The 142658-nt window shown below is 42.6% G+C and overlaps 7 protein-coding genes, 1 non-coding gene and 1 pseudogene across 17 annotated transcripts in view; 6 read left to right on the top strand and 3 right to left on the bottom strand.

Moving 5' to 3' along the window:
- Positions 1-12882, top strand: part of LOC110521784 (fibronectin type III domain-containing protein 7-like) — a 16602-nt gene extending 3720 nt beyond the window's left edge. The window contains exons 8-14 of the mRNA XM_021599646.3: positions 1869-2126; positions 2310-2567; positions 2756-3010; positions 3320-3580; positions 3919-3948; positions 4090-4127; positions 12457-12882. Coding sequence (XP_021455321.3) covers positions 1869-2126; positions 2310-2567; positions 2756-3010; positions 3320-3580; positions 3919-3948; positions 4090-4121 — 1094 coding nt within the window. The 3' untranslated portion in view covers positions 4122-4127; positions 12457-12882. The remainder of the gene's footprint in view (positions 1-1868; positions 2127-2309; positions 2568-2755; positions 3011-3319; positions 3581-3918; positions 3949-4089; positions 4128-12456) is intronic.
- A 3561-nt stretch (positions 12883-16443) lies between these two features.
- On the top strand, positions 16444-29083 carry ccdc17 (coiled-coil domain containing 17). Its single transcript, XM_021599645.3, has 13 exons — positions 16444-16844; positions 16911-17045; positions 17171-17375; positions 18168-18312; positions 20954-21061; positions 21331-21467; positions 22817-22939; positions 23140-23342; positions 23429-23505; positions 23673-23888; positions 26590-26812; positions 27035-27145; positions 28761-29083. The coding sequence occupies exons 1-13, from the start codon at positions 16644-16646 to the stop codon at positions 28905-28907; spliced, it is 2031 nt and encodes a 676-aa protein (XP_021455320.3). The 5' UTR covers positions 16444-16643; the 3' UTR covers positions 28908-29083.
- Positions 29084-31488: 2405 nt separating this feature from the next.
- LOC110521782 (histone-binding protein N1/N2) lies at positions 31489-46277 on the bottom strand. 4 transcript variants are annotated; one of them, XM_021599639.3, is made up of 15 exons: positions 45373-45571; positions 43902-43946; positions 43621-43734; positions 39312-39392; positions 38865-38983; positions 38143-38514; positions 37755-37795; positions 36434-36501; positions 36258-36331; positions 35854-36042; positions 35213-35382; positions 32792-32896; positions 32578-32655; positions 32025-32150; positions 31489-31688 (listed from the first exon to the last, which is right to left on the bottom strand). In XM_021599639.3, exons 1-15 carry the CDS (start codon positions 45429-45431, stop codon positions 31650-31652), a joined length of 1680 nt encoding a protein of 559 aa, XP_021455314.3. In that variant the 5' UTR covers positions 45432-45571; the 3' UTR covers positions 31489-31649. The 4 variants fall into 4 exon arrangements, with proteins under 4 accessions (XP_021455314.3, XP_021455315.3, XP_021455316.1 ...); XM_021599640.3 differs by lacking the exon at positions 45373-45571 and adding an exon at positions 44915-45107; XM_021599641.3 differs by lacking the exon at positions 38143-38514 and having other exon boundaries at positions 45373-46277.
- On the bottom strand, positions 35485-35620 carry LOC118945913 (small nucleolar RNA SNORA16B/SNORA16A family). The gene has a single exon (XR_005041066.1). It is a non-coding gene; the product is annotated as a small nucleolar RNA SNORA16B/SNORA16A family (small nucleolar RNA).
- Positions 46278-51055: 4778 nt separating the features above from the next.
- Positions 51056-61210, bottom strand: akr1a1b (aldo-keto reductase family 1, member A1b (aldehyde reductase)). Of its 2 annotated transcripts, none has more exons than XM_036968902.2 (9): positions 60645-61210; positions 59488-59589; positions 59207-59326; positions 55075-55226; positions 54629-54824; positions 52532-52731; positions 52004-52076; positions 51733-51819; positions 51056-51409 (listed from the first exon to the last, which is right to left on the bottom strand). In XM_036968902.2, the coding sequence occupies exons 2-9, from the start codon at positions 59581-59583 to the stop codon at positions 51344-51346; spliced, it is 990 nt and encodes a 329-aa protein (XP_036824797.2). In that variant the 5' UTR covers positions 59584-59589; positions 60645-61210; the 3' UTR covers positions 51056-51343. The 2 variants fall into 2 exon arrangements, with proteins under 2 accessions (XP_036824797.2, XP_021455311.2); XM_021599636.3 differs by having other exon boundaries at positions 60177-60966.
- An 86-nt stretch (positions 61211-61296) lies between these two features.
- Positions 61297-66149, top strand: LOC118945788 (uncharacterized; annotated as a pseudogene). Its single transcript, XR_016495245.1, has 5 exons — positions 61297-61436; positions 61624-63214; positions 63382-64095; positions 65090-65610; positions 66000-66149. The product of XR_016495245.1 is annotated as an uncharacterized LOC118945788 (transcript).
- A 14029-nt stretch (positions 66150-80178) lies between these two features.
- Positions 80179-93716, top strand: LOC110521780 (uridine-cytidine kinase 2-A). 4 transcript variants are annotated; one of them, XM_036968880.2, is made up of 8 exons: positions 80381-80521; positions 84285-84377; positions 84655-84814; positions 85408-85504; positions 85587-85729; positions 85934-86031; positions 92700-92748; positions 93244-93716. In XM_036968880.2, exons 3-8 carry the CDS (start codon positions 84676-84678, stop codon positions 93378-93380), a joined length of 663 nt encoding a protein of 220 aa, XP_036824775.1. In that variant the 5' UTR covers positions 80381-80521; positions 84285-84377; positions 84655-84675; the 3' UTR covers positions 93381-93716. The 4 variants fall into 4 exon arrangements, with proteins under 4 accessions (XP_021455309.1, XP_036824775.1, XP_021455308.1 ...); XM_090231948.1 differs by lacking the exon at positions 80381-80521 and adding an exon at positions 81874-83950; XM_021599634.3 differs by lacking the exon at positions 84285-84377 and having other exon boundaries at positions 80179-80521.
- Positions 93717-97237: 3521 nt separating this feature from the next.
- On the top strand, positions 97238-107724 carry LOC110521779 (protein mago nashi homolog). Of its 2 annotated transcripts, none has more exons than XM_036969163.2 (5): positions 97238-97687; positions 105097-105155; positions 106716-106826; positions 107177-107259; positions 107501-107724. In XM_036969163.2, the coding sequence occupies exons 2-5, from the start codon at positions 105141-105143 to the stop codon at positions 107598-107600; spliced, it is 309 nt and encodes a 102-aa protein (XP_036825058.1). In that variant the 5' UTR covers positions 97238-97687; positions 105097-105140; the 3' UTR covers positions 107601-107724. The 2 variants fall into 2 exon arrangements, with proteins under 2 accessions (XP_036825058.1, XP_021455307.1); XM_021599632.3 differs by lacking the exon at positions 97238-97687 and adding an exon at positions 104582-104712.
- A 19282-nt stretch (positions 107725-127006) lies between these two features.
- LOC110521778 (sterol carrier protein 2) lies at positions 127007-137979 on the top strand. Its single transcript, XM_021599631.3, has 5 exons — positions 127007-127317; positions 128486-128585; positions 131801-131930; positions 132037-132116; positions 136023-137979. Exons 1-5 carry the CDS (start codon positions 127274-127276, stop codon positions 136116-136118), a joined length of 450 nt encoding a protein of 149 aa, XP_021455306.1. The 5' UTR covers positions 127007-127273; the 3' UTR covers positions 136119-137979.
- The last annotated feature ends 4679 nt before the right edge of the window (positions 137980-142658 follow it).

Raw genomic sequence — 142658 nt, 5'->3', positions numbered from 1 at the left:
GTGCCAGAGACCCAGCACACATACAGTGCCTTGCGAAAGTATTCGGCCCCCTTGAACTTTGCGACCTTTTGCCACATTTCAGGCTTCAAACATAAAGATATAAAACTGTATTTTTTTGTGAAGAATCAACAACAAGTGGGACACAATCATGAAGTGGAACGACATTTATTGGATATTTCAAACCTTTTTAACAAATCAAAAACTGAAAAATTGGGCGTGCAAAATTATTCAGCCCCCTTAAGTTAATACTTTGTAGCGCCACCTTTTGCTGCGATTACAGCTGTAAGTCGCTTGGGGTATGTCTCTATCAGCTTTGCACATCGAGAGACTGACATTTTTTCCCATTCCTCCTTGCAAAACAGCTCGAGCTCAGTGAGGTTGGATGGAGAGCATTTGTGAACAGCAGTTTTCAGTTCTTTCCACAGATTCTCGATTGGATTCAGGTCTGGACTTTGACTTGGCCATTCTAACACCTGGATATGTTTATTTTTGAACCATTCCATTGTAGATTTTGCTTTATGTCTTGGATCATTGTCTTGTTGGAAGACAAATCTCCGTCCCAGTCTCAGGTCTTTTGCAGACTCCATCAGGTTTTCTTCCAGAATGGTCCTGTATTTGGCTCCATCCATCTTCCCATCAATTTTAACCATCTTCCCTGTCCCTGCTGAAGAAAAGCAGGCCCAAACCATGATGCTGCCACCACCATGTTTGACAGTGGGTATGGTGTGTTCAGGGTGATGAGCTGTGTTGCTTTTACGCCAAACATAACGTTTTGCATTGTTGCCAAAAAGTTCAATTTTGGTTTCATCTGACCAGAGCACCTTCTTCCACATGTTTGGTGTGTCTCACAGGTGGCTTGTGGCAAACTTTGAACGACACTTTTTATGGATATCTTTAAGAAATGGCTTTCTTCTTGCCACTCTTCCATAAAGGCCAGATTTGTGCAATATACGACTGATTGTTGTCCTATGGACAGAGTCTCCCACCTCAGCTGTAGATCTCTGCAGTTCATCCAGAGTGATCATGGGCCTCTTGGCTGCATCTCTGTCTTCTCCTTGTATGAGCTGAAAGTTTAGAGGGACGGCCAGGTCTTGGTAGATTTGCAGTGGTCTGATACTCCTTCCATTTCAATATTATCGCTTGCACAGTGCTCCTTGGGATGTTTAAAGCTTGGGAAATATTTTTGTATCCAAATCCGGCTTTAAACTTCTTCACAACAGTATCTCGGACCTGCCTGGTGTGTTCCTTGTTCTTCATGATGCTCTCTGCGCTTTTAACGGACCTCTGAGACTATCACAGTGCAGGTGCATTTATACGGAGACTTGATTACACACAGGTGGATTGTTTTTATCATCATTAGTCATTTAGGTCAACATTGGATCATTCAGAGATCCTCACTGAACTTCTGGAGAGAGTTTGCTGCACTGAAAGTAAAGGGGCTGAATAATTTTGCACGCCCAATTTTTCAGTTTTTGATTTGTTAAAAAAGTTTGAAATATCCAATAAATGTCGTTCCACTTCATGATTGTGTCCCACTTGTTGTTGATTCTTCACAAAAAAAGACAGTTTTATATCTTTATGTTTGAAGCCTGAAATGTGGCAAAAGGTCGCAAAGTTCAAGGGGGCCGAATACTTTCGCAAGGCACTGTAATGTGCCTCTGAAATCAAGCTATTTAAAAAATTTAAAAATAAGTTAATAATCAGCTCATTGAATGGGGGATCTAAATAAATATGAATGCTGATAGATGTTCTTCAGATAGCCCACGTCAGTTCATATTGACAATGATATAAATACTGAAATAAATATATTCAATGTCTCTCTCTCTCTTTCTTACTCTCTCCCTCTCTCTCTCTCTGTCCGTCCCCAGTACCCTGTTGTCCCGAGGATGTATTCATCTCCCTGGCCTCCCCCGGCACCCTGGAGATCATGTGGTCAGCAGTGCGCGGGGCTGAGGTGTACGAGACGCGGGCGGTGGAAGGGTCAGAGGTCATCCTGTGTAACGACACGGCACCAGTGTGCGCTCTCTCCGACCTCACCTGTAACAGCCCCTACAGTGTGGTGGTGATCCCCTGTAATGAGATTAGAGGGTGCAACCACACCTGCAGATCACACACTAAGGAGACAGGTAACACAAACATCTTTAAGAAAAATTGCCACATAGAAAAGTGTCTGCTAACTAATCATATCACCAGTTTATTTGGATGAATGGGAAAACATGATGTGTGTCATTACACCCGCAGGTAAAAGATCACTGTGACGCTAACCCTCCCCATGCCACTTCCTCTCTCCTTCACTTTCTCTTTCTCAGCTCCCTGTATGCCAGAGATCCTGAATGTGACCCAGATCAACACCACCAGTGTCAATGTCAGCTTTAGTACTCCCAACAGAGCAGGTACCACCTACAAAGTGAGCGTAGTGGCCCAGGACAACAGAAACACCTGCACTTCCAGAGGAACGTCCTGTGAGATACTTGACCTGCCCTGTGGCAAGGTCTATGAGGTCAGCGCCATAGCAACCACCACCGTGGGCGACAGTTTTCCCAGCTACAGTATTCCACTGGAAACAGGTAGGGAACCATGGAAACTATATGGAGAAAGGGAAAGGTTTTGGTTAATTCGTTTGGACTACTGGTATCACTTGTTACTGGTGATGTTGTGGTGAACATTTTATGAAGTTGTTCATTCAGCTATCTGCAGATAGATAAAAAAAAGAAGTACACATTTCTCACAATTGTGCTTTCCATTCGCCCTCTAGCACCCTGTTGCCCGGCAACCTTTAACGTTGAACAGGTGACTCAGGCCATGACAAATGTCACCTGGTCGATGGCGAGAGGCACACACACCTACATGACCTCTCTGACCTCACCGAAAGGCACCGCCCGCTGCCACACCCTGGACACCCACTGCCTGATGGGATGCATCACCTGCGGAACAAACTACACCGTCAGCATGGAGGCCATCAGCCGCACTGGACACATGTCTGAGTGCACCTATCATGGCTTCTCATCCAGTGAGTAACAGATAGATAGACTAATATATCCCAGCTTCTCATCCAATTAGTGAAAGACAGAAGCACCTATCATAGCAACAATGGGACCACTGAGTCAGTGGAATCGAAAAATGGAAAACGTTCTAGGTGAATTACTGACTCTAGGTGAATTACACTCTAGGTGAATTACACACAATTCATTTCTATAGCATTAAGTTACAGAAGAGTGTCAGAGTTTGATCATAGCCAAGTACATTTTAACATCCACATACCATTGCGCCCTGCACAGTTGCCACTCTAGTGCCTTACTGAACTATCTTTCCCTCCCAGGTGCTTGTTGTCCATCGGGCGTGAAGCTGTACAGGATGGCCAACAACACACTGCGTGTATACTGGCGTTCCACTGGCGGTCTCCATAACTACACAGCCAAGATGGTTGGTAGCCAGTCCAACTACACCTGCACCCCTCCCCCCGGGGGTAACACCTGTGAAGTGCCGGAGATCATGTGTGGGGACGTCTACAACGTAGTGGTGGCCCCTCTCACCCAGGACGGAGCCATGGTCCAGTTCTGCCCCCAGAGGATGTACTCAGGTAGGCTACTCAATACCACAATAACACTTGAAAGATCTAAATACATAATCTAAAAGGAAATTACATTTCAGTCAAGTTCATTTTGCTTTGTTTGTATAGCATGGTTTTACAAAGTCATTGGCATATACCAGATTATTATCTTCTCCAGGTTTCTTCCTAGGTTTTGGCCTTTCTAGGGAGTTTTTCCTAGCCACCGTGCTTCTACACCTGCATTGCTTGCTGTTTGGGGTTTTAGGCTGGGCTTCTGTACAGCACTTTGTGACATCAGCTGATGTAAAAAGGGCTTTACAAATACATTTGATTGATTGATTGATTAACATATTCTTGTCTGATTTCAGTTTCCTGCTCGGGAAGCAATGTTGGAATGGGTATGTTTTTTTTCCTAAATGATCTGTAGCCTAGTTTTCATAGACTCAAGCCTATGGTATTTTGTGGGATAAAATGGAGGGGAAATCAGTGCAAAATGTATTCACTTCTCTAACATTTCTCAAATATATTCTTTCCCACAGTAATCTATCGAGGAAAGAGAAGTCTGGACTAGCAGATGGTATGTATCATGCAATTTCTCATCAGTTTGAATCAGAGCACCCCTAGTACACAATCCAAACATACACTCATAATACTATAACTACTGCATTTACCATTATCTCCCAAAGTAGCTCCTGTGTCATCCCAGCTGAACACACTCTAGGAATAAATAGTCTTTGAGTGGCAGATCGAATCACAGCAGAGCACAACAGGAAGTATTAAACTGAATTTATGGGTCAATACCCTGTCAGAGTGAATAGGGTTTTCAGCCATAGACCTTTATATCCAGTATTTATATGTTTTATTGGCACATACACATTTCACTGCACCTATCCAGTGTACCAGGTATGAAGGTAAAACCCAGATGCAGACAGCGTTGAATTAACAACAGGTTAATAATCCAACAGGTGCAGGCAATAGACAGGTCAAGGCTGGCAGGGGTCAGTAAACCAGAGGTGGGGCAACGGTACTGGACGGCAGGCAGGCAAAGGTCAATAATCCAGAGGTGGGGCAAAGGTACAGGTCGGCAGGCAGGCTCAGGGGCAGGCAGAGTGGTCAGGCAGGCGGGCTCAGAGTCAGGACAGGCAAGGGTCAAAACCAGGAGGGAGAGAAAAAGACAGGCTGGGAAAAGCAGGCGCAGAGAACGAAAACGCTGGTTGACTTGACAAACAAGATGAACTGGCAACAGACAAACAGAGAACACAGGTATAAATACACAGGGGATAATGGGGAAGATGGGCGACACCTGGAGGGGGGTGGAGACAATCTCAAAGACAGGTGCAACAGATCAGGGTGTGTTATTTTACAGGGACAGCTGTAGTATAGTTGAAGTAACATAATCGATATAGGGATAATTAAACTTTCTATTAAATAGATAGTTGATATAAAACACTATTATGAGAATTACAAAAACTGACTCAGATAGCCACCTCCCTACAAGTCTCCACCTTACAACAGGCTGGCCATCTGGCATTTTGTGCGAATGTTTTGCCCAATGGGCCTGTCTAACTAGTTTTTTGGGGGGGTGAAATTATAATTATCTGGCTAATAACACAGGCCTCAAGGGGAAAAAATGGTCTGGTGTGGAGGCCTTGAGGGGAGAAAATGGTCCAGTGTGGGTGCCTCAAGGGAAAAATGGGCTGGTATGTTAGAAATGCCATAGCCAATTTCTGGTCCCAGTCCGCTCCTGCCTTACAATGACCAATGTGTGTAGGATGGGGGCCCAACAAATATACTCATATCTTTAGGGTGTAAATGTGAGTCATATGGAGTGCATTGCTGTAATGGTTCTCTCGAGATTAAGAGTAGCAGTTTCCCTCTGCTGGTCATACACAGACATTGCAAGGAAGGCAACATTTTCACATTACATTTGAGTTCACAGTGAAATTTTCACTTGACTCTTTAAAAGTCAACTGCCCCTTAGAACAGCTCCGTGAAATCAGCGACATCATGCAAAAAGCTTCAAAATAAAATTACTCCCTCTACTTGAACACAAGTTCACAAATCGTAGTATATTTTGCCTGTTTTAAAAGGCTAGAAGAAAATAACTCATAAGTTTAGTTCAAATGTCTTACCCCATCAGAACCCAAAATTTAAGCTTTTTTTTAATCCAATGTTAGTAAACAAAGAAAATGTAAACAAAGAAAATATAGCCTCAAAACATGGTTAAAACTATAACATTGATATCATTGATGGTCAATCCTTGCATCCATAGCTCTGTCTATGAATTTGAATGATACAATTTCTCCAGTCCCATACCTCAGCTTTTTACTGAACCAGGTGCGGGGAAGCCACTTTGCTGTTGTTTCTACTGCTGATTGATGCTTTAAGATGCGTTCTGTTGCTCTAATCCTACCCTCTACTTTTCATGCTATTTTAGAGCTATTGAGGCTTATTGTTGAGTTCTGGTGGTTATTTGTAAATAGGCGCTCTGCCAAGGTGGGTAAATTAAATTAAATATGCCCTCAGTAAATGTTCAAAAAGGTAATTAACATTATGTAAATCAGGGGACATCAAAATGTGTATTAAAAAAAACAATGCTAAATATGAATTAGTTGAAAAGGAATTAATGATTGGAAGTTCAGTAATCTTCATTAAATAATATCTGAGTAATAGTTTAATTTCTATTCCGCTAGATGACACCGTCCCCCATGCTGCTCCCAGTCAGAGGTCTGAGGATTCAGTAACAAAATAGTTTATGCTCTTGAAACGCATCTGTGCCTTGGTAGATCAGTTCTGTTACACTGCTATAAACGTATTATTACTGTTACTGAATGTTAAAGACACTTATAACATTAGAAATTGTTATTACATTGTTAAAACAACAGACCTACACTGTGAAAGTCTTTAGATTCTTTCAAATGAATATTTGTTTGAAAAGTTTACATCAATTGGAAAGACAGCACATACACTACCGTTCAAAAGTTCGGGGTCACTTAGAAATGTCCTTGTTTTTGAAAGAAAAGCACATTTTTTGTCCATTAAAATAACATCAAATTGATCATAAATACAGTGTAGACATTGTTAATGTTGTAAATGACTATTGTAGCTGGAAACGGATGATTTTTTATGGAATATCTCCATAGGCGTACAAAGGCCCATTATCAGCAACCATCACTCCTGTGTTCTAATGGCACATTGTGTTAGCTAATCCAAGTTTATCATTTTAAAAGGTTAATTGATCATTAGAAAAACATTTTGCAATGATGTTAGCACCGCTGAAAGCTGTAGTGCTGATTACAGAAGTAATAAAACGGGCCTTCTTTAGTTGAGTATCTGGAGCATCAGCATTTGTGGGTTCGATTACAGGCTCAAAATGGCCAGAAACAAAGCGCTTTCTTCTGAAACTTGTCAGTCTATTCTTGTTCTGAGAAATGAAGGCTATTCCATGCAAGAAATTGCAATGAAACTGAAGATCTCATACAACGCTGTGTACTACTCCCTTCATAGAACAGCGAAAAACTGCCTCTAACCAGAATAGAAAGAGGAGTCGAAGGCCTTAAAGACAATTTCAGTATATTCAGAGACAATGATCAGCACTACAACGTTTTTATGGTTATTACTTGCCTTTACTGGTAATCTCTGAACATCTTGACTGACGATCTTGCCTTAATGGCCACATGTGCTCATAAAATCTTCACCCGGCAAAGCCAGAAGAGGACTTTGCCACCCCTCCAAGCCTGGCTCCTCTCTAGGTCTGTTCTTAGGTTCCTGCCTTCTGGGGAGTTTTTCTTAGCCACTGTGCTTCTGCATTGCTTGCTTTTTTGGGGGTTTTGGCTGAGTATCTGTAAAACACTTTAAAGAGCTTTATAAAATACATTTGATTGATTGATTGATCTACACGTTTGCTTCTGTACCATTTAAACTAAATAAGTTATAGCACTATACAGCTATTTGCTACTGTACTGTTAATTATATACAACTGTTGCCAATAAAGGGGGTGATTTAAAATCCCCAGACACTCTGTTAACAGGTTCTGGTGTCATACTATGAAGATTTATGTAATTCAATCGTTTTTTGGAGGAAAACCTATTGTCAACTGTTCCCAAAACATTTTCATTATAGCAATATACAGCTATTTGCCACTGTATTGTTCATTCTATAGAAGTTGTCTCCAATAAGGGGGGGGGGGGGGGGGGGGGATTTGGAGTCCTCAGACACCCCGCTAATCAGATCTGGTGACAAACTATGAAGATTTGCAATCAGTGATTGATATGGAGGGGGACTGGAGGGACTTCATGGCAAAATAACTGATATCAAATAATTTGACAAATGCTCCAACATCCTCTTCTATACACGTGAGAGCAAGAGAGAGCAAGAGCGAGAGAAAAGGTTGAAACAGCAGGTCCCAGACAAGGTATCCACTGGGCAACATACGTCATTTCAACAACAAGTTAACAAACTATAATCATTTCTTGTAGGCCTATTTTGTTTCAATCAAAGTCTGCGGCGCGTTGAGTTTTGGCTGCATGAGAAAAACTGAAAGAATGTGCAGCTTCAGATAAAAAATGACAGGTGTTTTCGTAAACCACACCATTGCCTAGTTTTATATCACATTCCAATGATAAAACTGGGGGGGATAAAAATGCAATTTCAGAATGTGTGTGTGTTTGGGGGGGGGGCGTATGTCCCCGTCCCCAGTGAAATTTGTGCCCCTGCTTATATGCTATTATTATATTTGGATCTGTTATGTAAAACACTAATTTATCATTGTGATCTTGCCAGAATCTGATTCAGCTTTGATTTAACTTTATTAAATGAGCAGCGAGCACCATTATGAGAAGTAATCATATTTGTATTGCTAGTAATAATAATAATAAGTGATGAGGCCTTCGCCTACTAGTCTTACTCTAGTGACTTCCAATAGGGACGCATTGGAGCGCAGCGCTTTCAAAACATGAGGCACTTCCGAATTGGATTTTTCTCAGGCTTTCGCCTGCAATATCAGTTATGTTATACTCACAGACAATATTTTTACAGTTTTGGAAACTTTAGAGTGTTTTCTATCCTAAGCTGTCAATTATATGCATATTCTAGCATCTTGTCCTGACAAAATATCCCGTTTACTACGGGAACGTTATTTTTCCAAAAATGAAAATACTGCCCCCTAGTCACAAAAGGTTTTAAGGGTTATTTTAAACGATTTGAGCGGCCTTCGAATTGTGGTGCTGAAAGGCAGCAGTTGTATCGTTCTGGGTTCCACTGCGCAAGGGGGTCTGTGGAGTTTTAGGAACTTCATGGCAGACACGCGGTGAATTGGATCCTAGATCTCGTTGGTGTAAGGACAGTACTCGGACAGTAGGGCGAGTTCAAGTGCGTTGTAGAAGACTCTTTTGATGACAGACGTTTTAGCAAGCCCCTGGTGGAGTTTTCTGCCTGTGGTTGTTCTTGTTACGTTGGATTTGGTCCACACAGTGGTCAAGCCTCCGATCGATTGGTCTTTGCACACACGCCTACAGTTCCTCATTTGTGCCACCGCCATAGAGAAAGAATACATGGAAGAAACCACCATTTACAACCTGGTCTCAGAGCATTTCGTATTATTCTGTGCATAAATTCGAGATGCTCATTAATTTTCAAAAACGTACGATATGTTATGAATTCTAGCTAGGTGGCTAAAGTGAGCTAGCTGGCTAACGTTAGCTAGGCTAGGGGGTTATGATTTTTCCCCCCCCACCTTTATTTAACCAGGTAGGCTAGTTGAGAACAAGTTCTCATTTGCAACTGCAACCTGGCCGTAGATAAAGCAAAGCAGTTTGACACATACAACAACACAGAGTTTACACATGGAATACACAAACATAGTCAATACTACAGTAGAAAAGTCTATATACAGCATGTGCAAATGAGGTAGGATAAGAGAGGGTGAGGTAGTTGGATGGGCTATTTACAGATGGGCTATTTACAGATGGGCTATGTACAGGTGCAGTGATCTGTGAGCTGCTCTGGCAGCTGGTGCTTAAAGCTAGTGAGTGAGATATGAGTCTCCAGCTTCAGTGATTTTTGCAGTTCGTTCCAGTCATTGGCAGCAGAGAACTGGAATGAAAGGCGGCCAAAGATAGAATTGGCTTTGGGGGTGACCAGTGAGATATACCTGCTGGAGCACGTGCTACGGGTGGGTGCTGCTATGGTGACCAGTGAGCTGAGATAAGGCGGGGCTTTACCTTGCAGAGACTTGTAGATGACCTGGAGCCAATGGGTTTGGCAAGGAATGTGAAGCGAGGGACAGCCAACGAGAGCGTACAGGTCGCAGTGGTGGGTAGTATATGGGGCTTTGGTGACAAAATGGATGGCACTGTGATAGACTGCATCCAGTTTGCTGAGCAGAGTGTTGGAGGCTATTTTGTAAATGACATCACCGAACTCGAGGATCGGTAGGATGGTCAGTTTTACGAAGGTATGTTTGTCAACATGAGTGAAGGATGCTTTGTTGCAAAATAGGAAGCAAATTCTAGATTTAATTCTGGATTGGAGATGCTTAATGTGAGTCTGGAAGGAGAGTTTACAGTCTAACCAGACACCTAGGTATTTGTAGTTGTCCACATATTCTAAGTCAGAACTGTCCAGAGTAGTGATGCTGGATGGGCGGCCAGGTGTGGGCAGCGATCGGTTGAAGAACATATATTTAGTTTTACTTGCATTTAAGAGCAGTTTGAGGCCACGGAAGGAGAGTTGTATGGCATTGAAGCTCGTATGGAGGATAGATAACACAGTGTCCAAAGAAGGGCCAGAGGTATACAGAATGGTGTCGTATGAGTAGAAGTGGATCAGAGAATCACCAGCAGCAAGAGCGACATCATTGATGTATACAGAGAAGAGAGTCGGCCCGAGAATTGAACCCTGTGGCACCCCCATAGAGACTGCCAGAGGTCCGGACAATAGGCCCTCCGATTTGACACACTGAACTCTATCAGAGAAGTAGTTGGTGAACCAGGCGAGGCAATCATTTGAGAAACCAAGGCTGTTGAGTCTGCCGATAAGAATGTGGTGATTGACAGAGTCGAAAACCTTGGCCAGGTCGATGAATACTGCTGCACTGTAATGTCTCTTATCGATGGTGGTTATGATGTCGTTTAGTACCTTGAGCGTAGCTGAGCTGCACCCATGACCAGCTCTGAAACCAGATTGCATAGCAAAGAAGGTATGGTGGGATTCGAAATGGTCGGTGATCTGTTTGTTAACTTGGCTTTCGAAGACCTTAGAAAGGCAGGGTAGGATAAATATAGGTCTGTAGCAGTTTGGGTCTAGAGTGTCTCCCCCTTTGAAGAGGGGGATGACCGAGGCAGCTTTCCAATCTATGGGAACCTCAGACGATATGAAAGCAAGGTTAAGTTTAAAGGGTTAAGGTTAGGGTTAGCTAAAAGGGTTAAGGTTACGGAAAGGGTTATCTAACATGCTAAGTAGTTGCAAAGTAGATAAAAAAGTAATAAGTAGTTGAAAAGTTAATTAGCTAAAATACTAAAGTTGTCCATGATAAGATTCAAACTCGTAAACTTTTGTTTGCTAGACGTTCCTTTTATACAACCACCTTCCACCCCGAGCAACCACCCTACTTTCGTTTTTGCCTTAAGTAACCATCTGTCTTATGTAACCATAGCAAACGCAACATATCAAACTCATTTGAGTCTCCGGGATTTATGTTTACTATGTTAGATCCAGTCTATGACACCAGACTGCCATTTAGGCTAACTACCAATAGGCATCTATAGCCTACATATTTATTTAGTTTGGCGTTCTATCATTTTCACGGCATTTTAGTGGAAATCAGGCCTAAATATATTTTATTTAGAATTTATCAGAATTAATTTTCCATCAATTATTTTACCATGCAGCTCCGTGTATTCTCAAACTGAAAAAAGTGACACCTCTTCCTCCCGCTATGGCAGCACTACATCCCTGCTTATGACAGTATGTGATAACAGGCTATACAGCCTACTAGGCTTACTAGTGATTTAACCCACCACTTGCATTAGCCCAGATCCATAGGCTACATTATATTCACATCAATCCACCTGTTGCATTCATAACCGTGGGAAGTAGGGGTGCTAACCCGGCTAGGGGAGGAGCATTGACATTCAAGATAGCTTGGAGTGAAATTTCCTATCTTCAAAAGTCAGCAGGCCTATAATAGATAGTGTAAACGTTTTTGTTTTTTTTAAACAGCACTGAAGTATAGTCACCATTTGCCATTGACTTAATAAGTTGATTGTGGCCTGGCTGCTCAATGTGCCTGCTCGCTACTACTTGCTAGCTTCATTGACAAACAGTTGGAACTTAGCTAGCTATTAAGTGATTCAGGTACTGATAAACAGTGTGTAGCTTGTGCTTTATCTATGATAGTTTTACTGCTTGCCGATTATGAAGTTGTAGACATGTTATTGTTCTCAGAAATCAGTCCTGAGCACGCAGCCAGACTTTCCCAACTCGAAAGAATGCTAAGCAGTGCACTGACCAGTTTTTCATGCACATGTTTTAACTTCAGAAATACTGCACCAAAGACCTTAGCTCGATGTCAAATTGCACTACTAAGACCTCTAAAACGTCTAAATTAGTTACAACTTTTTTGATTGATCTTAAATTAATTCTGGCCATTTTAAAGAAATGGCTATGCTGTTGCTATGGTGACTCAGGAGGGACAAACATAACCTGCCAGGGTACAATATCCAAACATAACATACCCACATCAAACCACACCACCAAGACAACTCTCGTTTGGCTTCAGTCATGGCCGCCATCATTACTCAATGAGCCATCTTCAAAACTGGGCCAAATCAGGAAGTGCAATTGTCTTTTTAACATGCATAATAAATGTTTTTTTTCCTTCATGTTATTCTTCTCTGCTTTCACAGTTCCCAGTCCCGTAGATATCAGGAGGAGCAGAAACAAGCTTCTCATTCCCCCAACAAGTCTACCTAATCCCCAAGAGGAAGTGAACCTCTCTACAAAATATCCCAGCCTACATTATAGTTTAGTTGAAGACCTGTTTTTTGGATGTGCAAAACATCTACAGTTACTGATCTGAACAAATATACTGAATTAAACAACAAATTCATCCTGAATAAGTAGCTTTATTTTTTATCTAACACTTTTTTTATTAAGTGATTGCATCGTTTTTAATAAGAATGAGAAATTAAATGTTTTATGTCAGCAAAATGCAATAAAAAGTACGTACTACTACTGTTACTTAAAAGATAAGGAATTTTTGGAGTATGTATTTTTTGAGTTGTATAAAACTGTTGCATATTCCTTTCAATAAAACACATTTCTTACATTAATTATTTGTTGATTGGATATTTGTAATATCATTTCAGAGATTGATAAAAAAGAGTTCAGGCTGTTATAGAAAAGTACTTTCCAAGCCCAACCCCATCATGCTTCACTTCCAGCACCACACTCCTTGATGGACTTGCAGACAACCCAATCACCACTCACTTCCCTTCAACTCCCAATCCACCATGGCTGGACCTCCTCTAATACTTCCTCCAATAAATTGACACACTTCTGAAGGTCTATGGGTTCTCAACTTTGAAGCTCTCAAAACCACAACCTGGCTGCAACCAATTCCAAATGTTCATGCTGTGTTGTTCTTCATACAGCCTGAAATTTATTTAATCACATAATCAAATGCAAATAAGCATTTCGTACAAACATGAACGCAATAACTCCTAAGAAAGCGTATTCTAAAGTGATGAAACCTTTTAAACAAATGAATAATGTAATGTATTCATCATCTCCAGTGCCAGTAACCGGAGGGTTGTCGGTTCAAATCCCAGGGCTGATGGGGAAATTTGGTGGGAGTGAGCTGGCAACCAGTGGATTTCTGACATCAGAATCTCAGGTGCCATCTGCTGCCATTAAGCCCTTGAGTAAGACTCTTAACCCTTAAACTGCTGCTCTGCCGCTGATTTTTGTCTGCCTCCAGGGCTGTTAAATTACGGCCCTGGAGGGCCGAAAACACTTTTTTTGTTTCTACCTCGTAGTGAATTACACTCACCTGGTGTCCCAGGTCTGAATTAGTCCCTTATTAGAAGGACAGGATGAAAACCACAAGTGTGTCGGCCCTCCAGGACTGGGTTTTGTCGTGCCCTCTTCAAAACAAACTAACATGGTCCAAGCACACCAAGACAGTTGTGAAGAGGGCACGAAAAAACCTATTCCCCCTCAGGAGACTGAAAACATTTGTCATGGGTCCTCAGATCCTCAAAAGGTTGTACAGCTGCACCATCGAGAGCAACCTGACTGGTATGGCAACTGCTCGGCCTCTGACCGCAAGGCACTACAGAGGGTAGTGCGTACTGCACTGGGGCCAAGCTTCCTGCCATCCAGGACCTCTACACCAGGCGGTGTCAGAGGAAGGCCCTAAAAATTGTCAAAGACCCTAGCCACCCTAGTCATAGTCTGTTCTCTCTGTTACCACACGGCAAGCTGTACCGGAGGGCCAAGTCTAGGTCCAAGAGAGTTCTTATCACCAAGCCAAAAGACTTCTGAACATCTAATCAAATGGCTACCCAGACTTTTTTTTAACTGCATTGTTGGTTAGGGGCTCGTAAGTAAGCATTTCACTGTAAAGTCTACACATGTTGTATTCGGTGCATGTGACTAATAAAATGTGATTTTGATTTGACATTCCTTACATTAAGCAAACAAGACGCCACAATTTTCTTGTTTTCAATTTACGGATAGCCAGGCCAGATCAGAGGCAGAATGGATGACCAGGGATTCTCTCCTGATAAGTGTGTGAATTTGACCATTTTCCTGTCCTGCTAAGCATTTGAAATGTAACAAGAATTTTTGGTGTCAGGGAAAATGTATGGAGTAAAGAGTACATTTATTTTCTTTATGAATGTAGTGGAGTAAAAGTTGTCAAATACAAATTATAGATACCCAAAAAAAACTACTTAAGTAGTACTTTAAAGTATTTTTACTTAAGTACTTTATGCGCCCAAGAGGCAGCCCTGTTCCAAAACTAATACAATCAACTTTCACCTGGTGCAAAACGATCTGTTTTCTAGTTGAAGAGGAACAGGTTTGGCCAGAACAGTGTTCACCTAAAGCCTCTTCTCAAGGGCCTGCCCCTGCTGTTGTCCTTGAGAAACCCTTTAGAGCCTGAATTAGAAGAGGTTACAGAGACCGAGAGCACCAGTAGCAGCCAGACACCAGATGACGACACAGACACCTAACGTGGCTTTACACCCCTCCTCACGTCACGGTGCCTTGCTCAATTGCACTCTTCCTGCTCATTCTCAAGAGACTGGTCATACAAACACTGGTGTGACAGAGGGTTCAGAGGTGACGCCTTCCTTAGGGCTTTTCTTTATTTTGATACGTTTTTGTCTTTTCCCAGGAGCTAAAATGTCAATTCAACGGTCACGTTCTGACCTTATTTATTTTGTTATGTCTTTGTTTTAGTATGGTCAGGGCATGAGTTGGGTGGGTTGTCTATGTTAGTTTTTCTATGATTTGCTATTTCTGTGTTTGGCCTGGTATGGTTCTCAATCAGAGGCAGCTGTCAATCGTTGTCCCTGATTGAGAACCATATTTAGGTAGTCTGTTTTCTATTGTGTTTGGTGGGTGTTTGTTTTCTGTTGTGTGTCTGCACCAGCCAGAACTGTTTTCGGTTGTTTCTCTTTGTTATTTCCGTGTTCATTTGAATAAATATGGACACATACCACGCTGCACCTTGGTCCTCCTCTTCTCCTTCATACGACGACCGTTACATGAACACAAAACACATCAGAATTGCTATTTTGTTTTGGCAAATCAACAACAATGATTTAACTGGCAAATTACTTCAATCAATAGTTTATTTTGAAAAGTGGCTTTGACACCTGCTCTTGCTGAAACAATTTGTAGCATTTGTGTTGAGGAAACTATCATTGTGAGCAGTTGATATTAACATTGCTTCCTGTCCCCTAAATAACCCTTCTATGAGGATTTAGGTTTGTTTTGGTCGATTTTTAAGGTCGACAAATGTTAATGTCTCTGTCTTATTTGAACAGTGTAAGGCATGCATTTGCTTATCATTATATTTCTCGTACGTGGTAGAAAAACTGTAATTTGCAGTAATGGACCAACATTTTCTTTTTAATTCCATACTGATTTGAATGTAGCCAGTTGGGGCATAAACAATAAAACAAAAGTTCAGAAGTAATGTCAGTTTCATGTTTAACCAACATTAAGTGTGACTTCTCATCGTAGCTGTTGTCTTTTTAATTTTCAGACATGCAAAATTAAAGTTCTTTGGTTGATAGACTGTAAACTTAGTCTCCCAAATCCCCTTACTGCTTGTATTAAGATACAACGTGTTTGCTTTCTTACATGAGAAACTACTGTTGTAAGATGTATGCATTTACAGTACTAGATTGGAGAGAAAAAAATCCTGGCTGGTAGAATGTTCAGACAGCTTTACCACAAGTGTAAGGCTCTTTGTTTTTTGTTTTATTTTCTAATTTGGTACATTTTGAAACATTAATTTATTTTGTCTGCATATTGTTCTTGCAGCCTTTATTCAAGGTGGACTGTAAAAAATATAAAGTGTGACTTTTGAAAGATTCCAGATTATTTTGAGAACATTATTTACTGATTTGGCGTCATGTACTGTACGAGAAAGAAACTACTGCATCTTAGAAAAAGAACATTTCAATAAATATTTCAGCATCAGATTGCCAAACAGTTGTCTGCTTCTCTGTATGAAATAATCAAATCATACAGAAGTGATATGTTTAGTACTAGACTTATCCAGTGACACCTGTAAAAGCAATTTGCGCAGTCAAAGACTATAGAGCTGATTTGAGAATTCCGTGTTGTGGCCCTCCGTCCTCCACAACACAGTCGTTGACATGGTGACAGTAACCAACAAACAGGGAAATCACCAGAAGAATATCCAGTCCTGTTACCGCATACCGATGTTTACTTGGGGGGGAAGGGGTAAATAGTCTAATGATTATTGTTTAGCTCATTTAGGAGTACATTTCATTTTTCACTCTTGGGACATGTGGTGTTTGCCTTTTGTTGTTACCCTGCGAACTTGACTAAAATGGACGCAGTGATGGAGTCATTGGGAGAGTTCCGTTGTCGGGAGTGTAGTATGGCATTCCGCTCCCTTGGCCTTCTGGAGAAACATAAAGCATTATTCTGTATCGGGAGCAGCATTGGAGACCCTATGGTGCTGAGACAAGAGCAGCCTGAGCGAAAGGGACTCTATCCAAAGCCGGCACGCACCCCTGATCTTATAAGGGTAAGTGTGTTAGCTGTTATAGTGGCTCTTGTAGTGTGTCTGTCTAACATTGATTGTTCCTGGTAGCTGAGAGAGCAGCGGGGTACGCACCTACAGAATATGCAGGGGAGGACCAATGACACAGAACGGAGAGCTGGGAAAGAAGATAACCTACAGGGCAGTGTGTCAGAGAGCCTAGCATTGAGGAACCTTACTAATGAGGTGCCTACCAACGCTTAATCTGAACCATCTAGACATGCAAGACATGCAATATAACCTATACCACCTTTGTAGTCCCTTTAATATTAATTAACAGACTCAGACAAATGTCATGCTTGAAATTATAGTTTCACAAGCTGAGGATGTCGATTGAGGGGAGTATGCCCAACCTGCCGAAATGGCCTACTGAGACCGAAGGTCTGGAGGACCAGGTCCAGGTGTTGGGGAGAAAGTGTGCTCACAGGGAGAGGCTGAGAGAGATGGCAGAGCAGCACAACCAGGAGCTGGCAGAGATACAGACCCACAACCACCTCCTGGAGCAACAGAGAGAGGGTAAGGGGCCATAGAGATCCACCAACACAAAGAGATATGGAGGAAGGAATCTCTTATACAGATTTTCATGTAGAAAGGTTAAATTGGCTAGTGTGATCAGTTCCATGTAACTTTACAGATACAGATACAATACAAAAAAACTAGATTGCCTCCCGAGTGGCGTAGCCGGTCTAAGGCACTGCATCGCAGTGCTAGAGGCGTCAATACAGACCTAGGTATGATCCAACTGGCTGTGATTGGTCCCATAGGGCGGCACACAATTGTCCGGGTTAAGGGAGGGTTTGGCCAGGGGGCTATACTCATCGCGCTCTAGCGACTCATTGTGCTGGGCCGGGCGCCTGCAGGCTGACCTTGGTCATCAGGTGAACGGTGTTCCACACATTGGTGCAGCTGGCTTCCGAGCCCATTGGGGAGTTGCAGCGATAAGACAAGATCGGAATTGGGGAGAAAAAGGGGGTAAAAAAAAAAAAGATAACTTCTTGTATCATTTTTTTATACAGAAAGGATATTTGCAACAAAAAAATACATTGATACTTTTCTGTTTTCTCAATGACATTCAAGTTAAGTTTATTCTACCTGAGAGAGTCTGACCACAAGTCAGAGACCACTATCATGACACACCAAATGTGCTTGATGGTTAATTTGTGTTTTTCTTAAGGGGAAAGTAATCCAAAGGTAAAGTATTCAGATTAAGTAACTGAATTTGGGTAATCCCAAAATTAAATTACTGATTACAATTTTGGACAGGTAACTAGTAACTGTAATGGATTACATTTAGTATGTGTGTGTCAGACATTGCATGGCAGCTTGGGGCCCTGGCAGGGCAGGGCAGCACGGTCCACCTGGAGACCTTGCTGCTGGAGCTGAGGGATCGGGAGGAGAGAAACGAAGAGGCTCTACAGCAGCTCAAAGACCACATCACTACCCTGCAGCCTGGGTGAGTCCACTAGACAGCAGCAAATGACCATCTCACACACACATACAGTCGTGGCCAAGAGTTTTGAGAATGACACAAATATTAATTTCCACAAAGTTTGCTGCTTCAGTGTCTTTAGATATTTTTGTCAGATGTTACTATGGAATACTGAAGTATAATTACAAGCATTTCATAAGTGTCAAATGCTTTTATTGACAATTACATGAAGTTGATGCAAAGTTTCAATATTTGCAGTGTTGACCCTTCTTTTTTAAGACCTCTGCAATTCGCCCTGGCATGCTGTCAATTAACTTATGGGCCACATAACCCTTTACCCCAGTCCTCAGCAGTCCAGTCCCTGTACCTTGTGCAGAATATCAGTCTGTCCCTGCCATTTTTCCTGGAGAGAAGTGGCTTCTTTGTTGCCCTTCTTGACACCAGGCCAAGTCTTCGCCTCACTGTGCGTGCAGATGCACTAACACCTGCCTGCTGCCATTCCTGAGCAAGCTCTGTACTGGTGGTGCCCCGATTCCGCAGCTGAATCAACTTTAGGAGATGGTCCTGGCGCTTGCTGGACTTTCTTGGGTGCACTGAAGCCTTCTTCACATCAATTTAACCACTCTCCTTGAAGTTCTTCATGATCCGATAAATGGTTGATTTAGGTGCATTCTTACTGGCAGCAATATCCTTGCCTGTGAAGCCCTTTTTGTGCAAAGCAATGATGACGGCACGTGTTTCCTTGCAGGTAACCATGATTGACAGAGGAAGAACAATGATTCCAAGCACCACCCTCCTTTTGAAGCAGTGTAAATGTTTTTTGGGGATTCAATTAATTTGCATGGCAAAGAGGGACTTTGCAATTAATTGCAATTCATCTGATCACTCTTCATAACATCCTGGAGTATATGCAAATTGCCATCATACAAACTGAGGCAGCAGACTTTGTGAAAATGTATGTTTGTGTCAGTCTCAAATCTTTTGGCCACGACTGTACAGTTGAAGTCGGAGGTTAACATACACCTTAGCCAAATACATTTAAACTCAGTTTTTCACAATTCCTGACATTTAATTATAGTAAAAATGCCCTGTCTTAGGTCAGTTAGGATCACCACGTTATTTTAAGGATGTGAAATGTCAGAATAATAGTAGAGAGAATGATTCACTTCAGCTTTTATTTCTTTCATCACATTCCCAGTGGGTCAGAAGTTTACATACACTCAATTAGTATTTGGTAGCATTGCCTTTAAATTGTTTAACTTGGGTCAAACTTTTTGGGTAGCCTTTCACAAACTTCCCACATTAAGTTGGTTGAATTTTGGCCCATTCCTCTTGACAGAGCTGGTGTAACTGAGTCAGGTTTGTAGGCCTCGCACACGCTTTTTCAGTTCTGCCCACAAATGTTCTGTAGGATTGAGGTCAGGGCTTTGTGATGGCCACTCCAATACCTTGACTTCATTGTCCTTAAGTCGTTTTGCCATAACTTTGGAAGTATCCTTGAGGTCATTGTCCATTTGGAAGACCCATTTGCAAACGAGCTTTAACTTCCTGACTGATGTCTTGAGATGTTGCTTCAATATATGCACGTAATTTTCCACCCTCATGATGCCATCTATTTTGTGAAGTGCACCAGTCCCTCCTGCAGCAAAGCACCCCCACAACATGAAGCTGCCACCCCTGTGCTTCACGGTTGGGATGGTGTTCTTCAGCTTGCAAGTCTCCCCCTTTTTCCTCCAAACATAACAATGGTCATTATGGCCAAACAGTTCTATTTTTGTTTCATCAGAACAGAGGACATTTCTCCAAAAAGTACCATCTTTGTCCCCATGTGCAGTTGCAAACCGTAGTCTGGCTTTTTTATGGTGGCTTTGGAGGAGTGGCTTCTTCCTTGCTGAGCGGCCTTTCAGGTTATGTCGATATAGAACTTGTTTTACTGTGGATATAGATACTTTTGTACCCTTCACAAGGTCCTTTGCTGTTGTTCTGGGATTGATTTGTACTTTTCGCACTAAAGTACGTTCATCTCTAGGAGACAGAACGCGTCTCCTTCCTGTGCGGTATGACGGCTAGGTGGTCCCATGGTGTTTATACTTGTGTACTATTGTTTGTACAGATGAACGTGGTACCTTCAGGCGTTTGGAAATTGCTCCCAAATATGAACCAGAAATCAGGTCTTGGCTGATTTCTTTTAATTTTCCCATGATGTCAAGCAAAGAGGCACTGAGTTTGAAGGTACTGAGTTTGAAGGTAGGCCTTGAAATACATCCACAGGTACACCTCCAATTGACTCAAATTATGTAAATTAGCCTATCAGAAGCTTTTAAAGCCATGACATCATTTTCTGGAATTTTCCAAGCTGTTTAAAGGCACAGTCAACTTAGTGTAAGTAAACTTCTGTTCAACTGGAATTGTGATCAGTGAATTAATCTGTCTGTAAGTAAAAAATAAAAAAATACTTGTGTTTTGCACAAAGTAGATGTCCTAACTGACTTGCCAAAATGAGTTTGTTAACAAGAAATTTGTGGAGTGGCTGAAAAATGGGTATGTAATCTTCCGACTTCAACTGTAAGTGATGAGTTATAACAAGTTATAAATAGACATGGTTATAAACTAGAAGAAAAAAAAGGAGCATACAAACAAAGATGTTCTTCTGTGCTTTTCATAGGGTCAAAGAGGTCACGTTTGACTCACCCAACCCTGACCACAGGAAGGGACATAATGCCAACTTTGACCTAATATCCTCTGTGGATGGACCCCTCTCCACCCAAATAAGGTAAGTACTGTTTGTATGTCTTAGTGTAGCTACACCTCATAGAACAAAAAGTACACATTATTATTAGCACCAATGTTGGTGATATTAGAAGCTGTAATCATAGAGCAAGTAAGTAGCCGTCAGGTCATTATTCAAAAGGAAAATGTGTTCTCAATGACTAACCTGGTTAAATAGTTGCTGTAGTGTTAGTAGTAGCAATGTACGGTATTACTATCCTGCAACATATCTGTATCTATGTCTGTGTTTGACTGTGTCTGTTGGTGTGACAGAGCTCTGAGGCTGGACTACATGCAGTCAGGTGGTTCTGATCCGGCTGTCCTGGCCCAGATGCATGACATGCAGGCAGAGGCCCACACTCTGGAGCAACAGGCCCAATCTGGGGCTGACAACAATGGCAGGAGGAAGAGTGAGTGTCAGTCCTGCATGGTCCTTCATTGGGGTATGGAGGATGTCACATCCATTTGGTGCTTTAGTGCCACCTTGAGTGATTTGTTTCTATTGTGCATGTTTATGTCTGTGCCTGCTAGAAGAAAAAGAAACGCACACCTATTAAGACGAGGTGCTGGCTAGCGGAGTAGAACACCTATTAAGACGAGGTGCTGGCTAGCGGAGTAGAACACCTATTAAGACGAGGTGCTGGCTAGCGGAGTAGAACACCTATTAAGACGAGGTGCTGGCTAGCGGAGTAGAACACCTATTAAGACGAGGTGCTGGCTAGCGGAGTAGAACACCTATTAAGACGAGGTGCTGGCTAGCGGAGTAGAAAACTTGAAAATAAAAAAGAGCCGCACACTCTAGGAGCTCAGATGCAAAAATGTATTTACCAACGTTTCGACAGCCAAGTTGTCTTTATCATTGTATAATCACAAACACTGCGGGATGACTCGTTTATATAGTGTTAAAAGACACAGGTGTCTGTAATCATGGCCAAGAGTGGCCTAATATCATTGGTTAATTATCAAATATTAAAATGTCATACAAAGAACAGCATACAAACAAATGGATAGCATACGATCATAGATTTGACTACACAAGTTTACAAAACAATTACAATGGCAAAGTCACAATAATCACAAGAATGGCTTCAGATCAAAGTCTACGTTGAGACCGAAGGGCACAAGGGTCTTTAAATTAAAGATCCAGGCAGCCTCTCGTTTTAACAATAAATTATCAAGGTCACCCCCTCTCCTAGGGAGGGTGACATGTTCGATACCAATATAACGCAGAGACGAAATCGAGTGGCCTGCCTCCAAGAAGTGGGCCGCAACTGGATAAGTAAAGTTTTTACACCTAATGGTGCTACGATGCTCTGAGATACGTACTTTAAATTCGCGTTTTGTTATACCTACATAATTTAATGTTATACCTACATAATTACCACAAGGACAAGTTATAAGATAAATAACTGCCTTAGTGGAGCACGTAATAACACCTTTTATTGGGATCGATTTCCCTGTTTGTGGGTGTTTGAAGGATCTACATGTATAAGTGCCATTGCATTGAGCACAGCCATTACATTTGTAATGTCCATCCAGTAGGGGCGCAAATTGACGTTGTTCAGGAATATCTTGGGGTGGTAAATCAGAGTTTACCATTTGGTCTCTGAGATCTGTGCCTGCACCTATTTGTCTTTCTGTTATCTTTAAGAGACAAATAACTGTATACGGTTTGTTTTTTAAATAAAAAAGTATTATTGTCTCCTCTTAACTTTGGTGCCTCTCTAACCACCCCTTCTTTCCCGCTCTCTCTGCCCAGGGACGAAGCCTCCTCAGCAGGCTGGGAACTCAGAGGTGCTGGCTGTGGAGCAAGAGAACCAGAGACTGGAGGAAGAGATCTTCAGAATCCAGTTGGCCAGAGACAAACACCGTCGGGAAGACGGTGGGTTGTCCTCTCCATCTCATCTCTGTGATTAACATGCACATAATTATATACATAGACAAGCAACATTGCTGATAAACAATGTCAGTTTGGAGTAACCACATTCACAGTGACTACCATGGGATGTGTAGAATTACTATCCATTCCAATGCTTGTAGAGTCATTCTAATTCGTTGGGATTCTATATTCCTCTGATCTAGTTACAGTGGGGTCTGAGCTCCATCAGATCCAAAGAGAACACACCCACTACATGGCCAGCATTCAGGCTGAGCTTGAGAGCCTTCGCAGGGAAGTAGAGCGAGCCAGAGAGGGCCCTAGGGACAGGAGGCTGCCCCCACCCCCTCCATTCCCTGCCCCACCAGCCATGCATCCCCTTGCCCAGATATATGCCCCTCCAGCCCTGGTAAAGCTATTATGTTAATATTGCTGTTTATCTATCTGGTTTTCTTTGACGACATTAGGCCCATATAGTATATGTTCTTGTTTCAGACCCATCCCAGGCCCCATTCCGCGCTCAAGGAAAGGCATGTACTCAACTCTCTTGGGCCTGCGCCCTATGACCCTGCGTGAGTCCATTATGACTAGCACATCTATGTTGGCTATTTCAGTTTTCTATATGATTAAAATTAAACATTACCTTCACATACATTATTAGACACACATTTATGTAACTAACTCAGATGTGCAGGTATGAAGTACCTCTAAACTACTCTAAAACCCTGTTGATTTGCAGGGCTGGTTTTGCTGTCTTTTATGACTTGATGCTTGGGGTAGATGCCACGCTGAGGGTTCTGCGTCCGGTGGCTGGTCTCTACTCTGGAGGCCAGGAGGTGGGGCGGCCTACCCCATTGCCCGCTACACAGTGCCAGCCTGGAGGGGGCCAGCCCTACAGTCAAACTGTGCCCCCTGGGAACTATGCCCTCCTGGCAGTCAAACAGCCTATGCCCAGGTAAGCAACGCACCCGGCGAAGAAAAAGTACATGTGAAACTCGTCCATAGCATGTTGGCTGGAGTCTATCGGTGACAGCCCACCTTCCCTGAGATCAAAAGGCAATTGTTGCTCACTGAGTGACAGACTTGTCTCGTGCTCTGTTAGCTAAGGTTTCCTTTGAGTTGTGTGTGGTGTTGTTCAGAAGGTTGCATGTTCACTACAACTTGGGGTGGAATGAAAATGCACTCTTTCACATTTGTCTAAGACAAAACTCTCTGCCTCCCGAGTGGCGCAGAGGTCTAAGGCAGTGCATCGCAGTGCTAGAGGCATCACTACAGACCTGGGTTTGATCCCGGGTCTGTAGCCAGCTGCGACCGGGAGACCCATGAGGCGGCCCATAATTGGCCCAGCGTCGTCCGGGTTAGGGGAGGGTTTGGTCTGCCCATGTCCCATCGCGCTCTAGTGACTCCTTGTGGCGGGCCGGGCACATGCATGCTGACTTTGGACACCAGCTGGACGGTGTTTCCTCCGACACATTGGTGCGGCTGGCTTCTGGGTTAAGCGAGCAGTGTGTCAAGAAGCGGCTTGGCAGGGTCATGTTTCAGAGAACGCATGGCTCTCGACCTTCACCTTTCCGAGTTCGTACAGGAGTTGCATCGATGGGAGAAGACTAACTACCAATTAGATACCAATTTCGTGTTAGGAAAAAGAGGCAAAATAAATGTATGCATGTATACACACACGCAACAAAGTATGTGAACCCTCTGGATTTCTGCATAAATTGGTCCTAAAATTAGATCCGATCTTCACCTAAGTCACAACAACAGACAAACACAGTCTGCTTAAACTAATAACACACAAATTATTGTATTTTTCTTGTCTATATTGAGTACATAATTTAAACATTCAGTGTAGGTTGGCAAAACCATGTGAACCCTTAGGCTAAGGACTTCTCCAAAAGCTAATTGGAGTCAGGAGTCAGCTAACCTGGAGTACAATCATTGAGACGAGATGTTGGTTAGAGCTGCCCTGCCCTATAAAAAAAAAACACTCACAAAATGAGAGTTTGCTATTCACAAGAAGCATTGCCCGCCTCGAACTTTAGAGATCTAAGACCCAAGAGTAAGAATTGTGGACTTGCATAAAGCTGGAAAGGGTTACAAAAGTATCTCTAAAAGCCTTGATGTTCAACAGTGACCTCAAGAGAGCGGTTCCCACCAGACATCCCAAGAATATTGCTGAACTGAAAGAGTTTTGTAAAGAGGAAGGGTCCAAAATTCCTCCTCCTGACCTACAGAAAACATTTGGTTGAGGTTATTGCTGCCAACGGAGGGTAAACCAGTTACTGAATGAATGTTTCCACTGTGTGTTCAATAAAGACATGAAAACGTATAATTGTTTGTGTTTCATTAGTTTATGCAGACTGTTTGTCTATTGTTGTGACTCAGATGAAGATCAGATCAAATTTGACAACCAATTTACGCAGAAATCCAGGTAATTCCAAAGGGTTCACATAGTTTTACTTGCCACTGTACATACACTACCGTTCAAAAGTTTGGGGTCATTTAGAAATGTCCTTGTTTTTGAAAGAAAAGCAAGAAAAATTGTCCATTAAAGTAACATCAAATTGATCAGAAACAGTATAGACATTGTTAATGTTGTAAATGACTATTGTAGCTGGAAACGGCTGATTTTTTAAGGAATATCTACATTTTCATATGTCTAGTTTGAGAAACAGCTGCCTCAAGTCCTCAACTGGCAGCTTCATTAAATAGTACCTGCAAAACACCAGTCTCAAAGTCAACAGTGAAGAGGTGACTCCGGGATGCCGGCCTTCTAGGCAGAGTTGCAAAGAAAAAGCCATTTTTCAGACTGGCCAATAAAAATACAAGATTAAGATGGGCAAAAGAACAGACACTGGACAGAGGAACTCTGCCTAGAAGGCCAGCATCCCGGAGTCGCCTCCTCACTGTTGACGTTGAGACTGGTGTTTTGCGGGTACTATTTAATGAAGCTGCCAGTTGAGGACTTGGGAGGTGTCTTTTTCTCAAACTAGACACTAATGTAGTTGTCCTCTTGCTCAGTTGTGCACCGGGGCCTCCCACTCCTCTTTCTATTCTGGATAGAGCCAGTTTGCGCTGTTCTGTGAAGGGAGTAGTACAGAGCATTGTCCGAGATCTTCAGTTTCTTGGCAATTTCTCACTTGGAATAGCCTTCATTTCTCCGAACAAGAATAGACTGATGAGTTTCAGAAGACAGGTCTATGTTTCTGGCCATTTTGAGCCTGTAATCGAACCCACAAATGCTGATGCTCCAGATACTCACTAGTCTAAAGAAGGCCAGTTTTATTTCTTCTATAAGCAGAAAAACAGTTCTCAGCTGTGCTAACATAATTGCAAAAGGGTTTTCTAATGATCAATTAGCCTTTTAAAATTATAAACTTGGATTAGCTAACACAACGTGCCATTGGAACACATTGTTGCTGATAATAGGCCTCTGTACACCTATGTAGATATTCCATAAAAAAATCTGCCGTTTCCAGTTAGTCATTTACAACATTAACAGTGTCTACACTGTATTTCTGATCAATTTGATACTATTTTAAATGGAAAAAAAAAAAAAAAAAGGACATTTCTAAGTGACCCCAAACTTTTGAACGGTAGTGTGTGTGTATTTATATATATTAATATTAATAAAAGACAAAACTCTCTACCTTCAGGATGCAGCCGTCTCCCTCCCTGTCTCTGGTGGTTGAGCTTCAAGCTGCCGGAGGTCTGGACGCCTACAGTCAGGAGGTCCAGAGGCTGGTGTCCCGGGGCTGGGCACGGCTGGAGCTCTTCGACCAGCACAATCAGGTCCAGAGCGGATACTGGAGAGTGCCAGTACGTGCCCTCCCCATCCGACCATCCCTCAGTCCAGTCCAGCTCAACTCAGTCCCCCAGGTGAGGGCAGACACCCGTCTCGCTGACTGCTAGTGGTTAGAATGAAGTTGGATTGAAAATCCATTATACATAATGTCTTAAAAATGACAATATCAGTTGAGGATGACATACAATTCATGAGTCAAAAGTCATGAGGTGTGAAAGCCATGCAAGATGCAATGACACATGATGAAACACACAAGAAGGGATCAGACGTCTAAGTTGTGTGTCTGGGTTTTCTAGGTGGGCAACATGGAGCTGTGTTTACGGGTGGTCAATGCTCGGGACCGGGATGTGCAGTCGCTCGCCAAGATTGACCCAAGCAACACCAGCCACTATAAGTACCCCTCCATGGTACATTTAATTATATTCCCCAAAAATCACCTTTCTCTGACCACATCATTGTATTGTTTCAACATGAATCTGTTTGCCAGTTGTGTGGTGACTTACAGTGCCTTCGGAAAGTATTCAGACCCCTTGACTTTTTCCACATTTTGTTAAGTTACAGCCATATTCTAAAATCCCCCTCTCAATCTACACACAATACCCCATAATGACAAAGCAAAAACAGGGTTGTAAAAATAAATGTAAATATCCCAAGTATTCAGACCCTTTACTTAGTACTTTGTTGAAGCACATTTGGCAGCGATTACAGCCTAGAGTCTTCTTGGGCATCACGCTACAAGCTTGGCACACCTGTATTTGGGGAGTTTCCCCCATTCTTCTCTGCAGATCCTCTCAAACACTGTCAGATTGGATGGGGAGCATTGCTGCACAGCTATTTTCAGGTCTCTCCAGAGATGTTAGATCAGAAGCCACTACTGCATTATCTTGGCTGTGTGCTTAGGGTCGTTGTCCTGTTGGAAGGTGAACCGTCGCCCCACTCTGAGGACCGGAGCAGGTTTTCATCAAGGATCTCTCTGTACTTTGCTCTGTTCATCTTTTCCTCGACCCTGACTAGTCTCCCAGTCCCTGCTGCCACCACACTTCACCGTAGGGATGGTGCCAGGTTTCCTCCAGAAGTGACACTCAGCATTTAGAAGTGATGCTCAGCAGAATCTTGTTTCCCATGGTCTGAGAGTCCTTTAGATTCCAAGCAGGCTGTCATGTGCATTTTACTGAGGAGTGGCTTCCGTCTGACCACTATACCATACAGGCCTGATTGGTGGAGTGCTGCAGAGATGGTTGTCCTTCTGGAAGGTTCTCCCATCTCCACAGAGGAACTCTAGAGCTCTGTCAGAGTGACCATCAGGTTCTTGGTCACCTCCCTGACCAAGGCCCTTTTCCCCCGATTGCTCAGTTTGGCCGGGTGGACAGCCCTTGGAAGAGTCTTGGTGGTTCCAAACTTCTTCCATTTAAGAATGTTGGAGGCCAGTGTTCTTGGGGACCTTCAATGCTGCAGACATTTGTTGGTACCCTTCCCCAGATCGACAAAATCCTGTCTCGGCGCTCTACGGACATTTCCTTCGACCTCATGGCTTGGTTTTTGCTCTGACATGCACTGTCAACTGTGTGACCTTATATAGGCAGGTGTGTGCCTTTCCAAATAATGTCCAATCAATTGAATCTACCACAGGTGGACTCCAATCCAGTTGCAGAAACATCTGAAGGATGATCAATGGAAACAGGATGCACCTGATCTCAATTTCGAGTCTCATAGCAAAGGGTCTAAATACTTATGTAAATAAGGTTTTTAATTTGCAAACATTTCTAAAAACCTGTTTTCGCTTTGTCATTTTGGGGTTTTGTGCGTAGATTGCTGAGGATGTTTTTTTTTTGTTTAAATCATTTTAGAATAAGGCTGTAACGTAACAAAATGTGGAACAGGTCAAGGGATCTAAATACTTCCCGAATGCACTGTAAGCATTTTAAAAAATGCTGTAGATCCTGACCTGGTGTGTTCAGTCCTACATAAAGCTTCAGAGAGTTTATTCTGTTGATAGTAGTTATGTGTACTCTGTCATTACAGGTGTCCAATATCCCTGCAACTCTTCAAGGAAATAGACCCCTTTCCTTGTCAACGTTGCAGCCCTCCGCAGCCAATAACCTTTTTTCTCTCCTTCCCTACACTGATCACGAAGACCCTCCCCCCATGGAGGACCCCAATCAGAGGTGATTGATGACACTGATGATTTTAGTGCATGGAAATAAGTAAAATAATCACTGTGATTATTTAGGAGAGAGAGAGGTGTACCTGTTACTTCATTTGACCTTTTCCATTGATTGTTGTAAGTTGTCTGGATGTGTTGTTCATTTACAATGAGCAAATAAAGACAAAAACCCATGACTCTATTTTTCAGTTTTCAATTATGGTATTATGATGAAGACCGTTAACACACACTACACAGAGGTATGCGGGTTTGGCTATTTCTGCCACACCCATTGCTGACAGGTGTATAAAATCGAGCACACAGACATGCAATCTCCATAGCTAAAAACATTTGCTTTAGAATGGCCTTACTGAAGAGCTCAGTGACTTTCAACGTGGCACCGGCTTAGGAGGTCACCTCTCCAAGTCAGTTTGTCAAATTTTTGCCCCGGTCAACTGTAAGTGCTGTTATTGTGAAGTGGTAATGTCTAGGCTGTGAAGTGGTAGACCACACAAGCTCACAGAACAAGACCACCAAGTGCTGAAGCAAGTAAAAATCGTCTGTCCTCGATTTTAATACTCACTGAGTTCCAAACTGCCTCTGGGAGCAACATCAGCACAATAACTGTTCGTTGGGAGCTTCATTAAATGGGCTTCCATGGCCGAGCAGCCACACACAAGCCTAAGATCAACATGCACAAAGCTAAGCTTTGGCTGGAATGGTGTAAAGCTCTCCGCCATTAGTCTCTGGAGTGATGAATCACCATCTGGCAGTCTGACGGACGAAAGTTTGGTGGAGGAGGAATAATGGTCTGGGGCTGTTATTCATGGTTCAGGCAAGGCCCCTTAGTTCAAGTGAAGGGAAATTTTAATGCTGCGGCATACAATGACATTCCTGCAATCAGCATGCCAATCGCACGCTCCCTCAAAACTTGATACATCTGTGGTATTGTGTTGTGGCAAGACATTTTAGAGTGGCCTTTTATTGTCTAGTGCTATGATCATGCTGTTTAATCAGCTTCTTGATATGCTACACCTGTCAGGTGGATGGATTATCTTGGCAAAAGAGAAATGCTAACAGTGATCGAAACAAATTTCTGGTCAAAATTTGGAATAAGCATTTTGTGCATATGGAACATTTCTGGGATATTTTATTTCAGCTCATGAAACCAACACTTTACATATTGCATCCATATTTTTGTTCAATATAATTTAGCTGGAATCTAATATATTTCCACAATACACACCAACCAACCTTGCTCGGTTACTGCACTTGGGTTTCAGTGAGATCAACCCCTTCTTTTTGGAGGACAAGGAGGTAGAAGGGTTGGGTGTCCCCTCAGGGAGAAGGAAGCCTTTGGCTACAACCAAAAGGCAGGAAAGGTGAGCAAAGGTGTGACCATCGGGTTCTTGGTCACCTCCCTGACCAAGGCCCTTCTCCCCCGATTGCTAAGTTTGGCCAGGTGGATAGGTCTTGGAAGAGTTTTAGTTGTGCCAAACTTCTTCCATTTAAGTGTTCTTGGGGACCTTCGATGCTGCAGACATTTGTTGGTACCCTTCCCCAGATCGGTGCCTCGACACAATCCTGTCTCAGAGGTCTACGGACAATTACTTCACCTCAAGGCTTGGATTTTGCTCTGACATGCATGGTCAACTGTGTGACCTTATAGACAGGTGTGTGCCTTTCCAAATCATGTCCAATCAATAGAATTTACCACAGGTGGACTCCAGTCAAGCTTTAGAAACATCAAGGATTATCAATAGAAACAGGATGCACCTGATCTCAATTTTGAGTCTCATAGCAAGAGGGTCTAAATACTTATGTAAACAAGGTTTTCATTTGCAAACATTTCTAAAAAAAACTGTCTACTAGTAAGACAGTAGATCTGTCTATCAGGCAGGCAGTGACTCTTCCCTCCCTGTTGCCTCACAGGTGTGGGGACTCAGTATTCCACTGCTGCACTTCCACAGCAAGCTACTCCATCACTTATGGCAACTTCGTTTTTAGCAATGTGCCAGTACGTACTTAGTCAACCAAGTGTGATTCTGTTTCATACAGAGCTCCTTTCTCCCCACCCCTCAGATTTATTTTGGTGGGCTCTCACCTGGCAAGGACATAGTTCTGATTCTGTGCATCTACCACTAGCCAGCAGGGAGCAGTGTTTCCTGGAGTGGGATGGTCAAAAAAAAAAAAAAAGAGGCTCCGCCATGGGAGGAGGTACTAGGTCCAGGTCAGGTTGGGGCGCACCTTGTACAACTGAATGCCTCTCGCATTTAACCCAAGGAACCTGGCCAAGAGGGGGGAGCTCCTAACAGTCTGGGGGGGGGGGGTCCAGTGTCCCCATGCCATGGCTCTCACTACTCTGGTAAACCTCTCACACATATTGCCCCAGTTAAATATTGTCTTTAAGGTGGGCAACCATTCCATGGATAACATTCTCATATTTGGGTGTCTGCATCATCTTGTTAGCCTGAGACCTGCCTGAGGAATCCCTTTGAGCCCTATAGTGATGCCGTGGCCAAACAGCACAGCTAGTGGAGATGAGACAAAAGATGCCTCATCTCCACTAGCTCTGGAAAAAGTGGAATTAATTCCAAAGACAAGTGATTCACATTTGCAAATACTCTAATGAACTTTTATTACAACAAGTATACAAAAACTAGACAAACAAATGTGAAAAATTGTCATATTTACAGAAACAAAAGTGTAAATCGGCGTAAGGGGCAGGCCTGCTCTGCTGGCTGGAAGATCAGGGAGAGGAAGTTACTTCACACCGAGGATTCCACAGAGGCGGACAGCTTGCCGGGCTATACAAATAAATAACAGGGGGGGGGGGGGGAGTGTCATCCAATCTGACAGCAGAAGTAGATCAGAATGTTAAATGCCTGGACTCTGCTTTAATCCACATATACAAACCTGCCATTCTTATCAGGGGTCCATTAACACTGTAGAGATGAATCAGTTTGAGAACTTAAACCCCCTGTATGAGTCTTGGTCAAATATGTCATAGCACTCCAGTCTGTTCAAATGTTTAAAAAAGACAGTTCAAAGTGGGGGTCCCCCTTTCACATGATGCCACCAATACCAACTTCTTCTGCTGCACCTAACCCCTTTGAGAATGACTTATAAACCTATCAACTCGCCTCCTGTGCCCCTTTCTCCTGGACTCCATTACTGCCAGAGCCGGAATCGCCGCTGCCATTAACTGTAGTTTCCTGCTTGGTCTTTTTAGCATCAGTGTCCTTTACGGGGCTCTCCTCAGTTTTCCTCTGTTCAGGAATACAAACCAAAGTCACTTCAACATTACCCACACAATCACAAAAGCCAAAAGTCACCGCTACACAATCACAACTATACACACACAGCCATCAGAATTCAAGCATGATCAAAACATGTACTAAACATGCATAACGCTCAACCACAAAAGGGGAGATTGGAATGGAAAGCAAAGTAGTCAAACACCATTAAAAAGAGAAGTCACCCTCACAACTAAGAGCAAGCAAGAAATTCATGCAACATGAGCATACTAGGAATGGGGGCATGAACCAATTTGACAAAGGGGGGGGGTCTACTACAAGCAGAGCACAGTAATGTACAGCATGATGTATAGACCAGGGTATGAGCAGCCTCGCCACCTGTTACCCCAGGCTGGGATTGGGTGTAGTAGCACGCAGAGGTGGTGGGAAGGGATCTCACCTTTTTCCTGACCAGGTGGGAAATGTCTGACGCAGATTTGGAGGAAGATGCGCCATCGGCTGCCGATCTGACAGAAATCTAAAACGCAGGACAAGGGAATTGGTCATGAGAGCCGCTGCTTACTGAAGTTAATCACATCCAAGTCATTTGTTTGAATTAGCACAAAGTTTCATTCCAGGTGCAAGAAAAAAAAAAATGTACAGACTGTAGTTACCTGACTGGTTCCAAATGCTGATGAACAGGAAGATGAAGGTCCACCATTTTCTGCAAACGCTGATGAGGAAGAGGATGGGAATGCTGACAAAGTAGAAGCTCCAGCCTGGAAGAGATCAGACATGATCAGTAGAAGAAAGACAGTACATCCACAGATCAATGGCATAAACAAGCTGGCTAAATCGTCATGTCAACTTCTCTTCTCATTAGCAATTGAGAAGTGGACTGAACTTGTTCCTTGCTTGGTGATAAACATTTAGTAGACCTGCTATACTAAGTCATTCATTAGAACACGTATCAAAACACTTTACAACAGTAAATTAACCCTCCTGCTGTGTTCCGGTCAAATTGGACCGATTTACAAGTTCTCTGAAAAATGTAGTTAATTTAATCTGATTGTCATAAGTGTCAATGACTTTGTCCACAAAGGGGCATATGAACACAAAATACATTTTGATGATTTTCATTACATTTTGGGTGTTTTATTTAACTTTTGTACACCTGTGGTGTTCCCGGTCATTAGAAATGAATGGGTGAGACTACAATTATAGTATGAGTTCAGGCACATTCCCATTCATCAGATGGACACACTTCCTCTTTCAGACCCCTACATGCAATGTGTGTTTGAGCACACACACACCGCACTCCCCTTCTTGGCTTCCATGGCAACCCCCATGGGAACCGATCCTATATGGGAACAACAACATTATATAGAACTTTTCTCACAGCTCTGGTATATAAAGCTTTTGAGGTCTTGCTCACAATTCATTCTGTGGCAGCACAATGACCAAACAATGTACTGTATGTGAGGCTCTTGATCATGACACGCGGGTGATGCGAGAGTCCTTGTCAAACTTTGACACAAAGTAGCCTGTGATAAATAGCATAAGGTTCACCTGAGTATTTGTTACAGTGAAAATAATCCATACACTGCTTTTTTTTTTTTTTAATTATTCTCTCAAAAACAAGTTGTGAGCTCAGGTCAATGAGGCCTACAGGCCATAAATAGCAAATAGAAGTTCAAAACTCAACGTTCACAACAACTTAAGTTGATAAAAAAGATCTAACAACATCAGGTGATAACATGTATTATTATGGATTTAGAATCAGCTATAAATAGAATGCGAGGTGGTCATTTTGGACCGAGAACACAGAATTAATAAATGTATTTATGGTTGGGGGACAGTATTGAGTAGCTTGGATGAATAAGGTGCCCAGAGTGAACTGCCTGCTACTCAGGCCCAGAAGCTAAGATATGCATATTCTTAGTAGATTTGAATAGAAAACACTGACGTTTCTAAAAAACAGTTTGAATGATGTCTGAGTATAACAGAACTCATATGGCAGGCAAAAACCTGAGAAAAAAAAATCCAACCAGGGGTTTGTTAGCTGCATTCCATTGCATTTCTAAAGACAAAATAATTCTCTGGTTGAAACATTACTGAAGATATGTTAAAAACATCCTAAAGATTGATTCTATACATCATTTGACATGTTTCTACAAACTGTAATGGAACTTTTTACACTTTGTCTGGACCTAGTGCTCCCGCCTCATGAATTTGGATTTGTGAACTAAACACGAACAAAATGGACAAAACAAACATTTATTGTGGAACTGGGATTCCTGGGAGTGCATTCTGATGAAGATCAAAAGGTAAGTGAATATTTATAATGCTATTTCTGACTTCTGTTGACGCCACAACATGGCTTGTTTTTGTGTCTGAGCGCTGTACTCAGATTATTGCGTGGTGTGCTTTTTTTGAAGTTTTTTGGAAATCTGACAGCGATTGAATTAAGGAGAAGTGGATCTATATAATGCCATGCATAACACTTGTATCTTTTATCAATGTTTATTATGAGTATTTCTGTAAATTGAGGTGGCTCTCTGCAAAATCACCAGATGTTTTGGAAGAAAAACATTACTGAACATAACGCGGCAATGTAAACTGAGATTTTTGGATATAAATATGAACTTTATCGAACAAAACATACATGTATTGTGTAACATAAAGTCCTATGAGTGTCATCTGATGAAGACCAAAGGTTAGTGATTCATTTTCTCTCTTTGGCTGGAAAAATGGCAGTGTTTTTCTGTGACTAGGTGCTGACCTAACAATCGTTTGGTATGCTTTCGTCATAAAGCCTTTTGAAAAATCGGACACTAAGTTTCTTTAAAATGGTGTAAAATACTTGTATGTTTGAGGAATATTAATTATGAGATGTTTGAATTTGGCGCCCTGCACTTTCACTGGCTGTCATATCGACCCCGTTAGGGGGATTTGAGACGTAAGTTGTTAACATGAAACGAACACAACAGGAGGGTTAAAAGGAGCATTTACTGGACAAGTTCCTGCCAGTTTCAGTCTGTTTGGTGACGAATAAACACAACCCTGAGACGAGCCAGTATCCCACAGGGACTCACCAATGTCTGCTGTATGGCCACAGATGCTGATCCTGCCATACTCTGGCTCTCCTTGGCATCCTCTACCTTCTCAGCGACGTCAGGCAGCAGCTGCTTCAGCTCCTCCAGCTCGGTCTTCTCTTTGGCTCCGTCTTCACCTTCCGCCTTGTCTATCACCTCCTGGAGCATGGCTAGAAACCAGAAACAAGGTTTGTAAGTAACAGGTCAGAGGTTGACAAGTCATACCTAGTGCAGTAGTGACTGCAGGTAGCTTCGAATCAAGTGCAAAAAGTTGATGTTCTTTCCCAAACTGTTGCTGAAAAGCTACAAGAGATCTAAACAGCGGTCGTCGGTAAAAGACGCTTTTAGCTCCTTTGTTGACCGACGCCGCTGAGAGAGTATGCCAAATCGGCTTCGATGAGGGCCAGTCAGTTCCTTAAAACTTAGGGAAAATCTCAATTGCATACTCGTCACGTTCTCTCTCTCTCTCTCCTCTTTAAAACCCATTGGAGAAGGTCAGAGGGGAGTCCCCTAGACCCCACTCCCGCCATCCATCCTGTAAGGCCAAATTGGTAACATGACGCTAGCGACGGCTAGGTTGGAGGTTCAAATACTAAAATGCATAGATACGTGGCATGTATCATTTTATTTATCCACCTTACCCAGGCGGCTCTCAATGACTTTGACTGAGCTGCTGTAGTGCTGGATGGCCTGGCTGTATTGGCCTGTGATGCAGTAGGTCATGCCCAGTTGGTAGTGGGTCTCGGCCACCAGGCGGCTGTGGGGGGGCAAGTGCTTCAGCTGCAAGGACAGGCAGTCCTGGAAGTCCTCCACAGCTGCAGGGTAGTTACCTAGAAGAGGGAAGGCACGTGAATATGAAACAAACATCTGTAGTGTGTGGTGCAAGGGTCTAACACCTGAGGGAGGGGTAAGGGCAAGGTGATCAGAAATGGGATGTATAAAGTCAACATTAACTACGTGCGCTTTCAGTAGGGCAAGCCGTAGCAAAACATTTTGCATTGAGCAAAAAATAAAACGTGCAAGAAAGAGCAAATGGAGATCATACCAGATTCTGCTCCAACTTCTCCCAGCTTCAGATAGGCCTGAGCAGCCATCAACTGGTCCTCCTTGTTCTCCTTTCTGTTTGTATAAGGAGAGAGGGAAACAGGTGAAAGGTAGTCCATTGGAATAATGTATACCCAAAACAAAGTTTCATGGTAGCTTTCTACAGGGAGCGTTTACCTTTTGTAGATGACCTTAGCGACCTCCAGCATTTCCCAAGCCAGCTGCAGGTTACCCACTTCCTCCTCCTACAAGAGATGGGAAGAAGCAAACAAAAAGGTTAGATGTTCGTGAAATATTTTCATACAAAATAAGTACATTGTGACAAAGGGACATTGTTTAACTTCACTAGGGTAGGGGGCAGCATTTGGAATTTTGGATGAAAAGTGCGCCTAAAGTAAACTGCTTCCTTTACACGTGGCCAGTCTTTTGGCATCGTTTCGGGCTTTTACTCTGAAAAATGAGGGCGATACAGCTCTTTCAATGAGAGGACAGTGGAAATTTCCAGACATGAGTCCAGCGCACGATCGGGAGCACGCCTTTCTTGTTTCTCCTTTTCTATTGACAAAGCTTTCGTCAAGTTGAAATATTATTGATTATTTATGACAAAACATCATTTGACATGTTTCTATGAACTTAAGGTACTTTTTTGATTTTGTGTCTGTGCGACTACACTTTGTTCCAAAGGATTGCTGAACAAAACTGAGGTTTTTGGACATAAACAGGGACATTATCGAACAAAGCAAACATTTATTGCGTAACACGGAGTCTTCGGAGTGCAACCATATGAAGAGCAAATATACGCGATACATTTTAAATCGCTATTTCTGACTTTTGTTACTCCTCTTCTTGGCGGCTAACTGTTTGTAATGATTTGTCTGCTGGGCGCTGTTCTCAGATAATCATCTGGTTTGCTTTCGCTGTTAAGCCTTTTTGAAATCGGACACAGCGGTTGGATTAAGAAGAAGTTTCTTTAAACCGGTGTATAACATTTGTACCTTATGTTTATTATGATAATTTCTGTTTTGTTGAGTTTCACGCTCTGCAATTCCACCAGATGTTGTTTGAAACAGTGGATTATTGAACAAAACAGAGGTTTTTGGATATAAACAGGGACATTATCGAACAAAACAAACATTTATTGAGTAAATCGGAGTCTTGTGAGTGCAAACATATGAAGATCATAAGTGATTAATTGTATCACTATTTCTGACTTGTGTAACTCCTCTACTTGGCTTGTTACTGTTTGTAATGATTTGGCTGCTGGGCTTTGTTCTCAGATAATCGCATGGTATGCTTTCGCCATAAAGCCTTTTTGAAATCTAACAGTGGTTGGATTAACAAGAAGTTTCTTTAAAGCCATGTATAACACTTGTAAGTTTCATGAATTTTTATGAGTATTTCTGTTTTTGGTGCTCTGCAATTTCACTGGATGTTGGCCAGGTGGGATGCTAGCCAACCCCCTGGCCTCACCCCCTAGTGAGGTTAAAGGATAACTTACTTTGTCTTCACCAGTGCCTTCCCCTTCATCGTCGTCATCATCTAAGAGTGGAGGCCAAGAGAATACAGTAAGCCTAAACTGCAGCAGTCCTACACTTCAGGAAAACCAAAGACCAACTGTACAAAACCAGAGTGTGATAGTTCGCTAGGAAAGACAAGTGGAAGAGGAAGAGCTTGTGATTCCAGTAATAATGTGACAGCGGCCGTTCCCAACAGTGCAGCTTAAACTTCCATTAGCAAGAGAAGTGAGACTTGAGTTTACAATCCCTTTACAACCCTACTGCAGGTTCAACAACTATTTGTTTAACAGCCATTCTTATAGTCTTTTAGTTCCAATCCACTTGGTGCACCCGAACAGATTCCTACACAGGACATAAGTTTAACTTCACCCTCTTCCTCCATATTCTCCTCCGCAGCCTCCTCTCCATTTCGCTCTTCAGAAGCCTTCACGCCAATCTCCTTCAGAGCTTCCTCTTGCCCAGCCTCCTTATCTTTTCTAGCTTCATCTTCAGAAGCAAAAAGAGTCTCCTCCACCCCATCCACAGGAGGCGTAGACTTCTCATCACGCCCGTTCTTGGCAGGAGGCTTGGCAGCGTCCTCTTCCTTTGCTTCTGTTTCCATGGTTTCTTTCTCCCCCTCTGCCACTGCCTCAGATTCACTCTTCCCTTCCTCCTTTGGCTCAGCTTTGCCATCCTCCCCATCAGTTTTTTTCTCTGCCATCGCATCATAAACCTGCATTCTTAGCTCGTCCCTTGTTTTGTCTACACCAGAGATACATGGGGCATGAAAACTTATGTTAAATCATTCTCCCCAAAAAGAGTGCATGTCAAAATAAATGTTCAATCTGCGACCATAGCATGAACCAGCCTTTTCCCCCCCTCACTGAACAGAGCTGACTGGGTAATTCCCTCTTCCCATGTCAGATAAGCCCATTGACAGGGGGCATGTAAATACTTGATATCATGTTGAAGACACCTACTAATGCCAATGAAAAAAAATTAACAACTGTTAGTTTTTGCTCCAGCACAAGTCAATTGTCCTAGCTAGCTAGGAGTTAAGTGACAAGCAGCCATGAACAGTGATGGTCAGGTTAAGATGGGCTACTCCTCACCTTCCAAGTTGTCAGCACTCTCAATCTTTGAGTTGTCCAGCTTCTCTCCCTCTCCTTCCTCCTCAGAGGACTCCTCAGGGACTCCCTCAAGAGCATTACCTAGGACAGAGTTCTCCACCCTGAAACACCACACAACAATTTAATTCATAAATATTCATAAATCAGAGCGTGGTGCTGGCAACAGCAGGCTTGTGGGTTTGAATCCCACATGGGCCACAATTGTTTTAATAACTGACTTGCCTAGTTAAATAAAAAGGTTAAGAACAAATTATTATTTACAATGACGGCCTACACCAGCCAAACCTGGACATACCCCATCTATAGTGAATACACAAGTCACTCATTCTCAACAGTTCTTCCAGTCACTTTGGATAAAGTCTGCTAAAATGTAACTAGAAAATGTGTCTAAAAAGACCCATACAGTAACAGTATCATTCTTCCACTTACCTGGCAAGCTCCAGTAGAGACTTCCCACACAGAAAGAAGGCCTCTCCACACTCATCTGCGGTGTCCCCATACCTCGCAGCCCTGAAGGACAAGAGATGTCAGATTAGCAGTACTGGTCAGGTAAAGAATAAATTAAATGCTCCTTGTATTGATTGTGTATTTCTGATATTACATGACCCTCATAGCATTACAAATCCAGTCAATCCAAGCATGGACTTCACCAGGACCTGGCTTTTGAGGGCTTTAGCACCGAATAATTTTGGGTCAGGCCCAAATCTTTTGCACTGCTGCAACGGTGTAAATAAATTGTAGTCAACTGAATGTGCCACTTAGTTCATAGAGATGTGGTTACGTTAAACTCAAAGTTATTCAACCGTTATAAATCAGGGGTGTAGTGCTGCCGGTGGACAGCGGAGCGATGCTCCGCCACATCTCAGAATGGAGCCGTGTCTCACAAGATCACTTCATGATGAATTAGTATCCTACATAACAAACCGAATATAATAGCGTGATCGTGTCAGGCCACTGTTATACCAGAAACACCATGTAATTTATTATGACAATTTAGGATGATTGTGCTGAAATATTGCATTTTTTCTCCATCATGTGGCTGTGATTAACTCCATCTGTTGTAAAAAGTGGATGAGTTCAGCTGGTTAGCCACCCTAACATCATTCAAGAAGGTCGAAACGCATATTCCCATTGTTGGGAGTCGGGGTAAACTTTGACCATTGAGAGATCAAAGACATGAGAGATCAGACACAGTGTATAAGAAGTGAAAAAGACTGGGTTTTATGTCAGAAGGTAATGGGTCTCTGTAGAAAGACAGATGGCTTTGGAATGTGTTGGGTGGGCAGGAGGTGGTCACAGGATTGCTATAGGGGAAATGGATGGACATCTGTGGATAAGGCGAAGGAGGGGTTGAGGTCAAGTCAGATCCCCTGAAAGGATAAATAATAGTTTATTATCCTGTTACTTGCTGCCGATTCATAAGATGTAAGGATTAGAAAGGAGGAGTTTCCAAAGCTGTAACGGCCCTTTGGGAAGAATTAAACTTGGTTAAGGGTCTAGGGTCCGTGAGTTATTTACTCTGAAAATGTAGAAACTAACACCATGAAACTGATTGTGATCAGTTCTACACCTGTGCTTCTACACCTGCATTGCTTGCTGTTTGGGGTTTTAGGCTGGGTTTCTGTACAGCACTTTGAGATATCAGCTGATGTACGAAGGGCTATATCAATACATTTGATTTGATTATACCCCTCCTGTCCCTGCCTCCAGTATTTATGCTGCAGTAGTTTGTGTCGGGGGGGCTAGGGTCAGTCTGTTATATCTGGAGTATTTCTCCTGTCTTATCCGGTGTCCTGTGTGAATTTAAGTATGCTCTCTCTAATTCTTTCTTTCTCTTTATCTCTGAGGACCTGAGCCCTAGGACCATGCCTCAGGACTACCTGGCATGATGACTCCTTGCTGTCCCCAGTCCACCTGGCCATGATGCCTCCTTGCTGTCCCCAGTCCACCTGGCCGTGCTGCTGCTCCAGTTTCAACTGTTCTGCCAGCGGCTATGGAACCCTGACCTGTTCACAGGACGTGCTACCTGTCCCAGACCTGCTGTTTTCAACTCTTTAGAGACAGCAGGAGCGGTAGCGATACTCTCAATGATTGGCTATGAAAAGCCAACTAACAGTTACTCCTGAGGTGCTGACCTGTTGCACCCTCGACAACTACTGTGATTATTATTATTTGACCATGCTGGTAATTTATGAACATCTTGGCCATGTTCTGTTATAATCACCACCCGACACAGCCAGAAGAGGACTGGCCACCCCTCATAACCTAGAGAGGAACCAGGCTTCGGCCCTTCTAGGGAGTTTTTCCTGGCCACCGTGCTTCTACACCTGTCTTGCTTGCTGTTTGGGGTTTTAGGCTGGGTTTCTGTACAGCACTTTGGGATATCAGAAGGGCTATATAAATAAATGTGATTCTAGCAATTGAAAGCAATGCATATCTTCTCCACACACACACACACACACACACACACTAGGTCTATAGTAGAGGTCGATCGATTATGATTTTTCAATGCCGATACCGATTATTGGAGGACCAAAAAGGCCGATACCGGACGATTTTAAAAATGTGTTTATTTGTAATAATGACAATTACAACAATACTGAATGAACACTTATTATAACTTAATCGAATACATAAATAAAATCAATTTAGCCTCAAGTAAATAATGAAACATGTTCAATTTGGTTTAAATAATGCAAAAACAAAGTGATGGGAGAAGTAAAAGTGCAATATGTGCCATGTAAGAAAGTTTCAGTTCCTTGCTCAGAACATGAGAACATATGAAAGCTGGTGGTTCCTTTTAACATGAGTCTTCAATATTCCCAGGTAAGAAGTTTTAGGTTGTAGTGATTATAGGACTATTTCCCTCTACCATTTGTATTTCATTAACCTTTGACTATTAGATGTTCTTATAGGCACTTTGGTATTGCCAGTGTAACAGTATAGCTTCCGTCCCTCTCCTCGCTCTTTCCTGGGCTCGAACCAGCAACACAACGACAACAGACACCATCGAAGCAGCGTTACCCATGCAGAGCGAGGGGAACAACTACTAGAAGGCTCAGATCGAGTGACGTTTGAAACGTTATTAGCGCGCGCTAACTAGCTAGCCATTTCACTTCAGTTACACCAGCCTCATCTCGGGAGTTGACAGGCTTGTAGTCAAACAGCGCAATGCTTGACGCACAACAAAGAGCTGCGGGCAAAACGCACAAAAGTGCTGTTTGAATTCATGTGTACACGCCTGCTTCTGCGTACCACCGCTCAGTCAGATTATATGCAACGCAGGACACGCTAGATAATATCTAGTAATATCAACAATGTGTAGTTAGTTAACTAGTGATTATGATTTTTTTTATAAGATAAGTTTAATGCTAACTAGCAACTTACCTTGGCTTACTGCATTCGCGTAACAGGCCGTCTCCTTGTGGAGTGCAACGAGAGAGGGGCAGGTCGTTATTGCGTTGGACTAGTTAACTGTAAGGTTGCAAGATTGGATCCCACGAGCTGACAAGGTGAAAATCTGTCGTTCTGCCCCTGAACGAGGCAGTTAACCCACCGTTCCTAGGCAGTCATTGAAAATAAGAATGTGTTCTTAACTGACTTGCCTAGTTAAATAAAAGGTGTAAAAAAATATATAAATAGGCGTACAAAAATACAGATTTCCAATTGTTATGAAAACTTGAAATCGGCCCTAATTAAATCAGCCATTCCGATTAAGTCGGTCGACCTCTAGTCTATAGCCTACCTGATGAGCTTCCCTGAACATTGATACTTTTCAGTCAGTTAGCCTACTGATGCAAATAAACATTTGTACATAAGCTCTTCAAGTAATTTGATATGTTTGCATTGTTCAAAAATACCTACATCGTTTCAATAACAATATAACTGAAACCACGCTTCATTGACTTACTGAATTAATTATCGTAATTGTAGGCTAGGCTACTTGCTGATTATTTTAACAGTAGGCCTACCTACACAATAACCTCATATGGGGTTACTGACCACAATTGATTGAATTAATACGTGTTGATTAACTTATTTGGCCTTAATTGAAAACATGGAAGAAAACAATGTTGCAGAAAGGGGTGCTGGAGATAAATTGAAATACATTTGCAAAATTATATAATTAGGCTACACCTGTCTATTAATAAATTAAATCATTGAAAATACTACACCAGCATAAGAGACACTGAGGATCAATAGCTTATTTTAAAAATTTGCTGTAGATTGTGCTGTCACATCATGAGCACATAGGCAGCCTGCGTGGGAAATATAAAACAGCTGATTGACAGCCACAACTCAATGAACAGCAGGCAGCGGCTAGAAGCTGTTTGGCAATATTTCAAAATACATTTGAGGGAAAAATCTGTTTGAACAGGTGAGTGCCACTGGAAAGTTGGTGGACTATAATTTCCTCCTCATATTATAGGCCTAACATCAGTGTATCCACTCTTAATTGGCCCATGCTATTGGCTACACTTAAGGCATGGGTAATTTATTGATCTCAGTGTGCAAATGTCAGGAGGAGCTTGCCATTTTGATAATTTGCGTGGTATAAAAACAAAACATATATAATGTCTGCAGTCATGTAAAATGACAGATTGCAGAAAATAATTTTAGAAAAGGCATTCTTTCCTCAGACCCCTTCCTCAAACCCATGGTCTTCAGGACTGAGTTACGAATGTTATGAAACTCAGGTGACTGCCCTGGATCCAAGCCATTTGTTCTCAGTACTCACAGCATGCCACAAGCCTCCTGGAACACATGGACTGCAGAAACGACATCTCCCATCACCAGGTGCCTGTTCCCTGCGCCGATCAGCTTCTTTGCCTCCGCCATCACGTCGACAGAGCTGTGGTACAGACAAGACAGCCACAATACATATTTTGTACTTCACTCAAACAAACCTATTGCATGATAAATCAGTGTGGAATTGAGACTAAAAAAGGTACAAGAGGAACCTTATCATAAAAGCTGTATAAATTCAAACCAGCAAAATCAAAAAGCACAGTTCCTCACCTGTCTGCTGCCATAGCACTTGATGACCCAGGCTTTTCATCCATGCTGAAACAGTGACACATGCAGTGAATTATAGAATAAAGGCTACAAAACATTGTCTAGTCAAGTACCGTTTAGGTACATTTACATTATTGTGAACGTTAAATTGTTTTTGCAGAGGTCATGAGGCTAGGGTTAAACCTCCAAGTGCAGGAGGGGTTAAAATGTCCTTCGAGCAACGTAACTGTATTAATTTAGTCAGACACCCCGCCCCCCCGGTAATCTCAGTATGCCAGTGACTATTATTCTATCCTGTTTCGAACGGAAGTGTTGCTTCTAGGAGATAGGAGCCATCCAGGTAACGTTAGTGTTAGAAAAAAAACACGTTTTGCAAGTTGACACTGGCGTGTCTTGACAATAACGTTGAATTCAACTGGTGAACTGGATAGCAAAACAAATTGGCGTTCGTTGTTCAGATATAGAAAGCTTTGGAAAAATGTTTCTAGTTAGCATCATAGCTATGTCACGCCAGCAAGCACGTGCATTTCTTGAGTACCAGGAAGTAGGCGAATTGATTCATGCTTTGCTAGCTAGTTTCACTAGCCAATTAGCAACGCAGCCAATTATCTAACAATTTTGGGCTAACTAGTTAGCTCTAACTAGCTACCTTGGCGAAGAAAATTAACATTAGCTAGCAAGTGCAACAGATCGTCACGTTCAATTCGAGGTAGCTAACTAATAATCGGTACCGTTAGCTAGAGGATAGTGTAACGCAGTTAACGACAATTAGCTGGCTACGGTTAACCACCCACGAATAGCATCAATTGAGCTAACTAAGGGTGTGTTCGTAAAGTCAATCTGGAGTGCGCTGTGGGCGTTCGTAAATTCAGAGCATTGTCATGTTGTCCGTTCGTAAAATTCACACTATTTCGCTATTGGAGCGCACACGAGACGCTCTAGCCGAGGAGTAGATCCGAGCGTTCTGACCTCAAAGGCAGTCAAGCTAACGTTGGCTCACTGACCTTCTTACTCACCCTAGCAGAGCTGGTTCCATGTTATCCCGAGTGTTGGCGACTAACTGTGTTGCTGGCAGCAATTTAATTAAGCTTTGACGACGTTTACTGACACCGGCTATATTCAACGGGTGTTGTACGTTCGTAAATTAAGTTATTCTGCGCTCTGTCTGGCACTGACGAAACTGCTCCGAAATTGGAGTGTAGCTAGAGCGAATTTACGAACGCACCTTAAGTAGCTGGTTGGGTGTTGGAGCGGAACTTACTTGGAACTTATTGTTAGCTTACTATATATTGCATTGTTTATTGAATGGGAACATGAACAAGTTTCGGCTAACTAGCTAGTACACAACGGCTTAAAGACACTGGTGATTAGCTATATACTGTAGGTAGTTATCAAAACACAAGTGAGCTAGCTTCTAGCTAACACAGAGGGATAGGAGAAGGCACACAAACAAATGTCCTACAAAATGTCTCACCTCCCTGAGCTTGAAGCAACTGCTGTTTCCTCTGTCATGTTACGTAACTGACTCAGCATACAACGTGGTGTAAACTGTGTAGCTAGCTAAATGAACAGATTTTTTAGGAAAATGTCAGGTTCTTTATTTCACTGACACTATTCTTTGTTGGCGCGTTTGCTGACACCGTGCACACTTCCGTTGAACTTTCAACTTGATTAAACGCGGGAGAAAATATTAAAGGGAAAGTAACATGATACAATTTTGTATTTTCTTAATTTAACCAGGCAAGTCAGTTAAGAACAAATTCTTATTTACATTGACTTCCTATGAACAGTGGGTTAACTGCCTTGTTCAGGGGCATAACGACAGATTTTTACCTTGTAAGCTCGGGCATTCGATCTAGCAACCTTTCGGTTTACTGGCCCAACGCTCTAACCACTAGGCTACCTGCGAATGTAACGTTCTTAAATGATCTGAAAGAATGCCGTTCAACTGGTAATAATAAAAATGAAATCAATCCATTGCATGTAGAGGACTTTGTTTAAAACGGGTGAATTTCTTCCCCTGTATGTGTAACAGTATAATTTTAGACCGTTCCCTCGCCCATACCCGGGCGCGAACTAGGGACCTTCTGCACACATCAACAGTCACCCTCGAAGCATCGTTACCCATCGCTCCACAAAAGCCGTTTCACATCCGTTACATATGGGACTTTCCCCTGGAGAGGCATGCAAAAGGTAGAGGGGTGGTGTAGGTTATGGGGTCAGACTTTGTAAAAGTATTGCTTCCGTCCCTCTCCTCGCTTGAACCAGGGACCCTCTAAACACATCAAAAAGTCACCCTCGAAGCATCGTTACCCATCGCTCCAAAAAAGACGCGGCCCTTGCAGGGTAGGGAAACACCTTTTATTTTTTATTAACAACAAATCAATACAGGAAGTACATGTGGAAACACAAGTATATATGAATAATATGCTATGGACAATTGGGCTAGGGGGTACAATATCACATTACACAAGGACCTTAAGGGACGTACATACACTTATAATTCGAACAGCTTTTTTGTTAGTAGAGTATTTAATTGTCTTAAAATATAGTTCAATTTATTTTTGTAAGTTAAGAACATTTATTTTTTTATTTTTTTTATTTACATTTGTGAATATGAAATTTGGCCAAAAGAATAATGAAATTAATTACATAAAAATGTTTCATCTTATTTCTATCATAGGTCAAGAATCCAAGCAGTACATCTCTCCACAATAGTTTAAGATCTTCATAAATGTGTTCAATTATAAATCTACTGATGTCTTGCCACAGTTTTCTTACATGAATACAATGCCAAAAAAGATGCAACACTGTTTCTGGGTGGTCATTACAAAAGGAGCAATTATGTTTACCTTAAAATTCTTCATATAGTTGTTGTCAGGATAATATTTATGAATAATTTTAAAGGAAACTTCCTTCATTTTGTTAACAAGTAGGTATGTGTGAACCAACATCCAAACTTCTTTTCCAACAGATATTATAAATAAATCCATTCCAATAAGGCATGACATAAGGTATATAGATACATACAACATCCTGCTGAAACAAGGTTCATATCTCTCTGTTGTTGAATGGACCAAAAGAGAAACAAATCTTTCCTACTGATGAGTCAACAGGGTCAACGGAAAGTAGGCTCTGAGGGTCAGGTCTTGACACGTTCCTGAATAATAAAGCAAAACCTGAGGGAATGGCATCTAAAACAATTGCAAAATCTTTAGGTGTTACAGGGACCTTGTAAAGTGATACAAATTCCTTATAACTGAGTAAAAGACCCTCTGCATTTACCAGTTGTCTCACCAATAGGATAGTAATTCGGAACCAATATTCTAAAAACAAAGTGTTTTTTATACAATATATCTCGATTATTCCATATATAATATCTGTGTGGAGAAAAAATATGCTTATAAATTAAGGACCATGACAAGAAAACCTGCTGATGAAAAGCAGAAAGTTTCACTGGAACTTTGCCAATATTATAATTGCAAACCAACATGAAGTTAAGGCCACCAAAAGTAGAGAAGACATGATGAGGAATACAATTCCACATAGAAGTGGGTCTTCTTAGGAATTGTTTTATCCAATTGATCTTAAAGTATTATTTAAGGTAGTAAAGTCCAGAAAATTCGGCCCACCAATCTCGTAAGTGTTCATTACAACAGTTTTCCTAATGTAATGTTTACGGTTTCTCCACAGAAAGTTGAAAAGCATCTGGTCTATCTCCTTGCTTATTTTACTGTCAAGATATAAAGATAGAGCGCCACATGTTAGTCTAGAGATACCTTCAGCCTTGGTTATTAGGACTCTTCCTTTTAAAGATAAGTCCCTCTGTAGCCATTGATTTGGCTTCTTCTGGGTTTTTTTAATAAGAGGATTAAAATTTAGTAAGCCTCTAGACTTCTGATCCTTTGTAGTGGTTATGCCTAAATATGTAAGTTCTTCTTTTACTGGAATATCATAATATGAAGGTGTCACACAATCTTTGACAGCCATGAGTTCACATTTATTAATGTTAAGATATAGACCAGATGCTTTGGAAAAGGATTGTATCACATTGATTGATATGGGAATTGGTTAGCGTCTTTCAGAAAAAGTGTAGTATCGTCAGCCAGCTGGCTTATAATAATTTCTTTACCAGCTATGGAAATACCTTGTACAGGACTATTATTTAAAGAATTTGTAAGAAGTTGGGTGATTAATAAAAACAGGTATGGAGAGATAGGACAACCTTGCCTAATTCCTCTCTTTAACTCAAATCTAGGTGAGGTGCCATATAGGTGCCATAGAGCTGTTACCATTGTATAGAGCCTTACAGAAAAAAATCCCCAAAGCCAAGTCTCTCAAGGGAGTAGAATAGGAACTGATGCTCTACTGTGTCAAATGCTTTATAAAAATCTAAACATAATATGAAGCTAGCCTCGGTTATTAGGTCTGAGTAGTCAAGTATGTCTAATACTAGTCTGACATTGTTAGAAATATGTCTGTTCCTCATAAAGCCAGACTGTGTTTCATCAATGATTGCATTCAGGACTTCTTTAATTATTTTTGCAAGTAGTAAGGCTAATATCTTATAGTCATTATTAATTAAAAAGACAAATTGGACGCCAGTTATCGATGAGCAGCACTTCTTTTTTAGGCTTAGGTGTCAGTGTTATTAACCCCTGACTCATTGTGAGGGAGAACATTGTTTTTAATACTCTTTAAAAATACTTCAAATAGGGAGCTACTTGTTCAGGAAGTAATTTGTAAAATTCTGATATAATTCCATCAACACCTGGTGATTTATTGTTCTTTAGATGTTTGATAGACTCTATAATCTCTTCAACTTTGATGGGTTCATCACACTGTTTATATTCTATATCACTGATAGAGTGAACATCATTCAGTGAGTCAAAAAACATATCTATGGATTCCTGACAGTAGGTAGAGCTATACAACTTTCTGTAAAAACTGCTACAATATTTAGCAATTCATTTTTGGTCATCTGTAATAACACCATTGATGTTTAACTTATGGATAGTGTTATTTTTCGAATAACATTTCTGAAGTCTAAAGAAGTAGGATGAATTCTGTTCTCCCTCCTCAATCCATTTTTTTCCTAGATCTAATAAAGGCTCCTTCTGCTTTTAATCGATATATATTATCCAGTTTATTTTGTAACTCAAATAGTTCCATATTCTCCTCCCCGAGAGGCCGACTGGGGACCTCTGAGAAAGGGAAGTTATTTTAATGATCACCTTTTCCTCCTCAGCTCTTTTGGTCTTAGCAAGATTACTACCATATTTTCTAAGGTATTTGGACACCTCAAATTTAAAGAGCTCCCAGTTCTTGCAATAAGATTTTTCTCCACAAGCCCTTTACCAAAAGTGTGAAAGCAGATCTTTAACCTCAAACTTAACTGTATCATTTAATAGTAAGGAAACACCTATGTCCAAGGTCTCAGAGCGAGTGACGTCACCGATTGAAACGCTATTGGCGCGCACAGCCAAGTACCCCTGACTGCAGTGTGCAATTCACTCTGTGGTCAAGGGCATTTCCGCACCACTAACTAGCTAGCCATTTCACACCAGTTACACTCACCCCCTTCTCTCCACATCAACCAGTGATCCGGGTCAACAGCATCAATGGGATCAACTTTTTTTATACGACTACGCGTGAGAACCATTTTTTTAAACTACAAATCGCTTTCATGAGGATTGAAAATATGCTTGGCCTATCATGAGGGTGTCTGTGTATGTTAAAATCAACATTTTCCAACATATGATGTGACTAGCGGAAAGGCTGTGGCTGGCCTTGAGGTATAGGCAACTATCATGAATTGGGGGAGACACGTAGGCAGTTAAACAGACTGTTTTTTGTTAGAACTCAAACTTAATAACAGAAACCAGATATGTGATAACGGTATCTAGGGAATGAGCGCATAGATACTCTACACAGCAACAGTTACATCTATCAACTGGAGCGCCCGGGGGCTGGTACCAGCACATACGCCAACAATCAACGATAGGCTGGGTGAGTCTAAACCACACCCAGTCTCTACTCTGTGACAGGCCGGTTCGGAAGCAGGAACTACCTCTGTTCAGAGTATATTATAATATCTTTGTCAGGAACGGTTCAGTTCTGTTTGCCGTGCGAGGTGGGACAGAGAGCCCGTATATACAAAAATTGCATTTACCACTTATTGCTTAGCTAATAAAAAATACATTGTATACAATCGGTGACGCAATGTCATATTTATCCTGATACCAGATTCGAATTGACGCAACCCTAACACTTTCTACCGGGATAGAAACAATTGTGTGAGAACTTCGTCTAGGCGTTGTCTTTTTTCTTGTCAAATTCCTGCCAAAAGTTAGGTGACCTAAGCGCTTCCAAATATGGAGTTGCAGGTTTGCCATATGTCATGTTTGCACATATCTCTCCTATGTGCAAATCTTTATGGCATTCATTTAACTTAAGGCCCTCGATTTACAAATCAAAAGTTGTTTGTGGATAGTGAATTGCATGTGGATAGCGATTTACATTTGGCATGATATTGATCCCATATTGGCGCCCCGACAACGTAATTTTACACGGCTGACTATGGATCATTAGATTGTAGACTCCTAATTAGATTAGATTAGACTCCTAATCTAATACATGTTTCACTTCCCAACTGGTCTTTAGGTAGATAGGAATAATCAAAATGTACTTTTGAACGTGCAACATTTATATAAAAAGCTCCCCACCTAGCACAATTAGTAAAATTAATCAAAACAACTCATAATCAGAATCCTTCTTTCCATCCAGGTGGTCCGGGTTTGTGGTGTGCAACAGGAAGTCCAACAGGATATCTGTCTGTCTAGCTGGGATATCTTCTGTCTGGGACAAGAGCATAAAACTGCTGCAGCTGTATACTAGTCTCTACATATACATTGTTATTTACACATGTTGAGTTAGTGGGATGTAGGTACTGGGCTTGGTGAAAGATGGGATAAATACATTACAAAACACAGCTGTAAAATGGTTTATAACACTGCATTTCCATAAACATTTCACGCCAGAGCTTTTGTGCAGCCTGAGTCAGAAAGTAAATTAGTTTAGTATTTACACTATTGTTTAGACTAGTTTTCCCTCCAAGTAAAGATGCATTTTAATTACCAATCAGTCGAAGCAAATAATTCAAGGGCAGTAACAAAACATTTTTATTACGAAGAACACAGATGCTATGTCCTAATACACTCTAAAGCACTCTTTCCCCGCCACCTCACCACCATGAAAACTGATCTGACAGGAGCTGGACTTTTTCTACCAACCTTCTTTCCCCTAAAAATAATACTTCTCAAATCAGTTGTCACTCAGGAGGATTATGACAAAATGAAGCTATTTAATTGGGACACAGCCTAGGATGGGGTTGAGGAAGGGGAGGGGGTTCCCAAGGCACAAGTGGGCAGCAGTTGGGGATTTACTCAGTAGGGGTCAATGAAGGGGTAGTGTGGATGTCCTGCATCCCTGGGGACGGGCTTCCCATCAACCTGCAACAACAATTGGAAAAATGTCACAAGCTAGCCAGCAGCCGGGCATAGAATCTTCTGATCCGTAGTCAGACGTGTAATCCATTGCCCAACTAGCCCACTGACAACTTCTATGGTAGAATATCAACAGAGACACTACATTTTGGTTGCTTAATTCAACCAACTGATTACATACAGCATATATAGTATAGTATATAGCTCTCTATGAAACATTTAACCATTGTGAGCTGGCTATCACATAACCCTTAGAACTTCAATAACATTCTCTGGTCTCACATCCTTTGTACACATGTACCAGTAGAGGGAGCTCTAAAGTCACTCACTGTGATGGTTGGTACAATGTAGCGCCAGCCTTTGTTCAATGCTGTTATACACTTCATCTCTTCTGCTGCAAGGGTAAAGTCAAACACCTGAGGATACACACGCATTTTAGATTACGAGTCCACTCAGTAGTCAAATAATTACACGATGGGAATTATGAAAACAGTTTTGATGGGTAGAAATAGTAGTAATAGAGCTGTGGTTTCTTGCAGTAGTAGACTGAATTGTGCAGCAATTTACAATTATAGATCGTCATCAAACAGAATAACCCACCTGGATATTCTCTTTGATCCGAGCCTCTGTCACACTTTTAGGGATCGTCACCACTCCTCGCTGCGTCTGCCATCTAGCAAAGAGACAAGATGTACATGGTTTGGTTTGAGGCCAAATAGGTTATATGAAAAGCAAGATCTAATCACTAGACCATATGAGTGTTTTATTAATTTATTTTAGGAATTATTGTGCTAAATTCAGGAGGTCTTGATATATCGTACTGATACATTTATTCTGCCTACCTAAAGAGAAATTGCGATTTTGAAAAAAAGTTACGATTTAAACAGGAGTCGAATCTAGAATCTTCTGATCCGTAATCAGACACATTGTTATCCATTGTGCCACATTTGGCTCAACTAGCCCCCAGATTGGGTCAAGGCAAGGTGTGTGGTTTTGTTTGTTTATTTATTTTACACCCGTTTCACTGTACAGATGCAAGAGGATGGGTTCATCACCTCTGGGGATGGGGATGCTGGGTTATCATTGAGTAAAGAGTACTAGGCTAGAACATTATATAACATTACTCACCTAATGATAATTTGTGCTGGGGACTTGTTGTACTTCTTAGCCAAGGTGCCGATGGCTGGTTCATCCAGGAGGACGGGCTCGTCAGGATGCTTCCATGCCCGATCCGGTGACCCCAGTGGGCTGTACGCTGTCATCACCAGGCCCCTGTCCCGGCAGTGTTGCAGCAACAACACCTGAGCCAGATACGGATGGCTTTCCACCTGAATAACAGAAACAGAAACCACAACTGTCAGCGGGCTAGCAATGGATGACTATGGAGCCGAATATTCTAGGTTTGACTCCTGTCTAGCGCTTAAACTTCTTCAATATTTTACCAACTGATCTTTAGGTAAGGAGGAATAATGTACACACAGCACATGCCACATATCAAGATCTCCCTACCTAGAAAAACTCAAACCAAACAAAAACAAACTCGTATGTTCTAATATTTAACTGTCAACAAACAAACACTTGCTGTATTTCTGACAGGGACACGAAGAGACAGTAGGGGGAGGGTTGTATGCAAGGATATTGGAGGAGCGATGGACTGTGAGAAGACTGGTTGTGGTAGTGACAAACATACAAACGCCACCCCTTTCAGCGGGCTAGTGGCACAATGGATAGCGCACCTGATTACGGATCAGAACATTCTAGATTTGACTCCTTGCTCCCGAGTGTCACTACAGACCCTGGTTCGATCCCGGGCTGTATCACAATTGGCCGTGATCGGGAGTCCCATAGGGCGGCGCACAATTGGCCCAGCGTCATCCGGGTTAGGGTAGGGGTCTACAATTACAATTATTAGCCAGGTTAGGCCGTCATTGTAAATAAGAATTTGTTCTTAACTGAAATTCTGAACTGACATGCCTAGTTAAATAAACAAAAATAGTTTCTCAACTGATCTTCAGCTAGGTAGCTAGCGGGGTTTCCGTTAGCTGATAACAGCCCGCTTTAAGCCGTTTAATGCTTTTTAGCCTATTCATTGATTGGAACACCAGTTGACCAGTCATGGGTTAATTTGCATAATTTTTGTGGAATATTTATTTGTTATGCATCTTATGTATCTCATGCACAGCATACAGATACTTCAAGCAGAAAATCTGTCAGACATGGTTTTAAGTGCAATAATTCTAATTGCAATTGTGTGTTAAAAATAGCTAATATTTGTATTTCTCAGCCGGTAATTGAGGCATTCTTCCCATTCGCCACTCAAATGCATAGTCAACGGAAGGCAGGCTTCATCAGCGCATCACACCTCTTTGGATGAGCTGGTGGCAGTATGCATTTTTAAAACATATAGCTACTTAAATGGTTTGAAACTTGAATGTTTTACAAAATATTAGGAGGCATGTTTTACCTTGCTTCAAAGTAGCTTAGGCAAAATCTTATTTTATTAGGAGGCAATTATTTTATATAGACTTCCATATTGCATTGAAACCAGTAGCCTATTTCTCTCATGTTCTTTTGTTTTTAATTTCTCTTTCATTGTCCAGTAGCCAGACAGTTTGGAAAGTAAATGGCTATTGCTGTAAAGAGGAGATGAATGAAAAGACATGTCTTTTAGTAATAAAAATTCTCAACTTAATTGAGCGAACAACAGTAGTCCTATAGCCCATCTTATTGGCACCAACTGAGAGCATCGGCTATATCCCCGGTGAGTGTGCACTGCGCATACTCAATCGTTATTGTTGGGTCAGTGCCTCTTAAGTTTTTGGACAATAATTTCCTCCTCCAGTTTAGATGGATGGAAAATTGCTTCCCCAAACGTGAAAGCCGTGCGCCGCCTAAGCATACAGTAAGTAGGCTAGTGATTTTTCTGTTTGTTACTCATCTTGTTGGCTGAGGAAAAGTAAATGGACAGTTATACCATCTTCAACATGTGCAGCAAGGACACACCTCATTGCATCCTCGACTTACATGTTCTGTTAAGATGAATTATATCAAATGTGATTTCTATCATTCTGAGCACCGTGGGTGGAAACCCTAATCAGGTTATGCACCCAATGTATATGGGTCTGGTACATTTCTCAACTGTCCGGTAAATTAAAATGCATTTTCAGAATGGAAATCCTGGTAGCTAGGTACAATGTACGCACAGTCAACACATCTTCTCTTTACCTGAAGCACAGTGGGTTTGATGTTGGCTACAGACAGCACGTCGTCTATCTGTCTGCTGTTGAAGTTGGACAGGCCGATAGCCCTGATCATGCCCTTTCCCACCAGCTTCTCCATGGCAGCCCAAGTCAGCTTGTAGTCGATGTCGTCATACAGCAGGGTGCCGTCCTCTGACTTAGGGAAAGGAGTGTCACCTTGTCTGTGGGAAAGGTAAGGAGAAGTACGGGCACAATGTTACCACTGAACAGTAGGAAGCCCATACAGTTTGTTACACAACCCCTGTCATGTGAATTGATCATTGTTAAAATTATTATAGCAAGTTTAATACCCAGATTGAAATTAATTTAAAAAGGAAATTCTGCTAGTGTCTGGCAATCCTATAAATGTTTTACTGTATCATGTTCAGTGAGGCTAGTGACTCTCCAGAACCCATGATGGAGGCTACTCACTGGAAAGCGTAGGGCCAGTGGATGAGGTAGAGATCCAGGTACTCCAGCCTCAGCTCCTTCAGTGTCTTAAGCAGAGCGGGCTCAACATCCTCTGGGTGATGCTGTGTGTTCCACAGCTTAGAGGTGATAAACACATCCTCTCGCCTCAGGGCCTGTAAAGAGAGACAGGTGTAAACAGAAACACACACACACCCCTTTACTTGACCCCATCATCGGGCTAGTGGAACAAAGGATAACTTGTCCCAAAAAAGAAATATATAAAAATTATACATACATACATACAGTTGAAGTCAGAAATGTACATAAATTACGTTGGAGTCGTTAAAACATATTTTTCAACCACGCCACAAATTTCTTGTTAACAAACTATAGTTTTGGCAAGTCGGTTAGGACATCTACTGTGAGCATGACACAAGTACTTTTTCCAACAATTGTTTACAGACAGATTATTTCACTTATAATTCATTGTATCACAATTCCAGTGGGTCAGAAGTTTGCATACACTAAGTTGACTGTGCCATTAAACAGCTTGGAAAATCCCCAGGATGTCGTGGCTTTAGAAAATTCTGATATGCTAATTGTAATAATTTGAGTCCATTGAATGTGTGCCTGCGGATGTATTTCAAGGCCTACCTTTCAACTGAGTGCCTCTTTGCTTGACATCATGGGAAAATCAAAAGAAATCAGCCAATACCTCAGAAAAATAATTGTAGACCTCCAGAAGTCTGGTTAATCCTTGGAAGCAATTTTCAAATGCCTGAAGGTACCACATTCAAACAATAGTACGCAAGTATAAACACCATAGGACCACGCGCCGTCATACCACTCAGGAAGGAGACGCGTTCTGTCTCCTAGAGATGAACACACTTTGGTGCGAAAAGTGCAAATCAATCCCAGAACAACAGCAAAGGACCTTGTGAAGATGCTGGAGGAAACAGGTACAAAAGTATCTATATCCACAGTAAAACGAGTCCTATATCGACATAACCTGAAAGGCTGCTCAGCAAGGAAAAAGCCCCTGCTATAAAACCGCCTTAAAAAGGCCAGACTACGGTTTGCAACTGCACATGGGGACAAAGATCATACCTTTTTAGTTATGTATGTAACAAGTGTTGGTCCCATTTTTCATGAGCTGAAATAAAAGATCAGACATTTTCCATACGCACCAAAAAATCTGTGGCATATCAAGAAGCTGATAAAACAGCATGATCATTACACAAGTGCACCTTGTGCCGAGGACAATAAAAGGCCACTCTAAAATGTGCCGTTTTGTCACACAACACAGTGCCACAGATGTCTCAAGTTAAGGGAATGTGCAATTGTCATGCTGACGGCAGGAATGTCCACCAGAGCACTTGCCAGAGAATTTAAATGTTAATTTCTTTACCATAAGCCGCCTTCAATGCCGTTTTAGAGAATTTGGCAGTATGTCCAACCGGCCTCAACTGCAGACCACGCATCAGCACACCAGCCCAAGACCTCCACATCTGGCTTCTTCACCTGCGGGATCGTCTAAGATCACCCACCTGGACAACTGATGAAACTGTGGGTTTGCACAAATGAAGAATTTCTGCACAAACTGTCAGAAACCATTTCAGTGAAGCTCATCTGCGTGCTCATCGTCCTCCCCAGGGTCTTGAACTGACTGCAGTTTGGTGTCGTAATCAACTTCCGTGGACAAATGCTCACCTTTGATGGCCACTGGCATGCATCTTCACGGATGAATCCAAGTTTCAACTTAACCGGACAGACGGCGTGTAGGGAGTCCTGTGGGTGAGGGGTTTGCTGATGTCAACGATTTTTACGCGCTGCGCGCTTCAGAACTCGGCGATCCCGTTCTGTGAGCTTGTGTGGCCTACCACTTTGTGGCTGAGCCGTTGTTGCTCCTGGAAAGGTGGCATCCTATGACAGTGCCACGTTAAGTCACTGAACTCAATTTTATACACCTGTCAGCAAATGCAATAGCAAATCAACCCATTTTTGAAGGGGTGTTCACATACTTCGATACACACACGTGTGTGTGTGTGTGTTTGGAAGCAGCAGCGCGCTGATATATATATATATATATATATATATATATATATATATATATATATATATATATATATATATATATATACATACACACACATACATATATATGACTAGAGCTCAGCGTTCAACACCATAGTGCCCTCAAAGCTCATCAATAAGCTAAGGACCCTGGGACTAAACACCTCCCTCTGCAACTGGATCCTGGACTTCCTGACGGGCTGCCCCCAGGTGGTAAGGTTAGGTAACAACACATCCACCATGCTGATCCTCAACACAGGGGTTCCTCAGGGGTACGTGCTCAGTCCCCTCCTGTACTCCCTGTTCATGCATGACTGCACGGCCAGGCAAGACTCCAACACATTAAATTTGCCGATGACACAACAGTGGTAGGCCTGATCACCGACAACGACAAGACAGCCTATAAGGAGGAGGTCAGAGACCTGGCCGTGTGGTGCCAGGACAACAACCTCTCCCTCAGCATGATCAAGACAAAGGAGATGGTTGTGGACGACAGGAAAAAGAGGACCGAGCACACCCCCATTCTCTTGAACAGGGCCGCAGTGGAGCAGGTTGAGAGCTTCAAGTTCCTTGGTGTCCAGATTACCAACAAACTAACATGGGCCAAGCATACCAAGACAGCCGTGAAGAGGGCACGACAAAACCTATTCCCCCTCAGGAGACTGAAAAGATTTGGCATGGGTGCTTAGATCCTCAAAGGTTCTACAGCTGCACCATCGGGTGCCTTGCGGTCGGACTACAGAGGGTAGTGTGAACGACCCAGTACATCACTGGGGCCAAGCTTCCTGCCATCCAGGACCTCTATACCAGGCGATGTCAGAGAAAGGCCCTAAAAATGGACTCCAGCCACCCTATTCATAGACTGTTCTCTCTGCTACCACACAGCAAGCGGTACCGTAGTGCCAAGTCTAGGTCCAAGAGGCTTCTAAACAGCTTCTACCCCCAACCCATAGGACTCCTGAACATCTAGTCAAATGGCTACCCAGACTATTTGCAGTGCCCCCCCTCACACCACTGCTACTCTGTTGTCATCTATGCAGTCACTTTAACAACTCTACCTACATGTACATACTAACTCAAATAACCAGTGCCCCTGCACATTGACTCTGTATCGGTACCCACCCTGTATATAGTCTCGCTATTGTTATTTCACTGCTGCTCTTTAATTACTTGTAACTATTATCTCTTATTCTTATCTGTACTTTTTGAAACTGCATTGTTGGTTAGGGGCTCGTAAGTAAGCATTTCACTTTAAGGTCTACTACACCTGTTGTATTCAGCACATGTGACGAATACAATTTGATATGTACAGTGCCTTCAGAAAGTATTCAGACCCCTTGACATTTCCAAATTTTGTTACATTACAGGCTTATTCTAAAATGGATTAAATAAATAAAAATCTCAGCAATATACACACAATACCCCATAATGACAAAGCAAAAACAGTTTATAAATTTGTGCAAATGTATAAAAAATAATTATATACTTTATTTACATAAGTATTCAAACCCTTTGCTTATGAGACTCAATTGAGCTCAGGTGCATCCTGGGAGAAAAAAACGAATCCATTTTAGAATAAGACTAACTTTAAAAAATGTGGAAAAATTCAAGGGGTCTGAATACTGTTCATTCTAAATAGTATAATCTAATCTGTTCAAAACAGTGGCAGCAAATGCTGCAGTTGTCATTCAGTTTGACATTCAAAGTGAAATATGTGTATTTATGCTGTTGTTCAAATGCACAGATCAATTAAAATATCTTCTCAAACTACCAGTAGTTTGAAAACTTGGCACCATTATTCTGTCATGCTGCTTTGTTGACAACTCCAACCACCTCACACCCCGGGTATTCAGCCAATCAGCAGCTACCACTGGACTAGCACATCTCTGTCCTTCTCAGTATCTCCCGATGATGTCTATGGTATCCACATTGATAAGCCTTAGATACCATACTCGTAGCTCTGGGCCAGGGTGTTAAGTGTTTGCTTGAGCCTTCTTCAACAACCATTAAATAAGAAGACGACTCAAGCCGCATGTAACGCCCTGGACCAGAGCTACCATGTTCCTTGCTGTTGGCTTACTTTGTCAGGGCCAAGTGTCTCCTGCAGAGCCTCGCCAATCTCCACCTCGTTGCCATAGATGGCAGCACAGTCGATGTGACGGTAGCCAGCCTGCAAAGCCCACACCACTGCCTGTTTTACCTGGAATACAGCACAACCCAAGACGACAGCCATTGTTACAAAGACCCCAACAGCAAGCCCATATTGATAGTACACTCCATTTTGATAAAAACCTAAATTAGTCGGGATAAATATTTGATCCAAAAGAGGAATGGTTAATCAATCACGTGTGAGGCACCTACCTTGCCAGGTTCGCTCTTCCATGTTCCTAGACCGAGGAGAGGCATTTTCCGCCCGGTGTTGAGAACTGCAAAGTCATTTTTACCTGCCACTGCCATGTGTACCTGAAAGACAGGGCAGATGACAGATGCCACAGCCGTTGGGATATTCACATTGAGCATCTCAATAGTGTTAAGTAGCTATTATTGTGTCGTCTCCATGATCATGCTGAAAACCTAACCAGTACCTTCATCTGCGGGTGGTAAAGAAAGGGAGACAATGAAAGGAACCAAATATCCTGCCCAGCACTCCCCCTGGCCTGATCCTCCTGCCTCTGGTTCATAGAACTTCTGACTGTCAGCTCATTTCGATTAACCAGAACTAAAGGCTTGCGTAATTGGCCAGCTGCTTAATTACAGTTCCATGGTACCAGTTAGGTTTACATAGATCGGTCCACAAGAGAGTAACTGTCAGCGAGCTGCTGTTTCCACAGACGCACGAGATTTGAGTCCACACCTGGACCTCTCAGTCACTGGTCTAAGAACTACTTCCTTCGCCATGCAGTTGAGTTTAGTCATCTAGAATCACTGGCTACAATAGGCTAGCCTATTGCACCTTTTCTTAGCTAATACTCGATACTCGAAATAAGACCCGCTTCTAATAGATGGAACTAAAGTCACAGTGAAATTAGTCCAATAATCGCTCCACTTACCCAGTAGACATGGTGACTCTTAAAAATCAAGGTGTGCAATCGGAAGCCGGCTGCAGTTAAACAAGGCCTGTCTGCAATCAACTTGCAATAAACGAGGTAGGGTGGACAACTGTATAACTGTTGCGGTCTGTCAGATTTACAATGCCAGTTATTAGGCAATCCTCCAACAAACGGACACGCAATGGCACTGCATCGTGCAATAACCATGAATACTGGAATAAGCAACCCAAATGTTTTCGATTTCATTTCACTGACATTCCCTTCGCCTACATTACGTTTAACGTAATGTATCTCTTTAATCATCTCACCTGTTTTACATTACATTTGACACGATTGAGAACAGAATCTATTCCAATTATATTTTATTTGCAGATTTTCTACCCACTTCCACCTACAGTAATTTATATCAAAACAATACACTGCCATAACAAAACGACAAGCAGCTGTATTCAAACAGTTCCCACTTACTGTTACAGGTATCAATCTGTAAAACAACCTATATAATCTTCAACGGTCCGGTCACAAATATAAAATAATTAGCTGTTTAAAAAATCTGAATTCATTTTGCTAAGATTTCCGTTTCCGGGGTTTGATCGCATTTTTCTCCTGATGCAGTCGTTGGTATTACACTGAGTTATAATGCCGCGTTCAAAAAACTGGGAATTCACAAAAAGCGAGATCCGACTGGGAAAATTGATTTGAACTGTCATCCAACTCGAGCCTCTTTCTAGAGCTCCGATTTTCCAACCTGAAGATCACTGATTTAAAATCGGAAAAACGAGGTCAAATCATGACGTCAGTGACCTTCAGGCCGGAAAGTTGGAGCTCTCGAAAGAGGCCAGAGTTCCCGACTTGGATTTCCGAGTTGTATGATCATTAAAACGATTTTACCAGCCGGAGTTATTTTTTCCCCCGATTTTTCGAGTTCCAAGTTGATTTGAATGCGGCATAAAGAACGATCGTAGACTGACTGTCCACAGATAGGGCTCATTTGTCTCCGCTGTGCAAGGAACAGGAAGTGGTCATGGGTAGACGGGATCCAACTTTTGTCTTTGCTAGAAAGGATCCAATATTTGTCAAATTAACTTCAAATTTGACTTTTCGTTTTACGCTTCGAACACACCGACTGTGTTTTACGTTTTGATTCACCAGAAGTACATTCATTTCCAATGGAACCCTGCGTTTGCCTTGCAGCATGGATTTATCGAACCAATGCATCAAATTGTATGCGTGGACTTACTTGACAGAAAGCAGCAAAATGTGAGTGTTGAATTTTTGATGCACACTTATCCAGTAAACACATGTGGGATAACATATAATAAAAACAGTTTGACTGTATAATTTCTTTAAATGTTTTATTCATTTATTTGCCAAGTACATCATTTATTCGATGACATCCACAAATTAATTGTGAGAGCCTATAATATAATTTCCCTCCAAAATGCAGTTTTGGAGCGAAATGCAATAATAAATAGTCCACAATGAGACCAACGTTAAGGAAGTTGGTCTTGATCGCGCCTGTTGGTCCGGGACCAGCGCCGCCGAAAGCAGAGGTCTAGAGATGGTTAAAGTCCCGAAAGCAGGCAGGGGAGTTCCACGGTCTCATTCAAGAGCTTCGACTGTTTGGAGAGGAATTCCGACATTACTTTCGTCTGGACCGAAGCCAGTTCGATCACCTGCTCCAGATGGTTGGAGCCAAGATCGCCCGGGAGTCCATCAGCCCAGTTGAACTCCTGACGATTTGTCTCCGGTAAGCTAAATTCAAGTACATTTTTAAAGCATTTGTTACCATAATTGATTGATATTTGATACATTGTTTTTATGTGCAACCTAGCTAGCTAAAGGGCTCTCCAGTTAATAGGCCCTATTTGACATCCGATATCCTTTTACAGAATGTTCATTAGGACTATAACTTTTCCCAAAGTTGGTTTATAATCCTTTTTTAATTATGCAATGTTACCAAATGAAAATAAAGTTGATGCCCTGATGAAGTAGTAGGTAGGCTAGTCTTCTCCAGGACCCATTGTTGTTCAAGACAGTTACAGTCATTCATTACATTCTTATTGGACTCACATACACTCTTAGAGAAAAAGGTTCCAAAAGTGTCCTTCTGCTTTTCCCATAGGATAAATCCCTTTATAGTTCCAGGTATAACCCTTTGGGGAAAAGTTTATACATGGAACCCAATAGGGTTCTACTTGGAACCAAAAAGGGTACAACCTGGAAGCTAAAAGGGTTCTCCTATGGGGACAGTCTGAGAACCCTTTTAAGTAGACAGTACCATTCTTTCTAAGAGTAGAGTTGGCCTGGGCTCCAGTTTATTGATATAGTCATAGACTGAATTGTACTGTTTCATGGAATTGTTAATGATGGTTGATAGGTATTACAATATAATTAGTATAGCATAATAAACAGTAATGAGGTAGCTATATGAGTAGATATAATATTATTATTTTTTAAAGATTTCACCTTTTATTTAACCAGGTAGGCAAGTTGAGAACAAGTTCTCATTTACAATTGCGACCTGGCCAAGATAAAGAAAAGTAGTTCGACACATACAACGACACAGAGTTACACATGGAGTAAAACAAACATACAGTCAATAATACAGTAGAAACAAGTCTATCTATATACGATGTGAGCAAATGAGGTGAGATAAGGGAGGTAAAGGCAAAAAGGCCATGGTGGCAAAGTAAATACAATATAGCAAGTAAAACACTGGAATGGTAGATTTGCAGTGGAAGAATGTGGAAAGTAGAAATAAAAAATAATGGGGTGCAAATGAGCTAAATAAATAAATACCGTAGGGAAAGAGGTAGTTGTTTGGGCTAAATTATAGGTGGGCTATGTACAGGTGCAGTAATCTGTGAGCTGCTCTGACAGCTGGTGCTTAAAGCTAGTGAGGGAGAGAAGTGTTTCAGAGATTTTTGTAGTTTGTTCCAGTCATTGGCAGCAGAGAACTGGAAGGAGAGCCAAAGAAAGAAATTGGTTTTGGGGGTGACCAGAGAGATATACCTGCTGGAGCACGTGTGCTACAGGTGGGTGATGCTATGGTGACCAGTGAGCTGAGATAATGGGGGACTTTACCTAGCAGGGTCTTGTAGATCACATGGAGCCAGTGGGTGGATATAATATGTGGGTGGAATTCAAGTTACACACAATATTGATAATTATTTGGAATTATATTTTAGATTCTTGTCGACAGGGGACTCCTACAGTACCAGTGGATTCAGCTTCCGAGTTGGATGGTCCACAGTGGCAGGCATTGTCCCCTCTGTGGCACAAGCCATTTGGGACTGTCTGGTTGGTGAATACATGCCTGTCCCCAAGGAGGAAGACTGGAGGGCCATCGCTGCTGAGTTCCTGGAGAGGTGGAATTTCCCCAACTGTCTTGGCTCCATTGACGGGAAACATGTAGTAATCCAGGCTCCACCGTGCTCGGGTTCGCAATCTACTATTTCCGTGTTGTCGATGTTGGTGCTTACGGCAAGGGAAGTGATGGCGGGACCCTCCGGGACTCTGCCTTCGGTCAGGCACTTCAGGATCGCACCCTGGAGATTCTACCACCCGCATCACTCCCTGGGGCTGAAGACCTGGGACCTGTTCCCCACGTCTTCGTCGATGACGAGGCCTTCCCTTTGAGACCCAACCTCATGAGGCCCTACACTGATCTTTAACAAACGACTGTCCGGGGCAAGGTTAGTTGTTGAATGCGCCTTTGGGATTCTGGCAGCCCGGTGGAGAATGTATTGGAGAGTGCTTGGTCTCAGCCTCTCAAATGTCAATGCCTGCGTGAAGGCCACATGTGTTGTCTACAACTACCTGCGGAGGTCATTTCAGGAGCCGTTTGGGATGGAGATGGGAACGCCAAATGGTCACCTACCTGATGTCTAACAACGCCCCTAGACAGGAACTCCAGGTGAGGGAGAAGCTGACCACCTACTTCTCATCGCCAGAAAGTGAAGTCCATTGGCAGTATGCCGTGGAGTGAAAGTGCTCTTCTAAGAGCCCCCTAACACAAAGATTATTTTAAGAACCATCCACCATTGTCCATAAAATTGCATTTTACATTGGGGTCGGAATGCAATCATGGTTACATTGTGACACCGTGGAGCCGGTGCGAGATATTGGTTGGAAAACATACCTCAATGCAGGGATGGGATATGCCACTATACTCCAAATTTGATGGTGTCTTAATGTAACCATGATTGCATTCCGACCCCAGTGCAGCTCAGTGTAAACAAGCGTAACGGTAGAGTTGGTATCTTCTGGCAAGGCCAGTGGTTTCCATCTGTGGTGAAGTTTTCCCTAAACCAATGCTTATGACAAATCCAGCTCCAGAGCCAGCCATAGATCAAGCTGGTTCATCTTTGGAATATGGTGTAGTAAAAAAAAACAAGCAACAACAGATGACTAGCTAGATAAGGTTAGCCAGATAACTAGCTAGATAAGGTTAATGCTAGCTCGCTACAGTGATAGCTGTCAGTGCCCTACTTGATGTTTATCAACTCCATGTGGAGATTCCCACACTCAATTTGTGAATATGTATAAGTAGCAGTGGAGGCTGCTGAGGGGAGGATGGCTCATAATAAAGGCTGGAACCGAGCAAGTGGAATGGTATCAAATACAGCAAATGGAATGGCATCAAACCATGTGCTTGATGTATTTGATACCATTCCACTAATTCCGCACCAGTCAATAACACGAGCCAGCCTATGCCAATTAAGATCCACAAACCTCCTGTGAAGTAACCTTCATCATTCTTCCGAAGTCATAAAAAGTCAATCATAAACCATAACCTTACATTTTTGTTTGCACACATTTTGACGATATAGCAAATGTTTTACTTTATGCTTGTGGTAACCTCATTCTTCGGAGGTGGAACCTAAATGTGCATTTCCTCTCTAGTACAGGAAACATCCACAAGTGTTGTCGCCACCGGTCCATCAAGACCCTCAACGTCACCTACAAGTGCGACCATCGCATCCACCGGTGCAGCGAGACCCTCTACAACGTCTACATCATCCACAAGTATGACCACCACCAGTGCAGCCATGGAAGATGGTGAAATGGAGGAAGCACCTCTGGATCTAGGACCACCTGAGATTATTATGAACCTCACGGAAGTGACCACTGAGGACCTTGTTGAACAGGATGTGGCCGTGGAGAGAAACAGAGAGAGAAACGAAGAGGAACAACGTCACACCAGGCGTCATCGGAGGTATTAGCCCCCCAGATCCACTCAACTCATTTCAGCAGAGGCTCCTCCAAGCCGTCGAGAGGGATGCAGCCCAACCTGATGCTCACAGGAAGGAGGATGAAGAGACCCTCTTTGCCATGAGCCTGGTGCCAACACTGAAGAGGCTGCCTCAGCAAAGAAAAGCAGCAGTCAAGGTTAAAATGTATCAGCTGCTTTTCGAAGCCGAGTTCAATGGTACGTTTTTTTCTCCCCACATCACAGGTAGTGTCATAAGTGTGCGACAGTGAAGTAAAGTAGGTCATTTTTACAGTATAGTCATGTAGGCTAATTGGTATTTCAGATCAAAGTATTAATATGAGGCAAATGAATAGCTGTTGTTTCTGGGTTAGAAAATATCCTAAAATAACAGTTTGCTGTCTAAATATTTGCCTGTCATATTCATCTTTTGATCTGAAATACAAATTCCATGAGTAAACAGCAAGTATTACCAACTTTACCACACTGTTCCAATATTTATGCCACTAACTACACTATACAAGCAGTATTTAGTTAACATAAATCTCACCTTTTATGGGGTTATATTATGTTAAGCTTGAATGTGTTGTTTTTCTCTTCCCTATCAGAAATGGAGTCAATTTAGCCGACCAGCTCACAGGAAGGACAGGAAGAAGAGATGAGTTGTCTGGTTGTTGTCTTGACCGCCCTCATTGTACCTTTCTTTTCACACATGTCAGTTCCATTTAAATTCAGTCAATTCATAAAGTAATTTGTTTATAAAGTCTTAGGATAGCATCCATTATTAGTGTTACATAGATTTCTGAATTGACAGAATTGAAACGCATACACCGGAGAATTCACAGATGCTCTTGTTGGTCTCTTACAAGACTAATGGTGAATATATTTCTTTAATTTAAAACCAGGATGTTGAACCTGTATGTGAAGTTATGTTCCATCGACTGGTCCATGACGTCCAGGGGCCATTTGTTTGTTTAGCTGTGTTATGGTTACACATTATTTTTATTTTTTTCAGAGACGGAGACACACACACACCTCTCCTCCACTCCTCTCTGTACCTCAGATCTCCAGTGCCCTGCCCTCTCTCTCTTTATGGCCATGTCTGAAGTTCCCCTACTACGTCTAGGCTTAATGAGTAGTCCCTGTATCGGTCTGCAGTTGTGCTCTTGTTGTTCTCTTACAGATTACAGGCTACACATTCATTTTATAAATTGTTTTTTTTACACGCACATACACCTCTTTCAATAGTTACATTTAAAAAAAAAAAACCTGTCATGTTCTTTCCTGTACTTGAATACTTATTAAATTATGTTTCCAAAGTCAGTTGTTGTTTATTAATATCTCATTTAGACTTAATCTGCTTATTTCTTCCCTACACCTTTGCAGATCTAAGACAAAATGAAAGTATAAAACACATTCTCTTCATATTTCTTTTTTTTTTCCACCTGTATTTTGTCAGGCCAGTGAACATGGTGGTAAACTGTACTATTTGTATGGACCCTAGGTTTCCCTTTCCCTTTGTTATCATACTAACTGTATGTCTTATAACCTTAATTAGTGCTTCCGCTCACCTGATGTACCATGCCAGGTGTGTATAATACTGACGTTAATGAGAGCGGGAAAGGGTTAACAAGTCGACACCAAAGAGTATTTGCATATTTTCGTTCTGTGAAGTGCGCATGTGCAGAAACTCGATTTGCCCGTGCACTCCTTTTAAAGAATGCCATTTTTGAGACTTTGGCAAAGGGTAAAGTCTACAAAACCTGGTCCACTATGTTCGTAACAGATTCTAGTTTTGGAAACAGAAAACTGTACTGAGATCAAATGTCGCTCCATCTGCTCCCACTGCCGGCCACTGGTCTTCCTCTCACCACCATAGGTAGTGAATGGGAAAGCCAACCGGATGCTTCACATTTATACATGTGGTGAAATATCTGTCTCAATCACATTTTATTGGTCACATACACATGGTTAGCAGATATTATTGCAAGTGTAGCAAAATGCTTGTGCTTCTAGTTCTGACAGTGCAGTAATATCTAACAAGTAATCTAACAATTCCACAACAACTACCTAATACACACGAATCTAAGTAAAGGGATGGAATTTGAATATATACATAGAAATATATGGATGAGCGATGACTGAGCGGCATAAGCAAGATGCAGCAGATGGTATAAAAATACAGTATATACATATGAGATGTGTAATGCAAGATATGTAAACATTATTAAAGTGGCATTATTTAAGTGACTAGTGATCTATTTATTAAAGTGGCCAATGATTTCAAGTCTGTATGTAGGCAGTAGCCTCTCTGTGTTAGTGACATCTGTTTAACAGTCTGATGGTCTTGAGAGAGAAGCTGTTTTTCAGTCTCTCGGTCCCAGCTTTGACGCACCTGTACTGACCTCGCCTTCTGGATGGTAGTGGGGTGAACAGGCAATGGCTCGGGTGGTTGTTGTCCTTGATTATCTTTTTGGCCTTCCTGTGACAACGGGTGCTGTAGGTGTCCTGGAGGGCAGGTAGTTTGCCCCCGGTGATGCGTTGTGCAGACCATACCATCCTCTGGAGAGCCCTGCGGTTGTGGGTGGTGTAGTTGCTGTACCAGGCGGTGATACAGCCCGACAGGATGCTCTCAATTGTGCATCTGTAAAAGTTTGTGAGGGTTTTAGGTGACAAGACTCATTTCTTCAGCCTCCTGAGGTCTGTGTGGGTGGACCATTTCAGTTTGTCCGTGATGTGTACGCCAAGGAACTTAAATGTGGATGGGGAGGGTGCTCCCTCTGCTGTTTGCTGAAGTCCACGATCATCTCCTTTGTTTTGTTGATGTTGAGTGAGAGGTTGTTTTCCTGACATCATAAACTGAATGAAGGAAAGGAGATATGACTGGCAGTAGCTTTTTCTTGTAGAAAAAATAATTACGCCAACTGTGTAAACTGCCTGGCTGTTAAAGACAGGGCATTCTAGCTCATTTCTTGCTTTATACATGTGGGTCGACTAACTCACGCCACATGTATAGCTCATCTCTTGCTATATCCACGGGGGTTCAGGTTGGCAGGACTTGGGGAAGGCGGGTTAATAACCATGCTTAGTCCTGCAATGGTCACTTCTCATTAAACTAGCTACTTTGCATAGCTCATTCACCATGGAACACACAAGAGTCTAGGCAAGATGGCTGTGGCCTGTGCGAGATTTAAAGTGGTGCGCCTCGCGACACCTAACTCACTCTCAGGGCAGAACTGCAAACCCGCTGGAGCGAAACATAATCTTACAATAGTGCATGGTAGGCGTGGTCCCCCTACGGCTAAAAACTTGAGGGTTCCGGTGGACAGACAAGTCACAAACAATGAAGACAAACCCTCAGCGCCCCAATACTGGTAGACCAAACCGAGTGTCGCCCAGATTTGGTTCACTGTCACCAGTAATAAAAACTAAGACAAAACCCAAATGAGATGGCACAAGCCAAACCGAGTTGAGGGACAGCAGAACACCCAGACGGAGTGGCTGGTGGGGCTAGCTAGCTATCTGCACCGAGCTACTGAATAGCTGCGGGTTTATGTCCGCGCTTATACACTACCATAGACCTCTTATCAAGCGAATCCACTCTGGAACGATCATAGAAAAGGAATAGGTTGAAGTAGTGCGATGGCAGCTATTTAAGGGGGTCCGCCGCAGCACTACCCAGTATACGGGACTAATCGGAAATTCTTACTCAGAATGTATCCTGCCACGCGGACGGATACCATATTGGAGTGATCCAATATTGTGCTACATAACAAAGTGAATTCTGCCATCTTTATGCACGTTTGCCATTAGACAGCTTTTGGATTTCTCCTTGACCAAGATGGCTACCATTTTCGCCCCAGTTTGGAGCTTTTTGGGTTCATGACATAGCCCCTTTAGTAATTTAGTAGGATCTCTATTCTGTGCAAGGCTAGCTAGCTGGTCATCTCAGATGTTTTGAGGGGGGTGTTTTGGGAAAATGGCGGAAGCGGATGTTCTGTTTCAGATGGCGTGTCAAGTGTAGATGAGAGGGAGAAGAATTGGATTACAGTGGCGAATGAAAAAAGTAAAAAGAGAAGTAAAGTGGTAGTGGAAACTAGTAAATCTTTGGATCGATCTTGTTACCTGGGAGATCCGTTTGAAGTCTCTATTAAAATTGTGGATGTGTTGGATGAGGTGGCGTTGATGACAATAACGAGAAGTGGGCTTATTTTGTTTCTTTGTGTTTCTATGGAACTGAAGGAGCATGCTTTGCGCCTCAAGAAGATGTCAGATTGGAATGTGTCGTGTGTGGATCTTCGAAGCAGGGCACCTATCAAGGGTGTTATATCTTGGGTGGCGCTAGAAGTAAATGCAAAGGATATATGTGAAGAATTGGATCAAGTGGTTGGTGAACAATGACTGACCCGCATGGTAGATGGAGTGTAGAAGACCACTCCAACCATTCTATTGTTTTTTAGATGAAGGGTCTCCCTTCTCACATGTATTTGGGTTATATGAGATTACCTGTGAGAGCCTTTGTGCCCAAACCCATGCAGTGTGATGAATGTAAATTATTTGGGCATGTGTCAAGTGTGTGTAGGAGTATTATATGCCAGCTGAGCCTAAATGCTACAATTGTGGTGGTGAACATGCACCACATTCCTTTCTTTATTTTTATTTGAGCTTTTACCTCTTTTTCTCCTCAATTTTGTTATATCCAATTGGTAGTTACAGTCTTGTCTGATCGCTGCAACTCCCCTACGGACTCGGGAGAGGCGAAGGTCGAAAGCCATGCATCCTCCAAAACAAGACCCTGCCAAGCCGCACTGCTTCTTGACACACTGCTCGCTTAACCCGGAAGCCCAATGTGTCGGAGGAAACACCGTCCAGCTGACCACCAGTGTCAGCTTGCAGGCGGCCAGCCCAGCCCTCCACAAGGAGTTGCTAGAGCGCCATGGCACAAGGAAACCCCAGCAGACCAAACCCTCCCAGCCTGGGATCGAACACTGCAATGCAGTGCCTTAGAACGCTGTGCTACTCGGGAGACGCACCCACATTTCTGAAGTGTCCTGTTAGGGTGAAGGAGACGGAGGTGGCAAGAATAAGGGCTGTATAGAATTCCTCCTGTCCGGAGGAATTGAGAAGAGTGGAAGAAAGGCGTGAAGTAGTAGGAGTAGCGATACAAGATGATGTTTCATGTCAACAGGGATCCTGACATGTTGCATGTTAAGAAGGTGGACTTTGTAGCGTTTATTACTTTGGTTATCAACTGCACAGTGCAAACGGAGAGGAAATCTGAGAAAATAGGCTTCATTGTGAGTGTGGATCACTTGTCCAGTTGTTGACCAACATTTGTCACCATTTTCAAAGTGTGTTGTCTGTCTTTTGTTACATGGTCATGGCTGTAATGCAGTGTGCCCCAACTGGCGGTTTTATTTGGCCCCCTAACTTTTCTGAGCAAAAAAACAAAATGTGTATTTTTTATTGTTGGACATATTAGACTAAAAACACCAGGAAATCAGCTCCAAGTGATTTTAATATAAGACATTTGTTCCAACGTATTCCCACACATAATAGAGAGAGCTATGTGATCGTATACAAATGTAAGCAAGGTTTGAAATTATTATGTTTTAGTCAAACATTATTGTGAGGACAGATGAGAAGCAAGTACAGGGAGTGAACATTTAATGAATAAAGGACATGAAATGAAACAAGGACAGCATCTGGACAGGGTGAACAAATCAACCTTAACACTTACATGGGGATCAAACTGAGGAATAGACAGATATAGAGGAGGCAATCAACAAAGTGAAGGAGTCCAGGTGAGTCCAATGAAGCGCTTAAGCGCGTAATGATGGTGACAGGTGTGCGTTATGATGGGTTGTCTGGGACAGTACCCCCCCCCCCCCCCCCCCCTCCCTCTAGGGTCACCACCCGGCGTTCCACTTGGGCGAGCCTGATGGGCCAGCTGAGGTGTGGGAGCTCGACGAGCCGGCTGAGTCATGGGATGGGAGTATGATGAGCCAACCGAGGCAACAAAAAAAACTCTTGAGCCAGCTAAGGCTTGGAAGCCTGACGAGCCAGCTGAGGTACCCCCGGTTCCTTCGGCAGCGTCACCTGGACCCGACGTCACCAACCCCCCCAAAAAATAAAACTCCCCGATGCTTCCAATATTGGTGTCTGCATTCTGTGAGGACAGACGCTGGCATACAAGAAGCAAGTACAGGGAGTGAACATTTGAATGAATAACGGACATGAAACGAAACACGGACTGCGTCTGGACAGGGGGAACAAAACAATATTAATGCTGACACAAGGATCAAACTGAGGATAAGACAGATTTAGAGTAGGCAATCAACAAAGTGAAGGAGTCCAGGTGAGTCCAATGGAGAGCTAATGCGCGTAATGATGGCCCACCTTGTGCCCTCGAGCACCAGAGAGGGGGAGCAGGAGTAGGCGTGACAATTATATCTGTTTGGGCTTCTTGTAGTCAAATTGTCGTCTACAATTATTTGTAATTGTGTCTTGGCCCCCCGACCATCCCCTCAAGAAGAAATTGTCCTGCGGCTGAGTCTATATAGAACAAAAATATAAACTCAACATGCAACAATTTCAACGATTTTACTGAGTTACAGTTCATATAAGGAAATCAGTCAATTGAAATCAATTAATTTGGCCTAAATCTATGGATTTCACAGGACTGGGCAGGGGCGCAGCAATGGGTGGTTTAAGTGTCAAGTTTATGGACATGTTGCAGCAGTGTGTATGAGGCAGATGCCTAGATATGAGAAGTGTGCAAGAGGGGATGAAACGAAGGAATGTGTTATATTGGTGGCGAAAGTTATGTGTGCTAGTTGTGGAGGTGCCCATGGGGCTGCAGATTGAAGGTGTCCGGTGAGAGAAAGGCAGACCAAGGTTGCCGGATTAGGGTAGTATAGAAAGTGTTGTATGTTGAAGCAGTGAAGAGAGTGGCAGAGGAAGGTGGGTACAGGGTGAGGGATCCTGAGAGGATTCCTGTGAGTAGGCAGAGACCAAGAGAGTGATGGGATGAATATGTGCTTCTGTAAGGTGGGCATTGTAGCATTTATAGCCATGGTTGTCAATTGATCTGCAGAAATGGATCGAAAGTAACAGAAAATAGAGGTTGTAGTGGCAGAGAAGTACTTGGGATTGCAAGGATTTACAGCAGAACAGCTGCAGGGGGTGTTGAATGACAGTGTTATGTCCTCTCAGAGCGTTGGTTAAATGGCGAAATGTGGTGTTAGTTTTTTTTAGAGAGTGCTAATAGTTGTTAGTTTTGAATTATTGTTTCAAATAATGTAATGTAGGTAGGCTGTGAATGGCCTCACACACCAGTATAGTAGGTGGCGATGTATGCACCTAATCTGATCTCAATACATTTTTATGTTCACAAAACTAGAATCTGTTACAAAGACAGTGCACTACGTTTTATAGACTTGATGCTTTGCCAAAGTTTCCTAGGAGTGCAAGGTCGAATTTAATTTCTGCACACCCGCACTTCACAGATGAGGCGGTCCCTAATGGAAATATGCAAATAAAACATATGCACAAGACATACATTTCATTATTCAACTAATTGTAGCTGAGGCCGATTTGTTTTCCATCACTCACAGCTGAAGATATTAACATGTTATATTCATGCAATGTCTGCCATGTTTTTGGATTTGTTCTGTATTTCATTCAGGCTCATGTCTGTTTTGCAGAGAGGATGAGGTGAAGCGAGAGGTTCCCATTGCGTTTCTTTTAGCTAATTTTGGACCTAACGTTTTCGCCTGCCTTCCTGCCTGTGGGATAACGACTCCCATTGTTAGGGCGGAGAAAATTGCATTTCGTCATTTTATACAGATCTCTGTTTACAGTCACATTGCTTTTTTGAAAATATATATATCATAAGGATGTGGTACTGGTGATGTTAAACACTTCCCAAATCATTGAGATCTGATATTTCGCCAAGCGATTCATAGGCCAATGTCATATCATCAACCAATCACATTTGTAAAATCCTTTCGGTCTAAATTGCAGCTAAACTTGGAGAGGACAGTTAAAAAAGCATGCTTCTATGGAAGATTTACAAAAGTAAATAAATAGCTGTATTAGACTGAAAAAATATATAATGTGATTAAACTGAAAAGATATGGTGGATTTTGTCAAACTTGTGAGGCTCTCCATGCTCATTCGTTGCTAATTTAACATGTTTGCTGCTACTTCACTCAAGCTGGTTTTCAAAGACTGCCTTCCTAACTGTTTTACATTCCCTGAGACCAACCAGAACTGTTTCCTTGGACAAGTATTCCTCCCATATTTCCTACATGACCACATTTTTCGCAAGGCAAGGGAGTAGCCTGTAGGCGCGCTTCCATTAGCTTGTTCAGTGCAGTTTTTATGTGTCTGGGATGGGGGGTGCTTCCCCCCCAAAATATTATTGTAGGCTACACTGTCCAGTGAATGTCCTGCAAAATATTTAGACTGCAGTCGACTGGAAATTTCTGCTGTTGCTCCTCACCAACTACAACTTGAAGTCGGAGCCAAAGCATTGTGGGAGACAACCTTATTCTGTTTTCTTGGAAGCAAAAGGCACTAACTACATGCTCATAAATAGTTGATGTGGCCACCTATCATTGGTTATTATCAATGCATGTTAACTGTTTTGGGTGGATTTGTTACGGTGAGTGAATGAGGACCCAAAAGCGAACTAACTTAAACAGAGCTTCTTTAATAACCAAACATAGGTAGGCTCAGATAGACCGGCAGATTCCGACAGGACAGGACAAGGTTACAGCAAACATGACGATAGTCTGGCTCAGGCATGAAACACAACAAACAAGAATCCGACAAAGACAGAAGCAGGAACAGAGAGAGATATAGAGACCTAATCAGAGGGAAAAAGGGAACAGGTGGGAAAAGGGGTGAACGAGGTAGTTAGAGGAGACAAGGAACAGCTGGGGGAAGGAGGGTAAGAAAAGGTAACCTAATACGACCAGCAGAGGGAGACAGGGTGAAGGGAAAGGACAGAAACAAGACACAACATGACAATACATGACAGTACCCCCCCACTCACCGAGCGCCTCCTGGCGCACTCGAGGAGGAAACCTGGCGGCAACGGAGGAAATCATCGATCAGCGCACGGTCCAGCACGTCCCGAGAGGGAACCCAACTCCTCTCCTCAGGACCGTACCCCTCCCAATCTACTAGGTACTGATGACCACGGCCCCGAGGACGCATGTCCAAAATCCTACGGACCCTGTAGATGGGTGCGCCCTCGACAAGGATGGGGGGGGGGGGGGAGACGAGCGGGGGCGCGAAGAACGGGCTTGACACAGGAGACATGGAAGACCGGGTGGACGCGACGAAGATATCGCGGAAGAAGAAGTCGCACTGCGACAGGATTAATGATCCGAGAAATACGGAACGGACCAATGAACCGCGGGGTCAGCTTGCGAGAAGCGGTCTTAAGGGGAAGGTTCTGAGTGGCGAGCCAAACTCTCTGACCGCGACAATATCTAGGACTCTTAGTTCTACGCTTATTAGCAGCTCTCACAGTCTGCGCCCTATAACGGCAAAGTGCAGACCTGACCCTCTTCCAGGTGCGCTCGCAACGTTGGACAAAAGCCTGAGCGGAGGGGACGCTGGACTCGGCGAACTGAGATGAGAACAACGGAGGCTGGTACCCGAGGCTACTCTGAAAAGGAGATAGCCCGGTCGCAGACGAAGGAAGCGAGTTGTGGGCGTATTCTGCCCAGGGGAGCTGTTCTGACCAAGACGCAGGGTTGCGAAAAGAAAGACTGCGTAAGATGCGACCAATAGTCTGATTGGCCCGTTCTGCTTGACCGTTAGACTGGGGGTGAAAGCCGGAAGAGAGACTGACGGAAGCCCCAATCAAACGGCAAAACTCCCTCCAAAATTGAGACGTGAATTGCGGACCTCTGTCCGAAACGACGTCTGACGGAAGGCCATGAATTCTGAAAACATTCTCGATGATGATTTGTGCCGTCTCTTTAGCAGAAGGAAGCTTAGCAAGGGGAATAAAATGAGCCGCCTTAGAGAACCTGTCGACAACCTTAAGAATAACAGTCTTCCCCGCTGACGAAGGCAGTCCGGTGACAAAATCTAAGGCGATGTGAGACCACGGTCGAGAGGGAATGGGAAGCGGCCTGAGACGGCCGGCAGGAGGGGAGTTACCGGACTTAGTCTGCGCGCAGACCGAACAAGCAGCCACGAAGCGACGCGTGTCATGCTCCCGGGTGGGCCACCAAAAACGCTGGCGAATGGAAGCAAGCGTACCCCGAACGCCAGGATGGCCGGCTAACTTGGCAGAGTGAGCCCACTGAAGAACGGCCAGACGAGTAGGAACGGGAACGAAAAGAAGGTTCCTAGGACAAGCGCGCGGCGACGGAGTTTGAGTGAGTGCTTGCTTTACCTGCCTCTCAATTCCCCAGACAGTCAACCCGACAACACGCCCCTCAGGGAGAATCCCCTCGGGGTCAGTGGAGGCTACTGAAGAACTGAAGAGACGAGATAAAGCATCAGGCTTGGTGTTCTTAGACCCCGGACGATAAGAAATCACGAACTCGAAACGAGCGAAAAACAGCGCCCAGCGCGCCTGACGCGCATTAAGTCGTTTGGCAGAACGGATGTACTCAAGGTTCCTATGGTCAGTCCAAACGACAAAAGGAACGGTCGCCCCCTCCAACCACTGTCGCCATTCGCCTAGGGCTAAGCGGATGGCGAGCAGTTCGCGGTTTCCCACATCATAGTTACGTTCCGACGGCGACAGGCGATGAGAAAAATACGCGCAAGGGTGGACCTTGTCGTCAGAGAGGGAGCGCTGAGAAAGAATGGCTCCCACGCCCACCTCTGACGCGTCAACCTCGACAACGAACTGTCTAGTGACGTCAGGTGTAACAAGGATAGGTGCGGATGTAAAACGATTCTTGAGGAGATCAAAAGCTCCCTGGGCGGAAACGGACCACTTAAAGCACGTCTTGACAGAAGTAAGGGCTGTGAGAGGAGCTGCCACCTGACCGAAATTACGGATGAAACGACGATAGAAGTTCGCGAAGCCGAGAAAGCGCTGCAGCTCGACGCGTGACTTAGGGACGGGCCAATCAATGACAGCTTGGACCTTAGCGGGATCCATCTTAATGCCTTCAGCGGAAATAACAGAACCGAGAAATGTGACGGAGGAGGCATGAAAAGAGCACTTCTCAGCCTTCACAAAAAGACAATTCTCTAAAAGGCGCTGGAGGACACGTCGAACGTGCTGAACATGAATCTGGAGTGACGGTGAAAAAATCAGGATATCGTCAAGGTAAACGAAAACAAAGATGTTCAGCATGTCTCTCAGGACATCATTGACTAATGCCTGAAAGACAGCTGGAGCGTTAGCGAGGCCGAAAGGAAGAACCCGGTATTCAAAGTGCCCTAACGGAGTGTTAAACGCCGTCTTCCACTCGTCCCCCTCCCTGATGCGCACGAGATGGTAAGCGTTACGAAGGTCCAACTTAGTGAAAAACCTGGCTCCCTGCAGGATCTCGAAGGCTGAAGACATAAGAGGAAGCGGATAACGATTCTTCACTGTTATGTCATTCAGCCCTCGATAATCTATGCAGGGGCGCAGGGACCCGTCCTTCTTCTTAACAAAAAAAAACCCCGCTCCGGCGGGAGAGGAGGAGGGGACTATGGTACCGGCGGCAAGAGCTACAGACAAATAATCTTCGAGAGCCTTACGTTCGGGAGCCGACAGAGAGTATAGTCTACCCCGGGGGGGAGTGGTTCCCGGAAGGAGATCAATACTACAATCATACGACCGGTGTGGGGGAAGAGAGGTGGCCCTGGACCGACTGAACACCGTGCGCAGATCGTGATATTCCTCCGGCACCCCTGTCAAATCACCAGGCTCCTCCTGTGAAGAAGAGACAGAGGAAACAGGAGGGATAGCAGACATTAAACATTTCACATGACAAGAGACGTTCCAGGAGAGGATAGAATTACTAGACCAATTAATGGAAGGATTATGACAAACTAGCCAGGGATGGCCCAAAACAACAGGTGTAAAAGGTGAACGAAAAATTAAAAAAGAAATGGTTTCGCTATGATTACCAGAAACAGTGAGGGTTAAAGGTAGCGTCTCACGCTGAATCCTGGGGAGAGGACTACCATCCAGGGCGAACAAGGCCGTGGACTCCCTTAACTGTCTGAGAGGAATGTCATGTTCCCGAGCCCAGGTCTCATCCATAAAACAGCCCTCCGCCCCAGAGTCTATTAAGGCACTGCAGGAAGCTGACGAACCGGTCCAGCGTAGATGGACCGACAAGGTAGTGCAGGATCTTGAAGGAGAGACAGGAGTAGTAGCGCTCACCAGTAGCCCTCCGCTTACTGATGAGCTCTGGCTTTTACTGGACATGAAGTGACAAAATGACCAGCAGAACCGCAATAGAGACAGAGGCGGTTGGTGATTCTCCGTTCCCTCTCCTTAGTCGAGATGCGGATACCTCCCAGCTGCATAGGCTCAGCACCCGAGCCGGCAGAGGAAGATGGTAGTGATGCGGAGAGGGGGGCAACGGAGAACGCGAGCTCCTTTCCACGAGCTCGGTGACGAAGATCAACCCGTCACTCAATGCGAATAGCGAGTTCAATCAAGGAATCCACGCTGGAAGGAACCTCCCGGGAGAGAATCTCATCCTTTACCTCTGCGCGGAGACCCTCCAGAAAACGAGCGAGCAAAGCCGGCTCGTTCCAGCCACTGGAGGCAGCAAGAGTGCGAAACTCAATAGAGTAGTCTGTTGTGGATCGATTACCTTGACATAGGGAAGACAGGGCCCTGGAAGCCTCCTCCCCAAAAACAGATCGATCAAAAACCCATATCATCTCCTCCTTAAAGTCCTGATACTGGTTAGTACACTCAGCCCTTGCCTCCCAGATTGCCGTGCCCCACTCACGAGCCCGTCCAGTAAGGAGAGATATGACGTAGGCGACACGAGCAGTGCTCCTGGAGTAAGTGTTGGGCTGGAGAGAAAACACAATATCACACTGGGTGAGGAACGAGCGGCATTCAGTGGGCTCCCCAGAGTAACACGGCGGGTTATTGATTCTGGGCTCCGGAGATTCGAAAGCCCTGGAAGTGGCCGGTGGATCGAGGCGGAGATGGTGAACCTGTTCTGTGAGGTTGGAGACTTGGGTGGCCAGGGTCTCAACGGCATGTCGAGCAGCAGACAATTCCTGCTCGTGTCTGCCTAGCATCGCTCCCTGGATCTCGACGGCTGAGTGGAGAGGATCCGAAGTCGCTGGGTCCATTCTTGGTCGGATTCTTCTGTTACGGTGAGTGAATGAGGACCCAAAAGCGAACTAACTTAAACAGAGCTTCTTTAATAACCAAACATAGGTAGGCTCAGATAGACCGGCAGATTCCGACAGGACAGGACAAGGTTACAGCAAACATGACGATAGTCTGGCTCAGGCATGAAACACAACAAACAAGAATCCGACAAAGACAGAAGCAGGAACAGAGAGAGATATAGAGACCTAATCAGAGGGAAAAAGGGAACAGGTGGGAAAAGGGGTGAACGAGGTAGTTAGAGGAGACAAGGAACAGCTGGGGGAAGGAGGGTAAGAAAAGGTAACCTAATACGACCAGCAGAGGGAGACAGGGTGAAGGGAAAGGACAGAAACAAGACACAACATGACAATACATGACAGGATTACTATTTACAGCTTAAATACATGTTTATCCTTACATCCTTATCTAATTACATAGATAATTACATGTGATCCACATTTCTAACATAAATATGTGAAATATCCTACTTTTGACAATATACTGTATCTAATGTATTTTTCTAGATGTTACTGTAATGTTGTATCCCATGCTATAGTCTACAATTTGTCGTGTCTGTAATATTGCTGTCACAAAACAAATTCAAATTTGTTGGTTGTCTATTAAGTGTGAATTAAACTGAGTATTTATTGTAGGCACATGGATTATTGTTGGGGATTTCTATGCTAGCTAACTATAATCTATACACATTTGGGCTAGCTAACATTTGCTAGCAAGCTAACCAGTACATTTAACAGAAAGGGTCTAGCTATATGGTAACATTTAGCTAACCAGAATTACCATAGCTGTATTATTTTCATGTGGTAGTTAGCCACGTTTTGGTTAGTTAGTTAGCTAGCTGCCACAGCATCAATGATTGTAGCTAGCTAGCTATAGCCTATAGTTATATTCTAGGGAAGCAATAGCTATTTCTGCTAAATTTATTTCCTAGCCAATTTATACATGTGTTGTGTCATCCAATAATTTATTATCAACTCAAAACTTTAGCTAGCTAGTATTGGCTGTTAGAACTGCAGCCACAACATCAGATTGATTGGGAATTCACTGACTGGCTATAGCTAGCTAACTAGCCAGATCTCATTATCTGTATATGAGTGATCGGTGTTGACATATATGTATTTTCCCCAGATGTGCAAGTGTCTTTTCACATCGTGTCAGTATAATTTGTTTAATTTCTGATCCAGAAAAGGGCTCACAAAAGCCATGTCTGTAGCTTGTGTTGCTTGCAGTAAGGGCATTGTTCTTTCTTTTTGCCTAATAATCATTGCAATTTATGCCCAGAAAATGACATCTTCACCAAAAACTAGAAATGAAAAGTTTTGTGATACACAAAAATGCTGTTGAGGACTTTTTAATGAAGCCTGCATGAGCATTGTTATTAAGTGTTAAGGTATTTATGGAGCCCTTTGCCTGTCACCTTTAAGATCCCGGAGTGCATCTTTAACTGAGCTGATCTAAATGTAGGCCACAACATTTCCAGAAATCTGATATATGGGCCTAGAGTCTGATAACTGAATTGCAATAACACATAACCTGATGTGAAGGTTCTGCATTTCAAGTAGTTTACAAAATAACGGATTGATATCCAGGCTTACTCATAGCATCAAAGCAAACGCACAACTGAAAAGAGGGGAGGAGCGCTATTGGAGCAAAACCACCTCCGTGCTTCTGTATGCGTTTATAGCAAGCATGGCAGGCGACAGCGAGACAAGGGTGGACAGTCAAGCCGAAAACGAGAATGCTATTCGGCAACCTTTCCTCATCGGGGTAGCCGGAGGGACTGCCAGCGGCAAGGTTGGCATTGTGATTTTGAATTAATTAGAAATGTCATGTTTTTATTTGAAACACTGAATTGTCAACGTGGTTGAAAGATGAGAACTCATTGACCGCGTGGCTCCTGTCATGACAGACCAATGAATTAATTAGTTCCATTAAAGCTAGTTTGTTTTTTAATCATTTCTGGAAAAACATTGACATTTTTAAAGCGTGTATAGGAATAGGCCCTGTTTGGCAATAATTTATCCCACTTATGTGGCTGTAGAGAACTGACCTTAATCCAACTTGCATTCATGTCTTTGTCTATAACATCTATAGCCCTATCAATTCGTGTACAAATAATTAAATATTAATATAAACCTATATGAAACAAGGATTTTGAGAGGAATCTACTCCTGTGGTTTATTCAATTCAGAAAGGGCATTTATGACAACCGACAACCGAAAAGCAATACTTCGCTTAGCCAACTAAACTCAACGATTTACGATGGAGTTGAGCGGCGACTAGTGTGTGCGGACTGGAGCTAAAACAGCATATACCATTTTAGTTTATCACAAAACTACTGATTTCAGAACGGGTGCTGAAATCAGTACTTTTCTTATTCATAAAAAAAAGTGACGTCGAGCTCCAGTCCGCCCACTGTTAATATTCACTTTCTAATGCGTCGACAGGACCAGCTGATTACACCTGGCAAAGCAGTGAAAACTGCCTATGCGCATAATTCGCGGCACAGTAAAATAAATAAAATTTCTAAACCCAGAGGCGCAACATCGCGAGACTTCCGGGTACGCTTGCCAAACAGACTTGGTCAGGGTTTGAAAAGTCGATGAGAGAAGTAAAAAAAAACATCTTACTAGTTCGTTTTCTAGAAATCAAAAGGCACGAAGGTAGATTCGAGGTAATGTCTTTATTTGAACATGTTATTACTCCAAAGGGACAAACATTTTTGTCAAACAGCTTCGGTCCGGAGTGTCTGAGTTGACGGCTTGCACATGCGCGATACGACCGTTAGACCAGATGACGTGTAACTACGCATGCGTTTAGCCATCCAGCGTCGCCATGACACTGCCTTCAGTGTAAACTGGAGTTTCGATTGGAAAAGCTGTTTTAGCCCGTCTTCATACGGTAGCCTACTGTCTTGCGTAATATGTGTCACATCTTACCTCATAACGTGTAAGGAGGTGAGCCTCAGTCTAAGTCAATGTGTTGCCGCTTTTTCCATGTATGCTACTGTTCATCATGGTACAGTAAATAATAAGTGTTCTTCTCTCCAGAATCAAGAATTCAACCATGCCAAAGTCATATTGTGAATAATACAGACATCACTTTATAATCTAGCACACTTATATTCACAATTGTCTGTCTGGTTAGGTAAACCGGTAGTCTAAACATATGGCCTTTCAAATGCACCTCCCCCACCCCTCTGAAGAAAGTGACTGTTATCTCTTGTTTTTCTATTTTTGTTTTTCACTGTCTACCTGAGATAGTCCTAAACAGTCCCCTGAAATGGCTGATGGCCTTGCAGCTATGTCCTCTGCTGTATTGTGTAGTCTGCTGTCTCAAAGTTTTGAATGAGTATCCCTCTATCTTTTTCGAAGGTTGCATACGTTATTTTTTAAATCATGTTTTGAATAGTATTTAATAAGAAAAGGGAGGATTTATTATGGTCAAACCCATTTCTTGTCACGAGTCATATTGTGGAACTGTATACACTATAGGCCTACTGAGCTGGGGAGAGCTTCACTCTGCTAGCCTGGTTATGCATCCACCATATTTCCTGAAATATCCAAGCCAGCACAATAGCCTACAGTTCGGGTTAGCACAGTAGGCCTTAGGGCTGAGAATTGCCTGGGACCTCATCACGATACTTAGGTGCCAATACATTATGTATTGCAATACCATATATAGCAATTTGATTCTGTGATTTTATTGCAATTCGATGTTCCAAACATATTGCTCACCATATGTCTACTGCAGAGTGACGAGAGAAATAAAAGTTCTGAAAACAAATGGGCTCCCTATTTTAAAAAATAAGATGGAGTACAAGCTATGAAGGAAAAATACTGGAGTACAGTAAACCAGCGCAAAAAATAATATTGCAATATGGTCAAAATGATACTTTTTGTCATCAGAAATAATAATCCCCCATCACTAGTAGGCATACTGTCAGTCAGGCACAATTTTACTGTTCCTTCCCAGTGATGTTTATTTGACCTTCAGCTGTGTTTTGTCATAACAGCCAATGAGCTAACCATGTAGAGAAAAAAAATGTCCAGATTTTTCTCCCCTAAAAACGTTTTTCTATACCCACTGTAACTGATCATGACATAGCTTGTCAATTGTCTTTATGTACCTCTGACGTAGGATTGCTGGGTAAACTGCAGTTTAGCTTTTTTGGACACAATAGAATTTTTAACTGGGGCAGGGGAATGTTTAGTCAGCGTTGGCAATAGAAGAGGCAGACTTTGAATGTATGTCTGACTGACCCAAGCTTGGGTAAGAGACCTGGCCTGGTCTTTTGTAACCAAGAGCAGTTTCGGCAATCACTGTTTTATTAAGGGCTTGGAAGAAATGTGAAACGACAAAGGGGTCTGGTATTGGGAGAGTTAGAGCTCTCAGAAACCTCACAAGCACTAACCTGACAATCATCTCGCTAACATTTGTTTGCTTTGTAATTTTTTTGTAGATTAATTTTGTAGAAAAGTTTGGGAAGAAATTAAATGCAGATAAGAAATTGAGTAATTCACATCCTCTATGAAAGGCTGTTCTAGAGCATGAATTGTGGTCCACTTGACGTTCCTTTGCGTGTAATATTTCTTGGTATCATACCCCACAACAAACGAAAGTGAGAAACTACCAGTAGAGCCACCTGGTTATCCAACAGTGTTTTTTCTTCTTCTGACACACTTTTCTGGGAAGTCTGGAGAGACAATGCAGTTTCAGTTTAGGCTGTGTGTATGAAGTCTGTAGGGCCCAGGCCCAACTTGCAGATTATTAGTTAAATGGATTGAGTGTGACCCGGACTGGTGACTAAGTACAGTGAGTCTCATCAAATAACATTGTGGCTGCATGAACATCTTGTAATGCCCCTTTGTCATCCTTGAACTATTCCCTCTGACTGTATTCTCATTTATAAATGTGGATTGACTCCAGACAAATGTGTTCTGCTTCATCGTCTTGTATTATCTTTGCCCTGTCTGAGCTCTTTTCAAGGAGACACTAATGCATTTTTCACTGGTTGCTGGCATACATTTTCCCTTCTCTAACAACAAGTTCAACTTGACCCTAATGTCTGTTGCCAGTCATCTCTTATTCTGTTCTCTATTAGGCCTGGAGCAAGCAGTTAGATTATCATGGCTGGTGACACGTGTAGGTGCAGTGGTCTAAGAATAGCACCTCGATATTGACTGACCGACATCCTGTCTACTGTGGTGTGCCTCAGACTTGGTCAGTAGCAGCCTTACTGTTCTCAATGACACAAGTCTGGTTCGGACTTCATGTGTTAAATAATGTTACAAGACTTCATGTGTTGAACATTTTATTTTTTAAAGTTCCATTCAACAGTGTTGTCATAATGTGAGATCTTTCTTACTGATCTTATTATCCTATTTGCTGTAGGCCCACTCTCCTCTTCCTTGAATTGGCTAATGAACCATAGCGACATGTCTTTTGGGCTGTACTGTGAGATCAGTAGGGATGGGGTAGTGCCCTTTTGGAGTTATTAATATTCGTTTATTTTCCAATGTAAAAGAACGCTGTCACTTCCTCCTTGTTCGTTTAGGAAGTGCAGAGGTTAGCCACGTGTGACGTAGTCAACTAGAAGCCAGCAAGGTGACCACACCCAGGGGCCCTAAGTCATAGAGAGGCCCTATGAGTAAGTGAGGATTCTAGTTATAAAATAGGTCAGAGAGTATTGCAAACATCTAAGAACATTTTTAAATGAGAGCTATTGCACATTGCTGCAGATTTGGCTTCTTCTGTACTGTCTGTACATCTATGTAATAGTCTGGTACCAATATATTCAATATCTCCATAGCTCAGTGAACACAACTCCACTCTTACATCTTTATGGGTTACAATTTACTTCAGATAGTGTTATCTATCTGACAGACTTAACTGTCATTCTCGCTCCTCCCTCTGCCCATGGCCAGTCGTCTGTCTGCGGTAAGATCATGGAGCTGCTTGGCCAGAACAAGATTGACCATCACCAGCGCCAGGTGGCCATTCTCAGCCAAGACAGCTTCTACAGGGTCCTCACACCGGACCAGAAGGCCAAGGCACTGAAGGGACAGTTCAACTTCGACCACCCAGGTATTTATCTAATCTATATATTTATCTGGATACTGTGTCAATCGCTAAATCGTAGTCATATGGTATATGTTAACAACTGGCAAATGTAGCTTTATCCCTTGCTTGCTTTCCAGTGTAAAAACAAATATGAATAGTTTCTCACATCCCTTTGCTCTCTCATTGAAGATAAATAGTTGCGTTGTTGAGTTTATACTCAAAGGATACTTCTGTTGGGCTTTTTCCCCTAGTTCTTAGAAATATAATTACCATAATGGAGAGAACTGGAGAGAACTAAAGGTTTCTACATGTCCTGCCTTGGGGCCAATGACTGCTGTATTGAAAATCTGTCTCATTCAGAGTACATACTTAGCAGTGGTGCCTCTGGTAGATTGTAGTCTGGTAGCAGAGTTGTCGGTCTCAGACAGTGTGGTAGATAATGTTTGGGCCCTGGTCAAAAGTAGTTCACTAAATAGGTTGCATATCAGCACAGATGCTTTCCCCCATAACAACTTGCCACCTTGTGGGATTAGATCTAGATCCTATGGCCTGACACAGTGGCACCAGCAGAAACATAGACATTGTTCTGAGTGCCTTTGCTCTCTCTCTCTTCTCAGATGCATTTGACAATGAGCTCATCGTCAAAACGTTGTGGGACATTTTGGAGGGCCAAACAGTGCAGATCCCAGTGTATGACTTTGTCACCCATTCCAGGTCAGTGGTTAGGACACTCACTCCACTCACTCACTCATCTCATGTCATACACATTGTCCTCTCTCTGGTGTGTGTGTGTCAGGAAGGAAGAGGCGGTGACGGTGTACCCAGCAGATGTGGTGCTGTTCGAGGGCATCCTGATGTTCTACTCCCAGGAGATTAGGGACCTGTTCCAGATGAAGCTGTTTGTGGACACAGACGCAGACACACGGCTCTCACGCAGGGGTGAAACCTTAGACATATATATTCACTATTTCATTGGATGAAACGCATCATACTTGTGAGTTGTACAAAAATACCAGGGGGCTTCCAATACAGGGCCTGGAGGGCATGAATGGGAACCAGATGTAGAAGTCTATTAGTTTTGTAAGAATATTTTCTGTGAAATCATACTGAAAGCTCCACTCCTGTTCTGTGTTCACTCCCCAGTGCTCCGAGACATCAGCGAGCGAGGAAGGGACCTGGAGCAGGTGCTAACGCAATACATAACCTTTGTTAAGCCCGCCTTTGAAGAGTTCTGTCTGCCAGTGAGTACCTAGCTATGATACTGCCACAACACGTATTCTAAGAGCCTTGGACCAACCAACCAAATGATATCAATAGCTAGGTTTCCATCCACTTGTCGACAGATTTTCATGCAAATATTCTCAAATCTGCATTTTCCTGCAAGATATGTTTCCACTAACCTGTCTAGGACTGACGGAACCCCTCACCAACAGCCAATGAAATTGCAGGGAGCCAAATACAAATCTCATAAATCAAATTTCTCAAACATAGAAGTATTAGGCACCATTTTAAAGATAAAATTCTCATTAACCCAGCCAAAGTGTCTGATTCCAAAAATACTTTACAACGAAAGCTCCACAAACGATTGTTAGGTCACCACCAAGCCACAGAAAAACCCAGCCATTTTTCCAGCCAAAGAGAGGAGTCACAAAAAGCACAAATAGAGATACAATTAATCACTAACCTTTGATCTTCATCAGATGACACTCATAGGACTTCATGTTACACAATTTATGTATGTTTTGTTCAATAAAGTGTTTTATATAAATATGCAATCTCATTTTACATTGGCACGTTACGTTCAGTAGTTCTAAAACATGCGGTGATTGTGCAGAGAGCCACATGAATTCACAGAAATACTCATTATAAATGTTGATAAATTCTAGTGTTATGTATGGAACTTAAGTTACACTTCTCCTTAATGCAACCGCTGTGTCAGATTTCAAAAAAAAAATTACGGAAAAAGCATAATCTGAGAAGGGCGCTCAGAGCCCAAACCAGCCAGAGAAATATCAGCCATGTTGGGTAGTCAACATTATTCATAAATAGCATTATAAATATTCACTTACCTTTGATTTTCATCAGAATGCACTCCCAGGAATCGCAGTTCCACAATAAATGCTTGTTTTGTTCGATAATGTCCATAATTTATGTCCAATAGCTTCTTTTGTTAGGGCGTTTGGTAAACAAATCCAAAAGAGCGATCTGGTCCAGTCTGACGAAACGTTCAAAAAGTTATATTACAGTTCGAAGATTCTATACTTAGTTTGACAAGTCTCTATCTTTAGGATGTTATCATAAAAGTTCAATAATGTTCCAACCGGAGAATTCCACTGCCTGTAGAAAAGCCATGGAACGAGAGCTAACTCTCTCGTGACCGCGCGTCATGAGGCTGTGACACTCTGCCTGACCACAGACTCAAAGAGCTCTGATCCGGTCCCACCTCACAGTAGAAGCCTCATTCAAGTTTCTAAAGACAGTTTACATCTAGTAGAAGCCTTAGGAAGTGCATCTTGACCCATATGCCACTGTGTATTCGATAGGGCTGAGTTCAAAAACTACAAACCTCAGATTTCCCACTTCCTGTCTGGATTTTTTTTCTTGGGTTTATGCCTGCCATATGAGTTCTGTTCTACTCAGACATCATTCAAACAGTTTTAGAAACTTCAGTGTTTTCTATCCAAATCTACTAATAATATGCATATTTTAGCTTCTGGGCCTGAGTAGCAGGCAGTTCACTCTGGGCACGCTATTTATCCAAAAATGAAAATACTGCCCCCCCTATCCCAAAGAAGTTAAATTGACTTGTTGTGGATAAAAGGCTGTGCGTGATGTAGTGCACATAAAAATTACTTTTGCCGTTAAATTCCCATGTACCAAATAAAAAATACAAGTTCAATGGGTTTCCATTGCATTTTCAACTCTACTGATGGTTTTGTCGCTACAAAAGTTATTTAGCGAATATACCCACTCTGGTCTTGGCACGTGCGCTTTAGCCAACAGCTCTCAGATACAGTGCAGGTATAGCCTACATGATGAGTTATTATGGATTAAAAAAAGTATGATTTTATTTGTCAAACGGCAGCCAAGACTCGATCATGTCAGCAGAATAAGACGCTCAATATTTATTGGAAAGAAGCATCAAGCTGCATTTTCACCACCCTGTGAAGTTCATCGTAGCTTATTTAATTTGTAGCCTAATAAACTGCATGCTTTCCTGAGTCATAGTGGGAGGACCACACAGCATATCATTGCGTGACTCCAAGTTTATCATATAAAATATGATGGTTATTATATCAATGTTTGCCCATAGTTTCCATCACCATTTCTCACAATACATTTTACAGACAAGCGTATTTTATTTTGTTGACAGTTGGAAAGTTTACAGACATTTGTTGTTTCCATCTGGCCTGTAGTGACATGTACTATACTCACATAAAAAGGTTGGCAGGGAACCTGGTTATTGTCAGTTGTCTCTGACCTCCTCTTGAATGGTATTGAACACACTGGCCCTGATTTCTTAAAAAAAATATATATATATTTCACCTTTCTTTAACCAGGTAGGCCGGTTGAGAGCAAGTTCTCATTTACAACTGCGACCTGGCCAAGATGAAGCAAAGCAGTGTTACAAAAACAACAGTTACACATGGGATAACAAACGTACAGTCAACAACACAATAGAAAAATCTGTATAAAGTGTGCGCAAATGAAGTAAGGAGGTAAGGCACTAAATAGGCCATAGTGGCGAAGTAGTTACAATTTAGCAATTAACACTGGAGTGATATGTGCAGATGAGGATGTGCAAGTAGAAATACTGGTGTGCAGAAAAACAAATATGGAGTAGGTAGTTGGTTGGATGGGCTATTTACAGATGGGCTGTGTACAGCTTCAGCGAACGGTAAGCTGCTCTTACAGCTGATGCTTAAAGTTAGTGAGGGAGATATGTCTCCAATTTCAGTGATTAAGAAAAAAGTGCAATTCGTTCCAGGCATTGGCAGCAAAGAACTGGAAGGAAAGGTGGCCAAAGGAGGTGTTGGCTTTGGGGGTGACCAGTAAAATATACTTGCTACGGGTGGGTGTTGCTATGGAGACCAGTGAGCTGAGATGGTGGAGCTTTACCTAGCAAATACTTATAGATGACCTGGAGCCAGTAGGTTTATGAATATGTAGCGAGGACCAGCCAACGAGAGCATACAGGTCGCAGTGGTGTGTAGTATATGAGGCTTTGGTGACAAAACGGATTGCACTGTGATAGACTATCCAATTTGCTGAGTAGAGTGTTGGCGGTTATTTTGTAAATGACATAGCCGAAGTCAAGGATCAGTAGGATAGTCAGTTTTACGAGGGCATGTTTGGCAGCATGAGTGAAGGAGGCTTTGTTGCGATATAGGAAGCCGATTCTAGATTGAATTTTGGATTGGAGATGCTTAATGAGTCTGGACGGAGAGTTTACGGTCTAACAGACACCTAGGTTTTTGTAGTTGTCCACATATTCTAAGTCAGAACCATCCAGAATAGTGATGCTGGTTGTGCGGGCAGCGATCGGTTGAAGAGCATGCATTTAGTTTTACTAGCATTTAAAACAGTTGGAGGCCACGGAAGGAGTGTTGTATGGCATTGAAGCTCGTTTGGAGGTTTGTTAAGTGTCCAAAGAAGGGCCAGAAGTATATAGAATGGTGTTGTCTGCGTAGAGGTGGATCAGAGATTCACACGCAGCAACGGCGACATCACTGATCTATACAGAGAAAAGAGTCGGCCTGAGAATTGAACCCTGTGGCACCCCATAGACTGCCAGAGGTCCAGACAATAGGCCCTCCGATTTGACACACAGAACTCTATCTGAGAAGTAGTTGGTGAACCAAGCGAGGCAGTCATTAGAAAAACCACGGCTATTGAGTCTGCCGATAAGAATACGGTGATTGACAGAGTCGAAAGCTTTGGCCAGGTCAACGAATACAGCTGCACAGTACTGTCTTTTAGCAATTGTGGTTATGATATCGTTTAGACCTTGAGAGTGGCTGAGGTGCACTCATGACCAGCTTGGAAACTGGATTGCATAGCGGCAATGGTACGGTGGGATTCGAAATGGTCAGTGATCCGTTTATTGACTTGGCTTTCAAAGACTTTAGAAAGGCAGGGCAGGATGGATATAGGTCTAACAGTTTGGGTCTAGAGTGTCTCCCCCTTTGAAGAGGGGGATGACCGCGGCCCCTTTCCAATCTTTAGGAATCTCAGACGATATGAAAGAGGTTGAACAGACTAGTAATAGGGGTTGCAACAATGGCGGCAGATCATTTTAGGAAGAGAGGGTCCAGATTGTCTATCCCAGCTGATTTGTAGGAATCCAGATTTTGCAGCTCTATCAGAACATCAGCTTTCTGGATTTGGGTGAAGGTGAAGTGGGGGAGGCTTGGGCCAGTTGCTGCGGGGGGTGTAGAGCTGTTGGCCGGGGTTGGGGTAGCCAGGTGGAAAGCATGGCCAGCCGTAGAGAAATGCATATTGAAATGCTCAATTATTGTGGATTTATCGGTAGTGACAGTGTTTCCTAGCCTCAGTGCAGTGGGCAGCTGGGATGAGGTGCTCTTATTCTCCGTGGACTTTAGTGTCCCAAAACTTTTTGGAATTAGTACTGCAGGATGCACATTTCTGTTAGGAAAGCAAAGGCTAGCTTTTTCAAACTGACTGTGTATATTGGTTCCTGACTTCCCTGAAAAGTTGCATATCGCGGGGACTATTCGATGCTAGTGCAGTACGCCACAGGATGGTTTTTGTGCTGGTCAAGGGCAGTCAAGTCTGAAGTGAACCAAGGGCTTTATCTGTTCTTAGTTCTGTATTTTTTGAAAGGGGCATGTTTATTTAAGATGGTGAGGAAAGCCCTTTTAAAGAAGAACCAGGCAGCCTCTATTGACGGGATGAGGTCAATATCCTTCCAGGATACCCGGGCCAGGTCAATTAAAGGCCTACACGCTGAAGTGTTTTAGGGAGCGTTTGACAGTGATGAGGGGTGGTCGTTTGACCACGGACACAGGCAATGAGGCAGTGATCACTGAGATCCTGGTTGAATACAGCAGAGGTGTGTTTAGAGGGCAGGTTGGTCAGGATGATACCTACGAGGGTGCCCATGTTTACGGATTTGGGGTTGTACCTGGTAGGTTCCTTGAAAATTTGTGTGAGATTGAGGGCATCTAATTTAGATTGTAAGACGGCCGGGGTGTTAAGCATATCCCAGTTCAATTCACTTAGGGTGTCCAGGGCACAGGTGGGGGCTGAGGGGGGTCTATAACAAGCGGCAACAGTGAGGGACTTATTTCTGGAGAGAGATTTTTTTAAAGTAGAGGCTCTAACTGTTTGGGCATAGACCTGGATAGTATGACAGAACACTGCAGGCACTGCAGTAGATTGCAACTCTGCCCCCTTTAGCAGTTTTATCTTGACAGAAAATGTTATAATTGGGCTTTTATGATTACAGAAGTCAACAAATGAGAGCGCCTGGGGACACAAGGGGCCTGGGTTAACCTCTACATCAACAGAGGACGAGGATGAGGGTACTGCTAAAGGCTATAAGAACTGGTTGTCTAGTGCATTGGGAACAGCAAAAAAATGAGCAGATTTCTGGGCGTGGTAGGATATATTCAGGGCATAACGTACAGACAAGGGTATGGTAGGGTGCGAGTACAGTGGAGGTAAACCCAGGCATTGAGTGATGATGAGAGAGGTTGCATCTCTGGAGGTGCCAGTTAAGCTAGGTGTGGTCTCCGCATGTGGGGTGGGGCAAAGGAGCTATCTGAGGCATGTTGAGCGGGACTAGGGGCTCCGCAGTAAAATAAAACAGTGATGGCTACCCTAAACAACAGTATACAAGGCATATTGACATTTGAGAGAGGCATAAAGCAATCACAGGTGTTGAGTGGGAGAGCTAGACAACGGGTAAGACAACAACAACTGGTAAATGGCGATGACTGGGCAGAGGGTCAGTTAGCTACACACAGGGCCTGAGTTCGAGGCTGGGGCCAACAGATAAACAAAATGAAATGGCGTGTTAATGAACAGTCCAGCAGGCATCAGCTGTGTAGCCGAGTGATCATAGGGTCCAATGAGCAGCAATAGATGAAACAGGGAGCCGTTCGGTAGCCGTTACTATGCTAGGCGAGCGGGAGACGCGGTGTTCAGGAAGCTAGCGGGCCGGGGCTAGCAGAGAAGGGTCTTCACCGACATCCACGACGCAGAGGCCGGTTGAGAGCACATCGGCCGAAATACGTCAGCAAACCAGTCGTGATGGATCGGCCGGGCTCCGTGTCGACAAAGGGTTCAGGCCAATTGGCAAGCGTTATTGTATTTGCTGTACTTCATTTCCTAGCCGGAAGATGGGCCTAGCTTGAAGCTAACTGGTGCTTGCTTCTGGACAAGGGCGTTAGCCACAATAACCACTCGGTAGCAGATAGCTAGGTGCGGTGATCCGGTGTAATGGTCCAGAGCTTGCAGCAAGAATCCGGTGATGTAGTGGAAAAAAGCAGTCCGATATTCTCAGGGCTGATATTGCGCTGTGCAGACTGGCAGGTGTTGCGGTGTGCAGACTGGCAGGGCTAAAGCGCCTGGTGTCTGCGCTAAAGGTAAAGGCCGCTAGCAGTGGCTAACAATGACTAAATAGCGAATAGCTAATCGGCTGGCTAGCCTTTGATGGAGATCCAGTTATAAGGTCTCAAAAATAGCAGATCCTTACCACATTGGGTGAGGCGGGTTGCAGGAAGGTATATTTAATTTGAAAATGGAAGAAATGTATACAAGAAAATTAATATTTACATGGGACAAAAAACAAACAAAAAACAAACACGTCTTACTGCTAACCATCTTGGTTAAGATGTGATTCAGATCGTATTGCTAAACATGTTTATTTCTTCTCCCTCTGTAGACCAAGAAGTGTGCTGATGTGATCATTCCTAGAGGAGCAGATAATCTTGGTGAGTTTCTGGCTGTTTGTTTCTCAAGATTGCTGCCTTATGTAAGCAAGCAGGCTGTTATGTGACAAACTTCACTGACTCATTCTTGGACACATCTCCCTATAGAGAGTCTGTCATTGACATTGTTAATCAGTCCAGTCTCTTACCCTGCGATGGTAAACTTACTAAAGGCGGATGTGAATGTGATGGCTGTTTTGTTTATTCTACTGTCTTGAGATAGCTGTTGTGGTCTGTGATTGGTGAGACCTATACATGGGAAGCAGACTAGATTAGTCTGAAACATTCCCAGGACAAAACAGCTATCTCTGTTTTGGAATGGCAAGGTCAATTGTAGATTTTTCAAAACAACATGTATTTGCAAAGAGTGGTGCTTTTAAACTCTGGAACTTGTTCTGCTTAAATTTTATCTGAATAAAAGAGGAATGGAACACCGTTACAGATTATCCTTCAATGTCCTCTGAATGTGCCCCCTCTCTCTCTCTCTCTCCTTAACAGTTGCCATAAACCTTATAGTTCAGCACATCCAGGACATTCTGAACGGTGGTCTGACCAAACGCCTTAACGGCAGCCTTAACGGTTACGGAACTCCCCGGAAACGGCAGGTGTCAGAGTCTAGCAGTCGGCCCCACTAACCGCACCGGCCCTCTCTGAACACCAGGGAGCTAGGGATCGATGGAAGAGGGCTCATCTGTACATACCTACCACCTGTCTGCTACACTGTATTTAAAAAAAATATATATAAAAAAAAAACAACTTAAAAAAAAAAACTCTCTAGCAAGAATATGCAAGGCCTTCATTTGATTAGTTTTTTTTTTGACTGGATGATGAAATGTTTTGTAAGGGAGGAAGGAACTGTTTCAGTTCAAAGGTGAAGCAGTTATTTTATTTATGTATTTTTATTTGATATTCTGGCCCCTTTTTGAGCTTGCAGATGTTAATAAATGAGGAGGAAGTTGGGTTGAGCTTGAGACCTTGCTGTGTGTTCAGTGGTCAGTGCATTTTGATTGGTCATGTTGTCTGTCTTTCTGTACTGTTGGTTTGGAATGGAAGGAAGGACGTGTGACAGATTTTATTTGTTACAGAGGGAACTCCAAGACACACACTACATGATCTTGGAAACTATCCAAGAACCGAGATGCAAAACTGAATGCAATTCACCTCTGTAGATTCCGATTTAGCAATTATTTGATTAACTGACGTACATGTATGTACCTTAGAGCACTAATCATGTTTGACATGGTATAGGATACCACTTCTCACATTCCTTTACTCTGTTATCCCCCTTTATCCTTTGCCTCAGTGTTACAAGCCTACTCTTGAGCGAGTGAAAGGGGAAATGTTCAGGCCCTACACAGATTATCTGCCTTTGCTCACCAATTCAATGGGTCAAAGCAACTTAATGTTTTCTCCATCTGAAAGAAGAAAAAAAACGGAACTACTTGACTTCACAAATCAAAGCAGTGTTCTTAGTTTGTACATAGTGTAGTATTATTTACCCTCCTGATGTTGTACTTTTTCAATCATTTTTCAGTGTTTTCACAGTATTTGCTTGTTACCATGCATCTTGGAACAAACAACCTACATTTCAGAACGTAACTGAGATTGAAAAAGACAAATTAATCTTTACCTCGACCGGTTTTGTGTATGGTGGCTGACAACCCCACCAAATAAATAAACCGCGTTCTGTACTTGGTCACATGGCCCCTCTGAAACCGTTACGCTGTAGTTTGTAATGCCCCCATGACAATATAATTATTTCAGGGTTCCTACTTGTAACATTTTTTTATTTTAAAGCTCTTGAATGATGAGATTACTAGAATGCCTCTGTCTGAACATCAGTGAAGTACATATTCTTGACATAATATTCTATCATTGAAAGGGTTCATTTGATAGTGGTGTTTTAAGCCTACAAATATTGTAGGTTGTCTTGAACTGCAGGATTTGAGGTAAATTTGCACTTTAAAAAAGATGGTGATTGTCCACATTAGTAACAATTGACTCAACAAACATTCTATATAATTGCTCTTTTAGAACTAATTAACAGTGTATTTCATCAACGTACAACTGCTTTGTTTTTTTTCTACTATTTTGCACCACCAAAACATTTTCCTTTAGGAGTAGGCTCTCTCTCGGGCCATTCATATACTTTAATTCCACATCAAATTGCCCACCATATATTGTTTCATTTATCAGTGATGTATTCAAGTCAATCAAAATATACTGCAATATTCCCAGACTGATATAAAAAGTGAGGTTATGGTCTTGTTAACATTCACTCACTGAATTGTGCTAATAGTGTTATACTAAAGGTTGTACTGTATTGCAATGGGTAGTCTACGGTTACAATAGATTGTTTTGCTTTCAGACATAGATATTTTTAAAAAGTCCTGACTGCTGTGATGTTTCCTACCTCAACATATTTGATACCTGTATGCAAAGTGTATACTGTAGTTTTTTTTCTTCTAATTTCTAGGGCCAATGATGGGCATGTCACAATGTTGTCCATCAGTGCATCATCAATACTTTTATTATTAGCTTCAAATTGATTGATCATTGAAATGAGAAATGGTTTCTAAAGTACTGTGTTCACTCCATGAGTTAGCTATCTAATTTGTGAGATGTAGAACTAGAGAAAGTGAACTTATTAATTCACACAGCACAGGAACTTGAGATTTTGCCTTTGAAGAGAAAGAGAAGACTATGAATATAACCCTAAACACTAGTAATACGATGCCTCACTTAAGTGTGGAGGAAATGGCCTAATTTTAATTTTAAAGGCCTTCAAAAAGTCAGTCAAGTAGTATCTATCATAGGCAGCCATCTTGCAGACGTTCAGTAACAAATTAATTCCCTTGCTCAAATATATTATAGTCCGAAAGGCTGTGGATTGTCTGTATTTATGTCAATCAAATGTTGCTTTGTGTATTATCGCATACATTTAGCTTCAATGTTGGTGATGAAATCTGCTGTAAATGTCTGCTCATTTAACTCAATGACATGATACCATATGTGCTACTTGCTTGCAAGAGCTAGCTAGCTATTGTACTGTATTTGTTCCATGATCAGGGTGTAACAGTGAATCAATGAGACAGTAATGTCAACTGCCTCAGTGTGAACACTAACTGTATGTATTTTAGAATCAAACACATTGAAAATAGTAATGTGCTATACAGCAGTGGTGGAAAAAGTACCCCATCCCTTCTGCCTCTGATCTGGTGCACACTCCTAACACACATAATTGACAAAAGATGCATTTGTGTTTAGTGAGTCCCCCAGATCAGAGGCAGATCTTGATAACTGTGTGAATTGGACCATTTTTCTGTCCTGCTAAGCATTTCAAATGTAATGAGTACTTCTGGGTGTCAGGTATGGTATGGAGTAAAAATTACATTATTTTCTTTAGGAATGTAGTGAAGTAAAAGTTGTCAAAAATATAAATAGTGAAGTACAGATACCTCAAAAACCGACTTAAGTAGTACTTTAAAGTATTTTTACTTAAGTACTTTACACCACTGCTATACAGTATGTGAAGAATGAGGCCTTTGACACATAGCTCAGGCATTGTTGTACATGGCTCTAGCATGGAAGAGACCTGTGATGAGAGAGGAATAAATAGTATGACTATAACCAAAACTGTTACCAGACCAACAAGTAAAACAGAAAACCAGGTTACCTATCAAGTTGTGATGACCATGACTTTACTGGTTTACCTGAAAGTTGAAGTTATTAAACAGTAAAAAGTAGGGATAGATTTTCTGGTTGACACACCTGGATATGACTACATGAATACAAGAGCATTCATAACTGTATTATAATGTACATGTATTATCAAACAGGTTGTGTATCAAGAAACTGCAATCAAATAATGAAATAAAGTTTTTGTACTATGTATGCTATGTGTATGTGCTTTCTTTACGAGATTCAGAGATGGAGAAAACAATAGAATTTGATTGCCAGTAATATAGAATATGCAGAATAGAGTAATATAAAAGATCAGTGAAACCCAATCATGAAATAACATGATGTTTTAGTCATGGAAAGATCGATCTATTACTTTGGTTTAAGTGACATCGCTGGTTAAAATCAGAGATCGTTTTGAGGAGATGGAGAAACTCAATTAGAAATCATATTAACGTTGCCCACGCGTCGTCAATGGGCTGCGCGCTGCATTCTGCGATTCCGGGACAAGGATTGCACTCCTTCAAGCAGTAAATGGGAGTCAATTGGGCGCTTGCGCAGAAACACAACATTAGCAGGTATTACGTCAACAATAACTACAATATTTCGAATATTTTCCGAGATGTGAGATAATGAACTTGTTTTCTGTAAAATAATATAGCTTTAAAATCGTGACATTGCGTACTTTCGAAGAAAATAGGCAATGAATTGCGTGACGATTCTCTTAGCAACCTGACACAGCATAACCACGGGAACGCGATTGGTTAACAGTCGGCTGGGTGGGGCGTAATACGTCTCTATTCTCGGCTGGTGGGATTCCTATTTCCTCCATTCTAAGTATCTGTTCAAATCCACATGCTGCGTTCAAAACAACTGGGAACATGGAAATCTCTGACTTCCGACCTCAGTTCGTTCAAACCAACTGGGAACTTGGAATAAAACTAGCTCCGACTGAAAAATCTTTTTGAACTCGGAATTTGCAACTCGGTGCTATTTCTAGAGCTCGGACTTTACGACCAGAAGATCACTGACGTCATGATTTGACCTCATATTGTTCCATGTAACCAGTTGTTTTGAACGCAGCAACACACGGTTGATCCTGACATCATTGCAGAAATATTGGAGGTGGTAGGTGTGGTGAAGTTCTCGGAGCTGGAGGCTTGCACCGAGGGTCAGGATAAAGATGAGTCTGTGGCAGTCGGAGTGAAGTTTTTGGAAAAAGTGGACCCTTGCCTTTTGAATGATACGTTTTTTCTACCAGGTAAGTTGACTGAGAACATGTTCTCATTTACAGCAATGACCTGGGGCATAGTTACAGGGGAGAGATGAATGAGCCAATTGTAAGTTGGGGATGATTAGGTGACTATGATGGTATGAGGTGCAGCTTGGGAATTTAACCAGGACACCAGGGTTAACACCCCTACAATAAGTGCCATGGGATCTTAATAAGTGCCATGACCTCAGAGAGTCAGGACACCCATTTAACATCCCATCCGAAAGACAGTACCCTACACAGGGGAATTGGGATATTTTTTAGACTAGAGGAAAGAGTGCCCCCTCCTGGCCCTCCAAAACCACTTCCAGCAGCATCTTGTCTCCAATCCAGGGACTGACCAGGACCAACCCTGCTTAGCTTCAGAAGCAAGCCAGCAGTGGGATGCAGGGTGGTATGCTGCTGGAATACCACCCTGTGGTGTCAGGGTGGGTGAAAACAGAGTTGAGTGCTGTGGAATTGGTGAAGGTAACCAGAAGTGGTGTTGTAATAATTGTTTGTCTTTTTGCTGGTCAGACGGCGCAGGCGCTCTGTGTTCAAGGAATGGGGGCAAGAGATGTGAATTGTTTTGCTCTCAAGAAAAGTGCACCATTGAAAGGAGTGAATACTGGGGTAGCGGTAACTGTGAAAGCTGACCAACTAAAGGGGAAGATTCCCAGTGTTTGATGCTCGTTGTTTGGTGCGACGCAGGCAGTGTGGCATGAGTGTTGAAACAGAAGTCATTATCTAACACTCCGGTGTTAATGCTAAATTGTAATTATTTTGCCATTATGGCCTATTTATTGCCTTACCTCCCTAATCTTACTACATTTACACATACTGTATATAGATAATTTTTATTTTGTGTTATTGACTGTATGTTTGTTTATCCCATGTGTATCTGTGCTGTTGTTTTTGTCGCACTGCTTTGCTTTATCTTGGCCAGGTCGCAGTTGTAAATGAGAACTTGTTCTCAACTGGCCTACCTGGTTAAATTAAGGTGAAATTAAAAAAACATTTCTTTTGAGTTTTGATGTTGAGTCTTTGCCCGACAAAGTGATGTTAGGATACATAAGTTATCCTGTGCGAGCTTTTGTGCCGAATACATTAGGTTGTTACAGGTGTCAAGCTTATGGGCATGTGGCAGCAGTGTGTATGTAGGTGGGAGGTCCCTAGGTGTGAGAAGTGTGCAGAAGGTCATGAGACAAAGGAATGTATAGCATTGGGGAAAGTAGTTGTATGTGTTAATTGTAGGGGTGCCCATGGGGCTGGGATTCAGAAATGTCCCGTGTGAGACAGGCAGGCTGAGGTTTCCAGGGATAGAGTAGTGCAGGAGTTGTCATATGCTGAGGTGGTGAAGAAAGTAGAGGAAGATGGGTTAAGGGGGAGGGATCCTGAGAAGAGTGGTGTGAGTAGTAGATCTGTACCTGTACAAAGGGATAAACCAACAAGTTATATATGTTTCAGTAAGATTAGATTTTTGGCATTTATTGCAATGATTACTGGCTCCGACGCTCGTCGGATGTGGCAGGGCTTGCAAACTATTACAGACTACAAAGGGAAGCACAGCCACGAGCTGCCCAGTGACACGAGCCTACCAGACGAGCTAAATCACTTCTATGCTCGTTTCGAGGCAAGCAACACTGAAGCATGCATGAGAGCATCAGCTGTTCCGGACGACTGTGTGATCACGCTCTCCGTAGCCGACGTGAGTAAGACCTTTAAACAGGTCAACATACACAAGGCTGCAGGGCCAGACGGATTACCAGGACGTGTCCTCCTGGCATGTGCTGACCAACTGGCAGGTGTCTTCACTGATATTTTCAACATGTCCCTGATTGAGTCTGTAATACCAACATGTTTCAAGCAGACCACCAAAGTCCCTGTGCCCAAAGAACACAAATGCAACCTTCCTAATTGACAACAGACCCGTAGCACTCCCATCCATAGCCATGAAGTGCTTTGAAAGGCTGGTAATGGCTCACATCAACACCATTATCCCAGAAACCCTAGACCCACTCTAATTTGCATACCGCCCAAACAGATCCACAGATGATGCAATCTCTATTGCACGCCACACTGACCTTTCCCACCTGGACAAAAGTGATAATGTGAGAATGCTATTCATTGACTACAGCTTAGCGTTCAACACCATAGTACCCTCAAAGCTCATCACTAAGCTAAGGAACCTGGGACTAAGCACCTCCCTCTGCAACTGGATCCTGGACTTCCTGACGGGTTGCCCCCAGGTGGTGAGGGTAGGTAGCAACACATCTGCCACGCTGATCCTCAACACTGGAGCTCCCCAGGGGTGCGTGCTCAGTCCCCTCCTGTACTCTCTATTCACCCACGACTGCATGGCCAGGCACGACTCCAACACCATCATTAAGTTTGCAGACGACACAACAGTGGTAGGCCTGATCACCGACAACAACGAGACAGCCTATAGGGAGGAGGTCAGAGACCTGGCCAGGTAGTGCCAGAATATCAACCTATCCCTCAACGTAACCAAGACTAAGGAGATGATTGTGGACTACAGAAATAAGAGGACCGAGCACACCCCCATCCTCATCAACGGGGCTGTAGTGGAGCAGGTTGAGAGCTTCAAGTTCCTTGGTGTCCACATCAACAACAAACTAGAATGGTCCAAACACAACAAGACAGTCGTGAAGAGGGCACGACAAAGACTACTCCCACTCAGGAAACTAAAAAAATTTGGCATGGGTCCAGAGATCCTCAAAAGGTTCTACAGCTGCAACATCGAGAGCATCACTGCCTGATACGGCAATTGCTCGGCCTCCGACCGCAAGGCACTTCAGATGGTAGTGCGTACGGCACAGTACATCACTGGGGCAAAGCTGACTGCCATCCAGGACCTCTATACCCAGCGGTGTCAGAGGAAGGCCCTAAAAATTGTCAAAGACCCCAGCCACTCCAGTCATAGACTGTTGTCTCTACTATCGCATGGAAAGCGGTACCGGAGTTCCAAGTCTAGGACAAAAAGGCTTCTCAATAGTTTTTACCCCCAAGCCATAAGACTCCTGAACAGGTAACCAAATGGTTACCCGGACTATTTGCATTGTGTGCCGCCGGACCCGTTTTACTGCCTACGCGGAGCCCCACCGGGCCTTCACAACTGGACTGCCGACGTTATTTACCCGAAGGAGTTATCCGGCTGGCTCCTCCGTCGCAACGTTACCTGAACGCCCATCTGCGGCCTGCTAACCGTTAGCTGTCTTATCGGCTGCTATCTGAATAGACAATCGGACAATTTAGTTATTTATTTTTATTATTATTATAATGTTTTCTTCTTGGGCCTCTATAACTATATCTATTGTTTTTATTTTTGTTGTTGTTGTGTGATTTGGATTAATCCCCTCTACCACACGGAACCCCACTAATCTACTGACCGAACGCAAGAGGTGGCTAATAACAGACCTCCATCCTATGCTAGCTTGCTACCGATGGCCTGGCTAGCTGTCTAAATCGCCGTGACCCCCAACCAACCTCTCCACTCACCGGAGCCTTTTGATCACTCGACTAAGCATGCCTCTCCTTAATGTCAATATGCCTTGTCCATTGCTGTTCTGGTTAGTGTTTATTGGCTTATTTCACTGTAGAGCCTCTAGTCCTGCTCACTATACCTTATCCAACCTATTAGTTCCACCACCCACACATGCAATGACATCTCCTGGTTTCAATGATGTTTCTAGAGACAATATCTCTCTCTTCATCACTCAATACCTAGGTTTACCTCCACTGTATTCACATCCTACCATACCTTTGTCTGTACATTATACCTTGATGCTATTTTATCGCCCCCAGAAACGTCCTTTTACTCTCTGTTCCAGACGTTCTAGACGACCAATTCTTATTGCTTTTAGCCGCACCCTTATTCTACTCCTCCTATGTTCCTCTGGCGATGTAGAGGTGAATCCAGGCCCTGCAGTGCCTAGCTCCACTCCTATTCCCCAGGCGCTCTCTTTTGACGACTTCTGTAACCGTAATAGCCTTGGTTTCATGCATGTCAACATTAGAAGCCTCCTCGCTAAGTTTGTTCTATTCACTGCTTTAGCACACTCTGCCAACCCGGATGTTCTAGCTGTGTCTGAATCCTGGCTTAGGAAGACCACCAAAAATTCTGAAATGTTAATTCCAAACTACAACATTTTCAGACAAGATAGAACTGCCAAAGGGGGCGGTGTTGCGATCTACTGCAAAGATAGCCTGCAGAGTTCTGTCCTACTATCCAGGTCTGTACCCAAACAATTTGAGCTTCTAATTTTAAAAATCCACCTCTCTAAAAACAAGTCTCTCGCCGTTGCCGCCTGCTATAGACCACCCTCTGCCCCCAGCTGTGCTCTGGACACCATATGTGAACTGATTGCCCCCCATCTATCTTCAGAGCTCGTGCTGCTAGGCGACCTAAACTGGAACATGCTTAACACCCCAGCCATCCTACAATCTAAACTTGATGCCCTCAATCTCACACAAATTATCAATGAACCTACCAGGTACCTCCCCAAAGCCTTAAACACGGGCACCCTCATAGATATCATCCTAACCAACTTGCCCTCTAAATACACCTCTGCTGTCTTCAACCAAGATCTCAGCGATCACTGCCTCATTGCCTGCATCCGTAATGGGTCAGCGGTCAAACTACCTCCACTCATCACTGTAAAACGCTCCCTGAAACACTTCAGCGAGCAGGCCTTTCTGGCCGGGGTATCCTGGAAGGATATTGATCTCATCCCGTCAGTAGAGGATGCCTGGATATTTTTTTTAAATGCCTTCCTAACCATCTTAAATAAACATGCCCCATTCAAGAAATTTAGAACCAGGAACAGATATAGATAGCCCTTGGTTCTCCCCAGACCTGACTGCCCTTAACCAACACAAAAACATCCTATGGCGTTCTGCATTAGCATCGAACAGCCCCCGTGATATGCAGCTGTTCAGGGAAACTAGAAACCATTATACACAGGCAGTTAGAAAAGCCAAGGCTAGCTTTTTCAAGCAGAAATTTGCTTCCTGCAACACTAACTCAAATAAGTTCTGGGACACTGTAAAGTCCATGGAGAATAAGAACACCTCCTCCCAGCTGCCCACTGCACTGAAGATAGGAAACACTGTCACCACTGATAAATCCACCATAATTGAGAATTTCAATAAGCATTTTTCTACGGCTGGCCATGCTTTCCACCTGGCTACTCCTACCCCGGTCAACAGCACTGCACCCCCCACAGCAACTCGCCCAAGCCTTCCCCATTTCTCCTTCTCCCAAATCCGTTCAGCTGATGTTCTGTAAGAGCTGCAAAATCTGGACCCCTACAAATCAGCCTCGACAGCAGACCTGACAGCCTTGGTTTCTCAAATGATTGCCTCGCCTGGTTCACCAACTACTTCTCTGATAGAGTTCAGTGTGTCAAATCGGAGGATCTGCTGTCCGGACCTCTAGCAGTCTCTATGGGGGTGCCACAGGGTTCAATTCTTGGACCGACTCTCTTCTCTGTATACATCAATGAGGTCGCTCTTGCTGCTGGTGAGTCTCTGATCCACCTCTACGCAGACGACACCATTCTGTATACTTCTGGCCCTTCTTTGGACACTGTGTTAATAACCCTAGAGGGCAAGCTTCAATGTTATACAACTCTCCTTCCGTGGCCTCCAATTGCTCTTAAATACAAGTAAAACGGACGGCTCTGACTTAGAATACGTGGACAACTACAAATACTTAGGTGTCTGGTTAGACTGTAAACTATCCTTCCAGACCCATATCAAACATCTCCAATCCAAAGTTAAATCTAGAATTGGCTTCTTATTTCGCAACAAAGCATCCTTCACTCATGCTGCCAAACATACCCTTGTAAAACTGACCATCCTACCAATCCTCGACTTTGGCGATGTCATTTACAAAATAGCCTCCAATACCCTACTCAACAAATTGGATGCAGTCTATCACAGTGCAATCCGTTTTGTCACCAAAGCCCCATATACTACCCACCATTGCGACCTGTACACTCTCGTTGGCTGGCCCTCGCTTCATACTCGTCGCCAAACCCACTGGCTCCATGTCATCTACAAGACCCTGCTAGGTAAAGTCCCCCCTTATCTCAGCTCGCTGGTCACCATAGCATCTCCCACCTGTAGCACACACTCCAGCAGGTATATCTCTCTAGTCACCCCCAAAACCAATTATTTCTTTGGCCGCCTCTCCTTCCAGTTCTCTGCTGCCAATGACTGGAACGAACTACAAAAATCTCTGAAACTGGAAACACTTATCTCCCTCACTAGCTTTAAGCACCAACTGTCAGAGCAGCTCACAGATTACTGCACCTGTACATAGCCCATAATAGCCTATAATTTAGCCCAAACAACTACCTCTTTCCCTACTGTATTTAATTAATTTATTTATTTTGCTCCTTTGCACCCCATTATTTTTATTTCTACTTTGCACATTCTTCCAATGCAAATCTACAATTCCAGTGTTTTATTTGCTATATTGTATTTACTTTGCCACCATGGCCTTTTTTTGCCTTTACCTCCCTTCTCACCTCATTTGTTCACATCGTATATAGACCTGTTTATACTGTATTATTGACTGTATGTTTGTTTTACTCCATGTGTAACTCTGTGTCGTTGTATCTGTCGAACTGCTTTGCTTTATCTTGGCCAGGTCGCAATTGTAAATGAGAACTTGTTCTCAACTTGCCTACCTGGTTAAATAAAGGTGAAATAAAAAAATAAAAAAATGTATTGGATGCCAACCTCTGTTAAACCTCATCGAAGAAGATGACATCACTGCAATGCGACAACTCGTATGAGATCACAAAGAAGCGCCCGCTCACGCATGCGCGTTCAGATTTTCTAAAATACCGTCAAGGAAGCAGTGTGCTTTCGTTGATTCTCAAGGACCGCGCAAACACTGAATTTGCAGTTTATAATGTCAACGAGTGACTTTTATTTGAGATATTATGTCGGGCACAAGGGAAAGTTTGGACACGAGTTCTTGGAATTTGAGTTTAGACCAGACGGTAAGTTAGGCGGCAATTTGACTAATTAGCAACATTAGCCAGCTAGCTAAGCATGCAAACGACTGCTTGCTAGCGGCATTTCCTAATTGATTTTATCGCAATTAGCTAGTTTTTGTATTCGTGTGTTCATTTATAACATGATCTCAGAAATACTTCAGTTGCATAGTTAACCATAACCTCACTCATTTATTGTATCCAGCTAGCTATGTTGCTGGTTAGCAAACGAATGTATCCAAAATGCTTGATTAGTTTACAGTAGGTTTAAAAACTTCTGTGAACTAACGTTAACTAGTTATAAACAAATAACTACTATTCAACAATAGCAGTGTATCAGCATTCACAACAAACGTGACGATAACGCAATAAATGTAACTATCTTTTCAGGTAAGCTGAGATACGCGAACAACAGCAACTACAAGAATGATGTCATGATCAGGAAAGAGGTAACTTATCAAACTTACACTGAACAAAGATATAAACGCAACATGAAACAATTTAAAAGATTTTACGGAGTTAGAGTTCATAAGGAAATCAGTAAATTCCTTAGGCCATTAACTATGGATTTCACATAGCTGTGAATACAGATTTGTATCGATCACAGAAACCTTTAAAAAAGGTAGAGGCATGGCTCAGAACTAGTCAGTAGCTGATGTGACTGCCATTTGCAGCGCGATACGTCTCATTCGCATAGTTGATTAGGCTGTTGATTGTGGAATGTTGTCCCACTCTTCAATCTCTGTGCGAAGTTGTTAGATATTGGTGGGGACTGGAACATGCTGTCGTACATGTTGACCCAGAGCATCCCAAAAATGCTCAATAGGTGAAATGTCTGGTGAGTATGAAGGCCATGGAAGAGCTGGGACATGTTAAGCTTCCAGGAATTGTGTACAGATCCTTGCTACATGGGGCCGTTCGCTATCATGGAGAAACATGAGGTGATTGTGTCGGATGAATGGCACGACAATGGGCCTCAACATCTCATCACGGTATCTCTGTGCATACAAATTGCCATTGATAAAATGTAATTGTGTTCATTGTCTGTAGTTGATTCCCGCCCATACCATAACCCCGCCACCACCATAGGGCAATCTGTTCATAAAGTTGACATCAGCAAAACGCTTGCCCACACAACGCCATATATGCTGTCTGCCATCTGCCCGGTACAGTTGAAACCAGGATTCATCTGTGAAGCGCAACACTTCTCCAGTTGCCAACTGAAGCTGGTTATGACACCGAACTGCAGTCAACTCAAGGCCCTGGTGAAGACAACTAGTACGCACATGAGCTTCTCTGAGACGGTTTCAGACAGTTTGTGCAGAAATTCTTCGGTTGTGCAAACCCAGTTTCATCAGCTGTCAATGGCTGGTCTCAGACAATCCTGCAGGTGTAGAAGTTGGATTTCGAGGTCCTGGGCTGGTGTGGTTACACGTGGTCTGCGGTTGTTAGGCTGGTTGGACCTACAAACATTTTTCTAAAATGACGAAGGAGGTGGTTTATGGTTGAGAAATGCACATTAAATTCTCTGCAAAAGTTCTGGTGGACATTCCTGCCGTCAGCATGCCATTTGCATGCTCCCTCAACTTGAGACATCTGTGGCATTGTGTTGTGATAACTGCACATTTTAGTGGTATTTTATTATTCCCAGCACAAGGTGCATCTGTTTTAATGATCATGTTGTTTAATCAGCTTTTTGATAATCCATCCACGTGACAGGTGTGGCATATCTTGGCAAATGAGAAATGCTCACTAAGAGATGCAAACACATTTGTGCACATTTGAGAAATAAGCTTTTTTGTGCCTATGGAACGATTCTTGAATCTTTTATTTTAACTAATGAAACATGGGACCAACACTATACATGTAGCTTTTTTTCTTTCGTGTTTAAAGGATTTCTTGGTTACATTGATCAGTGTATGGCCCATCAATCCAATTTCTATGTGGGATGCTGCTTAAAACGATTGAAAATGCCATCAAAACCTTATTGGGATTGTTCTCCACTACAGGCGTACGTACACAAAAGTGTGATGGAGGAACTGAAGAGGATCATAGATGACAGTGAGATCACCAAGGAAGATGATGCACTGTGGCCACCCCCAGACAGAGTGGGCAGACAGGTCTGTCCATTCACTCACACATACCTAAATAAATACTGATACTTGTAAAAGCATGGTGTATGTTGAGGAAAGCAGAGCGTCTCCTACTTATTGTGCTCTTGGTAATGTCTAGCCACGCCTGTTTACTTAGTGATCTTAGCCCTCATGGGGTTGTGACCTCGGTCCTCATCAGACTTAAACAAATCTGTCGAACAAAATAAATGTAACCGGTGTTCAATTCTGACCCTTTCAGCACAAGATGGGACCTGGGCATAACCCCAGAAAGTTACAATGATTTAGTAAAAGTTATTTTATTCGTGGCTTGAATTACTAATCGTGTCTGGGGAGAGTTAACTTTTCTGAACTCTTAGGAGCTGGAGATCGTCATTGGGGATGAGCACATTTCCTTCACAACTTCCAAGATTGGTTCCTTGATTGATGTCAACCAGTCGAAGTAAGTAATAATACTACCTCAAATTATCTGGGAATTCTTGGAAGGATATATTCCTCCAATTTCCTATTTGACCCCTAGCCTCTATTTAGTAGACACTGGTTGAGAACTGAAGATTTCATAGATATAAGCAGAATAGTGTAAATTATACCTAGCTTACACCTATGTAATGCTCTCAGTTCTGCATAGTGGGGTTGATGTGGAATTGGGGGCCAGCTTCCTAAAAACAAGTTGTGTTTTCCAGGGACCCAGAAGGCCTCCGCGTGTTCTACTACCTGGTCCAGGATCTGAAATGTCTTGTCTTCAGTCTCATCGGGCTACACTTCAAGATCAAGCCCATCTAAGAGGAGTGGATGGTTTTTTTCTCTGTTGGAAAATGTTTTATGTTTGCGCCGATTACAACATTTGTACATTTGCTTTTGGTCGATCTGTTCTTTTTTAAATTTTAAATAAATGATTGGAAAAATGGCATGTTTTAATAGCCTTGGTTATCTATACATTTTTAAAGTTACTTACTGGAAGCCATAGCTGTGGTTTGGTTGATCTTGATAGTATGAAAAACAGGTTGGAGAATTGCACACTACACTCTGTTGCTCTTGTCATACAGAGGTCAGTTTATTTCAGCATTTAGCTGAGCACACATGAACAGGAAGTTGTTAAAGGTGGGCTGAACTTCCTGATTTGGCCTCTGTTTCAATTCTCATTAGGAAATGTGACTGAGAATGAGATTTTGTGTCCTTTGGTCTGGGTGTCACTTGAAAGTGTGTGTGTTCAAATATGGGAAGCGTTTGTATTTTCACTGCCAAAACAGTACACAGTCAGTCACCCTTCTAGATAACTTAAAACTGTCTAACCAGGTCTTGTCTGGTAGTAGCCTAGACCAGGGTTTCCCAAACTCAGCCCTGGGTGTACGTTCTGGATTTGTCCTAGCACTACACAGCTGGGGGTGGGGCGACTTAGACTTTGAATAGCCTATCTGTGGAGCTAGTTAAGGACCGTCAATAAATAATGCAATGTAAATGAGACTTCATGTTGTACACCTTTCTCTCAAATGCTTTTAATATTTGTATATGACTTTCTACCATTTATAGTTGGAGGTTAAGTCATTGACATTTGGAGCTATTGACATTTTAAAAAGTATAATTTACTGATCTCTATTTAGCTCCATAGGGATATCGAATGTCAAATCACGTGCAGCTGCGCACTGAATTGATGATTACTTGGGTGCTGCCAGCTGTGGGCAGGGTTGAAGTAAACCCAACCAAAGGAAAACTTACGGTACCCTTCATTCCATGACAAACCATATTTTCCTAATTGTCTTGCAAATTTCCGTTTAGGACGAGACTGATTTTCTGACAAATTCTATTTACACCTTGTAGTACATTTTGACACTAGAGTAAATGTTTGACTCATTGATGCCACAGGCTGTTTTAAACATGAGAAGTTGTTTATTACGTAGAAAACAATGCGGTCACCCCGCTTATGTTTTGGTACAAAGCTGAGAGATGAGCCTGGAGAAATTAATAGACAGAGCTAGAGCTATGGATGCAAGGATGACCACCCATGGTATCAAAATGACCATGTTTTTAGGCTATACGGTATGTTTCAATTTACATGTTTAACAAACATTGCAGTAAAACAAGCTTGTATTTTAGATTATGGTGCAGTACGTATGACAGTTGAACTAAGCTCATGAGGCATTTATAAGTTAAATTCAAGAATCAATGGGTATATTAATTCACAAGTCCAAAAATCTAGGTAGAAATGAAGAATTCCAGCTTTAATTAGTCTACAATGAGAAAATATGCATATACATTTGTCATTTTGTAAACCTTCTCTTTTACACTACCCCAGTAAAGTCGTATGTAATACATTACCAGTGAACATTCCATAAGGCATAGAAGGAAATACATTGCCTCTTAATAGCAAGGTCAGGTATTGCTTTAAAATGTTTTTCACATCACAAATCAAAGTGGAGATTATAAATTGTCATACAAACGTGACAAAGCTTGCTACACAGCAAAAAAAGTTTTCAAGAACAAGGTGCTACTCTGAATATCATACATTATCGATATATTACTAGATTTATTTTCAACATCAAACTAAAGGTCTTTACATGAGGTCATTCATTTAAACATACTGGCCTCCAATATAAAAGTTAGTATTGTTAGTATAAGGCTCTTGATAGATACATTGCAATGCCAGTTAGAAAGGGAAGAAACATTGGTTCGAACACACTTGGAGATTCCATTGTTCTTCTTTCAGAATGTATTTGATGGGTATTTTCTTGGGAATCTATTATGAATTTGATATGGACAGAACATTCATAGTTATCTACCTGACAGTATAGGAATATGCCCTCTTTTGACCTATGCAGAGCTTGTGTTCTGTATCCCCTCTTATTAATCCATACCATCACTTCAAACCCACACTCTACGCTTGAGGTAAAGTACCTTTAAAACCTGACATTCACCCCAATGTACTATACAACTGCAGTCAATCATCCCGCGGTGAATCCCAACTTCCACTACAGTCTAATTTTCACTTGATGTGAATGGGTGATAGGAGCTCCTCCTGGAAGTGATGGTGGTGTCTCGACTGCTTTCCCTGCCCTATGGGGATGTGTCCAGCACCAACGGACGGGCCATGGTGCAGGTCTATGGGGCCGGGGTTACCTCCCGGCCCCATCTCTGGCTGGCCCAATCCCATCTGCCAGCTGCTCTCCAGAGCACATTTACCACTCACCCCATCACCCCACGGCTGGCGTTTGGCCCAGGGGTTGATGACATTCTAGAGCAGACCGATAAGGTTCATAGGGACCGAGAGACGCTGAGACGGTCCATGCCGCCTCCTCAGGCCCTGGGTCCAAGGCAGACGGACCGTCGCCACCTACCTGCACCCGAACGACGTTGGGGTCCCTCTCCTGCCCCATCGCCTCGTGCTAAGGGACGACAGCGGGGAGGGGCACAGCGTGAGGTGAAGCAGCCTGTTTTTGCCCACATGGGTCTTCCCCAGTTTTTGCAGAGGTACTGGGTAATTTATCCCTCACCGGGTTCCTATTCCTCCAAGCAGGTCACGGCATAAGCTCTCCCAGGGCATCAGAACGGCTAATTGGGTTCTACTCCACTTACTTTGTGGTTCTAAAAAGAGACGGAAGGTTCTAACGGATTCTGGACCTCAAACCTCAACCGAGGTTCCACATACTATCCTCAGCATTGTTGAGGTGGCTCCTTTTTCTCAGGTGGGGTGGAGATGTTGAGGATGTGCCGCCGGGAGCTGGTCAGCACAGACACCTCCCAGATCGGCTATGGGGATGTGACCAAGGGCAGGTCGGCCAGTGGCTGTTGGCTACCCCCTTGGAGTGGCAGGTACATCAATACACTAGAGCTCTGAGCTGTATTGCTGGCCCTGCAGCCTTTCCTTCCACATCTGAAAGGAAGACATGTCCTGGTGAGAACAGACAACACCACCTTGGTGGCTTACAGGGTGGACTGAGATCCCACCGCTTCAATCTTATAGCATTGGAGCTCCTTCTCTGGGATCAGGGATGTCTAGCATCTCTACGTACAACGTATGTACCTGACATCCTGAATGTGGCAGCAGATATGCTCTCGAGGCAAGGCCCGCCACCTTGGGACTGGAGCCTACATCCCCAGGCGGTGTAGCACCTGTGGGACAAGTTTGGGAGGGTGCAGATGGACCTGTTTGACTCCCTGGGCAATGCACACTGCCTCCTGTGGTACTCCATGTCAGAGCCACCAGGGCCTCTAGGCTTGGATGCTCTGGCTCATGATTGGCCAGGGCTGGAGCTTACGCACCCCCCCCCCCCCTTTTTTTTTCCCTGATCCAGGCTGTGCTGGACAGGACCAGGTATGGGGAGCATTGTCTGCTGCTGGTGGCCCCATACTGGCCCAGATGACCATGGTTCAGCCTTCTCCTGTCCCTGTTGTCTGGGGCACCTTGGCAACTGCCCCTGAGACACGGCCTGAGGGAACACTGTGGCATCCGAGACTGCACCGCCTCAGTCTGTGGGCTTGGCCGCTGAACGGCACCAGTGGTCCATGTTAGGACTACAGGACGGTGTAAGGAACACCATGCAGAGCACAAGGTGACCGGCTACAACCGCAGCATGTCAGTTGCGCTGGTGGTTGTTCTGCTCTTGGTGCACTGGTATTGAGGTTGTGCCCGAATCATGCAGGGTGCAGTGTGTCCTCCAATACCTGCAGTCTTGCTTGGATGAGGGCTTGGCAGCCTCTAGTACACTGAGAGGGTATTTGGCCACTATATCTGCCTGCCATGTGGGGTGGATGGACAGGCCAGTGGGGCGCCATCCCTTGGTCTCCAGGTTTATGAAGGGAGTTTGTTGCCTGCGTCCAGCTAGGACCCACTCAATGGCGAGCTGGGATCTGGATGTGGTCTTGGCAGCTTTGGCAAAGCCGCCTTTAGAAACGTTGGAGTCTGCCTCCCCGAAACACCTCTCTATGAAGGTGGATTTCTTGGTAGCGATTACTTCCATGAAGAGTGTGGGTGAGCTCCATGCTTTTTCTGTAAGTTCTGAGTGCTACCGGATGGACCCCAGTGGGAGGAGTATATCTGTCCGCCCCAACCCTTCATTCCTCCCGAAGGTTCAGTCAGACAGGCATGTGAACATCCCTTTAATCCTGTCTGTTTACGACCCCCCAGCAGTGGCGGGGGAGCCTGGGCCTCCCTCCGGCATGCTGTGCCGTGTGGGCACTGGCTGCCTATGTGGAGCGAATACAGTCAGTGCAAACAGACCAGCTTTTTGTCTGCTATGGTGAGAGAGTCCTGGGGGCGGGGCTATCAAGCAGAGGCTCTCTCACTGGATTGTGGACACGATTAAGACAGCATACCGCCTGGCTGGCAGGCTAGTGCTGGGATCTGTGGTGGCACACTCAACACAAGGTGTGGCTGTGTCCTGGGCTCTACTGAGAAGAGTGCCCCCCTGATATTGTGCTACGGCCAGCTGGACTTCCTATTACATCTTTTGCTAGGTACTATATGCTTCTCAGAGGCTTCAGATTCCCAGATTTTCTGAGTGTAGCACAAAACTGCAGGTAGAGAAAATTAGCCATAATGTGTCATTTAAATTGTTGTCAATAGTAATTTTATTTGCTATTCTTACAAAAATGAGAGGGTCATATATGGAGAACTGGCAATGACCGACCTGCTTGCTAGATAGCTAGCTAAGTTAGCTAGTGTGTGGCACTTTTAATTGGTCGCAAGCTATTTACTCAATGAATGAGTTAACTCCTATGACTGCCCAGTGGCTAGACAAGTCCTCCTTCCATAACTTCCCCTACTACCGCCTAAGGATTGACAATGACAACAGAGCCAGACAGACAGAAATAAATGGATAAGAATTTGTGACAGCGGAAGCAGGAAGTGTTTTACCGGAAATTGACACTGTGTGGTACATCAGAATTTAGGAGCAGGGGAACAATTACCCACCATGGATCAGGTTCCTGATAGTCACAGCTAGTGACCTCTCAGTTTGCATTACTGTACTTTGACAAAGTAAGCTTTTTATACACACACACACACACACAGAACACAAGATATTGCTACGCAGCTTGACAGGTTTCCTCATTAAGAAGAACACATTTTTCTCTTTAAAATTTGAGGATATTTTCCCTGCCTGACCACGTGACATAATAGCTACAAATGGTTCAGACAAATGTTTTTGCTTAGTATATTGAAATTTAAAGAGACACACCATTCCTAATTTATTAGCGCAATACTTTTCCAGGAGAGGGCAGCATCTACTTCATCAGTGAAAGGTTTGGTTTGGCCCATATAGATGTATACAGCAGTGAAGGCTGCTGAGGTGAGGACAGCTCATAATAATGGCTAAAACAACGCAGCAAATGGAATGTCATCAAACATATGGAAACTATATGTTTGATGTATTTGATACCATTCCACTAATTCCGCTCCAGCCATTACCACGAGCCTATCCTCCCCAATTAAGTTCCCAGCAACCTCCTGTGGTATAGAGCTCTCTACTTGGAAATAACCCGTTTTTGCATGGACACTATTATTGAAGGCTTCCACCATTTTAAAGTAGTCAACTGGTGAGTCCTATGAGTTGGCAGCAATCAGCCAAAGATCAGAGCATTGTCTTCTTCTTCAAATTGTTTTGCCTAGTTTGTAAATGGATTTAAGCTATATCACCACCATCTATCTAGTGGCCACAATTAATGAATGACACAAGATTTTGTTCAAGACTCCAGCACTGCAGATGGCAGTAAATCACCAATATAAGCTTTACACTTCTTTCAAACCTCAAAAGACTAAGATAACTGAAAACTTTAAAAAGGAGATAGCATGGGCAGCACCATTGAGGCTGTCACAGACACAAAGTTAAGACCTCTTTCCATCTCTATGGGTTCGGCTACAGCAAGCTTATTCTGCTGCTCTCAGAGCCGGCCCTAGCCAATAAGCGACCATGGCTGCTAGGGGACACTCGACCAACAACATTTTGCTTATGGCCCCAAAAGGCCATAACGGGGGCCTGCTCCCCCCCACTGTCTGGCAGCAGTCAGCAGCAGCAGCACAACATTGGCTGGCTTCCCTCAACTTGGAATATTGTCAGACTGTTGGGTGAGAGAGTAATCAAGCTAGCTTGACTTTGACGCTTGGCCTTAAATCCTCCCACAACTACTAAACCCTGCCCCCAACAACAGCATGCTAGCTCCATCCAAAATTCATGCTTTTGTTACTTCTAGGTTAGACTACTGCAATGCTCTACTTTCCGCCTACCCGGATAAAGCACTAAATAAAGTTAAATTAGTGCTAAACACAGCTGCTAGAATCTAGACGAGAACCATTTTTTAAAATCATATTACTCCAGTGCTCGCCTCTATACACTGGCTTCCTGTTAAAGCTAGGGCTGATTTCAAGGTTTTACTGCTAACCTACAAAGCATTACATGGGCTTGCTCCTACCTATCTTTCCGATTTGGTCCTGCCGTACATACCTACACAGATGCTATGGTCACAACACGCAGGCCTCCTTACTGTCCCTAGAATTTCTAAGCAAACTGGGACATGCTTAACACCCCGGCCATCCTACAATCTAAGCTTGATGCCCTCAATCTCACACAAATGATCAATGAACCTACCAGGTACAACCCCAAATCAGTAAACAGAGGCACCCTCATAGATGTCATTCTAACTAACTCGCCCTCCAAATACACCTCTGCTGTTTTCAATCAAGATCTCAGCGATCACTGCCTCATTGCCTGCATCCGTAATGGGTCTCCGACCAAACGACCACCCCTCATCACTGTAAAACGCTCCCTGAAACAATTCTGCGAGAAGGCCTTTCTAATCGACCTGGCCGGGGTATCCTGGAATGACATTGACCTCATCCCGTCAGTAGATGATGCCTGGCTATTCTTTAAAAGTGCCTTCCTCAACATCTTAAATAAGCATGCCCCTCTCAAAAAATGTAGAACTAGGAATAGATATAGTCCTTGGTTCACTCCAGACCTGTCTGCTCTTGATAAGTGGCGTTCTGCATTGGCATCGAATAGCCCCCGTGATATGCAACTTTTCAGGGAAGTTAGGAACAAATATACACAGGCAGTTAGAAAAGCTAAGGCAAGCTTTTTCAAACAGAAATTTGCATCCTGTAGTACGAACTCAAAAAAGTTCTGGGACACTGTAAAGTCCATGGAGAATAAGAGCACCTCCTCCCAGCTGCCCACTGCTTTGAGGCTAGGAAACACTGTCACCACCGATAAATCCACTATAATTGAGAATGTCAATAAGCATTTCTCTACGGCTGGCCATGCTTTCCTCATGGCTACCGCTACCCCGGTCAACTGCCCTGCACCCTCCACAGCAACCCGCCAAAGCCCCCACCATTTCAACTTTACCCAAATCCAGATAGCGATGTTCTGAAAGAGCTGCAAAATCTGGACCCCTACAAATCAGCCGGGCTGGACAATCTGGACCCTCTCTTTCTAAAATGATCTGCCGAAATTGTTGCAACCCCTATTACTAGCCTGTTCAACCTCTCTTTGGTATCGTCTGAGATTCCCAAAGATTGGAAAGCTTCCACGGTCATTCCCCTCTTCGAAGGGGGTGACACTCTAGACCCAAACTGCTACAGACCTATATCTATCCCACCCTGTCTTTCTAAGGTCTTCGAAAGCTAAGTTAACAAACAGATTACCGACCATTTCGAATCCCACCATACCTTCTCCGCTATGCAATCTGGTTTCAGAGCTGGTCATGGGTGCACCTCAGCCACGTTCAAGGTCCTAAACAACATCATAACCGCCATCGATAAGAGACATTACTGTGCAGCCGTATTCATCGACCTGGCCAAGGCTTTCGACTCTGTCAATCACAACATTCTTATTGGCAGACTCAACAGCCTTGGTTTCTCAAATGATTGCCTCACCTGGTTTACCAACTACTTCTCTGATAGAGTTCAGGGTGTCAAATCGGAGGGCCTGTTGTCCGGACCTCTGACAATCTTTATGGGTGTGCCACAGGGTTCAATTCTCGGACCGACTCTCTTTTCTGTATACATCAATGATGTCGCTCTTGCTGCTGGTGATTCCCTGATCCACCTCTACGCAGATGACACCATTCTGTACACGTCTGGCCCCTCTTTGGACACTGTGTTAAAAACCTCCAGACGAGCTTCAATGCCATACAACACTCCTTCCGTGGCCTCCAACTGCTCTTAAATGCTAGTAAAACTAAATGCATACTTTTCAACCGTTCGCTGCCCACACCTGCTCGCCCGACTAGCATCACTACTCTGGACGGTTCCGACTTAGAATATGTGGACAACTACAAATACATTGGTGTTCTGGCTAGACTGTAAACTCTCCTTCCAGACTCATATTAAACATCTCCAATCCAAAATTAAATCTAGAATTGCAACATTTCGCAGCAAAGCCTCCTTCACTCACGCCACCAAACATGCCCTCGTAAAACTGACTATCCTACCGATCCTCGACTTTGGCGATGTCATCTACAAAATAGCCTCCAACACTCTACCCTGCAAACTGGATGTAGTCTATCACAGTGCCATCTGTTTTGTCACAAAAGCCCCATACACCACCCACCACTGTGACCTGTATGCTCTCGTCGGCTGGCCCTTGCTACATATTCGTCGCCAGACCCTCTGGCTCCAGGTCATCTATAAGTCTTTGCTAGGTAAGGCTCCGCCTTAGCTCACTGGTCACGATAACAACACGTGCTCCAGCAGGTATATCTCACTGGTCATCCCCAAAGCCAACACCCCCTTTGGCCGCCTTTCCTTCCAGTTCTCTGCTGCCAATGACTGGAACGAATTGCAATAATCGCTGAAGCTGGAGACTTATATTTCTCTCACTAACTTTAAACATCAGCTATCTGAGCAGCTAACCGAACACTGCAGCTGTACATAGCCCATCTGTAAATAGCCCATCCAATCTACCTACCTCATCCCCACATTGTTTTAATTGACTTTTCTGCTCTTTTGCACACCAGTATTTCTACTTGCACATCATCATCTGCACATCTTTCACTCCAGTGTTAATTTGCTAAATTGTAATTACTTCGCTACTATGGCCTATTTATTATTGCCTTTCCTCGTCATGCCAATTGCACACACTGTATATAGACTTTATTTTTTCTATTGTGTTATTGACTGTACGCTTGTTTATTCCATGTGTAACTCTGTGTTGTTGTTTGTGTCACACTGCTTTGCTCTTGGCCAGGTCGCAGTTGTAAATGAGAATTTGTTCTCAACTAGCCTACCTGGTTAAATAAAGGTGAAATAAAAATAAAATATCCGACCACATTTCGGATCAAGCATAAATTGGCTTTTAGCCTCACCACTGAGTGCCACATCACTGTCTATCTCAGTAGCTTACTCTGTGAAGCAAAGTTTGACTTGGTATAGCTCCGCATTGACATGATTGGTTGATGGTAGTTGGGGTCGGGAGGACCTGTATAAGCGCAAATACACTTCCTTGACAACTTCCTTCACAACAGCTCTGCACTGCTCCACAAAACGCAAGAAGTAAGAATGCCCTGACTTCTGCAGAGGCTATATCACCTTAAATGCTGCACGGCCAGTGCAGACGTCGGATTGACCATGCGGCGCTTTGAAGTAATACTAGCCAGAGCCCTTTAATCCCAAGCTGACAAGGTACAAATCTGTCGTTCTGCCCCTGAACAAGGCAGTTAACCCACTGTTCCTAGGCCATCATTGAAAATAAGAATTTGCTCTTAACTGACTTGCCTAGTTAAATAAAAAATAAAAAAATTCAACGTTACTGCAATAGAAATCTCCGTCACTTCACTGATATCTGTAATCGACTATTTACTAGTTTTGCACTCATTCTCCGAGAGTCGTTTTTGTGGCCGGAGTCGTGGGAAAGTTTTCAAAGGGCCTTTTGTCCGGATTTGGCAAACACACTGTCAGCAGTGTCTCCAGACTAGTTGCCTATTGAGCCGACTGCAAACGTTTCATGTGGCCCTTGACCTGTGCCGCGAGAGGGCAGAGGTAGCAGTTTGAGAGAGTGGTGAATGTGCTGCTAAAAAGGCAAATCTGGGGGACGCAGGTGAACAAACCACTGTTCATGATTCCACGTTCGCAAAGAGGCAGCACGCTTAGACTTATAAAAACATTTTGTGGCCTGGACATCAGTGTCCTCATAATGTAGTTAAGCCATGACTGGTTCTGTGACAACCAACTAAACTTCCATTAAACATTTGTCCACTATACCAACACATTCCATGCAGGTTGAATAGAGTTTTCTGACTTTTCTTGCCCAGGGACCCCTGCCCAGGCAAACCGGTGACAAAAATAAAAAATATTTGTTGTTTCTGTTAAGCACATTTTCGGCACTTTACACATTGTTCCATTGAGGTGAGAGAAAATGTTGCAGTTTTAAAGCTAATTTCCGGCAATTCTACACAGTTTGGTATGGAGGTGAGAGACAATTTAGCAGTTTTATTAAAGCTAAATTCATGCAATTCTATGCATTTTGCCATGACTAATGCTGTGTTCCTCTGCTCAAACTTTATAACAAAATCAATGGGCATGTGTCCTGAATGCCTGGTTTCTCAAAGATGGTATAATATAAAAAGTAGATTGTTACTGTAATGTCATTATTTCCAATATGTTTTCATTAATTTAATTCACTTAGTCTATTTTATGAGAATTTGTAAGATTCTTATTTGCATAAAATAGACGGAGACCAGTCTTATCAATAATGGATAATAGTATTTATTCTCGGAGCACGCTGCATTTAACCACGAACAACAGTTTATATACAAAATAAGACGTCATTGGTGAATGAATCTCCTCCTCTCGACCAAGACAGAGCAAGTTTAAAATATCATTCCGATCCACTAGCACACACACAGGACACACAACATAACTGAATTAATTATTGACTTCTCACCATTATCGATCACCACTTAGCTGACAGTTCTAGTTAACAGAAAACCTAGGAATGCACTCACTGCCTTATCTAAAACACCCCAGTGCTAAGTTTTGTCGGTTCAACCATAGGTTAAAGACCTTTTCTGCTTACTTAAAAAAAACACTCCTAATCTCCTCCAACCTGGCTGGAATGGTATTTATTTAAATGTAATTACCCCCTGTTTCAGGTTCCACAATCCCTCACTTATGAACTCATATTGTTAATCAGATATAATAAAACAGAGTATAAGTTTACTTAGTTACAGTTCTATTTAAAATGGGGATATTGTTTAGTCATTTATTCATAAAATTCCTAACATAGATATAGTTCTATATCTTTTCTGCATGCTTTTAATCTGGTTTTGCTTGTTTAAGTTGACACTGAAACAGTTTTTCCATTCCAAAAATGACCACTTACCCCGCTAAGAATGGTCTATATAGAAATAAAATCTAGCTCCAATGACTGTAATTTCCTCCATATTAAGGGTATAGTTCGAGATTGTCAATGAAGCAATTTATCTACTTCCCCAAAGTCAGATGATGTCACGCCCTGACCTTAGATATCTCTGTTTTCTTTATATTTTGGTTAGGTCAGGGCGTGACTAGGATGGGTACGCTAGTTTTTGTATTGTCTAGGGTTGCCTGATATGGTTCCCAATCAGAGGCAGCTGTTTATCGTTGTCTTTGATTGGGGATCATATTTAGGTAGCCATTTCCCTTTGGTGTTTGTGGGATCTTGTCTATGTGTAGTTGCCTGTCAGCACTCGTTTGTATAGCTTCATGTTTCGTTTTGTTATTTTGTTCAGTGTTTCATTCTTTAAATAAATAAGAATGTACGCATACCACGCTGCGCCTTGGTCTGATCCTTATAACGAACGTGACAGATGTAAAAGAACAGCTAGCATGCTAACTGTTCCTGTAGACATCATTGCTCTAACGCAAGCTAGCATTGGCTTGTGAAACTACCTCTAACTTCCTTCATACTAGACGCAGATAAATAAAAATGGTGTCCACAATGCGGCTAGTGATATTCAGAAAAATATAATTTTTCACTTATAAAAATCCCAAATATATTTTTACTAAGATACAAATTTGAATTTTAGGACCCCTTTAGGTATATAAAAAAAGATGTAAATATGATTTGATAAAATATAGAATTTGGCCTTTACTACTGTAGCCCATAAAACATGTTGAATAACACATTCATAAATGGTGAAAAAGACAGTAAAAAAAGTGTATCATAAGGAATAAGGTTTTGAAGTGTCTGTCCTATATCCAGGAAATATTTTTGTTTTTTTTGACACGTATTTAACCCCTTATTTTTGTTGAAACAAAACTACCTCCATATTTCCATTGGTTTGTATGGGTTAAGTTCAGACGAGTTCCTTGACACTTGTGGGCGTTGTAGAGCAAAACAGAGAACACAATTCTGTTTGTGAGAGTCTCCCCTTTCCATAATAGTTTGTAGGCCAAACCGTTTGGACCCTACAGACCGTTTTTGTGAGAAGACCGATTTTCGGGATGTCTCATAGTCTGACAAACACTGCTGTAGCTAGGTCACCTGTAGAAGGCCGACATAGGCGGATGCGATGTGTTGAGCTGTTGAGATGCCCATGCTTTGCTTAAACTGACAGATTTTGAAGGGGATTGTTTTGTTATGTTACTTAGATTGACGCATGGGTGCGTCAATAAACTTAAGGATGAATGTATTTTGATATTTTTAGTACATTATATTGAAAGAAATTGCTTGTGTTGCCTTTTTGTCACTCGTGTTACCTATATTTTAGATGGCAATTCAGGCTTTCCGGTAGGGCATTTTACTATTTCATATATAATCAAAGACGAAAAAGGTTCATGAAAATATTAAGAAAATGTTTTGATTTCCTTTAAACAAGTATGTGTAAAGATCGTTTATGTAACATTTTTCTATAATAACACCAGTGACCAGTAACACCAGTGACAAATCTGCATACTATTCTAATAACACCAGCCTGAACAGTAACACCAGTGATGGTAACACCAGTGACAAATCTGCAGATACGATCGCATAGCTAATATGGCAGCCACAGTAGCTCAAACCATACTTCTTAAATTGTAAATAAATCACTTAATCATGTGATTTGATCAATAAAAAAAATGTCCTTTCCTCTTACTATAAACTGCGTAACACAAGTGACAGATGTTTCAGGCCTCGCATGGAATTACCAAATTGCTAACATATGAAGAGAGAGTGCAGGCCCACCATATGCTTTTCAAAACAGCCCTGCCTCCAATGAACCTTCTTCTTCGTGGGGTTTTAGGGTGGACTACATGCTGAAAAGTTGTATTGCCTTCAAGAGAAGAAGAGGTGAAGCGAAAGGGTTTACTCCACCCAAAATCTGTTTAATGTTAAGCAGATCATGACTTTTTAAATAAATCCCCCTAGAGTCGATTGACACACCAGCGCATCACACAGTGAATTGTGAATAGCTCCCCTAGTGTTTATGCTAGACACTTACTGTTTCTTGTAGTGGCTGCAACTCAATTTTCTTTTCCCGCCGATATAACATTCGTGCCTATTCCATAACATGGGGCTTGTGAAAGCCCTATTTTTCTCAACGAGAGGATCCGGACAAGAATCGTCATGAAATCATCTGTATAACACCAATATCGAAAGGGGGGATTCTTATGAACACAAAGGTTTCGGTTGTTCTACTCTATGATGCACACAAGCTTCAGGGCAGTTGTCTGAAGGTAACCCATTACATGGCTGTAAAAATGGCAAAAAGTGCATAGCGGGTCAAATGTACCATGGAAAAGGTGACCAAACATGGGTCTAAAACAAACATTTATTCTGAGTTTTCTTATGTCTCTCAGATATCAGACTCACACTTCAAAACCTTGTATCAAGGCACAAGGTCGAGACCCACATGCAGACACAGGAGGCAGATGGTTGGAGTCTTACAATGTTTATAAATCCAAAACCAGATCACAGTCTAGGAGGTACAGAGTGGCAGACAGGCTCGTGATCAAGGCAGGCAGAATGATCAGGCAGGCGGGTACAAAGTCCAGAAACAGACAAGGGTCAAAACCGGGAGGACAAAAAAAAAAGAGAATGCAAAAAGCAGGAGAATGGGAAAACCGCTGGTTGACTTGGAAACATACAAGACGAACTGGCACAGAGAGACAGGAAACACAGGGGAACATAAGTGGCACCTGGAGGGGGCGGAGACAATTACAGGAACAGGTGAAACAGATCAGGGCGTGACACCTTGTTCCTTATGATTTATGTTTTAACTGTTTGTTTTGCCATGTACAAATGTGTTATTCAATGCGTTTCTCTGGGCTATAGAAGTAAGGGCCAAATTCAATGTTTCATCAAATAATTTTATAATAATAGTGAAGACTATGAAATAACACATATGGAATCACGTAGTAATCAAAAAAGTGTTAAACAAATCAATATATATTTTATATTTGAGATTCTTCAAAGTAGTCGCCCTTTACCTTGATGACATCTTTGTACACTCTTGGCATTCTCTCAACCAGCTTCATGAGGTTGTCACCAGGAATGCATTACAATTAAAAGGTGTGTCTAGTTAAAAGTTAATTTGTGGAATTTCTTTCCTTCCCAGGGCGGGATCAGCCAGCGGCGGCTTCTGGACGCGGAGGGGTGAACATCTCCTGCTCTGACTGCAGCTGGGAAGGACTGCTGGCCAAGGACTGGGCCACCTATGAGTGCTTTGGAATGGGGGTGGGGCCCACGGCAGCACCCGCTGCTCGTTGAGAAGAGTAAGAACGATATGTGCTTTCACGTCAGAGTCTCCAAAATACTCCAATATCACCAGAAAAAGTAGCTAGATTTGTCGTTAGTCAATTTTTAAAAAATGTGTGGCTAGAGGGGCCTGAATACTCGATAAATATAGCAACAAATTCGCTAAGTTCGCAACACTGAACCAGCATGTTAAATTTAGCTAGCTAGTTACTTGTGTCAACACAAGCACTAACTATTATTGCTAGCTGGATGACACAACTAGCTTGGCCTGGATATGCCTAAACTATAGAAATCATGATGATGATAACTACTACAGATTCCCACAAGGTCTCAGACTCTAGGATGGTAAAATTCTTGCAAAAAATAAACGGATAAAGACAAAGCCAGAGACAGAGTTTTCGATTTCCATTATTAGTGTTAAAAATGGATGAAAAAGACAATCCCATTTGTTCTGAATTAGCTAGCGGTCTAGGCTACACAGCATACTATAGGCTACATTTTTGAGTCACCACTAGAATAGTTATTTGTATGTTATTGAGTAGGTCTATATATCTTAGATTAATAATTTGATTAATGAGATTAAACAAACAAACATATTGTAGTTATTTCCACTTGGTAATGAGTAAAGTCATTATAAAGCAATTGCTCATAGGTAACTATAAAGTTACACTTCACTTTAAATAGCTAAATCCTGTGTAATAACTAGCGACAACCTTGTACTTACGCAGATATCACAAATGAAATAAAACGTATTTTGTCACATGTGCCGAATACAACAGGTGTGACGTTACCGTTAAATTATTACTTACAAACCCTTAACCAACAACGAAGTTCAAGAAATAGAGTTAAGAAAATATTTACTAAATAAACTAAAGTAAAATATTAAATAAAAAGTAACACGATAAAATAACAATGACGAGGCTATACACAGGGGGTACCAGTACTGAGTCAATGTGTGGGGGTACAGGTTAATCGAGGTAATTTGTGCATGTAGGTAGTGACTATGCGTAGCTAATAGATAGCGAGTAGCAGCAGTGTAAAAACCAAAGGGGGTGGGGGAAGTGTCAATGTAAATAGTCCGGGTTGCCATTTGATTAATTGTTCAGCAGTCTTATGGCTTGGCAGTAGACGCTGTTAAGGAAGGAGCCTTTTGGACCTAGACTTAGCAGTTGCCATACCAGGCGGTGATGCAACTCGTTAGGATGCTCGATGGTGCAGCTGTAGAACTTTTTGAGGATCTGGGGACCCATGACAAATCTTTTCAGTCTCCTGAGGGGGAACAGGTGTTGTCGTGCCCTCATCATGAGTGTCTTGGTGTGTTTGGACCATGATAGTTTGTTGGTGATGTGAACACCAAGGAGCTTGAAACTCAACCCGCTCCACTATATGTAGTCTGTGGTGTAATAGTGGGTTTATTTTCTCACTTGAATGGCGCTTTCAAAAGCTGACAATTAAATTGTAAGAATGGATTGTCAGAATTGTCATACTTTGTAGGTACACAATAATTACAATTAAGTACACTTCAAGATACACAGGATTTAGCTAATTACAATTAAGTGTAACACCTAGTAATTACATTGTACTTATGCAAATATTACATGGTGCTTACAGATGTTTTAACATGAGGGTCAGGATTCGGTCATGTGCTATATAAGTACACATTAATTACAAGTATAAGTACCCCTCAAGTTACACTTCATTTTAAGTAGCTAACTCCTGTGTAACACCTAGTAATTACATTGTACTTATGCAGATATTACTCTGTGGTGTACTTGTGGTTTTATCCTCTCACTTGGATGGCAAGGAGGTTCAGGTTGTCATAATGGGTAAAGTACATATAAGTAATTTTTTTATTTTTATAATCTGGGATGACACCCATATGGTAGACCCCAGTCAGTGAGGTCGACCTACATCTGATCTGTTATTGTAAACTCAACCAAGTTAACTCAGATTATACACTTTTTGGGGGCAAGTTTTAGCAAAAACATTGAGTGGTGATTTTGAAGAGTGCACATTCACAGGTAGGTAATTAGAGCCTTTTGAGCCTCCAACCTTTGTAATCTCGGACACCTGGCACATCTTGTCCAGAAGAGATCGCAACCTTGTAACAGTTATTACTGAATCAGATGCAGCTGAGAATAAACTAAACACTAAATTGTAACAAGCATGGTAATAAGCATTTGTTGTTACACCTCTGTAATTACAAACCGCAATAACCACCAGTGAGTTACATGTTGTTATTACATTGTAACTAGGAGTTATTACAATTAACTACAATGCTTGTTAGTGTAATTAAACATGTAATTACACTGTAATAAGGACCCCTTAAAGTGAAGCGCTACCAAAAACACTTAATATCTGAGTTGTCCCTGTTTAAATTCGAGATGGTCTATGCATATTCATGAGGCCAGCATAGCATATCACTCTTAACTGAATACAGGCGGTTGACGTCAACACCCCTCATCAAATATTCATCCACACTGCGGCCCCGTCATCCACATTGACGGGGTCGCAGTGGAGAGGGCCAAGAGCTTCAAGTTCCTCTGTGTCCACATCACTGAGGACTTAACAGGGTCCTCTCAAACAAGCACAGTCGTGAAGAAGGCACGACAGTGCTTCTTCTCCAGGATGGAGGCTGAAACGATTTGGCTTGGCCCCTCAGATCCTTAGGGAATTTACAGTTGCACCATCGAGAGGATCCTTATTGGTTGTGTCACCTTTTGGTATGGCAACTGCACCACTCTCGGAAGGCCCTACAGAGGGTGGTGCGGACGGTCCAGCACATCACTGGGGGTGAGCGCCCAGACATCCAGGATGTACATGCCAAGCCGTGTTTGAGATGGGCCTGAAAAATTGCCAAAGACTTCAGCCACCCGAGATGTGGACTGCTCTCCATGCTCCCGTCCGGCAGGCGGTACAGGTTTTATCCCCAGGGACCAGTTTTCAAATGTTATCTATCTGGATTTCGCCTATTGGATAGGATTAAATGCATAGAAATATAATGAATAGAACGGGAGTCCACATTCAAGTCAACAATTCGTTCATTCTATTCCTATGCACTTAATCCTATCCGACAGGCGAAAATCCAGATAAGTTTTGATGGCTAACAACTACTGCTCCCCCTCACACCTGCCGCTAAAATTATTATTGATTCGATTTTTTACTACCACTACGCTGCAATTCATTGCTTATTGATTTCCATTACCATTAGTATCTATCTATTTATCCAGATACTGGTTACTATTACTGCTGTTTACAGTAACCTTCAGAAAGTATTCATACCCCATGACTTATTCCACATTTAGTTGTGTTACAGCCTGAATCCCATAATGGAAAAGTTAAAATGTTTTTTGATTTTTTTGCAAATGTATTAAAAATGAAATACAGAAATAGCTAATTTACATAAGTATTCACACCCATGATTCCATTTTTTGAAGAAGCGCCTTTGGTAGCGATGACAGCTGTGAGTCTTCAGGTCTTGCCATACATTTTCATGTGGATTAAAGTCTAAACTAACTCGGCCACTCAGGAACATTCACCATCTTAGTATGCAACTCCAGTGTAGATTTGGCTTTGTGTTTTAGGTTATTGTCCAGCTGAAAGGTGAACTAATCTCCCAGTATCTGGTGGAAAGCAGAATGAACCAGGTTTTTCCCTAGGATTTTGCCTGTGCTTAGTTCCATTCTGTTTCTTTTTTACCCAGAAATCTTTTGCAGTATTACTTTAGCGCCTTGTTGCAAACAGGATTAATATTTGTATTCTGTACAGGCTTCCTTATTTCCCCCCCGTCAATTAGGTTAGTATTGTGTAGTAACTACAATGTCGTTGATCCATTCTCAGTTTCCTCCTATCACAGCCATTCAACTCTATGACATTTACATTTTAGTAATTTAGCACACACTTTTATCCAGAGCGACTTACAAGAGCAATTAGGGTTAAGTGGCTCACTCAAGGGCACATCGACAGATTTTTCACCTAGTCGGCTTGAGGATTCGATCCAGCGACCTTTCGGGTACTGGCCCAACACTCTTAATCGCTAGGCTACCTGCCACCCTTTATGGGGGAGGGAGGACATTTTTATGACTTGCCAGTAGTAAGATTTGAGTTCAATATCCAAGAAGACAAGGCTGTAGCTTTCAAATGATTTGTCACTTTCTATTTTATGATGAATATTTTACTTTATTTTTTCATTTGGGGGGTGTACCCCCATACTCACCAGGCCTTGTACATGACCCAAAACAACCGCTCAGAGTTTAACAGGTTTTAAAGTGGTAGAAAAATGTATTTTCTAACTCAAAATATGTCACTAAACCACGACTTATGACGCGAGGGACAAGACAATTTCATGGTACTGACCGTGTTCGACAATCTATTTAAAAAATGGTTTGCAATATAAATGTCTTACATATGTTTTATTAAAAATAAAACCATTAAATAAATACAATTTAAAAAATAATATTGCATAAAAAGAGCAAGGCTTATAAGTGAAATTAGTTGTTTAAGGCAGAATAAGATCGTGTGATTGGAATAGTGGCCAATAATACTCATCAACACACGAACAAAGATGTTAGTTATTTGGTCAGATAGGCTTAGAGCAAATTCTGCTGTTTTTTTTTTAGAAAAAAAAACAGAATCAAAATCTTTGGCTCCAAGGAACAGTGTAGTAGAACTCTGCATTGACGATCAAATCATCGCCTTCTCGGCTATTGACATGTAGGGTCTTGCAGAGAAACATAATAAGGAATTCCGGTTACAAAGTTTATTCACAACACAGCAAGCATAAGAGCTGCATCGGCCTGTTTGAAAATGGTTGTTTCAAATTTCAAAATGCGCGAATCACAGGTTGTAAGGTGAGAAATACTTCAAATGAGTAACATTATCACAGCCATTTAATTGCCACTCGTTTCCTCGCGTTATTCATCTGGAACGGGCCAACCTTGTGAAATGCAAGTGTGGAGCTATGCTAGCTGCTGGCTAGCTCATTGGCTAGCTCTTTGAAAACAATGACAACTGCTGTGCTAACACATGACTTGTGTAATAATAACAAGATAACAACCTGACAAGTATTATATTATATTCCTATGGAATCCATCTTTATTTATCCATATACTTGCTAGCTATTAACTTTAGCCACTGCTATTACTTTCACACCACATTCATAATATTGCGTTTAGATGTAGGTCAACTTTAGTCTAATTATGTAATCAAAGAGCCAACCCCTTTCTACAACTTGCATCAAATATGTCTTCTGCTCTCTGCATTTGGACTGCTCTCACAGTGGATGTCAGTCACTGATACCATCATGTTGTGACTTAGCTTGTAAAAAAAAAACGCAATAGTTCGCAGGAAGCCAGAAGTTAAATCGAATTACATTCCAACTTATTCTGTTGATTGTCTGTATGTTTGAACCCTTGCGCAGTAGGGAATTTGAGAAAAACAGAATGGAATGTATAATTAAACAGAATTTCCAAATGTGTGTCTGTTGGAGACTCATTCAGTTCCTCTCTGCTTACCTCATGTCAAAATAAAAGTCTTGCTTTTTTGGGCAGGTATGGTGCACGTGCAGGACTTTTATTTTAGTATGAAGTAAGCAGAGAGGAAGTGAGTCTACAACATACCTGCACAAAGAAGCAGATTTGTGTTGTTTTTTTTCCTGCACAAGGACCTACCCTACGGACAATCGGAATAGTAAATTGAATTAGATTTAACTCCTGGCCTTTGGAGGACTATTCTGTTTTTTTGCAAGCTAATATCTTGCAACATTAGTGTGTAAATACTAGTTAAAAGTAGCTACTTGTGACTGTGGCAAGAGCCTTATGTAATGAGGACTCTGTCTCTTTAGCCTGGGTGATCTACCCCCATGCTATATCTCTTTTCTCCTGCTGAATAATCCTAATTGGCTTGTTATAGTTGCAGCCTATCTCACAGGCTCTGTATGTCATGCCCTCTGTCCATTATGTGTCTCTCTCTCTCTCTCGTTCTCCCCCTCGCTCTCTCTTTCTTTCTCTCCTCTCTCAGCTCCCAGAGAATCCAGGCAGTTAACACCAATGCAGAGAGCAGCTTGGAGAGGTTCAAGGCCTATGCTGTCTTCCAGGAGATAAAAAAGAAGCTGGAGGAGGTATCTTCATTATTGTGTGTTATCTGTTTCAGTTATCAATTATTGCTTCATCCTCTAAAGTAGGCTAAAATGGCACAAAATGAAACAATGGCTATTGGAATATGTCCTGCTTATGCTGCAAACCTGTTTTGCTTATGCTGCAAACCTGCTTATGCTGCAAACCTGTTATGCTGCAAATCCTGTTTTCACACCAACATGTTTAGACCTCTTTTCTGTTCCTTTTCACTGAAAATGTGTATATTGTGACCTCTGATCCATTTCCTCCACACTACAGCCATATGAGTGTTATTCATCTTGATCATACCGTACTACATGAAGGAGACAACCTATTTCCATTTCTCTTTCCACTTCGACTGCAGCACACATGGATCCCTTCCCGGAAACAGGCTTTTCTCCATGTCATACAATGATAAAGTTATGTTGTTTGAACCAATCAGATAAATGGTCCTGCACTCTATAAAGTTGTGTGTTTATTGGCAGCTGCTTTGCTCCTTCTGACCTCATTACTACTATAAACATCACAAGCTAGATGATGGCAGATCTCTCTCCCCCTCACTTGCTCTCTCTCGCCATCTCAGTTTCTCGCTATCTCTATCTCTCGCCTTAACACAGCTTAGCCATCAGTGAACAGCAGTGGTGTTGGGTCCAAAATAAACAACTAGACCTCTATTACACAGACAGAAATAAACGGAACCAAACTAGTCTGCAACTCTTTTGACTCTGGATGTGTAACATTCATCTCTTGTAAGGATGCACGATATATCAGTGAACATATCGGAATCGGTCGATATTAGCTAAAAATGCCAACATCGGTATCAGCCCAACGTCTAGTTTAACGCCCCATTGTGCAAAACCGATGTCAAAGCTGACGTGCATACCTATATAACGTAGGTACATGACATAATGATGCCATGTAAAATCTGAGCTATATGTGCAACACAGCATTCTTAAACTAGCCCACAATGTCTGCTGTGTGGATGGAGCAGTCATTTCAAAGAGTAACAACATTTCAGCGAGACAACTCCAAGGCGAAATCCATTAAAGCCAAGATAATGGAATTCATTGCCATTGACAATCAACTGTTCTCTGTCGTGGGTGATGTAGGCTTTTGCCAACTGGTCGAGCACCGGTACATGCTACCAAGTGCGCTATTTTTCAGATGGTTCCCTATCGACGTTACACAGTAATAGCATCACTGCTGTTAGCTTCACGACATACATACTATGGAATGCCGTTTGGGTCTTTGCGTGTTAAAAAATATGTACAAAAAAGTCTGCAAACACCGGCCACGATGTGTTTACAATACCGCGACCGCAACTTCTGGGGTAGCTAGCTTTAGCCACAGCAATACAACCAGCCTGAAAACCTGCAGTAGAACCTGCAGTCATTTTCATTATTCTTAGCAATGGTTTAGGAATCCTTGTAAGTAAGTATTAGCTAGGTAGCCACTTGTTCGCCTATTGAAATTGAACTTCAGTTCATGAAAATACATAGCTAGCCAGCTACCTAACCCTGTTGCCCAAAGCTAACGTTATAAGCAGCCAGGTAGCTTCATCTGGCTGGTGAGGCTTAACCGCACTGGGTTATGTGTTGTGAAGCTAGCCACAATAAGGATAAGGCCCAATATTGGAATTTGCAGTTTCGTTCAAAATAAAGATATGTCGTTCAAAATATGTCATTGAAAGTAATGCAAATGAATACAAATAGTAGAATTATGCATACAATTCCACTATTGTGGCTAATCCTTACTTTGGCTAGCTTCACATAGATGGGTCCGACCACCATTTAATCAAATAAGAACTGTCTTATAAATTAGGGTTATTTTTAAATGACACCTAGCTATATCGGTAGCTAGCTAACTATAGCTACTGAAACAGGACGTCCGTCGTTTTGCTATGTTTTTGGGGAAGAACATTGTTTGCATCCATGAGCTAGCTAGCTTTTTTTATGACCAGCACTGTAGGTGCGCGATACAACTTTTCCAGCATCATAGCATACGTATCGATGAATCGTTGTGACATATGAAATACGAGTGATAGTGTAATCAATGTGTAATAACTACATAAAAAATGTGTGAACCCGTTTAAATTATTATGTGACGTGCACTCATATTCAGGTCCTGATTGGTCAACAAGCTTATTTGACACATCAAATAGTGTTATTTGAACTGTTAAATAGTATATTTTCTGACACACAAATACCCAAACGGCGTCCCATAGAAATCCTGGTTGAGGATGAAATGACTGAACAAATGAACAACGAAACGGCACAGCACGTAAGTGAAAGAAATAGGTTTTGATGATGTTTTACTGGTAATGGGTAGATACGTAAATATCAACAAAATAACTTTTTGATAAGTGTGTGTGTGTGTGTGTGTGTAATTTTTATTTAACTAGGCAAGTCAGTTAAGAACAAATTCTTATTTACAATGACGGCCAAACCAGGTGATGCTGGACCAATTGTGCGCCGCCCTATGGGACTCCCAATCACGACCGGATGTGATACAGCCTGGATTCGAACCAGGGACTGTAGTGATGCCTCTTGCACTGAAATGCAGGGCCTTAGACCACTGCGTCCGTGTGTGTGTTAACTATTTAATTGTACTAGAATGCTTAAAAGGCTGCTAAAATGTTTAATATCGGTATCTGGTTTTTTTTTGCAAGGTAAATATCGGAAATCGGAATCGGCCAAAAATGTCATATCGGTGCATCACTAATCTCTTGTCCTACTTTAGATTTTACAAGTCTGTCTGGCAGCAGTGGAGCAGTGCTGGCTATCTGGTTCCCATTAGGATCTCTGTTTTGGTGTAATGGTATTCTACTACTATGTATCTGATAATCCACAGATTAATACAATATTGATACCTATCTAGACTGGGAGAATATGTAATTACAGGAAGATAAACATTCTATTCCTTGTTACACATGTTCAGAAAATTGTTTTCCAGTAGCCTAATTGATCATTAATGAATGATTTAGTATGTGTGTTTTCAGTGTGTGTTTCCAGTGAATTCTTTGCAGTTCTTTTAATGATTTTACAAAGCCCATGGATCAAAGAATGGTTTAACTAAATATTAAATGTCTTGTTAGGGATACATATTTTTTTTTGCTGTTGCCTAACATCAGTCCTTTTTTCCCCCCATATTTGGACACGACATTATGATATAGTACTCATTATCATTCTTATGACTTATACTGCCTTGTATCTCTGTGTAGGATGGGGAGTCATTTGTGAAGAAGATTGGGGGGGTGTTTGCCTTCAAGGTAAAGGATGGTCCGGATGGTGAAGAGGCGACCTGGATAGTGGACGTGAAGAATGGCAAGGGTTGCGTTCACAATGACACAGGTAAGAACAGCAAGGGCTTTTCACAGGCTGTATTGTGATTGTTGTGGTCTCTCTGTATTTCTCCCATTCTTGCTCGCCTCTTCCTCTCCTCCTTCTCCCCTTCTAGCAAAGAAAGCGGACTGCACCATTGCCATGTTGGATGCAGACCTGCTGTCCTTGATGACGGGGAAAATGAACCCACAGACAGTAAGTATTACCTGGCCTTGGTGTGGCGTGATTAGACTCAACAAACTCTTTTCCCCCATAGTTGTTAGTAGCGGACTTCTGCTGTTATTACTTTAGGGAGTTGATATGCTGTATTTTAGTCAGTCTCTTTGTTTAAGTTTGCAAACTTAAACAATCTTCTTAGACTTATGGGTGTGAGGAAGGCTGTCTATATTCTAATTGGTCCATTTCAATATTTAGGTTTTACACAATGGCGTGGGCTGTACTCCTGCTCTTCATGACCTCTCATTTGACTTAATTTCTTTAGTCAGTCAGCCAGCCAACAAGCCAGCCAGTCAGACATACTGGCTAACAGTACGCTAGCTAACAAGCTTCAACACTGAGTTTTTACATTTAAATGATTATACAAAATTCTTGCCGCCAACAGAATGTTATATACATACTGTACAGATCCTTTCGGAATAGTATTCAGGCCCTTTGACTTTTTCCACATTTTGTTATGTTTCAGCCTTATTCAAAATATTATTTAAAAAAAAGTTTTTACCCAGCACTCTACACACAATTACCCAATACCCCAAAGTGAAAACTTTAAAAAAAAACTGATACCTTATTTACATAAGAATTCAGACCATATGCTATGAGACTTGAAATTGAGCTCAGGTGCATCCTGTTTCCATTAAGCATCCTTGAGATGTTTCTACAACTTTATTGAGTCCAATTCAATTGTTTAGACATGTTTTGGAAAGGGACACACATCAATATAAGGTCCCACAGTTGAAAGTACGTGTCAGAGCAAAAACCAAGCCAAGAGGTTGAAGAAATTGTCTGTAGAGCTCCGAGACAGGAATTTGTCGAGGCACAGATCTGGGGAAGTGTACCAAAACATTTCTGCAGCATTGAAGGTCCCAAAGAACACAGTGGCCTCCATCATTCTTAAATATAAGAAGTTTGGAACCAACAAGGATCTTCCTAGAGCTGGCCGCCTGGCCAAACTGAACAATCAGGGGGGAAGGGCCTTGGTCAGGGAGGTGACCAAGAACCCGATGGTCCCTCTGCCAGAGCTCTAAAGTACCTCTGTGGAGATGGGAGAACCTTCCAGAAGGACAAAGATCTCTGCAGCTCTCCACCAATCAGGCCTTTATGGTAGAGTGGCCAGATGGAAGCCACACACCTGTAAAAGGCAAATGACAGTCCGCTTGGAGTTTGCTAAAAGGCACCTAAAGGACTCTCAGACCATGAGAAACAAGATTCTCTGTTCTGATGAAACCAAGATTGAACTATTTAGCCTGAATGCCAAGCGTCACACCTGGAGGAAACTTGGCACCATCCCTATGGTGAAGCAAGGTGGTGGCAGCATCATGCTCTGGCTATGTTTTTCAGTGGCAGGGACTGGACAAGATCGAGGCAAAGATTAACGGAGCAAAGTACAGAGAGATCCTTGATGATAATTTGCTCCAGAGCGCTCAGGACCTCAGACTTGGGCAAAGGTTCACCTTACAACAGGACAGCGACCCTAAGCACACAGCCAACACAATGCAGTGTAGTGGCTTCGGGAAAAGTCCAGAGCCTGGACTTGAACCCGATCGAACATCTTTGGAGAGACTTGAAAATAGCTGTGCAGCGATGCTCCCCATCCAACTTGACAGAGCTTGAGAGGATCTGCAGAGAAGAATGGGAGAAACTCCCCAAATACAGGTGTGCCAAGCTTGTAGCGTCGTACCCAAGAACACTCGAGGCTGTAATCGCTGCCAAGGGTGCTTCAACAAAGTACTGAGTAAAGAGTCTGAATAGTTACGTAAAAATTTATTTAAAAAAATATATATTTGCAAAAATGTTTACAAACCTGTTTTTGCTGTGTCATTATGGGGTATTGTGTATAGATTGATGAGGGGGAAAAAACTATGTAATCAATTTTAGAATAAGGCTGTAATGTAACAAAACGTGGAAAAGTTAAGGGGTCTGAATACTATCCGAAGGCTAAGTATACAAAACATTAAGAACACCTGCTCTTTCCATGACAGACTGACCAGGCGAAAGCTATGATCCCTTATTGATGTCACTTATTTTCTATTGTGTTATTGACTGTACGCTTGCATGTGTAACTCTGTACTGTTGTTTGTGTCGCACTGCTTTGTTTTATCTTGGCCAGGTCGCAGTTGTAAATGAGAACTTGTTCTCAACTAGTTTACCTGGTTAAATAAAGGTGAAGAAAAAAAAAAAAACTTGTTACATTTACTTCAATCAGTGTAGATGAAGGGGAGGAGATGGGTTAAATGCGTTCTTTTCAAGCCTTGAGACAATTGAGACAAGGATTGTGTATGTGTGCCATTCAGAGGGTGAATGAGCAAGACAAAAGATTTAAGTGCCTTTGAACGGGGTGTGGTAGTAGGTGTCAGGTGCACCGGTTTGTGTCAAGAACTTCATTCAACACTTGGGTTTTTCACACTCAACAGTTTCCCTGTGTATCGAGTGGTCCACCACCCAAAGGACATTCAGCCGACTTGACATTTTTTTTAAGTATTTGGCATAATTTTCTTGATAAAACGCTTCACTTGTTGATTAACTTCATCAACACAGTCTAGACTTTTGCTATGGGGCACAGTCTTTACTAGCCAGATCCCAACACTGGCCTCTTGATAGGTGATCCCTTTAGAAAAGAGCCCATTAACCTTATTGTTTCTTAAGTAGAACACGTTCTGGAAAATAAAAGAACGGGTTCAATATGAGTAACGCTGCGGTCAACGTCTGTGTCAATGTCTGTGTTATTTTACTTTTAATTTGCTCTGTTTGTAGGTATGTCTGATTTTAATGGACTTTTGTATACTAAATTGTAGTATAGGAACTCGGCTGTGAATTTGTAAGGTTTGTTCAGGACTCTCCAACCCTGTTCCTGGAGAGCTACCGTACTGTAGGTTTTCACTCACTTTTCACTCCTAACCTAAATCTAGCGTACCTGATTTGTAATAATTAGCTGGTTGATAAGCTGCACCAGGTTAGTTACAACTGGGGTTGGAGCAAATAATCGACAGGAGGATGGCTCTCCAGGAAGAGGGTTGAGATCTTCATAGTGCAATGATGTCATGCTTGTTTACCTTAGATCCAACTGTACTATTATCTATCATTCAAAAGGTTGACCATGGTCCATTTCTTCTCTAGTTTTCCCCCATTTTATATAATGGTGCTTTTGTAATGGAGGATAGGTGTGTCTTTGGAACTACGGTCTCACCAAGGAAACCTCCAGGGTCTATCGTTGTTGCTTAAGCCGGGTGTACACTACACAAGTACATTGAGTACATCAGACAACGTGTTCACACTTGTAGCTCTGAGAAGGCCTGCATGCTTAGTGCTCACTCTCTTATTGAGCTGTAGCCTATATTGGGCAATACAGCGGGGAGAGATTTGTCCACGAAGGCTGCCTGTTTAGTTAATCTGGTTTCACTTTTCCCAGTGGTTTTTCACACGCTGGGTGCAGTGCCAAAACCGTTAGGGTCACTGGGTTAGTGCTGCCTGCCACACAAGGCACACAAGGCACAGGATATGCAGATCCTGCTGCTGCCCCACTCTCCACACTGATGTTAATTTCTCCAGTTTAACTCTTTAAACCAGACAGGAACACACACTACCGGAGTATAGTGCAGGTCAGGAATCATTTCAAAATGGTTTGTTTTCCGACCCACTCCAGAAGAGTATTTCCTCATTGTGTTGTCTGCAGTGTGACTTACTTTCCACTGCTCAAAATGGAGGCTGCACTTTGACGAACAACTGTTTGGAGAGATGAATTGTGTGTGCAACATATGTGTTTGTGTGTTTAATAAAAAAAAGTATTGTGCTATGCCCTCCCAAAAAGCATCTGTGAAATTAGTCTTGCTTGCTCTCTCTCTCTCTGTGTTTTGATTCTAATGACTGACTCTCTATTCTGATCCTTAGGCGTTCTTCCAGGGCAAGCTGAAGATCACAGGGAATATGGGAATGGCCATGAAGCTCCAGAGTTTGCAGTTGCAGCCAGGCAAAGCCAAGCTGTGAGGTAGAACCTGGGGCTACAGTCAGAGGTTACCTCCCTAGCACTATTCTAGTGTCAGATCTTCATATCCTAACCTGAACCACTAGGGGTTACAACAACAAAACTGGTCCCAGACCTGCACTAAGGGGTAACTTCTACCATTTCTCTAGCTCAACAGCAACCACCCCCATCCAACTCTAGTAGTTTGAGGAGAGGAAGGATGAGGATGTGAGGAGAGAATGATGAGATGGAATAATGGATGAAGAGAGACTTTTCTCCATTTCGCTCTCTCTGACCCCTCTGTCTTTTTCTAATATATTAATGACCAGAACACACTAGACTCGAAAGATATACTATAAGGGTGCACTCTAATCTCACTCTCCCAACTGTGTAGTTAGGGGGCTAAGCCTACAAATCTGGGTGAAACCCTATTGTATTTGATGCTGTTTATTATTATTCGGGTTCTTCCATAAATTGTGTGGGGAAAAAATATAATTCACGTCAGTTGGCCCAAGCGGGTGGATCTTTGCAAGATGGTAAAAGGCCAAGGGCCAAACCCTCTCATGCAACGCCATGCCAATTGGCCACATGGTGGCACTATAGCATTTTCAATCGCTTGCTAACTTTGAAAGGTCACAACCCTCACCCCGTGTGACCTAGAGTCCTAAAATTTGCTACATAGGACCCTCTCCTCACAAGGAACATATTTGCCTCCAGGACCCTGAAGGTCTGCTATGATAGATTTTCTGCCATTTTAGAATTTTGTAAAAAAAAAAAACACAAAATATTACTCCTCTGGCACCAAATGACACATCTGTACAACACTTAATACATGGCATCTATGGACCAAGCTCTCACATGTTTTTCCAGGACAGCATGTCAAACAACATGGCTGCTACTGATCAATAAACATTCATGTGGGTGTGTTCTGGCACATGAATGCATATAAATCCGAAACCGATATTCGTATTGTAACAAGTTGGTACACATGTTCCAAACACTGTCAAGACTCAACATCTATGCACATTCAGATCGACCAAACAATGGCGCTATAACGGGCACATGTTTATCTCTCTTGATCCTTTTTAAGACCGATGAGTCTAAGCTAGCTAAGTTATAAAGTGTGATTCAGTTTGGCCACATGGTGGCATTGTTGGACAGAATCATTCATGCAAGCACATTGACTCATAGAACCCATATTGTTTGAGAAAGATTCTTGGAAAATATTACATTAAAAGCGTGATCTGTTTGATTTTGAGCTCTGATAATTGCCAAGCTTGGTAAGGAGTACAGAAGTAGCTCGTCCTAGGGCAGTTTATCCAATTTGTTCTGATGGTGGAAAAGTGGGCCCACAGCTTGATCCCCGGCATTGCATCTTCCAGTTATATTTTTATATTAATTCAGTTGGATTTATTATGACTCAGAGAAGATCTGTTTGCATGAAAATGATGTAATGAATTTAATCATGCCCCTCTCATCTGGCAATGTCTGATCTTTTTTCCCCCATTAAGTTTCATGTGTAAATGGATATATCATCGCTCTTGACGTTTGGGACAGCATAATTAATGTATTGTACTGTCTCAGAGCTGTGCTATAGTCGTTTCTCCCTATTCAGCCTTTATGAGATATAAAACACTAAAGTGCCTCTCAGGTGTGCAGTATCCCCTGTTACTTTATGAACAAGTGTAAAACTATTGATAAGGTCTCATCTGATTCATAAAATCTGAAATACACCTGAATGGATGAACCACTGAATTAATGTTACTGTGTTACTTTCAGACATGTTGTTGAGACTGTGACCACCTGAATGACTCATGATGCTAAAGTGATTTATCCTAAATAAACTCTCTGTTACTTGCTAATAAATGCTGTTTAAAAATGGTATTCTCCCTCTTTAAAAATGGTTTACTCGTAGATAGGCATGAAGGATAGGAGGTAGACTCATAGATGGCGAGAAATACAGAGGTGAAAGTTGCAGATCCCAATTACTGGAGGCCATACATAGTCTGGAGTCTGCAGCTCTACCACTAACCATTCTTTTTTTCCCTTGAAAATGTTTTAGGTTTGTTATATACTATCCTTTATCATTTTCCCCTAACCCTACCACCGCTCGCTCCCCTAATTGGAGTAAACTAATGGACAACAACACTTAGGCTTCTACTTTCCAGATTATACATACTATATACATTTTACGGACAGTATATTTTACATTAGTTATAATTTGTTTGTTTTTAGTCCCATCCTTCAGCTACCCTCAACCCCTCCCATCTATCTCTGAAAACCATTGAGTTTTGATTTCTATTTGCCATATATTTTTTCAACTGTGATGTTTCACAAAAGTCCGGAACCTTTCTATTCTCATAGCTTCTACAGATTGTAAATTAAAGATAAACATTTTCAGAATTAACTCCAGGTAAATGTTGCTTTACTTCAGCCAGTCCTGAACCTGCGACCACAAACAATCTACATATGGTCAGTACCAAAACGAAGCATCTAATGATTCTGTCTCTTCACAGCAAAATCTGCAGAGCTGGGATGGTTGTATCCCCTAAATATATATTTTTATTTTTTATTTCACCTTTATTTAACCAGGTAGGCAAGTTGAGAACAAGTTCTCATTTAAAACTGCGACCTGGCCAAGATATGGCAAAGCAGTTCGACACATACAACAACACAGAGTTACACATGGAGTAAAACAAACATAGTCAATAATACAGTATAAAAATAAGTCTATATACAATGTGAGCAAGTGAGGTGAGATAAGGGAGGTAAAGGCAAAAAAGGCCATGGTGGCGAAGTAAATACAATATAGCAAGTAAAACACTGGAATGGTTGATTTGCAGTGGAAGAATGTGCAAAGTAGAGATAGAAATAATGGGGTGCAAAGGAGAAAAATATATAAATACAGTAGGAAAAGAGGTAGTTGTTTGGGCTAATTTATAGATGGGCTATGTACAGGTGCAGTAATCTGTGAGCTGCTCTGACAGCTGGTGCTTAAAGCTAGTGAGGGAGATAAGTGTTTCCAGTTTCAGTGATTTTTGTAGTTCGTTCCAGTCATTGGCAGCAGAGAACTGGAAGGAGAGGCGGCCAAAGGAAGAATTGGTTTTGGGGGTGACCAGAGAGCTATACCTGCTGGAGCTCGTGCTACAGTTGGGTGCTGCTATGGTGACCAGCGAGCTGAGAAAAGGGGGACTTTACCTAGCGGGGTCTTGTAGATGACCTGGAGCCAGTGGGATTGTCGACGAGTATGAAGCGAGGGCCAGCCAACGCGAGCGTACAGGTAGTATATGGGGCTTTGGTGACAAAACGGATGGCACTGTGATAGACTGCATCCAATTTATTGAGTAGGGTATTGGAGGCTATTTTATAAATGACATTGCCGAAGTCGAGGATTGGTAGGATGGTCAGTTTTACAAGGGTATGTTTGGCAGCATGAGTGAAGGATGCTCTTTTGTGAAATAGGAAGAAGCCAATTCTAGATTAAACTTTGGATTTGAGATGTTTGATGTACACACAATGTACACACTGTTCAAAAGTTTGGGGTCACATAGAAATGTCCTTGTTATTAAAATAAAAGCTATTTTTTTGTCCATTAAAATAACATCAAATTGATCAGAAATACAGTGTAGACACTGTTAATGTTGTAAATGACTATTGTAGCTGAAAACGGCAGATTTTTTATGGAATATCTACATAGGCGTACAGAGGCCCATTATCAGCAATCATCACTCCTGTGTTCCAATGTCACGTTGTGTTAGCTAATCCAAGTTTATCATTTTAAAAGGCTAATTGAACAATTTTGTAATTACGTTAGCAGATCTGAAAACTGTTGTGCTGATTAAAGCAATAAAACGGTCCTTTAGACTAGTTGAGTATCTTGAGCATCAGCATTTGAGGGTTCGATTACAGGCTCAAAATGGCTAGAAACAAAGACCTTTCTTCTGGAACTCATCAGTCTGTTCTTGTTCTGAGAAATTAAGGCTATTCCATGTGAGAAATTGTCAAGAAACTGAACATTTCGTACAACTCTGTGGTCAGATGAAGCAGAAGCTAAACTACAGGACTGTTTTGCTAGCAGACTGGAATATGTTCCGGGATTCTTCTGATGGCATTGAGGAGTACACCACATCAGTCACTGGCTTCATCAATAAGTGAATCGATGATGTCGTCACCACAGTGACTGTACGTACATACCCCAACCAGAAGCCATGGATTACAGGCAACATCCGCACTGAGCTAAAGGGTAGAGCTGTCACTCTTAAGGAGCAGGACTCTAACCCGGAAGCTGATAAGAAATCCCACGATGCCCTCCGACAAAGCATCAATACAGGACTAAGATCGAATCATACTACACCGGCTCCGACGCTCGTCGGAAGTGACAGGGCTTGCAAACTATTACAGACCACAAAGGGAAGCACAGCCACGAGCTGCCCAGTGACACGAGCCTACCAGACGAGCTAAATTACTTCTATGCTTGCTTCGAGGCAAGTAACATTGAAATATTCATGAGAGCATCAGTTGTTCTGGATGACTGTTTGATCGCGCTCTCCGCAGCCAATGCGAGAAAGACCGTTAAACAGGTCAACATTCACAAGGCCGTAGGGCCAGATGGATTACCAGGGCGTGTACTCTGAGCATGTGCTGACCAACTGGCAAGTGTCTTCACTGACATTTTCAACCTCTCTCTGTCCGAGTCTGTAATACCAACATGTTTCAAGCAGACCACCATAGTCCCTGTGCTCAAGAACACTAAGGTAACCAGCCTAAATGACTACTGACCTGTAGCACTCACGTCTGTAGCCATGAAGTGTTTTGAAAGGCTGGTCATGGCTCACATCAACACCATTATCCCAGAAACCTTAGACCCACTCCGATTTGCATACCGCCCCAACAAATCCACAGCAGATGCAATCTCTATTGCACTCCACACTGCCCTTTCACACCAGGACAAAATGAACACCTATATGAGAATGCTATTCATTGACTCGAGCTCAGCGTTCAACACCATAGTGCCCTCAAAGCTCATCACTAAGCTAAGGACCTTGGGACTAAACACCTCCCTCTGCAAACTGGATCCTGGACTTCCTGACGGGCCACCCCCAGGTGGTAAGGGTAGGCAACAACACATCCGCCACATCAGCGTCCACATCACCAACAAACTAACATGGTCCAAATACACCAAGACAGTCGTGAAGAGGGCACGACAAAACCTATTCCCCCTCAGAAGACTGAAAATATTTGGCATGGGTCCTCAGATCCTCAAAAGATTCTACAGCTGCACCATCAAGAGCATCCTGACGGGTTGCATCACTGCCTGGTATGGCAACTGCTCGGCCTACGACCGTAAGGCACTATACAGAGGGTAGTGCGTATGGCCCAGTACATCACTGGGGCCAAGCTTCCTGCCATCCAGGACCTTTAAACCAGGCAGTGTCAGAGGAAGGCCCTAAAAATTGTCAAAGACTCCAGCCACCCTAGTCATAGACTGATCGGCACGGCAAGCGTTACCAGAGCCCAAGTCTAGGTCCAAGAGGCTTCTAAACAGCTTCTACCCCCAAGCCATAAGACTCCTGAACATCTATGCAAATTGCCACCCAGACTATTCGCCCTGCTACTCTCTGTTAATTATCTATGCATCTGTCTTTTCTTCACGCAAATGATGGGGATTTGGGCCCATTCCAGAGAAACCAGTTTATCCTTCGCAGATACAGTCCTTAGCCATGGTATATTGGTATAATACCACAAACCCTGAGGTATCTTATTGCTATTATAAACTGGTTACCAACGTAATTATTATATTGTTAAAATTCCATAGGTCATATTATTGTGTTAATTCACAAGTTGAATCAAGTATGCTAGCTCTGGAAAATCTGGGGTTTACAAACCACTGATTTAGGTATCAGTTCTCAATTGACATAAGACATATGTGAGTCTTTCACACGACACCATCATTGGCCATAGTCATAGTTCATATCTAATGGAATAACACAACAGATTACATAAACTGTGATGTTACTCTCACTCACGGTTAAAAAAATAGAACTACCCAAAATATTCATACGTGCTGCTGCCACAACATAGTAATTATCACTAAAGGCCATGATACACTGTTTTTTTTTATCTTGCAATATTGCGGAGCAGTGTTGTGAGCAATAGTTGCTGCAACTAGTTTACATTTGAAAAATAGCAACTTTTTATTATCTGGCGTATCTTGATCGGCAGTGCCACATAGTGGGCAATTTTTAGGAATCCTCCAAACAGGCCAGATATTGGTCATGTGATCAGCTCTTCCAAAATATTTTGGGAAAAATGGCGATTGTTTTTGAGCTCAAGCGAGAGAAAATGAACTCCAATGTTGGAGTAAAATGTTGGCTGTTCATGTCTCATATGTTGCTTATTTTTACATTAATACATACATACCATGTTCAGTTTTAAGTTGATATATGAAGTCTATTATTCATGTCCATGTTGGTCATTACGCATCCAGTGTCTCATACCCCACTCCAATGCCAGCTAAATTGCTTGGCAATATTGCCCCCAAAAATTACCAATGTATCATGGCC

Source organism: Oncorhynchus mykiss, chromosome 4 (assembly GCF_057628025.1).
Source record: "Oncorhynchus mykiss isolate SJ-2025 chromosome 4, ASM5762802v1, whole genome shotgun sequence".
NCBI classification, from domain to species: domain Eukaryota; kingdom Metazoa; phylum Chordata; class Actinopteri; order Salmoniformes; family Salmonidae; genus Oncorhynchus; species Oncorhynchus mykiss.
The sequence above is the reverse complement of the archived record's forward strand: the minus strand, read 5'-3'. Positions and strand labels throughout refer to the sequence as shown.

Bases quoted from the DNA above. Each gene is read 5' to 3' on its own strand.
- akr1a1b (XM_021599636.3), bottom strand. From the start codon at position 60,479: ATGATTAAAGAGATACATTACGTTAAACGTAATGTAGGCGAAGGGAAT. The intron at 59,590-60,176 runs GTAAGTGGAGCG...CCTGTCTTTCAG, and splicing joins AGAGTCACCATGTCTACTGG to GTACACATGGCAGTGGCAGG. The intron at 54,825-55,074 runs GTGAGTAGCCTC...CCTTTCCCACAG, and splicing joins CACTGGCCCTACGCTTTCCA to ACAAGGTGACACTCCTTTCC.
- ccdc17 (XM_021599645.3), top strand. From the start codon at position 16,644: ATGGACGCAGTGATGGAGTCATTGGGAGAGTTCCGTTGTCGGGAGTGT. The intron at 21,062-21,330 runs GTAAGTACTGTT...TTGGTGTGACAG, and splicing joins CCCCTCTCCACCCAAATAAG to AGCTCTGAGGCTGGACTACA. The intron at 22,940-23,139 runs GTGGGTTGTCCT...CCTCTGATCTAG, and splicing joins CAAACACCGTCGGGAAGACG to TTACAGTGGGGTCTGAGCTC.
- LOC110521780 (XM_021599633.3), top strand. From the start codon at position 81,538: ATGCGTTTAGCCATCCAGCGTCGCCATGACACTGCCTTCAGTGTAAAC. The intron at 81,685-84,654 runs GTGAGCCTCAGT...GCCCATGGCCAG, and splicing joins ACCTCATAACGTGTAAGGAG to TCGTCTGTCTGCGGTAAGAT. The intron at 84,815-85,407 runs GTATTTATCTAA...CTCTCTTCTCAG, and splicing joins GTTCAACTTCGACCACCCAG to ATGCATTTGACAATGAGCTC.
- LOC110521779 (XM_021599632.3), top strand. From the start codon at position 104,622: ATGTCAACGAGTGACTTTTATTTGAGATATTATGTCGGGCACAAGGGA. The intron at 105,156-106,715 runs GTAACTTATCAA...TCTCCACTACAG, and splicing joins ATGTCATGATCAGGAAAGAG to GCGTACGTACACAAAAGTGT. The intron at 107,260-107,500 runs GTAAGTAATAAT...TGTGTTTTCCAG, and splicing joins ATTGATGTCAACCAGTCGAA to GGACCCAGAAGGCCTCCGCG.
- LOC110521778 (XM_021599631.3), top strand. From the start codon at position 127,274: ATGGTTGTTTCAAATTTCAAAATGCGCGAATCACAGGTTGTAAG. The intron at 127,318-128,485 runs GTGAGAAATACT...CTCCTCTCTCAG, and splicing joins CGCGAATCACAGGTTGTAAG to CTCCCAGAGAATCCAGGCAG. The intron at 128,586-131,800 runs GTATCTTCATTA...ATCTCTGTGTAG, and splicing joins TAAAAAAGAAGCTGGAGGAG to GATGGGGAGTCATTTGTGAA.
- LOC110521782 (XM_021599639.3), bottom strand. From the start codon at position 45,431: ATGCTGAGTCAGTTACGTAACATGACAGAGGAAACAGCAGTTGCTTCA. The intron at 38,515-38,864 runs GTGAGGAGTAGC...TCTCTGGTGTAG, and splicing joins GAGTGCTGACAACTTGGAAG to ACAAAACAAGGGACGAGCTA. The intron at 31,689-32,024 runs GCGAGTTGATAG...TTATTTGTATAG, and splicing joins AGGAGAAAGGGGCACAGGAG to CCCGGCAAGCTGTCCGCCTC.